At 43.0% G+C, this 121,896-nt stretch overlaps 5 protein-coding genes across 9 annotated transcripts; all 5 read right to left on the reverse strand.

Moving 5' to 3' along the window:
- Positions 1 to 9,458: 9,458 nt before the first annotated feature.
- Positions 9,459 to 14,218, reverse strand: BNIP1 (BCL2 interacting protein 1). Its single transcript, XM_080627130.1, has 6 exons — positions 14,104 to 14,218; positions 13,862 to 13,954; positions 13,566 to 13,657; positions 13,001 to 13,102; positions 12,186 to 12,304; positions 9,459 to 10,108 (listed from the first exon to the last, which is right to left on the reverse strand). Exons 1-6 carry the CDS (start codon positions 14,185 to 14,187, stop codon positions 9,912 to 9,914), a joined length of 687 nt encoding a protein of 228 aa, XP_080483256.1. The 5' UTR covers positions 14,188 to 14,218; the 3' UTR covers positions 9,459 to 9,911.
- A 780-nt stretch (positions 14,219 to 14,998) lies between these two features.
- On the reverse strand, positions 14,999 to 41,651 carry CREBRF (CREB3 regulatory factor). Of its 3 annotated transcripts, none has more exons than XM_080626882.1 (10): positions 41,545 to 41,651; positions 31,503 to 31,680; positions 30,400 to 30,525; positions 28,490 to 29,573; positions 27,867 to 27,965; positions 24,224 to 24,418; positions 22,304 to 22,493; positions 21,777 to 21,850; positions 21,246 to 21,368; positions 14,999 to 21,014 (listed from the first exon to the last, which is right to left on the reverse strand). In XM_080626882.1, the coding sequence occupies exons 2-10, from the start codon at positions 31,509 to 31,511 to the stop codon at positions 20,899 to 20,901; spliced, it is 2,016 nt and encodes a 671-aa protein (XP_080483008.1). In that variant the 5' UTR covers positions 31,512 to 31,680; positions 41,545 to 41,651; the 3' UTR covers positions 14,999 to 20,898. The 3 variants fall into 3 exon arrangements, with proteins under 3 accessions (XP_080483008.1, XP_080483007.1, XP_080483009.1); XM_080626881.1 differs by having other exon boundaries at positions 27,867 to 27,968; XM_080626883.1 differs by lacking the exon at positions 27,867 to 27,965.
- Positions 41,652 to 44,040: 2,389 nt separating this feature from the next.
- ATP6V0E1 (ATPase H+ transporting V0 subunit e1) lies at positions 44,041 to 54,737 on the reverse strand. 2 transcript variants are annotated; one of them, XM_080627004.1, is made up of 5 exons: positions 54,448 to 54,737; positions 52,261 to 52,308; positions 47,291 to 47,418; positions 45,211 to 45,313; positions 44,041 to 44,687 (listed from the first exon to the last, which is right to left on the reverse strand). In XM_080627004.1, the coding sequence occupies exons 1-3, from the start codon at positions 54,549 to 54,551 to the stop codon at positions 47,325 to 47,327; spliced, it is 246 nt and encodes an 81-aa protein (XP_080483130.1). In that variant the 5' UTR covers positions 54,552 to 54,737; the 3' UTR covers positions 44,041 to 44,687; positions 45,211 to 45,313; positions 47,291 to 47,324. The 2 variants fall into 2 exon arrangements, with proteins under 2 accessions (XP_080483130.1, XP_080483129.1); XM_080627003.1 differs by lacking the exon at positions 45,211 to 45,313 and having other exon boundaries at positions 54,448 to 54,732.
- Positions 54,738 to 56,495: 1,758 nt separating this feature from the next.
- On the reverse strand, positions 56,496 to 61,061 carry RPL26L1 (ribosomal protein L26 like 1). Of its 2 annotated transcripts, none has more exons than XM_080626853.1 (4): positions 60,972 to 61,061; positions 59,758 to 59,930; positions 59,257 to 59,397; positions 56,496 to 56,667 (listed from the first exon to the last, which is right to left on the reverse strand). In XM_080626853.1, the coding sequence occupies exons 2-4, from the start codon at positions 59,923 to 59,925 to the stop codon at positions 56,539 to 56,541; spliced, it is 438 nt and encodes a 145-aa protein (XP_080482979.1). In that variant the 5' UTR covers positions 59,926 to 59,930; positions 60,972 to 61,061; the 3' UTR covers positions 56,496 to 56,538. The 2 variants fall into 2 exon arrangements, with proteins under 2 accessions (XP_080482979.1, XP_080482980.1); XM_080626854.1 differs by lacking the exon at positions 60,972 to 61,061 and adding an exon at positions 60,712 to 60,803.
- A 4,026-nt stretch (positions 61,062 to 65,087) lies between these two features.
- ERGIC1 (endoplasmic reticulum-golgi intermediate compartment 1) lies at positions 65,088 to 121,548 on the reverse strand. Its single transcript, XM_080627095.1, has 10 exons — positions 121,462 to 121,548; positions 99,694 to 99,755; positions 92,900 to 92,972; positions 83,068 to 83,162; positions 82,300 to 82,424; positions 79,692 to 79,796; positions 75,637 to 75,697; positions 74,336 to 74,436; positions 71,512 to 71,634; positions 65,088 to 65,820 (listed from the first exon to the last, which is right to left on the reverse strand). Exons 1-10 carry the CDS (start codon positions 121,479 to 121,481, stop codon positions 65,713 to 65,715), a joined length of 873 nt encoding a protein of 290 aa, XP_080483221.1. The 5' UTR covers positions 121,482 to 121,548; the 3' UTR covers positions 65,088 to 65,712.
- Positions 121,549 to 121,896: the final 348 nt, after the last annotated feature.

A 121,896-nucleotide genomic window follows, 5' to 3' on the forward strand; every position in this document is an offset into this window, starting at 1 on the left:
GTATGAGATGCAGTCACTGGACATGATGGTTTTCCCATATTTAGAAAGGGGAGAATGGTACTTGCTTCCCTGGGCAATGCCTTATGATCACCAGATGAAAGGAGTCATGTAAGTACTAAGTAGTATTAATAGTCACAGGCACAATATATATATATGAGAATAATAGTCAAACAATACTTAACAGTTATTCCCAATAGCAACATTTGTATAATGCCATTGACACTCAACTGCTGATAAGTTGGACACACTTAAGGAATTTTAATAAGCCTTTGAAAAGCTTTAACTGATGTGAATTAAGCCTCGAGATAATGTAGCTGCAGGGCTATCATTCTCCAGTTAAAAATAATTGATCTTCGATGTAAACGTCGCTTCTTGCGCCCCAGTGTACAAAGGCAAAGAAAATGTCATTTGTCACCAGCAGCGTCTGGGGCTGATGAACACATTTCTAGAGAAGCTGTAGCACCTCCGAGCTGTGCCTGGACCCACAAGGGACCCTGTGGCTCTGCTCACCCAGGAGAGCTTTTTCTCCCACACAGGGTCACAGACAAGGTACCTCACAGGAATAAGATTCAGATATGTTAATTAACAATACATGGGTGGTTATTATTACACTGGCACTAAATCCAGTGCCTTAGGGCACTATGCACAAATACAGAAAGGATTCCTAATACCTTTTGGCTTTAATCCACAAAAATAGCTTTGCTGCCACTCCCCTCTTGCAGAGGCAGAAGCAAAGTCTTCATCTAGATTTTAGTACTGAACGTAAAAGATTTTCTTTTTGATAGGAATATTCTATATTTACTGCCTGTTGTTCCAGGCGTGAAGCCTTTCCTAACTGGCAGTTTCTCTCCCAAAGCTCACTATCTTTCCTGGAATCCCCTAACAGGCTAATGTAATGTCTTTTTGACAGGGTGATAAAGCCAGAAGCTCTTGTTGAAATCTGCAAACCTAAACATTCACCCACATCTTCATAGAAATTAATTAATTTGCAGTAAAGAGGATGTAAATTCCCACTTGCTGTCCCTCAGCATGAATATTACCCTATTGTCTACAAAGTTATTTACCATAACTGAGGAACGAAGTTTGGGTCAAAGTCTGCAGTTACCCAAAATACTGGCACAAAGACAAAGCAATTTTAAACAAATCTGAAGATAAAGAGAATTGTGGGGTTTTTCTTCCCCTCCCGCTTCTTGGCTGCTTGGTTTTGAATAAGCAGACAGATTACTGGCACAAGCGAGTCAGTGAAAGCCAGGAGTCACTGGCATTAAGCTACTTGCATTTTTGCTTCAGCTATTTTCAAATATCATCTCTGACATTTAAACAAATGGGAATAACACAATGATCCTTAGCAACATTTGCAATTTTATGTCCAAACGAAAAGCAGCAGAAGCAGCATGCTTTTAAGAACATGTCTTGGAAAGGAATTTGTCTTTGTTTAGTCCAAAATACACAGCATTGATATACAAATAATAGATCATTTTTATATATCTACACACAATATGTAACAATATACAGAACAGGGGAATGCTCGCTGCTCTTGGAAACATTAAGTATTTGCTATTATCAGACACAGGACAGGAGGCCAACTGGATCAATAGACTTAATATAGAAAAATCTTATCTTCATTTCGGACTAGCTAGCCATGATGTCAGCACCTAGATGCCACTGACAGAGTTATCTCCTATCAGCAGCAGCAATAACTGTTTGGTAGTTGGGTGACACCTATGGAAAAGCCAATAACCCAAACACAAAAATCTTGTCCTGCTGTCCATTCTGAAGATAAAGGGAACCCGATCCACCCCTCCTGGTTTTTGTGCATTTATCAGGACTAGGAAACTGCTTTGCAGCCCATGTGGGTTTCAGTTTCAAATCTCCATTCCCATTGGGATGATGCAAACTGAAGAACTTGTGGGTACAAAACCAGACCCCTGGAAGGGTCAGGTCCAAAAGCGTCCATAGATGTGATACTCAGCCATCATGCTGTTGAAAAGAAGAAAGCAAAAAGCTTTCATGTTGTTCTATATATATGTGGTTCTATCTATAGGGCCTGGTGTGCGCTGATCCCCGAGGAGACGTTCTCCCTGCCTGCCCTTTGGGCGCTTATCGCGGGACCAGAGGGACGCACGCAGCATTATCACCAGGCCAGGCTCAGAGCAGCCGAGTGGCATTTTCCTTTCATGCAGCCACCGACACCAACCGCGGGGCAAAGCGCTCGGCAGCGCTGCAGCACAGCCCATGACCCTGCCTGGCAGCCTCTAAAAGCAGGAGATAAGTGGGATACGCGAGTCAGTTCTGATGTTGCAGCAGAGACAAAGGTCAGGAGCGATAGCATCTGATCAGCCTCACATTGTGAGGTTAAAAATAAAAGGAAGCCCAAGTGGAAAGGGGAGGCTGCAGTGGTCTAAGGTATGGCAGGAGGTCACAGCACCCCAGCGAGAAAACCCTCACCAGATTTGCTTCTCAGTTCCCACCAAATTATTCCTAATGGTTTTGCTTGGCTGCAGGAGCCTCACAATTCACCCAGCATTTTGGCACCCAAGATATCAGTTTGGGGTAGACGCACAGCCATGATTACGGCAGCTTTTGCTTTACAGTAGTACCCAAGGTCCATGCTGGGACCTCAGGACCACACAAGGCCAGGAAGTCCAGGCTGGGCCCTTCCCGCTCATAGAGTAAGTGGGAACAGCCATTAGGTGAGGATGTAGCTAGGCAAAGAGAAACTGGCACTTGCAAACGCTCCAAAGTTCCAATTTAAGCACTCAACACTTACGTGATAGGCTTAAAATTGTGACATTAAAAGCAAACCCCAAACCGGAGGTAAATAAAAAGCTGACTTTTTATGACGCATTCCATAGGTTCACATTTAACCTGTTTGTTTGATACAGAGAAGACCACATATTTCCTCAAGCAGAATTTGATACTTTTCATGATCTCACGGTGCCAGGAGCTGGGAGTTTGTTCTGCAGCTGCTCACATGGGTGGACTGGCAGCCCCGGCCCACAGCACAGAGAAGGGATGTTAGCCTGGAAAAGCAGCACTGGCTTCTCTGCCCTTCACCAAGCCTATCTACGTGGAGACACACAGACACCGGGTGTCCTCTTTCAGGGACTTTGCAGAAGTGTGAATGATTACAGACGTAGAGGACTTCAGTATTAACCACACACACTGTGTATCTGCTAACTTGGAGACCTCCATGTGATCCACATGAAGGGCCAGGCCCTAAAAGCAGTTAAGTCAATAAAGATTCCCAGTTCCTTCCTCAGACTGTTGCTCTCTTTTTCTATAGAAAAGGAGAGCAACTTCAAGACACATCTACAGTGCACAGCCACATCCAGGGCATCTCTCAACACATCACCTAAACATTCACAGACTCTTCCATCACATGTTCCTGTGAGCAAACTAAAGCCTCAGCTCAGTGGGACCATCATTTGCCCTGTTGCTAGAGCAGCCCAGATCCTGTTTGTACCATTTATATCAGCAATCAGACAATGAAATTAGGTTTATCATTATTTATTATTCAGTGTAACAGCCACAGCCTGAACAAGTCCACAATCATCTGCAGGGGCAGACACCTGCACTAAGCCAGTCCCCAAACAGCTTTAGGTAGTGGCAGGATCAAGCAAGAGCCCCAGATGCATTTTATACACCTGAAAACCCAACAGTGCAATGGGACAGATGCAGAGATAGCAGATGGAATAACAACTGGTGACTCGCAATTGCAATTAGTCCACAAGTCAAAGATCCCAGCACAGCCCGCAACCAGAGCATTAGTTTTCAGGAATGGGTTATCCCTGCTTGACCAGCTGCCTGGGAAGTGTTTATTCAGCGAATATTCGTTGTGAGCACTGACACTCACAGCACACTGGGCAACCGGAAAGATAAAGATGATACTGCTCCAGGTACGCAGGAGCTAGTTGTGCAAGAAGCGTAACATGAATTTAAATGATGTGATGTGAGATTTGTTTCTAGGAAGCACTGGCATTTTAGTTATTTTCCTACCAAGCTCTGAGCAATGCAATACACAGCAGAGAAAGGCAAGAAGTCTGACTTCACCTGTGAACATTTTACATTCTATTAACCTTCTTATTCCTTTATAGACATGGCAAATCCAGCAGCCATCACATCTTAGAAAGATTACACCATCAACGGATCCCATTTTTCCCCAACAAGTGTACCTTAAGATGTACATGACTGAGAAATATTCAGTGATACCAACGGCTGCATTAGAAGAGAGAATCAAATGTTGTACTAACATTTAAAGCACAAATACAAGCTATTTCCACCTCTTTTAGGTTAAAATAATTTCTTGACTAATGTAAAAGTACAAGACCTAAAAGTACAAATAAGCCTGAGAGAGCTTAGACCTGCAGACCTCCAGAGGTTCCTGCCAGCCTCAACTGGTTTGTGACTTTGAAAAACGTGGATAACCAGGGAATCTGAACAGCAGCAGAGAAAGCTTCCAGCCCTATTGAAAGGGCTGAGTTTTGAAGCAAGGTTCCTTCTCACCAACTTCCCTTAGAGAAAGAACTGCATCAATCTTCCAGCAATTAGAGAAAATTAATTGGAGAACACTTGGCATTTATGCTGCAGAGCATCAGGACTGACCCATACTGCAGCTGCCAACCTGCTCTGGCAGCACTGAGTGTGCTTGGTTGGGGTACACAGCGCCTGCTGCCTGTTGGGAGAGCGCTTATCTCACCTTTAAGGGACAAAAACAGAGCAAGCACTCAGACACCAATTACGTGAAGGGCTTGGTGCACTTTGCAGCAATAAGCAATCACAAAGACACCACACCTTGCTAAACCACTCGCTTAAGACTTCTCTTCTGGTGGAATCACACCATTACAAACTGGGAGGTGAAGCCTCCTGATTTCTGTCCCCCCTTCCAAAGAAGAGCCCCACATATTTGCAGACAAGTATGCACATGTCCCCTGGATATTCTCAGCCCCCAAAGATTCCAGCCTGACTTGCTCTGGACCACTTGGCATGTGATAGCAGCCATGCACATTTGGCAGAGACATTTTTAGAAACGTCCAAGCTATGAATTCACCCTTCCATTTCGGTAAAGCCAGTTATGCGGAAAGCATTTCCAGAGCAGGACCTCAAATACAGACTCGACTTTCCCTCAATTCTTGGAAAGCGGAAAAAAAATTAAATATAAAAAATAAAATCAATAACATTACACTCATTTGTTTTCCCACAGTTATCCTGCAATATTCCTTATTTGCTGACACTATAATTGATAACATAATTATAAGTCAAACCACTCTTTTCAGCACAGTCACACCTTAGAACTATTTCCAGTTCTCTCCTTCAGATCCAAGTTTCACTACAAACACAAAAGGCAATTTTCCTTGAAAACATACATGATGCGTCAGAAGCGACCTTTACACTTCAGGGATGTACTGGGGAAATACCCATGACCCCAGCTATGGCAGCATGGATACCAGCAGGTGCCCGCTCCTTGGCACCATAGCCATATTGGAATGGAGACCAGGATCACTTCTGCATCCACAGCCTGCTAACCACACACTGGCAACACAGCTAAATATCCAACAATGCTGTTTGGCTCCTGACACACTGGGGTCAACTTCCCATCATCTTCCATAGGTGTTCAGAAACAGCAAACTGATCTCAGTGGTCGGACTCCACAGGCAGGACCTGACACAGACTCTCACAAACCAGCAAGCTCTAAACCTCTAAATGTGCTGAGGCATCAGAACTGCCCCATCCTCACCCCCAAATGGCTCCAGCTGCACAGCAAAACACCCATAGTCCTTTAAATGGCCTCAACCCTTTTGCTGGAGGACAATTCACCACTACCCAGCTGATGAGCAGGAGTTCATTAACCCACAGCTGCTTGATTGCTCCCAGCTGCTTGTCTCAGACCCTGAACTCCACAGCAAGATTTCAGGCCATTTTTAAACCCACAGCAGTTCCTTGCTCCTCATTTTGAAGGAGCATTACTCTTTGAAGGAAAACAATTTTCACCACAACTGCTCTGTTACAGTGAATGCCACCATCCGCTTGCAGTGACCACATCCAATACCTGTTTGCTTTTGCTTGTGCAGGAACCCTCCTGCACAGCCCTAAACACTTCTGCAGAGCTCTCTTTCTTCCTCTGAAGCTCCCCAAACACCTTCTGCAGTCGTGGAGCTCCTGTTCTCAGAAAGACTCCAACTCTTCGCCCCAAGTCATGCCTGAGCCCAAAAGTGCAGAGAGAGCAGAGGCCATCTTTTTCCCACCATCCCTGATGGGTCTAAAGCACTTGTCAGGGCAAAGCTGAAGAGTGAAACACCTAAGAAAACATTACCCCCTTCCAAATAAACAAGTGTTATGCCAGTTTTTACCCTTCACAATACAACCTCAAGCATATGGCAAAAGCAAGACCTTAAAACACACCAACCTAGGTGATTCAAACCTTATCTTCGTAATCAGAGCTGGTCACAAAGACCAGCGGGCTGCCTCAAAGGCAGACAATGTAAAGTCCCCCTGTGGACACAGAAGAACTGCACAAGCCTAACTTTTCCTGGACAAACACTGCAAATACCAGACAACAAAAACTAGACACGAGCACCTCCCCTTCCCATGGTACTGCTCCCACTCACTTATGCAAAAAATCAGATCTAGAGACCTACCTTGAAGCCAGGAATGAGGTCTGCAAGTGAGGAGCAAGCCAGACACCACACTGCAGCCTGCAGAGATGCCATGCAAGCACACCAACCCAACCACCTCCAGCTTTGAGCTATATGGGCTGATTGAGGCATCCCACTGTGCTTTGGGAGGAACCCAAGGCACCTACCATCAGCTCTGGCTCTGCTTCACCACCCAACCATCAGACCAGGGTGTCTGTTGAGATACCACTTGGGGTGCTTAGCCCCACACATCAGGGATTCACCAGATCACCCCTCCCACCCCAAAGAGGAAATAACATTTATCTTGTTGTCTCTGCTGATTATTTCTTTTCAGTTTGTGGCCCATCAGGAGCCTGGATACTTTGTGACTGCTGATGGAAGGAAATGGGTCAAGCACCAAGTGCAGCAAATCAACCCAGGGATTATTTCTACTCTTTCCCTCTCCCAGATTGTCCAGTTGTCCTTGATCTTTTTTCACTTATTTCCCCTGTCTCTAAGGACTGTAAATTGACAGTTTAGACAGAGCAGGTGTTCGCAAAGGGACTAGATTATTTGTTTAATGAAATCCAGATGCAACACAAAGCAAATGCCACAAGGAAGGTCCTCAGAAGTTATTTTTTTGCTCTCAGAGTGTTCCAGCAGGTCAAGGTCTGAAAGCTACGATTTCAGTAACAAGAGGAGAACAGAGCAAAACCCAAGACATTCAGCAACAGACCTTTAATTTTCCCACATTACAATCCCCACCCAAAAATATCATCCCTTTGAAACAAACTTTACTGGAATTCTGAGTGCTGCGAGAACGCTGCTGCTTTTTTAAGGTTGATCTGTTCTGACGGGAGCACGTTGCAGAGATAAACCCAGTGTAACTTCCTGCAGACAGTCTCGCTGCATCGCTGCTGAGCGTCCCTGTATCTCAGAGATTAGCAACAACCTATTTTTACATTGCATCCACACAAGGGAGGAAATACTGAGCCAGCCAGTGCCTGACCACCTGCAGGGACCGTGTTTCACAAAGATGAGACTGTTTTTGAGCTGGCTGAAAAAGCTAAAGCTGTGCCACTGTATCTGGCCTAGGAGCAATAAGTAGTCTTAGACTCACAGAATGGTTATGGTTGGAAAGGACCTTAAGATCATCTAGTTCCAGCCCCCTGCAATGGGGGAAAAAATCCCTGAAAAAGGAATCTTACTGATGTCTCTGGAGTTGCTTAAAACAGCACTGCACTGCTGATATTGAAAATAGGAACTGCTGCGCAGCAATTCAGTAGAAATACATTTATAATCTCAATGACCTTCACGTCTTACATATTGTGTTTAAACCATATTTTCCAAGACTGGAGGACAGGTGGGCACACTTTTCCCACCCTCTGTATGTTTGTACCCATCTGTGCAGAGGGGCACAGGGACAAGCTGGCTCCAGCAAGGGCAGGAGCCTGATGCTAATGATACGTGTGAAATGCAACCGTCCATACCACTGAGCTGAATGAAACTTGCTCCACTGTAACCCAGATTTGCAGACAACATGATGCTCTCCTTAGTTAGCAGTCTGGGTTAGCAGTCTGCTCATCGGACTTCTTCCAAAGCAAGTCTTTAACCATTATTAGAAAGCACATGTATTGACTTTGTGCGATGTTACGTTTTTTGAGCTAATTCCTCCCTTATTCAAAAGATAATGTGCACACTGTCAGTTTATTTCAATCTGTATGTAATTCTGTATCCCACGAAAGGCTGTAGGAAGGCTGCACTGAACTACGATGAATAAATGATCAGAAAAAGCCACATCCACTCTGTTTGCATATTACATGACTTCCAGGGCAAGAAAAGGCTCCTGAATCCCATGCAGTGGTGCCCTCTGTGGGATGCACCAACCCTAGTACAGAGGCCTCCAAACCCTGTGTTACTGCCCCAAGAAGAGGCTCAGGTATCAACTCTCCATGCAAAGCCTTCGATTCCAACCTCCATTACAAATTCCAGCTTCTCTTATTGATGCACGCAGCCACACAATCACCACTTCAACTGCTCCGTGCTCCTGTTTGGATTACTACAACATACCAGCACATCGGTATTTAACCAAGGTTGCAGCAGCTGCCAGCAAAAGGGTAAACCTGGTCTCAATTGTCACAAACTCCTATACCACAATTTGCTTGATGATGTATTTCTTAGGGTACCTATAGCCCTGCCTTTTAAAAAAGTTTATTTCTAACTACTAAATTCAGGCAGTATTTAAGCATTCTGTGACAATTTCCTAAACACAATGTCAACTTTACCAGTCAGCTCTGAGAAATACTGGAACAATTTCCAGAGAAGATGACAACATCAGTTTTAAGAACACTGCAGTGCAGGTTTTGGTACTTCAATGCACTACTTGTAGTATGGCAGCTTGGTATTTACGATATTAAATCAGTTGCTATTACTAAAGCATAACAGAGAGGGAAGGCAATCATTGTAGAAGATTTTACTGAGAAAAGATCAACCGTATTAGCAAGAAAAACTTTCCACTGCACAATTTGGCAGCATTTTGCAAATACAGAATATTAAGTAGAATTTTAGGAAGGAGAAAAAAGGCTTTGGATTTCAGCAGATGGGCAATGTAATTCTCAAATACATTGCATGAATTAATAGTTACACGTACAGCTTCCATTTTTGCTTTGTGCAGAGCCCTCCCAAGGCCAGACGAACAGAACCAGACTGCGTTTGCCACGCTCTCAGGAAACATAATCCATAAGCAACCATTGCTGTTAAGTATTAAGCAGAATTTTTATACTAGGAATTATTCAGGCTCTTTCAATCCATTAGACTTTGGTTTTAAAAAGAAGTCAGTTTACATGGATACAATAAATAGTTTATTAATGGAATGTATGTGAGTTTCTCTCTTCCATCCTTCCTCTTACTCTCAGCACCTTAGACACACATGTCAAAGTAGCTCTGAGTCCAAGCCAAGGACCAAAGCTAATTTCAAGGCAAAAATGAAGAGAGGCTGAAAGTTAAGACTGGCACCTTTGAGTGTCTAGTTCCTCAAGCGTTCATCTGGTTCCTCAGACTAACAGGCAAATTGGTGTTTCTTCTTTCCACACCTTGATCTACCTGCTTCTTCCTGATTCATGTTCATTTAAGCTCTTCTTAGGCAGGTTGCACGCTCCATGGGGACAGTATAAAGTCACGCCTGCTCTAACGCTCTTTCAGCTATTGCAATATCCCTTTTTGTTTTAAATTCAAAAGCCCTACTGTTATGTTATCTCTTTGTGATCTTTTGTTACAATTCAATTTACCTTTGGAATTTTACAAAAACGGGAAGAGTCTTTTTTTCAAAATATAGAGCACTGTGGCCAGGAATAAGGCGAGGGCGAGGAAGATGAGCAGCTTGTCTGTCAGCTCCCTGCGATTGTACTTGGTTATTAGCTTCCGCCCCAGCTGAATTGTCCCAGACATGGACTTAAATTCTTCATTTGCTTCCAGGATGGTTCGTGAAGAATTGGCTGAAATTGAAGAGAAAAAAGAAAGTATCAGCTGGTTGCATTTCAAAAATATCTGACAAAAGATATAAGGATGCAGTATTTGGTAATACAGATAGCGCTTGTGAGCTCCTTCTGGGTCAGACTGACTTACGGGTAAGACAAATGCAGACTCTGTTCTTACAGAAGCTTTCACACCCCAGTAGTCCTGATGTGCTACGCAAAAATGCAAAGCAAAACAAGAGTACTGAATGGCTTAAAGGCTCTATATCCTGTTCCTGAATTTTTCAAGTTTTAGCTTCCAGGATAAAATCCAGTTCGCATATTTTATGGGAAAAAGTCAGTGCTACCTGAGAGCTCACTGGAAACAAGTGAGGTAAGAATGGTGCCAGAGACACTAATTTAATAGAGAAATCACCATCACTGTCAGCATCAATTCTAGCAGCAATGGGGCAGGTCAGTATTTGAGTACAGTAATTGCATAACTGAAACTGTTGCCCCTTGCCAGAGCAGTAAATCAGTGTGATTCAGACAGGCTTGCTGACAGCAAGAAAGCAGCATCAGCAGTCAGATCCTTAATTGCTCAGCTCAATTTAAACAGGTTTTAATAATTATTTTTGATAAACTTTTTTCCTTTTCTCATAAGAAATTAACTAGAGGAAAAGTGATGAATGGTCTCAACTAAAGGCAGAATTTGAGAATATGCCAAAACAGCAAGATGGAACATTGGCCCCTTTCAACCTCTCTTTCCCTGTGAGGAAACAAACAAATACCCCAAACTCTTCAGCCTTCCTCCTTTCAAATTATTAAATGACAGCAAAAGCCCAGGAGTCCCCTTTTTCTTCAATCATGGAATGCATACCATACATTGCATACATACAGAATGCGTACAACTGTAAATGCTGGCATATCACTCTGTGCTGAACTGATTGATTAAAGTCAAACTCCAAGCATGTTGCCTGGTTCACAAAAACAAGCACAGCAGAACTACATCTGTAAGGTTCTTCAAACCATTACAACTTAAAAAAGCATTCTGATCCAAGTGGAAATAGAAAACTTGTTTCTCATCATTAATGACAAAGCAGAGCTTCCCTGCTTCACAGCCACGTGTATCCACTGTGTGCTAGGAAAGGACTGATAAGAAGAAAAGGAAAAAAATTCTAACTACTGATTCAGATTTTGCAGCTGGGTTTTGTAAATGACCTTTGGCAGTTTTTCCCTTGATGAACTCCAAGTGCTGTTCAGTCAGAAACAGGGTGAAAAAGTGACTGCCAAACTGTCTTTTTAATGGGAGAAGAAACATGCTACTTTTGCAGGAACAACTAGTGCCCAGTCGCCATCCTCAGACGGGGGCAGAAAACAAGGAGGGCGAAAGTTGTGTTATTTATCCTCATCTTTAAACTGTTCCCTCTCCTGCCCAAAAGCAGAGCCAGTAAGAGGCCCAGGCAACACAGATCCAACTTCCAAATGCTTCATGAATCACCAGTTCTGACAGGTCACTTGATTTATGGTCTTGGGAGTCTAAGCCAAAGAACTGGGTGAAATCTTGGTTTCACAGTCCCTGATGCACTGCTGACAGAGCAAGTGACCTTGGGTTCAAGTCACTTGATCTTCTCGTCTCTTAGTCATCCCAGCTGGAGACTGGGTGAAAACAGTCTTCCAGCCATACCAAGACTCCTCTGTGTATGGACTTGTACCTACGCTTTTACTTTCTCTGCTGTTACCAAATGCATGCCAGGACAGTAGCACTGAGAAACACCAAACACGCTCTTAGCACTGTGTGAGCTCACAGTGCTTTTACAATTGCTTTAATGTGAAACTGAAACAAAAGCTCCTCATTTTGCCCTCTTTTCATAGTCATGAAACAGAAATCCCAATCAGCTCCACACAATGTACACTATTATGTTGCATTTATGTCCAACTGTTAGAGGAGTTCTGCTGGATGGTTCTTTAATTATCATCTTAGTACATTCTCCTACAGCAAAGCAGGTTTCCACTATGCTCCACACCATGTCAGTTTGCCCCTACCCATCCTAACAGGACTGGTGAAAGGTGCTTCAATGATCCAAACTATACCTGAACAGCCAAATAACATCCATACCGAGGGTTTGCACAGTCTCCTCACTCTGCTGGACTTGCTGTGACATCATCCTGCTAATGCCCATCAGACTCTCTGTGATGTTACTTGCACTCTCTGCCAGACTTTCCTTTGTAGTCTTCCTGAGAAAGGGAAAAAGTAAAGCAGGAAGGGATAAAATTATGCCTCCAGGTACTGCAGGAAAAATGCTGCTAGGGCAGCTCTAGAACAGAGCTTGGCACCACACATCTCTGCCAGCGTACAAAAGACACAACTAGTTTTTACTGAGGAATTAATTCAGATTATCTTCACTAAATAATCAAAAGAAATCACAAAATATTAAGGCCACAAGCCAAAACAATGACTAGTAGCGCAGAATCTCATGGGAGCCCATATTCCACCACTTATTCATCCATGACTGTGCACCTTCATGAGCTGGTATGGAAGCACTGACACAAACTTTATTATCCTGGGTATCCCATTTGTTGCTTTCAATAGAAAAGTGATATATGATTACATCCAGTTCTGCATGTGAGAACACCTTGTATAATGATCCATTACCTGTTTATAATCCTGACTGGAATTAACATAAAAGATAGAGTAACTCTGAAGGCAAATTTATGCCCTCTTCCACTTAGGCATGACAATGCCAAGAAAACCTGAAGTTATCACAATCCTTAACAGTTTAAATCTCCACCAAAGGTAAATGTACTCATAAATAAAAGCTATGTTCCAGATACAATTAAGTAACTTAAAACTGTTACTTCGCTTCTATTTAAAACCAGTCAATATAGCACATGCTGTTTAAGCCTCAGATCGTCAGTGGGATGGTCTAATACCTTTGTCTTAAGGAGTCTCTTCCCTGCAGCAGTTGATCTTTCTCAGAGTTGTCAATGGCAATTTTGCATGCTAGATTTGCCTTTCTCCAAGCTGCCTGATTGCTGAAATCACAAGAGCACAATGTTATAACATGATGGTATCACTTTGCAAGCGAAAACAATTTTCAGAAAGCAATTACCACTGTAACTGAGCACCCAGATATGCACATGGACCTTATGTTACACCACAGAGTAACAATATCCCATCATGTCATTTCTGCTCCTAAGTGTATTGTTTATGTGCTCCTAAGTGTATTGTTTATGGAGTAAGGAAGAATACTATGCCAGCTGGCAGATGACAGATTCTCAAGCCACCGACTTACATTCTCACCTGCTCAAAGAGACAGACCACAGTTAGGGAGTCAGGACAACGGAGAGGGAAGGATTACTCTTTCCATCCCTGATCCTTTCTTGGTCTTGGGCAAAACAGCATCATGTCAGCGACTGCATTTGCAAATACGATCCGAAAGATGCTGTACAGAAGCCAGATTATCTCTGGTTTCAAGGGACCAGCTGCCCAACCCACCTGAGCATTTGTTTCTTATGATTTTCCACTTCCCGCAGCAAGGCTTGTTTCTCTGACTCTTTATCCTGCTCCTTCGCCATCTGTTCGAGTTCCTTTGGTGGAAAGTAGAAACACGAAAGCCCGATCAACAACTGCTGTCACCTGCAACCCCAACCCCGGCCAGGGAGTGAGTTAACTGCAGATCGATACAATAAACTAACACGCCGCAGCCGGGACTCCTGCTTCACATCAGCCGCTCCAGGGCAGGCCGCACGGTGCAGGCCGGTCACCTCAGCAGCCCCGGCCGGGAACCTCACCTGAATGCGGCCACGGAGGTGGCGGAACTTCTCTTTCACGGCGGCATTGAGCTCCGTGAGGGCGCTGAGCGGCCCCGGGCAGTCCCGGATGTCCTGGAAGACAACGGCCCGGTCAGCGCGGCCTTGCGGCGAGCATCACCCGGCTCGGCTCGGCCCGGCCGAGATTTCCCTCACAAGGCGGCGGCCGCCCCGCAGCCCTGGCAGCGGAGACCCGCAGCGAGGCGGTACCTGCACGGTGGTACCTGCACGGCCGCCTTGATCTCCAGGTCGAACCTGACGATCTCCTGGTGGCAGACCCGCACCGGCACGCAAGCGCCCGCCGCCATCTTGGGAACGGAGGGGGAAGCTGCAGCCCCGCCGCCCGGCCCGCGGGCGCCCCCTGCGGGCACTGCCCCTGGAATCGCGGCGGGGGCTCGGCTGAGGGACGCCGTCGAAGCAGCGGTTCCGTAGTGCTGCCGGTGGTGCCGATTTTAGTTACTGGGTAGTGAAAGGGTAAATTCAGGCGCTGTGCTGAAACCGTGGAAAGGCGACTCGTTAGCAGATGAGGGCTAAGGTGGGTCCCTTCGCCCTTATGAGCCAAAGGAAGGCCCCAAAGCAGCACTGCCCATGGCACTGGGAGAAGCAGTGGTAGCAGCGTGGCTGCACAGTTCTGCACCCAACAGACCGCCCCGGGTTTCTGGGTGGATGGGAAGGTCTCTGACCCTCAGTAGCAGGAGGTGGCCAGTGTTCATGTTGGGGGAACAACACGAGATTCCGCTTGTGTCTCGGAGAGGAGGAATGGGAAGACAACACAACGCAACAGCCCTTTTGCCTTTTCCCCATCTCCTCCCCTGGTGCTGTGCTCCCCTCCCGCTCTCAGACCCTGCTCTGTGACACACCAGACAACGCAAGCTGGTGTTGAAGATGGAGACCAACCAAAGGAACCACTAGGCTGCAGCCCGGGCTCTCCCGATGGTCCCCCCACACTGGCCCTTGAGAGGCAGCTCTTGGCAGGGGCACTGACCAGGGGGAACACATTCTTTCCTTCCCTTGCTCCGCTCCCTCCAAGGAAAGCTGACAACACCAGGAGGCCGAGGGCATTTACCCGACAGCAGCACACGCCGTCCGCTGCCACTTCCCACAGACAATGATTCCAGATGGTATTTCCTCCACAATTTTTATTTTAAATTACAAAGGATGTTGCATACATTGATGAATCTGAATAGAAGTGCTAGGGATCGGGGGTGACAGAGTAAACAAAGTCAAGAGTTTAATTGTGCCTCTTTGAAAAAAAAAATAACTGCACAACTATTAACCAACATTAAACATTGCAACTCTTTAACAGATCATGCTTTTAACAAGGTAAATTTATTTGCTAACAGAGACAAGACTTTCAGTAAGTGTTTCTGAGCTCCAGTTGGAAGTTCATTATAGAATACCAAGGACAGCATTACAATCATGACCCCAAGCATAGGCAGAATAGGATGCCATGTTTTGTTTTCAAACGCTTTTATCTTTTTACCTGTCAACCACCTACATCTGCATGTGTCATCAGCCTTAAGAGTTCACCCAACCACAAATACTGAGCAACAAATTTTACTTGGACATGATGTTCTGGAAGGATCGATGATTCCAATCAGAATGTATGAATATGCATCATTATAAGAAAGATTAGTAAAAATTAAGTGCTGCTACTAGGTTTTGCTTCTTAATCAGATTTTGATAGGGCAGAGCGTGCTTTTGCCAATAACAAATCCAATCCAGATTTCCTTACAGCAGCTAGTTAACTCACCCAAATTTGATTCACACCCAACTGCAAAATATTCTTAAGAAGAAGTCTGAACATGACTGATGTGCTCTAAAAAGCTTGGAGGTGGTTTGGTTTTCTTTTTAATGGAAAAAAAAAAAAGAAAGTGTGGCTTAAAATAGCTCTGGCTCCACTTTTAGCTCCACAGCTCATTAGAAAGACAATAAATGCATAGTCAGTATTTGCTCTTGTGGAAGTTCATGAATGTCTAAGAGGCTGAGGATTATAATTCAGTGCGCACACACACCTTCTTATCATGCTAGAAGCATTGGGGGAAAAAACATGGCATATTGTGAAACGTAAATTGTAGAAGGATAGAGATTTTTGTATGCTGCAAAGAAGATACAACCTAAAAGTGCCATCTTTCATTAATGACATTGAAGAATCCCAATTTATATTGGGAGATATTAAAGAGTGGTGTTTTCTCAAAATACTAATGCCCTTAATACAGTTACACGAAGAATCAGTCACTGAAGCAGTAACTGTTTGAAATGTACTTCACACAATCCCTGGGGTGAACAAAATAAACCTCAGCTGTGTGCAAGGCTGTGTCAATAAGCCAAGACCACATATAGCAGCACACTTAACTAGATGATTCCAACTGAAGCCTCCAACTCAAAAAGAAAAGAAAATCATGATTAGATGCATTCTTGAAATTCAGGTCTCAAGGCCAAAACCAGATCCTAACATTCATGGTACATAATTGGGTTACGCCTCAACAGAAGTTCAGGAAGACTTGCAAGCACATTTGAGGAACAGAATTGCATCTACTATTTCTGCTGAAGGCAACTTGTATACAACCCTTTGAAATTCTCCTGATAAAGTCTTTTAGAGCTTTAAAAAAATAGCTATGTTTAAATGATTTATTGAGAAGAGAAGCACATCCAGTCTATTTTGTGAATAAGCTACATGTCTTACTAATGAAGGCAAATATCAGATAAATATTGGGGGGGGGGGAACTTTCTAAAATAAAATCCAAACTGACACCACTGTATTTCAGAAGCATCTGGTTGCTTTTAGATGAGTCAAAAGACCCTTTACCCATTTTAAGTTTTTTGTTTGTTTCTTTTTAAAAACACTTTTTCCTGGCCCTTTCATTATGGAAAAACCATCTATCTATAAAGATAAGGAACTCAACACAGCGGAGCCCGACTCTCACATCAGCTTTACAGCAATGCAACTTCATCAAATCACAATGATTTCAACTGGTATGGTAAGAAAATCCAGCCCATCCACACGTAAACATAGCTTTAGTAGTAAGTCTCTCTCATCCAAAAAAAAAAGTACTCACCAGGTATCAGTATATGTGTTCAATAAACCATAAAAGGAAGCGTTAGCAAAAAGGGTTTCGGGCTAAAAAACACCCTTCACGAGCACCCCCACATTTTGCAAGGCCGTTCAAAAACTGGTCTTCCACAGAAATACAAAAGGACTACTATTGAGAGAAACTGAAATCAGATCTATCCAGACTTTCTTCAGGATGCTTTTATGAGTTCTGATTCTATTTCAGAAGGGTTAGGTTTGAGGAGTTCAGAGGGAATGAAAAACAGTTAGTTCTAGATGTACAAGTAAGGCACAATATAAAGCCACATCATCATCTGTTATGAAGGAAGTAGGAAAGGACAAGAATCATACATGGTACAGTAGAACAAGCAGTCCATCAATTCAAAGTGTGGCACCTAAGTTCAGACTGACGAGATCTCAACAAGAGCAGTTATGACAGCATGCTTTTAATATGGAAACAAATTCTAGAGAATCCAGTGTATCAGAAAAAGGAAGAGCTTTTGTTTGTATTAAATCAAAAATATATAATTGCTTTTGGATATAGGATTAAAAGTGAATACTCACAATGCCTACACTCAAAAACAAACAAAAAAATCCAGGACTTCATTAAGATCCACATACCATGTATGAACACTGAAAATCTTTAGAAAATGGTCTTCTCTAAAGATCATCCAAAAATGCATGCCACAATTGCCAAAAAACAGAACATGTACATTTGTTGGTTTTTATACCCTCATAAGATTTTTGTTTGTGATAAGTATACACTAAATGTATATATTTTAATGACACTAGAGGAAGCAGATTGTTACTGGCATTAAAGTACAACCATTTCTAGACGGTTTAAATGCCACAGAGTCCCCTGGTTAAAATGTAAAGCTGCACAGCTTGCCTATGTCACCTTTATGATAAAGTTAAACCAGCAAAAGGTCTTATCTTTACTCTACATTTTACTGCCAGGTTTTATTTATATCAAGTATCGCTGCAGCATTCTGACCAGCCCAGAGTTAGCAGCAAGTGGCAGGAATCATATAAAACGCAGTTTCTTTTTTTTTTCTTTTTTTCTCCTTTTTTTTTTGTATTTTTTTTTAAACAAAGTGCTTTTCTAAGATATACATACATATAAATAGTTACAAAATAAAGTGTCAACATTAAAAAGCTCAACTATTAAAAAGCTTTTAACTTAAAATAATACATAGAAAACACGAAATGCAAAGGTATGGAATTCACTAGAGATTCAAAGACTACTTTGAAATGCTAGACCAAAATCATATTCTGGTTTTCAGACAAAAATAAAAAGCTATAAAGTTGTATTTGCCCAGTACTTCTGAGCAGTAAAAAAGGGGCTTTTTAAATACCTTGTCAGTTTAATTTGTCACAGAAGTTTTTACCTGATTGCAAAACTGCTCTCAACGTTAAGAAACGCTGCCTTGCCTGCACAGTTTGGCTATAGTGTAAGGAGCTCTCGTATCTGAGCAGTGCGGCAACACCATTCATCAGAAAGGAACAACAGTATTCAAATCTTGGTACAGACATGGCCTTAACTTCACAAGAGACATTCTTTGTCGGGGTTTTATGGGCCGTATGTATCTCCGGAATAACTGCAACATCAGCAATAATTACAATAGGAATACATCTGACCCACTGTGTAAAGCAGCAGCCAACTCTCACCTCACCTTGACAACGACGACAACAACAACAACAACCAACAACAACAACAACAACAAAAACACCTGAAACAAAACCACCCACATTCCACTCAGATTTTGCAAGTCTTAAGTGGATTTACAAAGTTTTGCCTAAATTGCCCTGGGTATTTGTTTAGTCTCTTGTAGGAAAGACTTTCTGTACAGCTCAGTAGTGGTATTTTGGCCTCCTCCTCCCTTTTGAGTCTTCCAAAATATTTAGACACAAAGTAAGCTGTGTGCACACTCATAAGTATGTGGCAGGAGTGCCACCTTCATCGGCCACTCTTACTGCACGATTACCGATCCAGACTTTGTTTTTATAGTACAAGCTTGGATATAAAAATAATCTACTTATAAACAAAAAGGAATCACAGTACAAAACAAACTCAGACAAACTAGAAATGAAGTGGAGAAATTCCCCAAAGGGAGTGGGGAAAAAGCCTTCATGGACTTTTGCATTTTTCTTTTCAGCAGCTACATTTGAAAATATTTGGTATTTCTATTTTCAGTAAACAGTGTTTTGTCATCTTTAAATAGGGAGAGAAAGAACAGGGAGGAAAAGGAAGGGGGTCCATGAAACCAGAGAATGATCTTGCCTTGAGATAAAGGACTTTCTCATCAAAGGCTAAAGCTTTTAATCTGTACGTTAACACTGACTACAAAGCCAAGTCTTATTAGCAGAAGAGCAAATAAGAACTGTGTGTTAATATTCCTCAATCATAGAAACTACTGAATCAACAAGAATAAGTCACATGTAAGTTTGAAGAAGCTAGTTTCGAAATACCTGTACAAAAATATAAAAGTCTATAAATTTCTTTTTGTTTTTTGAAGCCTGTGTTGATCCTTGGAAACATCACATGCATAATAATACATCAACTGGAAAAGTGGCAACTAAGGAATTAGATATTTGTAGCTCTTTTTTCTCTTTACATATATACACGTTACAATAAAAATAATTTTATTTTGGTTGTTTGGTGGAAGTATACTACAACAAGCTAAATAATCTTTTTCTTTTTAAATTCTCAAAGTTGTAAACTATTTTACCAATAGCTTACTAAAATCCAAATATATTAAAATCTCCTACAGTAAGTGCAGAGAAAAAAGATTTAAAGACTCCGAGATGGCCACCAACTTATCTACCATGGAAGCGAACTACAAGAACAGCAAAATAATATCGGTATGTATGAATGCTCCTTCTGTAGATAATTGGACCCAAACAAAAAAATTCACAGTTCAGTAAGATCCCTAACCCTGACCTTTAAATTTTTTTCTTTTTTTCATGTGTTTTTACATTCAGTACAGTATCATATAAGCTGTGCAAAACTTTACTTAGACTGGCAGTTCGCCATATCAGTTGCATTTGTCTTTGGTACAAAAATAAACAATCGCATTAATGTGCAAGTATTTGTTTTCTTCCGGCCAAAGTACCGAAATTGAGTTTTCTAGAGCCATCTTTTATACAATACATAGACTCTGTGGCATATATCTACATTTTCAACATATTCCTATATACATTCAAAAAATTGTAAGAGCTGGAACAAATACATTAAAACCTATAATCTTACCATCTATACATCTTGGTTTTTCCCCTCAGGGTTTTCTTCATACAAAACTTTACCAGCTTATACTGATAGCTCTCCCCCCAAAATACAAGGCACAAAGAATATACTTTTTTTTCTCTTGCTTGCACAGACATTTAAATACTATATTAAGCTCAGAAAATTAAAGTCTTCTATGGCACACTAGCTCTACTGCCATGTGTGCTATGTACAAGTTAATGGTTGCAAAGAAAGCTTACTGGTTTGTAAGAAGAACAAATGAAAATCCAATTATTAAAAAACAAAAACCAAAAAAAGGAACGAAAAGCTCCCTAAATCAACAGCTTTACCAAAAAAACGCTTCCTCTCATTTTACTTGGAGCATAAACCTGTCACAATGTCTGGCATATGCTAACATTTTTTACTAGCAACCCCATGTTTTTGCTTCTAAATCAAAAGTGATATATTCTGGTCCTAAAGAACTTAATTTTCAAAAGAATCCTCATCTCTGTATTTAAGCTTAAAGCAGCTTTGAAACTACCTGGTTTATGGTCCAAAAATGCTATTAAGCATTTTATATCATGCTTTGATTTGGTTTACTACTTTGTTATTTAAAACCAATGGAACCTAATTGTAAGTGTGTACGTAATGTTAAACTGACATGCAGACCAGAATGCAATTTACAATGAAGTACTTGACAACACAGGTAGAATCTGACCGATGAGAACAGCTGAAGTCGTGTCTTTAAACTTTTGACATTGGTATTCGCAGCCCTACAAGGCCACCAGTGGGGTCTCCTTCTGCAGTCTTCTCTAAAACTTGATTCACAAATTCTGATGTCTGTCCAGCTACAGGTAGTCCTAAGAAAGGGTAAGAAAATGTGCTGTAAAGTTGCTACTCACCGCACGTACTCATGCATTCCTATATGTAATACAAAGCCAGTGAACGCTTTGGTTAGTAACCAACCAAAAGGCATAAATAACTGAAATCAGGAAGCTGCTTTTTCTTCTCCATTCCAGAAACTGCAATCTAAAGTATCATAGATTATATGTCTCTTCACATACATGCAAATACATAAGTTTACAGCTTACCAAGAGTGTCTTTAATAAGTATGTTCAATTTTTGTTCCATGTTGACTCCTCTATCATCTTTAGGCACCTGCACCCGATTAACTATTTCTTGTTTAATGGAGTTGATCACAAACAGTAAATTATCTGCAAGAAGAAAACCTGGATTAGATTTATAGCACATCTCTCCTGGAGCAAAAGAGATCCACAGTTGTCCACACACTGCTATCTGAAAGAGCCAAAGGTGTCACGTCACACTGTAAAACTAGGATGCAATAATTTACATCTGTAAACATATTTTCACAAAGATTTATATGATTCGATGATATTACACACATACATTTACATAATTTACATCTGTAAAGTAGCTCAACACTGCAGGTAACCCAATCTACATACACTTTATGGAGGGAGTGGTTTTGTACCAACAAAACTGTTTGGTTGTACCAACCCTGTTTTCTCTATAAACTGCCAAGTATGACTGAAGTTACATGATGGCAAAACACAGACTTGTCTGAACAAAAGAAAAATTAAGACGTGAAGAGTTGTATTTACCATATTCCGTGTTGAGACCCCAGAGTTTTACTTTATTGGCTTCATACTGGGCTTTCTTTTTTAGTCTACAAGCCCTATAGTAAGAAGAGGGGAAGAATTAGAACACTAACAAAAATTCCAGAATACTAAGAGCATCTGTTTGCCACACAAACTTATCAACCAACACTCCTAGAGCTGTGATGTACAAAATCATCTGTCTACTCACTCAACTTCACAGAAAGCACTCTGCTACTTGTATTACTTGTATTTGCTTACACTTCACGCTAGTGGATTTTATCACTGCATCAATCATTTGCCCTGCAGCTAAGCAAGCCAGCTTCCAGTGGAAACACATCATTATTTAGGAAACAGGCAAATTACATCTCCAAAGTGCCAGTCCCCCTGCTTTTTGGTAACTTGGTAATTATCCCATTGCAGGAACTGCCACGATGAAGCAGGATCTCTTGAGCCAAAAATTAGTTAGATCTTAATTGTACAGTTGCAGTAATCAAAATTTACTCATCTGTGTAGCATTATCCAATATGTACCTGGAAGCCAGCTTGTTCTTTTCTTTTCTTGACCTTGGTCTGGCAGTTAAGGGAAGTTCACTGACTGGCGTCAGGTCACTGATCACCTTATTCAGTTTTCTCAGTTCATTACCAATCTGTAGAAGCTTTCTGGGGTTGGGAGTCAGGTCTTCTACATCAGTCCTCCGTGACTTCTTTGCTGCATATTTTCCTGTTTTAAATAAGCAGGAAATTGAGTTGGGAAGTGACACAATACATATACAAACCTGTGGAAAAACATTCTTAAATATGTAGCTTTTTGGGTGCAGCTGAAGTTCCTTTGTTCATTGCAAGAGAACGGACTGGAATCATGTGATCCCTATGGCCTTTCACAATAGAAAGAACATTTCCAGACAAACTGCTTTGTACAATTCATATTGTATCCAGATCAGATAAGAGAAAATACTGCTGGCCAACCTACTGGATGTCACAGACAGTACTCACACACAACTGTGTTGAAGAACATATGTCACAAGCTCAAATGCAGTTGTTTTGCCCCAACTGTAACTTGCTAACTTATGTGTTCAGCCAATATATCCTCTTGCAGACTCAAGTTGATGAAATGCCTCAATAATCTTATTGCTAAAGTTCTGTACTAAGAATTAGTGTTGAGGTCTGGTATTGAAATGATCTTCAGTGATACTGAGCTTAAATGATCCAGACACAGGTTAGTTAACCCTTCTGTGTGTATCTGAAGCTATTTAAGGCCTGGTTTTCCTAAGGAAATACAAGTATTCAAGATCAAATCTTTATCTCCTAAGATTCTCTGCCACTCCTGTGTGCCTTTTTCGAGCGTTTGATCCTAAAAATCTCTTGCATATGCACTTGACTTAAAGGTCACTTGCTCCTCCAAGCATCTGGTGGGACTGAGTCCTCAAGGCATGTCTGGCTATTTGTTGTTTAATAACAACTATAGATATAAGCCTTCAGAAGAAGGAGTAGTAATATGACTTTAAGTACTGATATTTCACTACAAGATAAACAAGAATATAAAAACTATGGAGACTTAAAAAAAATCCCAAGTCTTATTCCCTGAATAAATCTACAAGTAACAGCAACAAAAAAATCCTTTGGTTGAACAGAAGGTAAACTGCCATGTTAAAGACAGAAATTTACAACTGTAAGGGAATGTTAACATTACAACCAGAGAAGCTGCTTTCATTTTCTCCTTCAAAGCCAAAATCAAATGGAGCAGCCAACCAAAGAGGTCCTGTGACAAAAAAGCAAACATTACTCCTAAGAGTGGTTTGTTCTGGGTGATATTAGTCATGTCTGTGGTTAGCAAATTGCTAATCAAAAGGTTACGGGAATAAACCACAGTTATTAGACCAATTGGTTCAAGTTTCTAAGGGGGTATTTTAAAGAAATAGTTAATTCACAGAAGAGTAACTGCTTCACTGTGCTGCATTCACATAGGTGGGAGAAACAAGCAGGGAGGAGCAGAAAGAGACAGTCATGCCTTATTGCTTGTCCTTTGGGTCATACTGCGGTTAACGTGAATTTTGCATTTCAGATCACTTCCAGCTTACATTTAATGCAAGCAACACTTAAACAGCTATGAGGAACAAATCCCAGTCAAGCGATCCATCCAATATGTTTACAGTATTGCACTGAGAAAATTTCCAGCTTTTGGGGTTTCCACTGAAAGCCCTTGGAAGTTACAATTTTCAATTCATTGACCTTCCTGTGAAGAAACCACACTGAAAGTTACTACTGTATGTTCACTGTGCCTTCCTTGGACACTGTGCAGAGCTCTGCTAATTGAGCAACAGACTTCCAGTGTTTTAATGATTTATTTTCATGGCCAAAATACAACTTCTTTGCAATTGCAAGTATGGGAGTTGGGCTACTGAAGGTGTCAGAACAAAAGACATTCACTTGTAACTAGGACTCTATTCTTACCATGATGGAGACCATTCTTCTGATACATGTTACTTGGTAATGTATCTCGATTCCACTCGGATGGCCTCAGCATTCTTTCTTGCTGCGATGGTGTTAGTTGCTCACTGTACTCCCAGAAGTATCTTCGCTTGCCTCTTTTCCGGGAGGATATTGCAGTCATTTCTTTTAAATCCTCCACAGAATCATTTTCATACCCTAAAAGGATGCAGTGCATTGTTTATATAAAGTTGACAAAACTGTTTCTAGCCCTTTAACTGTGGACTGAGTATTCAAGTTAAAAGCAAAACCACATACAAGGCCTGTTTCACATTATCTAATAGACTTGGTTTTCATCATCAACTACTATTGGGTATTTGCCTTAAATCCAGAGACAGACATTGAGCCAGTGATGTTGCTTCATTAGTTGAAAAGAGACATATTATTTATGCATTGAAAGCCCCTTTATGTTCTCTGACCCCCTAAGCTCTATTGCTGTTCTCCCCCACAATCCCACCACTGCAGAGTACAGACAACAGCTGTTGGAGAGTGTTCTTCCATTTCAATTAATCTCTAATCAAAAAGTATGGAAGAGAAGCAGATAATAAAGATGAATTAGCAAAAGATTAATAAAGATGAATTAGCAAAAGATTAATAAAGAAAGCAAAATTATTCAATCATAGAATATTCTGAGTTGGAAGGGACCCATTAGGCTTATCGAGTCCAACTCCTGCTCCTCCTTGAGTCTGAATACTTTTGGGAAATAAATCACCCATCTCTGTTAGACTAGAGGAAGGGGGCTGTGTTATCAGGACAATGACTTAAAGCCCTTAAGAAAGGACCATCTAAATTGAAGGTATCTGGACACAAGCTGTTCAATCTCTTCCTCACCTCCTTAAGTGGGATGAAATGATCCACATTAAAGCTACACAGAACTTTAGAGGTATATTATGACGCATGTGATATGATGTACTGGTCATGAAGCGCATGGACACTGTAATGCCACTATCCACATTCCCTAAATATTACACCATAATTATGTAAACACAAACCACAGCTTTTAAAATCCAATGTGAGTTTCAGAAAATAAAGACAATGTATATTAAGGTTAAGAAACCTCAAACCATTGCATCACCTTGTGCGCTAAAATCCTATCTAATAGTTTACATTAAAAAAACCTCACATAAAAGTGAGTGAAAAAAACTGAAGCTTCAAGAAAAGGTTAAAGAAAAGCCAACCACTGAAGGGACTGTAAGCGTACAAGCCTTGACCCCTGCCTTCGTCCTTTAACAGTAGCACAAAGAAGACTTTCTTCTTTTTAAAACAGGCCATTCAATTAGTCTGTTTGCACTTGAAAAAACAGTTGAAAGAGAAAAAACAAACTTTCTTACTTTGGTCTGACTCTCGCCTCATAACCAACGATTATGATTAAAAGTATAATTAAAAGTTAGGTGCCTAGAAGGATGAAACCAGCTCTAAAATTCTGCTTCTAATAATTTCATCAACTTCCTTATTTTGATTCTCTAGTTTAGTAAAAAGGCAGTATTTTAAAGGCAAATCAAACAATGAAACATGGTTTATGAAATATTTTTTCTTGTATAGCCAAAATGATTATGACAATTTACATACAATATAGTTTCAAATACCATAAATATTGCTACTGTATTTCCATTTTACTCAAATGCTGTTTGACATAAGTATCAAAAAACTCTTAAGCCCCCCACTTACTTTCCACTTGAAAAAACATGTCAAGCTATGTAACTCATTTATATAGACGTGTATAAATTAAGCCCATCTTCATAACACAGAATTAAACCAACCGATGAAAACAAATCTCTTGAAGAGCTGATGTGTACAAACGTACAAGGTTAAAATCAAGACTTCCTGTTTGCTTACTTAAACTATAATTAAGTTAGCAAGTTAAATTACATTGACTTAATGCGTCCTGCCTTGCAACTCTAACATTGACCTGCTATAATTTTAAAGTTACATAGAATAATCTAGTTCTTGCATGTACCTTTCAAGCCCTTCATTATTCCCTCCTAAAAGTCTGTGTTCACATCCCTTACTATGGTTTTAGGTATTAAGTAAAACAGAGAACAGGACAGACATGACTTCTGCATCTTACCACATTAAAAGCAAAAATAGCCCCACCAAAACTAAACCAGAAAAACCTTTCTCTTTAGCACTTAGTCATACTGACTTCTGTCAAACTACTTATGAGTCTTTTTCCTCCAGCTGATGGTCCAGGTGCTCAAAATAGATGCAACGCAGCTTTTTTAAACAATCTCCATGTCTCTACACACACTTTTCCCTTTTGGCTATTTCTTCTCCAGTGCTACTGAAAACTGAATCAGTTGCTGCATCTCCCATTTCTGCAATCTTTTGACTTCTTGAAGGGAGAAGCAGTCATTTGCAAATATTTCTATTAAATGAGGTAGGTAAAATATACCAGCAATGGAAAGAAAAGTTTAACTGTTAGAAAAGGCCTGGGCTGATAATTCACATAAAAAATTACCTTTGCAGGTGACCAAAATTGCTAAATTTGTATCATCATGATAATAAAAAAGTCTATTGCCCAAACTTTCCTGACAGCCAGCCATGTTGTGGCTGTTTCTCCAAGTTTCTGAAGTTCACTATCTCCTCAGACAACACTAATACTTTAAGAATGCATTTCATGGACTCCAAAAACATATTCGAAGAAGAACAAACAAAAGCCAACTGTGCATAAAATACATCAGTGAGGCAGCAGTAACTAAGAGGTTTTGTCCTTTGAGTGAATTATGTCTAAATTTATCAACTGATTTTGGTTTCAGCACTATGGAAGGTTAAATGTTCCTGTACCACGCCTATTTTTAGAAACTTTATCCACGGTGTTTACCTTTACTCTAAAGGTAAAAAACCAACACAAAGTACAAGAGTGACATAATTAAAACAGCTGAAGACATTACCTTCTAATAGAATCAAAACACACGGTGAAACTTTTAGTATCACCCTACTCTAGGTGAATAGCTTCATTTCAAGTCCTAGCAAGCTGGTATAAGCCAAGTTCCTCTGTTACTGCATGATGTAGACGTATTTAGAAAGAGAGCTTGGCAGTAAAATCTGAAGAAGTGACAAACAGTTAATGTAATTCCACCGACTGAAATGCAGCCTTTCAATAGGACATCTCTTTCTCAAGGTTACCAGGCTTCCTGTGCAACGTGCCTCCGTGGGCTGCAAAGCACTGTGCAGCACAGCAGTCATTACAGAGCTCTAATAGCTACTCAAAGCCCCAAAAAGTAGAGGGAGTTGAACTCAGAAGAAGGGAGGCAGAGGTTTTAAAATACTAATAAAAATGTGTAATGTACATGTAAAAATAACATAAAGGGTATAATGCTTAATAAGGTTAATGCCAACTCAGGAAATCTACTTAGAAAATAATTTAATCTGAGAGTTCATTATGACAAACAGTGACAAGCTTTAGGGAAGCTGCTGTTTTTAAAAAGGCAAAATTTCAGCTGCTTTCCCCCCTGAAGTTACATGTTGCCAGATGTCTGAATACCTTAATTCTTATGCTCCAAAACAAAGCATTTATAACACTTTCTACAATGAAACTAATACTTGGTTACAGTCCTGTCCCTTTCCCTTTATATTTTCTTTTCACACAACATTACCGCTTTGTTACCTTCTAGGTGAAGGTTAGTTCTTATTTCTGTTGTTAAGGCTCCATTTCTACATGCAGAAGAGAGGATTTCAGTATCCTTTGAAGACCCACTAAGTGTTACTGCTGAAAACCACCAAGAAATGGTTCAGTTAGTTTCAGTAGTAGGCATTCTTTGGATTCTGCGGAAAACTATACCTACAGTAGGACTTAAGTAATGATGAAATTATTTCACTCAGGCTATGGTTTCATACCAGCTATCAACAGGCACAAGTCTAGATAAATTCAAAGCAGCAAGCACTAGAAAGCTCTACACATCCCATCATTAAGCCACACAAAAAAAGAAGATAAAAACTGCAGGACCTGCCCTACAACCTCAGGCTACAACCCAGGTTTCCTGTATTCTCTGCTATTATTTTTGTGCATGACCACAGTTTACACAGTTTTTCTTGAAACAGGGCAACACAGAGACCTTGTCTAGTTTTTCTTAACTGTATTTTGCAAACACTTAGAAAATCTGGGATGGAAGTTCCTAATTTGAGATCAGTGTTGCTCATCTGAAGCACTAAAGCATTCAAAAGCATTCTTTCCCACTTGGCAGACAAATCCATTAACCTCTTGTTAACAAAACCTGACACTGCTGGTACCTGGTTCTGAGAAGGTATCGCTGATGTCATCATCTTTATCATCCTCATAATCTTCTTCCTCATCATCGTTTTCAGAGAGCTCGTGCTCACTGCCGAATCCTTCATCATGGTCCTCATCTTCAATATCGTCCTCATCATCCTCGTCTTCCTCAGGGTCTCCTTTGGCTGACTGTTCACCCAAACTGTCTGTTACAAAAAGAGAATAGTTGTGCTCTTCTTTCTTCTGTGAAGAATCTGATACCGATGTGCTGGCAGAAAGACTGCTCTCCCCAACAATGAGCCCTGGGGTTTCCTGGGGTGGACTGAGGAGCAGTTCTTGAGTCTCTTTAAAAGGCAAAATAGGAGTTGTACTGTGACTGTGCGGGGACTCCATTCCTTTTCTTTCTTGTCTCTTTGCTACAGCACCACAATAGCAGGTGTTTTCCTTTGCTGCATCAGTATGTGTCTGGCTCAGCACTGGTCTGCTCTGTGGTAAAGGATTGATCTTTACTTTTGCCTTTTTAACATAGTCTTTACATTCAACATGAATGTTCACCTTTTCATTATTGTACACGTTGGTCTTCACCATGATTTGTGTACTGGAAGCAGGCTGAGTTGCAGGTTTGCTTGCCTTTTGAACACAGTCCGACAAAGGTGCCTCAGCCTGAACGTTCTTGGAGGAACAGACTGGGGCTGCTGCCCTGGTTGCAATTTTTTTGCCAGGTAACAAAGGATTTAAAGGGTTTTGTTTTACACTAAAGAGCAAATCAGGGTAATAGAGTGAATCAGAAACAGGTTGGGAGTCCTCACTGTTAAGCTGAGCCAGTGTTGGTGTTTTGCTTATCACCTCTTCATCTTGGTATGGGCTTGAAAAGTCATCAAGGCCCAGGTAATCCACCTCTTTTGTTCCCCAGATGTCACAGCTGGTTAATTTAGTGTACTTTGTTAAGTCTTCACAGTAGGTGTCCCACTGCTCCCATTTTGAGGTGAGAGCAGCTTCTTTGTCCAGGATGTCTGTAAAAGACTCCAAGTTCTCAAGGTCTTTGCAGTCCTCCATTGAAAGTAAGTTGTCTCTGGAGCTTTGCTGATAGTCCATTTCTCTGTCCTGTGCATAATATGACAAGTTAAACATTATTACAGAAAAAAAGCATCAATCATCTCTGTCCTCGACTTAATTAATTCCAGTGAAGTGTAAGGCAGTGCTAACATATGAAGATCCCTCAACTTCACTTTTAAAAAGCTACTAAAAGATTCTTTTGAGGGTCAGAGTGAAGACTAGCTTCAATGCTTCAGCAGCAGATCCTTCTGAATAGATTGCTAAAGATACAAGTCAAATGCTGCTGGATTCTTTTTCTGCTATTGCAAATTCCTCTGGCCATCAGGAACTAGACTAGTACCGATATCCATGAAAGGCATCACAGGGAAGCTGTTCTAGTCTCTATTAACCTAGGTCAATCTCTGCTGTGTGCTTAACAACATATGCTGAAGTTTACCAGTCCCTGGAAAAGCTCATTCTAACATGGTCAATTAACAATGATGAGCTACTGATATAGGGAAGAAAGAAAAGGAAAAGGTTGCTAGTATAAGTATCCCATGAGTAAATTTTTATTCTCCTTCCCCTGCATTCACAGCTTGGGTGAAGTACCACGTAACTGCTCTTGCAGAAAATATTGTAAGGAAGAGTCTCAAGCACCATGACTAAGGTCAACACAGCTCTCTGTGAGACTTATCAAGCCTCTCCTGATGGCCAGCTTTAACAAGCACTTATTGAGGAACATTAGTTGGACAAACAGTTACGCTCTCCCCTCATCAGCAGCTAGCAGTAATGAATAATCTTCTAGCATTCTTGAACAAATATCCCTTTATTACTATACAAACTCAAGGTATTAATCAAGGAAAAGAAATTATAGACACACAGAGAGATGACCTACCAGTTCATACATGAAGTCTGGATCTGAACTGCTTGCCAAGAGATCTGTGCTCATCAGAGTCTGCTCTGAAAACACATGGCTCCGAAAGGCATCCCCAAAAGGAGGGTCCATTCCACTCACACTGGGCTACAACAGAATTGATACTGACGTTTGAAGCATGATATAAAAAGGCATAATATTTTCTTCAACAGAACACAGAAAGCATTGCCATTTCATCCAAAACTCTGACCTCGTGCTATACTTGCAACTGGAAGGTTTTTACCTTCCAGATTAAGCATGTCACTTCTCAGAGCGAGAGAATGCTTTAAGAGCAGGTCTTTAATCAAAGGACACATTTGTATTCATCATATAGCTGCAAGGCCATTGCTCATTCATTCTTTTTTGTGGGTTTGAAATTCTCGTGCATTTGCCAAGTTTAGGGATCTGTTAGCATTCGTAGAAGAGGAGAGTGAGTACTGACTGGCAAGATGTGTGAGTACCAACAGGTACTACATGCTTGCAGGGCCTTCACCCTAGTACAAACTATTTTGTACTAAAACAGTGTTAACTGTTGAACCATTGGAACTCATAACATTTCCACCTGAGGCTGTAAAAAAAGTAAGATTTATTTCAACTCAATCAAGAGTGTTATACCTCTTGAGAGCGAAGTAGAACTTTGCAAACAAACATTATGCAGGATGACCCGGCATGCAGGGAATGGGCAGCAAGGCTTTCTGCTACATTGAATTCCAGACCCCTTTCTCTTCTAGACACACTCGCCCTGAGGGTTGGGAAGGGAGAAACACTGTTCTGCTGAAAGTCATTCGGTGTGCTGATGTGTGAATCACTGCAGTAATAAAAGGCTGCTCTCCAGGCATCCACCCTCATCAAGGCAACAACTTTGCTCAATCTGGCTGTGTGAACAAATACAGCACCAAGAGCACAGCTTCCAAGCACAGACACTAATGAGACCCTAAAAACTATACACCATTTAAGCTCTTCTAAATTCTGCCTTCTGATGCCAGTCAAATTTGCTCTTGAACTTTCTTTCCCCCCCCTTTTTTTTCCTGTAAATAAGGAAGCAAAATTATGTCCAGAAGCAAGTAAAACCATAACTGACTTACCTGAGGCATTTCCAAGCCCAGATTCCCCAAATCCAATTCCAAACTTCTTGGTTTATTCACTTGTAGATTCCTTTCCAGCTTTACTTCAGTCTCAGTGAGTTTACACAATCCATGCAATGAAACTTTTCCTTAGGGTAACTTCAGTTCACCCTGATGGAGCTCTTTTATTTGTAGACTTCTGTGTAGAATAAACACAGCAAACCCCCAAGGAGGTAAGTAAGCCTTCACCAAAAAGGTACTGCTTAAAAAACAGCCAAAGTGAAGTAAAGACAAAAATTTCCCCTGAAAAGTGGTTATTCCTCATGCTGGAATGTGTAGCAATTTTCTTCTCTTGCCACCTTTCATCGAATGAAAAGCCACAGATGCTACAGAACAGAGCTCCTGCAAAACCCTTTTTGGCTGAGTTACATTTTGTTGCCTTTTTTCCTCCGTGCAGAGACCAGGAGCTCTATAGACACATGAAAAGAAAAGCCTGCCTAATTGGAAATAATGACTAGCACACTGCTGGGTGTTCAGGAGAGAAACAATCTTTATGACTAATAGAACAGAGCCAATAAATGCTAAAAATGTCTCAGGCAAACGTCTCACAATTTCAGAATAATTTCAGAGCAGGCACTAATACTGTTTCGGCGATATCTCCTCCTCTTCTTAAGAGATGAATCCATCCAGCATCAGATAAGATTCTATCAATCACTCACATAGCAACATCTAGTGGCGGAGGATTACAGCAAGTGTGCTCCCCGGCCAGCAGCAGAGGAAGGGGAGAGACAGACCTCCCCGACAGAACAAAGTGAAAATTGTGCCAAATTCAGAGTTGCCTAATAATGATCTATTCATAATTCTTCTCGATTGATTTCAAGTAAGGTGCATGTTGAAATTGGTCCAATTTACCTACCAGTAATTTTACCGGTTTAGTAGTTTCTACAGACCTGCTGCTACTTCAGATGAATATCTAAAGACTCTCCCAAGTTTTGTATCTTGCATTTTCAACAACGTAAGGAGAAACTGAACTGTAGAAAAGCAAGTACCTTAGCACAAACATCAGTAACTGTATCTACAATAAAGTGTAACAGAAGACTCATGAGTAACAGGAAGTAAAAAAGAACAATGTTATACCAAAAGCAGTAATAAAAAAATCATCCATGGTATCAAACCTTAGGATCTAATGTAACTACATCGTCTTCAAGGCTGCTGCTTGCTTACTCTCTTGCCTGCCTGCATGAACCCTACCCTTATATAAAGTCTCTTTAACATAAAAGCAGCATTAGAAGAGCACAATCAAACCCCTGAACCACCACACTTGCACAGTTTTTCAGCGGTATCAGTTGTGCTGGTTTTGTCTGGGGTAGAGTTAATTTTCTTCATAGTAGTTAGTAAAGGGCTATGGTTTGGATTTGTGCTGGAAACAGTGTTGATAACACAAGGATCTTCTAGTTACTGCTGAGCAGAACTTACACAGAGCCAAGGCCTTTTCTGATCCTACACCTCCAGCAAGCAGGCTGGGGGGGTGTGCAATAACTGAAGGAACCCCAGCTGATCCAATGGATATTCCATGACACATGGCATCATGCTCAACATAAAAATCTGGTGGAAGAAGAAGGAAGGGAGAATGTTGGGAGTGATGGTGTTTCTCTTTGCACATCATAATTACATGTAATGGAGCCCTGCTTTCCTTGAGGAGGCTGAACACCTGCCTTGGATAGGAAATGGTGAATGAATTCCTTGGTTTGCTTTGCTTGTGTGTGTGGCTTTTGCTTTACCTATTAAAGTGTCTTTATCTCAACCCACAAGTTTTCTGACTTTTGTCCTTCTGATGCTCTTCCCCATCCCTCTGTGGGGGAAGTGAGCAAGTGCCCGGGGTGCTGCACGGTGGCCGGTTGGGGTTAACCCGCGACATCAGTTAAAACAGATTTCCTTCTTTGAGCAGAACTCTTCACTCAGCATTGCTCCTAAGTCAGACTTCGTGCAGTCCGCTCAGGCTACTTATTCTTTTGCTTTGAAAAACAAATAGTAAAGTAAAAGTGTTCTCCTACAGCAAAGCTACGCTCAGAACCCTCCTCCCACCAGCACATGACAGCATCCCCGTGATTATTCCTACTTTCAGATAGTATCTCAGCTATTTTGTTAAATATAGGCTGAATAGCAATGCCTCAGCATATATACCATCAGACTGTGGTAAAAACAGACATTATGCAAAAAAGACTTTACTTATCAAAGCAAAATATAAAGAACCACAGTTACAAGTGCAGTTACATGCAAGTCGTCAGTAAAACCATGCTACCACTGCCAAAGCAAGCCACTCCTTGTAGGGCCCTGTGTCAAGTAAGAGCCAGTTCCTTCTGAGAACATTTTCTTTCCACTCTAAGACTTCCAGGGAGCGCCATTCACTTATCTTGAAGTGACATTTAAAGTTATGTTTCTGTCCCAGTGCAATGTGCTTCAACAATCCGCATCCCCTTTCACCCAGCAAAGGCCACAACACAGCAGAACTAGTCCTTCCTCTGAGGTTAAATGTGGCATGAATGAATTACTTTTCAACATGGCCTGATCTAGGAGAAAGGGCCTCTTCTTTGACACAAATAAATGATGTCCTCATATGCAAAGAAAGAGGCAAGAAAGAGATAATCTTTAATGCCAATCTACACCCTCGTAGTATCTTACTCTTTCCACGTACAGTGACAGAGATTGATGCCTTTTTCAACAGAATATCAGATTAATACTTTGACGTCAACACCAGAACACCATCACCACCATCTGCGACCGGAGACTGTGGAAGTTCTGCCACTGCATGATATAAAGGGGCAAGAAAGGAGATGTTTGCTTCTCCTTTACCAATTACCCTTTACTGTGTTTTTGCTAAACATGAACCTGAAGCCACTCCACTGTGTTTCATACACAACTAGGAAAGGCGTGGTGGTGAAACTTACTGTACTGACACTGATTTCACCAACAACCAACTGACACTTCCAAGTATCAGGATGAGGGAGCTTCTGGATCATTTACAAACCCTCAAAACAGGCATTAAATGTTCAAAATGCTTCTAACATCTTAAAGACTGGACTGATCTTTTAGCTATAAACTTACAGCACCATCTAAGAATGACCGTGTATTTCCTGCCAGGTCAAAACAGTGTATCAGCTAATCCAACTGTTCCCATAATTCTCATTAGATTTCATTCTTGACATTTTCTAATATTAGTATTTAAATATGTTTTGAATCCCATTAGGATCTATTCAAGTATTTTACAACATAAGATCTTTCTTGGTAGCTCTACGGACGGAGGAAACTCATCGAGTCCATAAGAAGAAAGACTCGGGAAGCTGCACAATCTAGGCATGCTTCATGCTCCCTGCAAAGCAGACCTACTTCCAACTGCTTTCTTAATTCCCCAGGATCATCAAGTTCTTCATTAAAAGCCTCCCAGTGTTCACACTTAGCTACCAGTATTTTTTCATGCAACGGTAAATAAAGATGTATGGTAGAAATCAATGACATATGGAAGCACAGATGTAAAATCTGAACTTGCTGTGAAGGAAAATAACTTTGTATACTGCAGTTCAAGTCCCATTTCTACAGAATTTATCATTATTGGCACTCTCTGCTCAAGACTGAGTTGGAATAAGTACAGTTGTTATCTATAACGAATACAGATTTGAATGAACTGAAAGATCTGTGGCAGACCTCAAAAATAGCAGAATGAGAATTACTGAAGATAAATACAGCAGAAATTTCTACTTCAGGACAATTTTCATTGATGCCTTACATCAGCCCTTCCCAAATGTAGAGACACAGAGGTGAAATCCTGTAGTTACTTCACAAGAACAGAAGGTGGAATACGCAGCCGCAGGCACTGGGCAGGGTGCCACCCGCTTTTGGCAGCAGCCTGCAGTGAAATCAGATTAAGGTGATTAAGGAGCCAGTCCCTGGGTTTGGTTCTGTGTTTGCAGATTCCTGAGTGACAGCAATGCAAAGCTGTGCTTCCAGGAGAAGGCTTGCTCCTTCACAGGGCGTGAGGAAGGCAAGACATCTCAGGAACTGCTGTGTTCATCTAACATTTAAGAATCTGGGGTACTGATGGAGGCATGCGTATACACACCGGTTAAAATCCTCATCAGTAAGTAACCAAAACCTGTCCTATAGAGTTAATAATTCATTAATCTAATGACAAATCCTAATAAAAAACCCCAACCCTCTGCATTTATATTTACTTTTTGAAAAATGCACATTTAAAACAGTTTAATAGTGCTCCCAAGACACTCAAGGAGACTGAACTTCAAACAACCTAATGGTGGGCTACTACATGGCATCACTGATGCAGCAGTACGTTTAAAGTGGAAGAGAGTAGTACCTAAACCCAAACCATGCAGCATTAGGGAGACACATGGCAGCTCCTGTGCAACCACCCCAGACCAGTAAAACCTGCTTCTGCCACAATGCATTAGAAGCCCCTATAAGAGAAAAACCAATCTTTCAGCTTGACAACCCTGAAAGTCTTCCTCAGTTACCTGCATGAATCACTTGTACTGTAGTTATAACTAAAGTTGCTATTTTGGTCTCAATTCAGATGTGCATTTTGTTCAATTTGAAAGGCACACAGAGCGTGGCTACACCGTTTTGCTGATTGTACAGTGCTTATTATCACAGCAGCTAAATGCCTGTTCTAAATACACTACATGAGCAATTACACTTTTCATGATGGTGACTGCGTTATGCAGCACAGTTTGTCCAAGTTACATTTCTGATGCAGATAAATAAGCTGCAAGTCACGAGAGCCTGTCAATGCTAAACCTACAAGCTCAGGGTAAAACATTAAATACGCCGAACTTTGAAATTCAGAACGCACTATGCCAGGTACTTTAAAAGAACCATTATGTGCTATGCAGTGTTTGCTGTATCTAGACATTTTACAAAGTACAGATGAAGATGCAAGAAGCTCTCCTACACTTCTCTTAAAACTTTTTTCCCTTCCACGGTTTGTGCCAATTTGTCTCCTATTACAGAACACAGTCTGCTCAGTGCAGTCTTCAAGCATAGAACATACTTTTCTTAGTTTGGTTTCTGAGTGCAATGGCTTTTGTTTGGTGTTGGGGTTTTTTCCTCTTCTTTTTACATGATTCTTCAATAATTAGCCAGACTTACAAAAATCGTTCACTTTTCTCCCCCACCACAATGGCACTAAGTTGGGGTTTTTTTTCATAGCAGATGAGCAAAGACACTCTTATAAAAGGTCGTCTTCTGCTTCCACCCACCACAGCCTCATTCACCTGCTCATCCAAAGCAGCCAAGTCCCTTTACTTCTCAGTGATGTATTTGTATTAAAATACCAGCATAAGCATCCAATATATGACGCCCTTTGCTTCCACTGTCCCAGAGCGCAAACAATAATCAGCTTAAGACACTCGGATCCTAAGTTTGATGGAGCATTGCCAGTTAGAAGAACTAAGGATACAAAAACTGTTTCACTTCTTCTAAGCCCTTCTAAACCCTTCAGGAGAGGGAAACTGCTACTTCACCGTCTTTGTCACTTTTCCTCCGCTGACCTTCCCTTCCTGCCCAGTATTATTTTTCTAATCCTACTTGCCCACAGCAGACAGACTTCAAGATCTTGACGTGATACCACTAAACAGAAGCTCTGGTCTCTGGTAATGGAACTGATGAATTACACCACTAGATTCTCTGTTTGAGTTAATACCCCTCCATGTCAATGCCAGCTGCTCAATTTCGGAGGGTTATTCCACTTCAACACAACTGCATAAGCAAATAGGCACGTCCCAATAACTGATCAACATGCAAGATGCTGAAGAACAAAAGTGATCCTTTTTAACCCAACAAATAACATATTGCATCTACGTGTTTTATAACAATTATGCCCAGAAATAACAATAGAACCATAGAACAGTCTGGGTTGGAAAGGACCTTAAGATCATCTAGTTCCAACCCACCTACCATGGGCAGGGACACCTCACACTAGACCATGTCACCCAAGGCTCTGTCCAGCCTGGCCTTGAACACTGCCAGGGACGGAGCATAATGTACTCCTATTAGAAGCAATAGCTTTTCTGTACATTCTGGAACAAAGACTGAGATTTTCTTAATGTTCTAGTGCCAAGAGTGGGATGTGCAGCACGTTAAAACTTGTTAGAACTATATTAACACATTTCAAATCACTTTAAAAAACTTTTTACCGCTAAAATATGAGTTGCATAAACCTTTATTAAAGTACCACTGTGAAGTTAAGAGAGTTGTTTGCACAAGAGAATTAGCCGAAAGACTAAGATTTCTTGACTAAGACTAAAATTTTCTTGAGCCAGAGATTTCCCCTGAAGCAGAATGCGGCCAAAGCAAACAGAAAACAAAAGCAAAACCAGACAGCCATGTAGCTGACAATCTCCAGCAATATTCTACATTCCCATATGAAGGTTGTTTCTGTATTTTTTCTGACAGTGCAAATTCTTTCAAGGTAAGAAATAATTCTATAGTTCGCAGGGGAAAAAGTCTCTTGCGATGAAGGGGATGGTACAATCCAGTCTACTCTTCATCCTGGGTTATCAGCACAGCATGCTTCAAAGCCAGCAACACATCAGAAGAACGCATCAGTCAAAATAGTCCAAAAAGCAAAATCAAACATTCCCCCCCCCCCAAAAAAAAAACTAAACCCCAGCAGATTTCAAAACCAGAAGGGGTTTGGGTTTTTTTAATATAATGCTGTAAACAGGGAAATGATCAGAGCGAAGTCGAAACCTTAAAATCCACAATTTTCATAAAATTTTTGGCTTGTCTTTCAAGCCAATGCTGACTTTCAAGCACTTCTTAGGCAGTGCCAAACACCTTTATCAAACTTCTATTTTAAACCACATTTTAATTAGGCTTCACAAACCACACAGCACGGACACGCAAGTCATGGAAATCTAAACCGGTTCCCTTATTTATACCATGCTATCAGTCTACGAGTCAGCCAGAAGCTTCTATTTATTCCCAATTAATTCCTGCTAATGCGGAAGGGACTTCAAACCTTTGTCCTTCAGAAAGCGCTTTGCCACTCTCATTAGTTAAAAAATAAAACCCAACATGGCAAAGATGGTCAATGGCTTGGTGCCTCTGCTGCTGGTTTCTCTTATCAGTTAATACTCCCGTCAAACACAGAGCAATTCTTCCTTTGCTCAGGTAAACTACTGGCTACAATGCACTGTATGGGGGTCCCTGAGTTATTATTCACGCCTCTAAAAAGTACTATCATTGAACACTGATATCTCTACAAAAAGCCTTGCCTGCTAAAGCAACCACCCAATATATTTGCTATAGAAAATCTGACTTCTCATTTAAGTTGCCAACAATAAAAATCAACCAAGTTTCTAAAGCAGCCATGTCTGGTCTTTATAGAATCATAGAATAGTTAGGGTTGGAAAGGACCTTGAGATCATCCAGTTCCAACCCCCTGCCATGGGCAGGGACACCTCACACTAAACCATGTCACCCAAGGCTCTGTCCAAGCTGGCCTTGAACACCGCCAGGGATGGAGCATTCACAACCTCCCTGGGCAACCCATTCCAGTGCCTCACCACCCTCACAGTAAAGAATTTCTTCCTTAGATCCAATCTAAACTTCCCCTGTTTAAGTTTTAAGCCGTTACCCCTTGTCCTGTCACTACAGTCCCTAATGAAGAGTCCCTCCCCAGCATCCTTGTAGGCCCCCTTCAGACACTGGAAGGCTGCTATGAGGTCTCCACGCAGCCTTCTCTTCTCCAGGCTGAACAGCCCCAACTTTCTCAGCCTGTCTTCATACTTTATTATCCTTACTATGAAAACATATGTGTAATAACAATAATTAACCCTCCCCACAAGTCTGCTTAAAAGCACTTGGTTAAGCGACCTTATGAAAAGAGCCTTTTTATCAATGTCTTTAAAATACTCTGAAGTGTTTGAAAGATGTCAGAATCGATGTTTTGCAGGTTACATGTCTCGTGATTTCAGCAAGCTACCCTTGAACAGCAACAACACGAAGATGACACTTACTTTAAACAAGAAGGTAACATTTCAGCTGGCATAGCTGATGATTGAAACTGTTGTGTAGAGGCTTGGAAAATGACATGTGTTTATACTGGAGCGTGACACAGTGAATTCTAGTCATTAAATTATCTTTGATATCTGATCAGTGACACCAGATGATGCCCTGAGAAGCCCACAGCGCTGGCCATGCTGCACGTTACAAGGGTGAGATCAGGGCATGCTGTCAATGCCACATGCATCATTATATGAAATAATGCCCAAGCCGTGGGCCTTCTGGATGGAGGCGAAATAAAGTTCAAGCTTAGCTCCTTGGTGACATGTGGTGCTTTGGGCTAGCCGCCCTGAGTCAAACCGCGGCTGAACTTCATCCAGACCCGGAAAGGTGTCAAAGACCAGTGTGGGGACACACCAGAGACACACCGGAGACAGCCCGAGGAAGTTACCGGTGTTTTGTAAGTAAAGTTTGTGGGAACCGGCTCACGGCAGGAACCTCCCCTCAAAGAGGGAGAATGGGACCACCAGTGCGAGGCCAGACTCGCCCCGGACCGTGCACCGGCTGCCGGCCGCTGTGCAGACCCCAGTGGCGCGACCCTCAGAAACAAGAGACCCCCTGAAGCAAAGCGCTCCGTGGGGACGGTACCGCGGGCACCTTCCTCGGCCAGCGGCGCCGCTCCGAGCCCGCCGTTCCACCGGCGGGCAGGTACCGGGGGGTCGGCCCCCGCCCCTGACCCACTAACACACCTCCCAGCCAACATGGCCGCCCCGCCAGCCACCGCGGAGCGCAGCCTAGCCCGGCCACCGCCGCCCCGCCCCGCCCTCCCCGCCCGCTCAGTGGCTCGCTCCCCAGCCACGCGCGCTCCCATTCGCCGCCGCCCCCGCCGCTCACCCGCCCAGCGGCCCTTTTAAGCTAGGGTGAGGCGACATGTAAACAAACCCCCTTCCGCCGTGCCGGACCGGACCGGCCGCGGGACCCCCTCCGCCGAGCGCCCGCCCGCCTGTGGGGCACTGAAAGCCCGTCCCGGTCTCCCCCCCCGGGTCCCCGCGCAGCGAGAAGGGAGCGGAGGGCTCCCCTGCCCCGCGGGAGGCAGCTCCCGCCCCGCTGCCCCCGCGGCCTCCCCCCGTAGCGGACCCCCCGCTGCCTGGGGAAGCCCCTTCTCAAGCGGCCGGGGCTGCCGCCCGCAGGGGAAGCTCCGCACCCCCGTCCCAGTCAGTTACATAAAAGAAGTGTCAGAGTGCGGAGAGTCCTTCCCGCCGCCCTGCCCCGCCACTCGCACCGGTCCGGGACCCCTCTCCGCCTCCTCCCTACGGACCGGGGCCGTCCCGCTAGACACCAACGCGCCTCAGGCAGGGAACCCCCCGTACCCACTGGCCACCCCCCGAGCACTCGAACAGGTCGAAAGCGGAGGAGGGGACTCCGAGCCTGAAAAGCAACAGAGCGCGGAACTGCCGAGCCCTTCTGCACCCGGCACCGTGTGCCCGGCCAGCCGAGCCGCCCCTCCGCCCTCACAGCCAGCGCGACAGGTCTCCCCAGCGCTTTCGTTTCCCTGGCGCTGGTTACGAGAGTCACTTTCCTTGCGGAGGCACGGGCCGTTCCTCACAGACGGAGGGTGGAAGGGACGCCGACAGCTCCCTGCTGAACCCGCGTCCCCCCGCAGCCCCTCACCGCGCCCTTAAGCCACATCAGTGCTGTCCCCCCGGGCGCGCCACCTCAGCTCCGTGAGCCGGACACCCCCCGCGCACCACCGCTCTCCCGCAGCACCAGCTGCCACACCCCCCAGCGCAGCCGAGCGGTGGGAACCGGGCAACATCCCCGTCGCCTGCCCCTGGGCGCCCCGCAGCCGGGCTGACACGCCCCTCCCCGCGCCCTGCAGCCCCCTGCCCGTCGCGTACACGCTAACACCGCCTCCCCCCCGCCGGGACGCCCCTCCGCCGCGTCCCCCCCCAGCGGGGCAGCGGGCCGGCAGCCGCGTCCTCGCTGCGCCCCGCAGCACCCCCCTCCCGCCAGGCCGCGGCCGCCCCCCTTGTCCCGCACTCACCGCGCGGCCGGGGCTCAGCAGGGGGCGCCGCCCCGCGCGCTCGGGCCCGGACCCTCCATGCGGCTGCGGGTTTGTTTTGTTTATGTCCCTTCCTGACGGGTTCCCGGAAATCGCGTGACTCGCCCCCCTCACGTGGGGAGGGAAGGCGGGGCGGGAGGAGGCCGACACAGCCAATCGCCGCCCGCCGCCACGCCGGGGGAGGAAAGGGGGGAGCCACCCCCTCGTCACGTGACAGCGGAGAGGCGCTCGGGCGGGGGGGGGTGTGTGTGATTTAAGGAAGAGTCCGTGCGGCGGGGGTTGTCCCCCTCGTGTGGCCGCAGGCTTGTCCTGTCCCTGCTGCCATACAGCCCTGCATCCGCACAGGGAGAGGGGCCTGGCCTCCAGCGCCCCAGCCGTGTCTGTCGTACCAGTTATAAAGAGCATTTACCTCCTGTAAGAACAAGATTTCGTTCCTCTGTCCCCAAACCCCACCATGGCCGGCAAGACAAAATAAAAACCAGCATTGGTTTTGCCCCAGAGTTGGTAATACGTGGTTCTAGAAGCAGCACCTTCCCAGCTCTGACAGCTAAAGTAAAGCCCTTGCACAAGCAAAACGCTTCCACAATCTACAGCAGACGAAACATCAAACTTCCATACACACTTCACAGCAGTATCCCATGAGGGGCACAAGTGCAGACATTTGAGTTTCCAAAACGATATTAATGTAAGGAGTCAAAAGTATTTGAAATGTCTCCAAGCTGAACACTTGCTCTACCTGCTGCCGATATTTAGGAGTTCAAGATGATGGAGTCAGTTTCTTCAGTCTTCCTTCCCCCAAAGTATCAATACACAGATGAGATCAGACTGATCAGGGCAGACCTGGCTTTTTTATCTATGTCAAGCACCAGCAAATTTCCTTCACCTGTACCTTAACACTTTGTGTTCTGTTGTTGCAGGAACAAGAGGAAACTGTTACCAGCTTGGATACCTGCAGTGTTTGTTAAACACCAGAGTGTGTCTGCTCTGATTTCCTGCAGTCGTGCAAAAAAAGAAGTTACCTGAAGCAGTGTTAATTCCTGGCAGACATGGAGCAGACCATTCTGTAATCACGATGCAGACCGTAGGTCACACAACATTCTGGACAACAAATAACACATTTTTTTCAACTTCTTAGATCATGCTACTACCTGGTATCTGCCCCAGAGAAAATATTAACCAGTTGGACAGAGGAAAGTGTCTTTAGCTGGAAAACACCTAAAGACTGAACTGCGGCTTGTTGGCTCAAGCTTTGTATAGCTCTTTACATTAAATTCACCCACAGTGACACGCACCACATCATCTCTGTTTCACTTCTGTATCTTCTACAAGTGATCCCTTAAAACCTGAAACAGAAAGGTTGTTACAAAAAGTTGTAACACCAATAGGGCTGTTTGTCACCACACAGTTTCTTTTCTGGTGTCTCACTTCAGGGTAAAAGGCAGATAAATACATTTTAAAAACTGGTACATACCCAAAATTGTCAAAAATGTCTTGAAGCACTTCTTCCTCCTCCCATGAGGCCAACATATATTATCCTCCACATACTTCAGAAACACCAACCAACCACCACCTAAGCTTTTATAAGATCTTTTGGTTTCCCACTTTCTTTGGAATTATTTGCCAGACTATAGAGCAACTTCTCACGTAAAGTACGGCTCTCAGTAGTAGGTAACTTGAGGAAAACCCCACTATTCCAGGCCCAGCAGTCGCTCTGCTGCTTTGTATCATAACGGACATGTCTGTACTTCTTCGGCAATTCATGCTGTCCGGTTTTCAACCACTGCAAGTTACAGCATTCTGTCCGGATGTTGGCATTTCCTGTACAGTAACAAGGATTATCCCACTGAACAACTCAACAGCGCTATCCAAAAGTTAAAAAAAAAAAAAAAAGAACCATTCCATTCCATCTTGTACATAAAAATAGAACATGGTAAGAAATAATTGCAGTTTATCTGGCCATGACGTAAGGAGGCAAGAAGTACACATGAAGACTCCTGTGATGCAGCAGTATTTACATACTGTGAAGTGATTCCTTAGCACACAACTTGCTAGATTCAGTCCCAGCTACACAGACTCAGCTAGCATCGAGGAGCCTCAGCAATCTTTCATCTCTGGCCTACACTGCCATGTGCTTTACCAAGCCTGCAATTTCATGTGCAAGTGTCAACCAAGTATAAAACAATTTTGTCTGCTGTTGAATTCAAATTGCTTGTTGCTGTATGTATCCTACAAAAAGGCCAGGGAGTAAATCAATCTCCTATCAAAATTACTATTCACGCTTCATCCAAACTAGTCACGTTACCTCTGCTACCGAGTCCCCCCCAGTATTGGACAATGGGAATTACATGGAGAAGAGGCTCGAGCTAAGGAAGCATTGAATTCTACCTGCAGACCTTCCAGCAAGTTTAAATTGCTGACTTAGTCCTATTTTAGAACTACCTGAGAGGTCTTGATACAGACAGCAAAAGCATCCTCATCTCATCACATGACATGAATTTATTACAGTTTATCCACATCATCTAAAGTTTCCTCAGCTCAACTTTGGATAACTATTGTCTAATTAAACCCACTAAAATGCACACCATAACAGTTAAACATGGCACAAGAACTTTTTGTATAAAGCAGAGATTAGTTTTATTTCCAGGCATGAGAAACTTAAGGCCAAATTTCCCAAGAATACAACCCATTTAAAAGGAGAAATGCCATCAACATGTGGCACCACTGTTCGTCCTCTCCTCATACAGTTTATTGCAGACATTTTAACAATTGCAATCAAGCAGAACAGGGGTGAACAGCACAGCAATACACAACCTAAGGCTTGTAACATATATACAGTCTTCCTGTAGAGTGAGAAAAATGAACAGGAAAGCTATTACCCATAAAAACTTCGGAAATTTTCATCACATGTGAAGTTAACAGACAAAAATTTACAGCACCAAAGAGGAGTATAAACTGCATTAGGCACACTGTTAAGGTATAGTAGGAAAAAATACAGGGCTTTGAACAAGCCACTTGAAGCACAATAGAAAGGTTAAGGCATTAATGAAGGCTTGGTATCCAACCGACTATGTTAAGGGCATCTTTGGGCAGTGGAGTGTTTCATCTGGAGAAAATATCTTCTTTACCTGCAAAGCAAGAGGCAACTTAAATTATTGCTTTCCATGGAGACGACCAATTGAAGACCTGGTAGGTGGCCACAACAATTTCCATTCCACAAACGCACTGAGAAATAGTGAAGAACTGTAGATAATTCACCTGTATGGACCGTCTAGAATAATATCTACTTTCTTGCTTTCTTAACAGTTTCATTTCTTAAGGTACTGCAAGTAGTTACAGTTACATTACAAGCTGCAGAACAACTATTTTCCTAGAAAGTTTTCAGTGCTGTAGCAGCATCCAATCATCTGGATCATGCTTCCTGCACTTAATAGCATGAAGAAAGTTCCTGGTCTGAGAACACAGATTAAATTGACAAATTTGCAGAGAAAAGGTGGTGTTGGGTCACACTGCTTAGAAGAGGCTACAGCCCACAGAACCACAGCTACAGAAGTCTGCATGTGCTTATGTACTGCCATTTAAGCCATTAACTTGATTATGCAGACAAGTCATCTGATACATCATCATCACTTGAATTGGAGGGATACTGACCTAAAAGAAAGGCCGATCTTCTGTAATCTGGCACAGCTCGATCAAGCCAATGTCTGTAGAAGCTCCTCACTAGAATGCTTTCTGTGTGCATTTTCAGCCAGTTCTGTTGGTCAAGTAAAATACGTGCTGGAAAAACACTTCTTAAAAGCCAAAAATAACTGACCAAACATGAAACGGTAGCTATATTTATGGGACTCCATGCAGTGTCAGATGGAGTCTAATTCACAGCTCCTGTCTAGTGAGAAACTCAACAAGAGGCTCTGAGTGCAGAGGTACACAACAGCACAAGACAGGACACTGCAACCTGATCAAGGCAGCCACCTCCTTGCTGCTCAGCGTTCTCAACACAAGAGTAATTCATACAAGATCATGGAGAATGGTATGTCCTGAAACAGCACATTTCTAGCAAGAAAACATAAAATTTAACTAGGATATTTGAAGACTATTATAGGCTTTTACTTTTTTGAATCATTCTGTTTCAAGATGACGAGAACTTTCATTTTATTCCAAAATTAAGGCAATGGTTTAACCTTTGATCTGTCTGATTTCAATCTGCCTCACAGAACACAACAGTGTGTGCTATATAGACCTCAAATTCTCTACTAAGTTAAAAAATGACAGCTCCTCACATAAACTTACTGGCCATCCCACATTAGCTCCCCCTCTTCCTCAGTATATATCTACCTTCAGCTCTCTGGAAAATTCTTCACTGAAAGGGAGAGCAAAACCCTGATTCTTTTATTAGGCAGCTGGAGTCCAAGAGTTGTATCTCATCTCCAGTTTCACCTTGCTGCTTGCAACACACAGATCACTTCAGATCCCAGGCAACTGAATTAAGCTACAGGATTCAGAGATCTGTATGTCCATTACCAGAATACACTGGTCTCTGTTTTAGCTAGCTCATTATATGTTAACACATGAGCAGTGAAAATGTACCCAGGAAATTCAGCTTGTCTGACTTGGCTAATTACAGACCTCAAAGCAGGGCTGAGTCTACCTTTAGCTTCTGCTTGCTGCTTAGAAGAGAAGATACAGACACATACACATGCCAGTCTGACAACACCACAATTCAGATGAAGCTTGCTTTGCAGCAGTGGAGCTTTGCTTCAGGGTAAATGTTCAGGATGCTTTACAGACAGCATTTAACTGAGCTGTAACATCAACTGTCATCTGTCTGTTGCTATTAGACTTCTGTAAACAGAAGTAGTAACAGCAAAGGGGTAGGCAGTTAAACCTAAAAGGACAAAAACCCCTACCCCAAACAGGTGAAAAAATTAGCACATCTAAGTTATTCAGTTACCAGCATAAGAACTAAAATCATGGGTACTTCTTTCCACAGTTATCCTTCATTTGAACCTTCAATTCCAAATGCTTCTGTTCCAAAGAAACCCAAAGTCATCATGGTACTTGTAGTACAAGACTTTGTATTTACTGCAGATCAAGTCAGAAAGCATGCCCAGGAACTGCAACAGCAGCATTCCAATAGCACTACCTAAAGAGCAACAACCAGGCTTGTCTATGATTAAAGTTACACACAGGCTATTATTAAAAAACAAACAAACAAAACCCAAAACCCAAAGCAACATTCATCTGTAAGCTATACTTTGACAGGAGAGAAGAACTACAGTTCTCACTCTGACTTCCCAGATGAATGAAGGCAACTTTACATTGCCTTGGGTATCAGGCCAGGTCTTGGTGAAATGGTCGTAAGCTTAAAGAGAGGTTTAACCATGGTTAAAGTTTAGGAAATCCACTTACGCCAGCTAGTAAAAGACACTCCAGCCTGATTTTCTTTTTATTGGTCAAGAAACATTCTGCTTTCCTTACAAACCCCTGCTTGCTGAACACAGCACCACATGACATGATAGCAGAGAAAAATAACTGGACAAGAATTCAGACCAAGCTTTTCATGGTATCCATTCAAGATTAACATCCAGAAGATGTTTTGTTGCAGCCTATATAAAGGTAGATTTCTCCTGCAAAACAGCTAGCAATTCTGAACACACTGCCTACAACTACTGCTCCATTTCTCCTGAAGCTTTAATGTACCAAAAATATTAATAAATCTGATCATACTCACCTAGTCAAAAGATTTCAGCATAGGACAGGCATCCTTAAGGCCAGTGGTATTTAAGGTACCAGATTGTTTCATTGCTTAACTGCGGCCCAAAGAGAGGGTTGAGTTGAGCCAGAATCGCAATCAGCCAACTGCAAGACACCCCCCCCACCCCAAAAGAGAGAACATCAGCCAAATCACAAAGCTTACAGTAACGGAAAAGCTTGTCAAAAGCACAAGTACTATCAGAGACAAAAAGACTATTTTCAGGAAGGTCTAGTATCAAATCAAAATTTCACCAAAGCTCAAACATAAAGGCCAGGTACCAGCAATGAAGAGCTGGTACCAAATAATTTTGCAACTGAAATGGATTCTCCTGTTCAATTTAAAACAACACAAAACCACCTGACAGCATCTCTCTCATCCTTTTTTTTTTTTTTTTTTTTGACAAGTGTTTTGAGACATCTAAAACTCAGATATCTGTGGGCTCAGAATATAGAAACATAAGAGAGACAACCCTTTTCTCAGTACCTTTGAAACATCCTTTAAACAAAACCATTTCATAAACATTCTCTCTCATTTGCTCTTATATTCACAGTGTATGACAATCTACCCTTGCAGACGTAGTATATTTTTCATCAGAGACTGAACAAATGTGAATTTAAACCTGGCACAGAGGTCAAGAAACAGAGACCCAAAGCAAAAGGGTGCAATGCTACAGGAACACACAAACAAACCCACAACAAGAAAACCAATACGACAACACTGCCAAATCATCAGCAACAGCAGCCCTGTCATCAGAGCAGTTCACAAACTAATACTGCAGAAGCATAGCCAGAACAGAGAACAAGAGGAATGTAGTCTGTGGAAAATATCCAGGAAAACTAAACAGAAATAAATATCCCACTGTTAAAATATATATTTGCTCTGTAAATATTACAGGATTTGGAAAAAGCAATGGATGCTTCCATGGATTTAAATCTATGCTAAATACTAACTATACAAACACATTTAGTGAACACACTGGCTCATCTGTCTGCTATTTCTAGAATGCTTTGTAAGGAGGAGAAAAAGCAGAGCAGCTTTGTAACGGGAGCTGCCACAAATGTATCAGAGTGCTTAGGCAGTCACGGAAAATTCCACACAAACCTTGATGCTCTGACCAGCAAATGAAGTGCAGGTCGGCTGTAAAATGCCCAGGGCAGCCAGGGGCAAAAGACTTAAAGAAAACACTTCAATCCTCTTACAATTTACAAATATTTATTTCCAATGCCGCTTTCAGTTTCACACGGAGTAGGACTTGCTACAATGATGTGCTGAGCCTGCAGCCCTCTTATCAGTCCTGCAAGCCTTGAAATACACAGCAGGCTCTACAGAGCAATTAAATCATCAGCAAGACACCACCAGGAGCAGTCAACCTAAAGGTTATTGGCATGTTTCTAGTTTGCTATCCAAAGTGATGATAACAATGTCTTTTGAAAGCACCTTAATCATGATGTTACATTTACTTAAGGGAAAAGCAAACCAGCTCTTAAAAATATCATGGCATTTATTTTGCAAGGGGGTTAATTTTCAGATACAAAAGACAGATAGAAGGGTGCCAGAGCACTGTACCATCTGCCTTTAGCATCCTGAACTAACAGAAGTGGGAGGAGGGTAGGAACACTAAAAGCCTGCTAAAGCACATTATTCTCTCACTGCACGGAAGGAAGGAACTCTATGTACAAATATCTCACCTCTCTGCTCCCTAAGTTCAGCTCCAGCATGGCTGTCAACTAAATGAGCTGGAAGCACATTGAAAACATCAATGTGTTCCAGTCGTGTAACCATGCTTTAGGCAATCACTGTGCAGTTTTTAAAAGCTGTTTTTTGGGACCATGCTGGATATCCAAGCTCCGAGCCACACTAAAATTCCAGGTCAACAGTATATTCCTTCTTCCTGCTCTGCTAGGGCCTAAAAATTCAAAACAGTAGTTATGCAGTGAACTCTACAACTGCCTTGTATTCAAGGTAAGTCATGAAAAAGCTTTTGCCTAAGTGATGCTGCATTATACAATGTTCTATCATGACAATGCAAAACAAAGCAAGCCTCTGCATCGAATGTGTAATGCTCTAGAGCTGCTAAAATCAAATACAGCATTCGAGCCACCCACAGGTCCTTAAATTCTACCAGATACCACTTACAACACTTAGTGTTAATTACCCAGCTCAGACAAGGAAATTAAAGTCCCTTATGTTCTACCAGGAAGATTGTTTAAAAGGTCTTTCTACCATAACTGCCATCTGTCTATGCTGCATATTACAAATTAAGGTCCTGCTATCTCTGTTTAAATGTCATTTTGGGCAACTGTACTTTAATCCTTTCAGAATCATCAGTAAATACCATTTTTCAAGCACCCTGTACTCTTTTAGGACATCATGGTTCTGTTTCAGGAACTGCTTTGGAAACATCAAAATAGATTTAAACTTTGACAATATCTTAAAACATGGTGTAACCTGTAATTTCCGCAGCAGTAACTCCTTATCCTTTGCCTTATACTTTATCAGGTTCCTGAGGCTCATGTATTCTTCCTCAAAAGGCTGCTGGGTACAATATCTGTACACAAACAATGCACTGACCCATGCAAATTTTTCCATAGGACAACCAAATTAACACCGTGTGATCAATATGGTTATTCAGAATGATCACTGCTAAATCTAAACACAGAAGAAAGAGCTTTAAATTGAAATGTGCTTTATTTCAAATTCAGTTAACACAAATTCAGTTTGATGCAAATCAATTTGTCAGACAAGTGGTGTTTAATGAAGACAGGAAATGCTTTTTCCTTCTTTTCAACCCTAAAGGTAACTCAGAGTACGAAAGCAGGTCTAGCAGAGTTTTGAACAATTCTACAAAAGAGGTAGATAACAGCATCAGCCACCTACTAAGGACACAAATAAAGCTGACCATATCTGGGACAACACAAGTTATTTTAACCCTAACGTATCTAACAAAGAATCCTCAGAAACCATTGTTTCAGGCTTCCCTCAAAACTAGTATGAAAAATTGATTTCTCTTTAGTCACATGAATTAAGGTCTGAAAAATTTTCAGAAAATTTCCTGAAAGAGGTAAAGAATATGGGAAGAACAAACTGACAAACACTTGAATAAACCAGAGGAAAGAAAGGTTAGACCAGATGATCTTTTGAGGTGCTTTCCAACCAGGGCTGTTCTCTGATTTTATACAGAATTCAGGGGAGGAAATAAAAACTCTGCAATGAGGCAAATTCTGTCTTGGAACATGAGAAGAAAAACCTGCTTTTTCTAGCAAACAGAGACTATATATGTAATTTATGTGGTTGGGTGTAACTACTGATGGTTTAGAACATTGTGTTGCTTCTCTTTTTCGAGACGTAACTGGCCAAAGCCAAAGGGAATACAGAAAACGAGTCAGAGCTCACAAGATTACAAAAGAAACCCCTCACTGGACATGCAAGAATGGATTATAATTCATGTCAATGACACTAGATTTACCATAGGTTTGTTTCAGTACAAAAATCATTAAACTTAAAAGTGAAACACCACTGTACATTTGAAGAGTTCACGGCATTCAGACAAGAAATTCTACAACAAATACATTTCACATCATAATCCAGATGATTCTGCAGATGCCACGTGGCCTTGACTTCAAGGAAATTATCCTTCTTCAACCAATAAGGAAAACAAACCCTGAGCTTTGAGGATTTTAGAAGAGTAGAGCATTATTTTTTTTAAAATGCAAAGTAGGGAGAACTTAAACAAAACCAAAACAAACCCCCAAAAACCAAACTTTATATGCAGTTAAGGAGGCCTTCATACCCCTGAGATTCTCAAATTCCGATCCCAAATTCAAGCTGTCGGCACAACAAATCTCTTCAAGCTTCTACATCTGTTCAATACTGCATAGATACAAAATACAGAACCAAATTTGCTATACTTCTAAATCATCCAATAAAATGATTTAAGACTTCATGTGTCATATACTCAAACAAAAACAAAATAGGCCTAAACTGCATAAAATTTGAGTATCACATTATTAATCTAAATCAAACCTGCATAAGCCTGTGGCACAAGCTAACCCAACATGGAGCCAAACAGGCCTCTCCTGGAACATACCAACACTGATAACATGGCTTTTGACTGCCAGTTCCTAAGAATGACTTTTAAGATTAGAGATGCATTTCTCTAAATATTCATGTTAAGCTCCTTAGAATAGCATAAATAACACCTAAATACTTCAGGAAAGTACAAATACCACTCAGGTTCAAAAGGAACTCTGAATAATGATTTTATTACAAGTTAATCTTAAAGATCTAACCAGACTTTTTGTTATTTTTACTAATTCTCTTACAGAAAAGCAGCAGCCTGAAAATATACCATACATTTAAACAGAAATGGTCTTAACACAGCAAAGCATACAAGTCTGTCACAAAAACTGTCATATACAAAAACCACACATCTAAGTTTTTCCACCCACTGCCCTACCAGATTTGGAGAATATATTCAACAAACTAAGTGAAGCAAAACTCATCAGTAGGTTTAAATTAATATCACCTCATAAATAAGTGTAACTTAGACAAAACAAAAAAGGCATAAAGTCATCACTGTACTGCGAATCAGAAAACTTGTGGAACTGACAAACTGCCATTACACCTGTGAGTGAACAAGCCAGTGAACCAAAAAGGAGCAACATCAGGTCAACACAGAACACAATTCAACAGTTAAATGTCAGAGGACAACAAAAGGAATTCAGGTTTGTTTTCATTCAGTGTCTTCCTTCAGGAAAATGTTTACTTCAGGATGCTGAAGGTTTTTAGAACTAAGAATTCCAAGACCTGTCAAAGAATACCATTGTGTATAAATCTGTGACACATTTGAAAAGCTGCTTCCTAATGTCTTGAGGATATAAAAAAGGAACTTTTGATTACCTCAGAACTGTGCCTTGGTTAAGAGGTAAGACATTATTTATACTTACAACAGGTAACAGCAAACAGCACATGTCACCAGCATTGTGTTGATAACACTGCAAAAAGGAAGGAGAGAAACATCTGATTAGGTGTCATGTTATGACTGACCACAAGATACACTGGAAAAAAAGCCCAGCAAACAACTTCAACTTTGATCATGTGGAAGGTGACTCAACACAAGCATTCCAGCTTCTTCCAGCTGAATAATTTGCAGAGGCACAGCTAAGGCTCTGCAGAAGAGCTGACACAGCTCTGACAAACAGAAGTATACAGCTATATTTAACAAAAATCACTCCAAAGAGGAGCAAAATCTTATACCTGCAGTGTTCTCACCCAAGTTCCTAGTCAATTCCACCAGCAAGTTAATAAACTATTGAAGCTGGATGTTGTAACACTAACAGTAAACAATAAACATGTTCTCCTTACAAAACTGCAAAATTCGCCTAACAGAAAATTTCAGTATAAAAATAAATATTTTAATTTTATATCATGAGTGGGGGGTTTGCAGGCAGAATATAAAAAACCTGAACTACAAGATTTTCCTTTCTTGCTGAAAGGAAACTGTATCAGAAACCATTATTAAGCTAAAAAGAAGCAAGAACCAAGCAGCTCTTGAAACTGAAAATGGTAAAATGACATTGTACACACATGACTTTGAAATATGAGGAAATGACATTTCCCAACAGCAAGTGATTTATGCAACTACTGGAACTTAGTAGCAAAGTAGAAGAGGTTTGCTTATTTGGGCTTTTTCTAATTATAAAAAGGGGTTTCACTCTACGTATTTCCTTCCCCAAACCAAGGTACAAAACCTCATGCCAGGTTAGCTCTTTCCAACTCTTTTGTGACATGGGTAACATTTAACATTTTTCATCTCTCAATACACACCCACCTTATCCACTTTAAAACGAACATTACAAAGCTAACATAGCCTTGGATTAAGCTCCAGGAACCCATCCTTTCCAGGGAGTCCCAAAGACACTGTTTGGGAGCCTTAACCTGCCAATGTGAATTCTTAGGTCAGCTAAAGTCTCCATTAACTTCTTTTGTTAGAAAAAGAACAACTGTATTCAGAAACAGGCTTTGTGTAAAGCGTTTTGGGGTTTTCTTTGCTGTTGTTTTGCTACATGCTATAGAATGTAGCAGTGCTCTGTATCATATTTGTTAAACCAAGCACATTTTGGCATAACTACAGAACATCTGTTGGTGACCCACGTACTTTAAGGACATGCCTGGAAGTCGTATTTCCAAGGTATTTCTGAGGACACGCAAGTTTTCAGGCACAAAACACCCTCCGGGTTTGACATGGAGGCAGCAAATACCAGAGCTGCATAGAACTTAAGGAAAATTCCTTCGAGTTTAGACAAACAACTAAGAGAAAAGACAGTTGGTACCTGTGGAGCAGAGGGGGTGTCAGAGAGAGGAAGAAAGATTAAGAAGTCATTATCTCCTAGGGAAAAGAGAAAGACAAAAACTTGTCTACTTTTTAATCTGAGCAGCTATGACCAATGCAGGAAAAACATCTGCTTAAATGCCCCCGCTTTTGTCCTCAGGCCACCAACATACATTTAAACACACAAAGGAGATCTACTACAGCAACTTTTTCACCCTTATCCAGTGCGAAACTAGATGGTGAAGTAAGTTAGAGAAGGTCAAGTAAGGAAACTAAAAGGAAGTCATTGCTCAAACACCAACTGAACATTAGACGGCCTCACCACAGGACGCCGTGTATGCGGATGTTTACAGGGCTTGAAGAGAAAACTCAACACCGTAACGGATTACTAAGGAACGGAGACACCGCTCCTGGCTCCGGCCTTCCCCGCGGGCTGGAGCCCGGCTGGCACAGGCTCCTGGGCCGGCCCGCCCGCCCGCCCTCCGCGCTGCGCCAGCGACCGGGAGCCCGCAGGAGCACTGCGGCAGGAGGCGGCGGCTCCCCGCCCGGCAGACACGGCGCTGCGGGCCTCCGCGGCGAGGGAAAGGGGAACCCAAGCGAGCCGAAGCCGCAAGGCCGCTGCTGCCCGGCAGGCCCGCAAGGGCACGGCGCGCCTCCGCCAGGCCGCCGCCTCGGGGTGCGGGCTCGCCTCCTCCCGGGGGCCTCCTCACACACTGCCCCGCTCCCCACGCCTGAGGGGAAGAGGCGGGCAGGGGATCGCTGAGCCCCTCAGTGCGACCCCGGCCTCCCCTCAGTCACTCACCCTCGGTTAGGCCCCTTGGGTATGAGCCACGGCAGGACGCCTCCGACCACTCCCCAGAAAACGCTCATGACGATGATGGGCACCGTGAGGCCACCGTACGCCATGGCCGGGCCGGCGGCGGAGGGAAGCGGCTCCGAACGACCCGGCGCGGCGCCTCCCCACCTCTTCCTCACGGCCGGCCGCAGCGCCCAGCCCCGCCGCCTGCACCAATCAGCGCCCAGTACGTCACCGGAGCCCGGCGGGCGGTGCCGCACCTGGCGGCGCGACGGCGCTGTGGGACCGGACCTCGGCGGGCGGACCAACCCGGGCCCCGCGGAGCGGAAAGGAGCTGTCCGAGCAAGGGCGGAGCTCCTCCCGGGACAAGCGCTGGCTTCGAGCTCGTTGGTGACTGGGAAGAGGGAGAAGCCTCCGGGCGGAGGGCGCGGTGCCGCGGGCAGGGCGCGGGAGGAGCAGCGGAGCCGAAGGACGCGCACAGTTCACTGGCACAAATGAAGAGAAACATCCATCAGCAGCATGCGCGCTCGCATGGGCTGCGGGGGTACTTAAAAGCTCTGAACAGGCATAAAAGTGACGCTGAAAGGCTCAAGCAGCCTTCGCGTTACTGCCTATAAATGGCTTCAGAAGTGCACGTGTGGTCCTGGGGCACAGCAAGCTCAGTGCGAGTGAACAGGGCTGCTGCGGCAAAGCAAGCCAACGTCAAGGGCATCACCAGCAGAGATAAAGATGTCATTGTCCCACTCAGTGCTGGTCAGGCCACACCTGGAATACTGTGCTCAGGTTTGGTCCCCATTATACAAAAAGCGGGCAGGCTGGAAGGGACCCAGAGAAGGGCCATAACGATGATCCAAGGACTGGGATGTGTGTGAGGAAAGCCTGAAAGCTGGGCTAGTTCAACCCTGAGAAAAGGCAGCTCAGGGGAAACCTCATCACCATGTTCCAGTATTTAAAAGGTGGCTACAAAGAAGATTGAGACTCCCTTTTTACAGATGGCCACATGGAAAAGATGAGGGCTCATGGCACAAGTTACTCCTGGGGAGATTCCGGCTGAATAGAAGAGGAAACTTTTTCATAATGAGCACAATCAGCCATTGAAATAATCTCCCCTGGGAAGTGGCAGATTCCTCACTACTGGACACTCATATGATTCAGCTGGACAGGGTGCTGGGACACCTAGTCTAGGCTTTGCGTAGGAACCACGATACTTAAGGTCTCTTCCAACCTGGAATTCTGATTTTTCTCAATCCTCAGCATCCCTGTTTTCAAAGTAGTGTGATTCAGCAGGAGCTGGCTTGCTTTCCCTCTGTACCAGCAATTAAGAGGGCTGTTCACTAAGCCAGTAAATTCACTTAACTTCAGGGCAGTTTTCAGCACACTGTAGCAGCTCTCAATTATGTGTATAAAGTACTAAACCCCCTAATTTCCTCTTACAGAAAAGTGCATCCAAAACAGTGTTAGCAGCAGCACTGAGCCCGCTTTCACTCTTACCTTTGTCAAACCAGGCAGCTCTGCTGTACAGCACTGGTGAGGTAAAGCCCTGTCCTTAAGCTCCAGCTCAATCCAAGAGCCCAAGACATCGTACAGCAAATTCAGTGTTATGTCTGGCCACAGTGTGCCTGGTGAACCTCTAAAATGTCATCTCTAACGTCAAATTCATAAAACAGTTGAAAACCCCCACATAATTTAAGAGGGTTACAGGAGATTCATGGAAAGAAATAGCTTACTTTAAATGCCTGGTAAAATATTCAATATATATGGTGCACAGAACGAACACATTCATTTAAAACCATGAACCCATCTAAGTAAGTGTTAAAGATCAGTGGAAGAGACAGAAGCACAACGGTCATTAGATGCACATTTCAGAACTCCACTACTCTAACATTGGTTGAAACATTCCTTATGGAGAAAGAGTTTTTAGTTTCTTAAAAGAAAACTTTCTTGATTTAGTGGAAGTATTTTTTATATAGCCAACATCAAAACATGAGAATGAACATTTAAACACAAACCAGACATACTATATAAAGACTTTCTGAAGAAGACACAACAATAGGTTTAAATTTTAGCAGTTCTTTAATGGTTTCAATAGGAAATAATCTATTCTTGCATCTTTTCGATTGTTTCTTCCTTGTATTTGCCCTTCTCCTTGCCAACCTGGCGGGATTTTGCTTTACGCTCCAAGATCTTTTTGCGATCTTTGTCCAGTTTTAGCCTGGTGATCACCACCTACAGAAAGGACAAATAATTTAGTGTCACTTCAGCGTTGAAGCACAGCAACCTGACAGAGCTGTGGTAACACAGCACGGTCCCAGAAAGTCAGCCCTGGCACACAAGTGCTATTTCCACAGAGCATCTCATTTGATCCAGGTAGGACTGAGGTACTGAATTGCCACCGTATGTCAGAGAATCATAGAACAGTTAGGGTTGGAAAGGACCTTAAGATCATCCAGTTCCAATGCCCCTGCCATAGACAGGGACACCTCACACTAAACCATGTCACCCAAGGCTTTGTCCAACCTGGCCTTGAACACCACCAGGGACAACTTCCCTGGGCAACCCAAGGGTGCCTCACCACCCTCTCAGTAAAGAATTTCTTCCTTATATCCAACCTAAACTTCCCCTGTTTAAGTTTTAACCCGTTACCCCTTGTCCTATCACTACAGTCCCTAATGAAGAATCCCTCCCCAGCATCCTTACAGGCCCCCTTCAGATACTGGAAGGCTGCTATGAGGTCTCCACGCAGCCTTCTCTTCTCCAGGCTGAACAGCCCCAACTTTCCCCACCTGTCTTCATATGGCAAGTGCTCCAGTCCCCTGATGATCCTCGTGGCCCTCCTCTGGACTTGTTCCAACAGTTCCATGTCCTTTTTATGTTGAGGACACCAGAACTGCACACAATACTGCAAGTGAGGTCTCACGAGAGCAGAGTAGAGGGGCAGGATCACCTCCTTCGACCTGCTGGTCACGCTCCTCTTGATACAGCCAAGGATACAGTTGGCTTTCCGGGCTGTGAGTGCACACTGAAGCCAGCTCATGTTCAGTTTCTCATCAACCAACACCCCCAAGTCCTTCTCTGCAGGGCTGCTCTGAATCTCTTCTCTGCCTAACCTGTAGCTGTGCCTGGGATTGCTCTGATCCAGGTGTAGGACTTTGCACTTGGCATGGTTAGACTTCATAAGGTTGGCATCAGCCCACCTCACAAGCGTGTATGTCACAACTGTCCCAGGTACACTCAGGGATCAGGGTCTGTGGATAGCTGCTTTTGACACACAGCCAAATGCACAAACTGAAGAGCAGCCAGATCTCCATTAACTACATAATAATTACTTTGAAGTAAATCTCATTTCCATTACGCTGCTCAAGCATCCACCTGAAAAGCAGTACAGTGAATCCCACCACCACAAAAGCAAGTAATGGACCACTATTTTAATTCCTCCATGTTTTAAATAGTATTACGTAAATTTTGGAACACTGGAAAGCCATGCTGCTGTTGCTGGCTGTTAGCATCTCACTGCCGTACTGGCTGAACAGCCAATATATCTGCGTGAACTACAGGCCACAGCAGAAGTCCATGCACCACAGTGACTCATGGAAAGACAGATATGAGGTGGCCAGGCAATTATCAAGTGCTACTAACAAGGACACATCAAAGATAAACTGCACAGACCATTTGCTACCACAGCCTCAGTGGTTTTCTAACGAAGCCTAATTTTTGGTCTTCAGTGTTTCCTGTGCCCCCTCAAATTGCCAAAGATATAAATGTGCTGATATTACTGAAAGGAGTACCTTAAAATCCAACTGACAACCAAATCCCAGATAAACCATATAAACTGCAGCAGGCCTGCACATTCCTCCTCAATTCCATTGTGCATGTAGGTATCTCATAATTGGTATGAATTCCTACCTCTTTACCTAAGAGAGGTAAAAACTGTTCATCCACCCCACTGCATTCTTCTGTTCCTTTTGCATTAATAACCAGAATCTTTAAAATCTGATTCCCAATTAGAGACAACTTCACAGAAATACAGGACCAGCACAGAAGTCCTTCACTGCTATTTACCACACAAGCAATATGCATACTGGCTTCACTGCAATGTCACCTTGTCCATCAAATGTTATTACTGCACACAAGCCATTATGTTGTTTTCGAATGAGCCTGCTCTCCCTCTGCTGAACATACCAACCATTTAGATCGGAAAACCTGTTACAACTGGATTTCTTCCACAAACACTTCAGTACATGTCCCCACAAGGCAAGGCTGAAGCAGACTGATTTCATCTGCTTCAAACCAGGTTTTGGCTAGTTGTTCTGCTTAATCTGAAATGTTTCCCTACTATGATCCAAACAGGCTTTGCCTGGTTTTAATGAACTCTAAACATGTTAAATGGCTTCAGGCTAAAACCAGATTCAGAACTTCGATCAAAATAGCACACAAGAACAAATCACGATTCTGAGCATCAATCCAAACATTTCTAACACCTCCTTAACCAGTGCAAATGCCATGTAGTAAAGATGAAGGATTGTTCTAAATGATCCATTTTGTGCTTTAAAAATACCAAGCTCTGCAAAGTATTTAGCAAGACTCTAAAGTCTGTAGTGGCATCTCCACCAAATGAGACCTAGAAACACCAAGGAGTTCTTCTTCACTTCTCTACTATCATGGCATCGTTTTCCTCGTTTATTATCCCCCACTGCTGGAGTATCTCCATCCATTACTTCACAAGCCATGACAAGGTTTGACTCCTGCCAGCAGCAGCATCTTCCTTTGCCAGCAAGGTCTCCTCATGCATTTCAGATCCCATGTCATGCACTGTACCTTGCTGGGATGGATCCCCACGTGGACAGTTGTGCCGTTCGCCTTCTCCCGCTGAACACGTTCAATGTAGATGACGTATTTCTTCCTGTACACTTGGACCACCTTGCCAATCTGCTGTCCTTTGTAGTGTCCCCGCACAACCTGAGCACAACACAGGAAGCATCCCTTACAATTACCACATCTACTTATCCCAACAAGAAACCAAAACTGCACAGGTTAAAATCCCAACTCTGCTCTTCATATACACGTGCCACAAAGACATCAATTAATGGACAATTTCAGCAATTACTAAAATGGAAAAATATAATGTGCTCCTTGTATGTTCCTTGTCACTGATGTGACCTCAACAGCCCAAGTCTATGATACAAAACTCATGGCACAGCTCCAGCATCAACGTGAATTTGCCCAGCCCTTCCCTTTCACACAGGCTATATATGAAAACTAAACCAGCCAGAAGTTCACGTGTGCTGGTATAATTCAAAAGACAGACAGTGCATGTACCTGGACTTCATCATCCTTTCGAATGGGCATAGAGCGGACGTTGTATTTCTGCCGCAGCTCCTTGGAGAGAGGGGAGGACATTATTTTTCTCCGAATGTGAGAAGGGGCATTGAAGTGACGCTTGCGGTTCTTGCTGCGGTCTGAGGTCACAAACGGATTGAACTTCATTTTGGCTGCAGAAAGAAAACCAATAGTTTGAGAACTTACAAGCACTGCTCTATTACCTACCCACACAAACTATGCTAGCACGTAAAAAAAAGCAATTTTAACTTTTTTAACTGTTTTGAATCGTACTCCCAATTAAGACACCTTACACAGCGGGATTCAAGTAAGGTTTAAACCTCTTCCTTGATAGACAATGACCCTGTGGTTGACAGATGGGCTACAGACGTGCACATCAGACCGTTCTTCCTATTTCAAAGCTCACTGTTCTCACAAATCAGGACATCTGACTGACAAGTCTTAATTGTGCACTGTAGCACAGGCCAGCTTCATTAATAGAGCAAACGTGTATTTTGGACTCTGAGTGAGAGGGAGCTCGTAGTGCTCAGGGATCTCCTATAAAAGCACACCACCAGACAAGTGCATACAACAGATCAGGAAATGCAGAACGCTTTTGGCCTTCTCCAAATCTTAACAACCGCACAGCAAGACTGTCTGTCATGGTGTAATTCATCCTGACAAAGGCATGTCCATTAAGCGACACTTCTGCTTAACTCCACCTCCTGTGCAGGCAGGTGAGGCTGTGCATCAAGCCAGGGCACGCCACAAGCTTAAGACCACACTCTGCCTGAGCTGTATTAACCAAATAACCCATTGCCAGAGAGCAGGCCAGAGCAGCGGGAGCTCTCTCCGGAGTCCGAGCCCCACGGGGCACCCCCGAAGGCAGCTCGGGGCAGGCCTGCAGCCACCCCTGCAGCCACACTCCGGGGCCGGGATCCTACACCGGCTTACCCACCGCCTCTGCCCGAGACACGCTCCCACCCTCAGGGCAGATCCGCCTCAGGGCCGGCGAGCCCGGGCCACCCCCGTTGCCCCCTCCAAGCAGCCAGCAGCGCCGAGCCGGTCCACGTCCCCCCCAAAACCCCTGGCCCGCGGCCCTTCCCGCTTCCCCCGGACAGCCCCCGCCGCGCCACGGCCAGCGGGGCACAGCGCAGGGCCGCTCCGCGCAGGATGGCAGCGGATGTGAACAGGCCGCACCGGGCCACCCTTACCCAGCTGCCGCCGCCGCCACAGTCACCCGGAAAAAGGAAGCCGGCCCGCTTCCGCCGCCACTAGCGCCCGCAGGGGTCTCGCGAGACCAGCGCGCCCAGCTGCGGCCGCCGGCTCCCCCTGGTGTCCGGAGGTCACAGCTGCTCCAGCCCTGCTCCTGCATCCTTTCTGCCACCGTGCCTGGATCGGAGCGATTCATTCCTCCCCGGCCGTGGACGATGACAGAAGCCTCCAGGCAGCTTCCTCCCGCTGCCGGCCCAGTAGATTCGGTGCTGCTAAATCCTGTCAGGACACAGATGAATTTATTCTCAAGGAAAATCATTTCTGGTGGAGGTGGTGTTGGTCGATATGAACCAAGCAGTGGGGTCAGCAGCAGTAGACACTGGGTTTTGGTTTATATGGAAGGGTTTGCATAGTGTTGAGTTGCTGCAGAGTGAGAGCTAGACAAACGCCTGTCCCAGTGTCTTGACTACAGATAGAGCCAGGAACCTTCAGCACCACCCTGGCACTGCTGGACATCCAGGTTCCAAAATGTTTTTGAGGTTCATTTGGAACAGGGTAGGATCTCTTCCTTCCCAAAGATGTTGTGTGGCAGACACTAATTTAATAAGCGATATCAGAACTCAAGAGGAATTGGTTTCTTAATATGGCACAGATACATAGTGCCCAAATTCACTGTGTTGTAACTCTTTACTGTTTAATCTTCAATAATTGCCTCAGACGTTTATTTCAACACTTGGTGAAGCAAGGCTAAAAGGAAATTAAAAGGGGGGGGTAACAAAACCCAGGTTATTTTATATACCAAGTGGCCCAGTGACTAAAGCCAAACCCACAGTCCACTCACCTCTCATCAAATAAGGGAGGTTGGGACAGTTGGTACTGTTCAAAACAGAGCACTGAATGTCCAGACATGACTCAGTGCTGATTACAAAAGAGCCTCATGTTAACTTTCTACACAGTGACCTGGCTTACAGTGATTTCATTGTGTGATAAGGCTTAGTTTGCTGAAATGATAATTAAAAACAACAAAAAAAGCCCTTTTAGATTGATTTTGCAATAATAGTGCAACAAGAAGCCCATCAAAATACGAGTTTTATTTTTAATTATAGAACTAAATAGGCTAATAATTTATTAACATAAGGTTGCAAATTAGAAGAGAAATGCCAAACCTCCTCAATAATCTCCACTCTAAAAAGGCAAAAGATTTGTGCTTTAAACATTGCCATAGCATACTACAGGGCTACGTCCTCCCTCCCCAGCCCTTCTCTTCCTTTCTTCCCAGGACTACTGAGAAACACATGATTGACATATTTCATCTGAAACGTCAGACCCCTGTTCTAAAGCAGATACTCATCACAGCCATTTTCATCCCATGTATCACACAAATAAAAAACAATTTAAATGAGAAATATACTGAAACTAACTAGAGACATTACAATCTCTGCTGCAGATTTTTACAGAGCAGTGGTTGGTAAGTATTTGATAAATCACATGAAACACAAATGTCTCCTGACTTTTTTCTTACCCCATTTCCATATTTTTTCTTCAAAAATAACCGCCAGCAGTCCACACACTGCCTAGAACACACCCAAGCACAGCTCTCCTTACAGCAAAACATTTTAACTCCACCACTACAAAGCATCCTATGCCACAGGTTCTCACCATATGATGGAGTGTGCCTTTAGAAAGAATAATTTAAACTGGAAGTTCTAAATATTTTATTTCCTACAGGGATGCCTTTCTTGGAAAACCATAAATACTTCCATCAAAATACTGACTTGGAAGAGCAAAGATAGGAATATGGATAAACACCTCCAGCCGATGGTTTTCCTTCCCCTATGGCTTGACATCATCTTTGTTTGCAATGACGTTTAAAAGCATAACTAAGTTCATTTTGTCTCTAGAAAGTGTTTGAAAATACAAGTGAAATCTACTGAGCCATGCATGCACGGGGCAGGACTGCCACAACAGTAACCACCTCGCTTTCACATTTGGAGATGAACAGCAGATTCTTCTGTAAACACATGATGTAGCATCATTGCATGACCCAAGCCAGCCACATCTGATGGATAAGCTTGCCACAACCTAGAGCAGACCCAGAAGGTAGCGTTAATTTGGCAGTACTCAAAGGCTTAGGCTTGGTTTACAAAAGAAAGGTACGGACCGTTTCTTCAGCAGGGTTTTGTCAGAACTTGAGTACAATTTTGTTTCTACATCTAGCAAAAAAAAAAAAAGTGATTTATTATGTTATTGCAGTGGACATTTTGGCAGAGGGAGCAGGCACACTGAAGTATGCATCTGTCATTTCCAAAAAAAGCCAAACAATTTCACTGGTCTGGTTTAGAGAAGTGGCTTGGACTGCACAGAAGGCAGTGTTTTAATACAGACCGAGGATGGAGAGAAGGACAGAAATAACATGCCAGGGGACACACGGGATTTGCAACAAGCTTTGCTTGTTTGTGTCAAAGACATTACACCAGGGAAGACATTTCAGAAAACTAACAGTACAATCCATTGCAATACAAAGATCTTCTCCTGCACAGCTCAGGAGAAGGATGCACTGCTAAGATACGGACAGTTACATCCTTGTAATCCACTGGGTTCACAAGCTGTGAGCAAAGACTCAACAAATTCAAGAGGAAAAACCAGGACATTTTTGCTGTGAGCTTCAGCTGGTCACAGTGGATTAGAGGAAATCCTTCAGCCAGCAAGAGAGGCAATCGCAATGGAAAACCCAGCTCCCACTGGGCAGCTGCCTCCTTCCAGTGGGTACCACTCGCAAGCACATGGACACGCACACCGAAATGAAGACAAGCATCTCATTTTCAAGTTGATTTTTGTAAATGGAAAAAAATGTATAAAATCTATCCATACATTAACAGATACAGGAAGTTACACAATCCAGTTTACACCTAAAGCAATAGCAGTCAGTCCATAATAAGAAAAGTGAAAAATTCCAATGCTGTAATTTGTCCAGAGTCACTACAGGACAGAGGACAGCAGGGGACTGTGGTTGGCTTCTTCTTTTTGGCGTGTGGATAAACTGGCTACCTTCCCTACTTCCAAAGCAAAGAGACAATTCCAACAGACACACATTAGAAATACTTTTGAAATGCATTTGACTCTATCATTAACACTGAATATTCAAAGATTCATATTATTACAGTATAATGTTTGCCCGCTTCTGCCTCCAGGAAAGGGCAGTGGGCAGTAGATACTATCCAAGAGAAATCCTGCACCCATCTTAGAATTTACAGCATTGATTGAGTAGAAGATTTTTACTTTATGTTTTTTATCTGTCCTGGAACACTTAAAATTTATGTATCCTCAGCTCAGACATTTACAAAGCATGCGGAGACTGTTACTACTCAAGGAACGTTTAGGAGGCTATGGAAAATGAGCTGGCGGGTATTGGTCTAATTTCAGTGAACTAGCGTCTACCATTACATGCAAGCCATACCTGGCAGTAGCTTTCCCTCCATTTATTGGAGGCCCCAGAAGACAAGGCTTGAATGAATGGGCATGGAAGCTCAGGTACCATTTTAAGGAATAAAACAAAACAACTACTAGCAGGGACCAGCTTGTGGGAATGCCTGCCCTGCTACTGGTGTACCTGTGCGTGAACAGTGTCAGTCTAGGGCTCAGAAAAGATGCCTGACTGGATTTTAAAGGTAGAGGGAGGCACCTTAAACCCTGAAAAGACAGACTTCTGTGTTTGACAGGTGTATTCAATATGCACACATGAAGCAAGACAGTAAGCTGTGCTTATCCACCCGGAGACTGCACCATTTTTCTGAACACAAAGAATATACAACCCTTTCCCAAAATAACAACAATAATAAAGCAGAAGTGCAGAATCCAGAGTGTTGGGTGGTCTGTGTTTAAAAAACATATGGAAGAATAAAAGCTACTGCTGTAAAGACAACTATTCCCTTTCAAAGCAAAGGCCACATAAAACTGTGTTGCTCAGTTTGGTTTTTTTACTTCATGCCACCTGTAAACACAAGACTGGATATTCAGTTTCTGGGAAGAAATGAAACCACTTTTACATTCAGAGTAAAAGAAAAGCCTTCCACTGCCTGGATCACAGATTACCCAGGAAAAGGTAGCTGGGGGAAGGCTTCCTCTTCTTGTTTGCTCATTTCATTAGAAAGGTCATATCTGAACAAAAGAGCTTTCAATAAAAGCACAAAATGTTTCTTGATGTTATTTCTGCTCTCTGTCTCTAAAGTTTGCTACAGGGACTAACATTTTCCATTCCTCACCAACAGATACATCACCACCTTTTTGGCACCACAGGTGGAATTTCTTCCTAATGTATAATTTTTGCCTTATACAAAAGTCGATTGTCTAATCATGCAAATCCCACAGAATTCCAAAAAGTGCCACAAGACAGCTCAACTCTTTTCAATCTACTACCTAGTTTGTACACTGCCATAGGAACCTCCCAGAGAACAGACTGTCATCCTTACTTAGATCTGACCGTGTATTTCGTATATGGCATTTCAACCTCTTTCTGGGGGGAGAGAATCAAAATCCATGCCCTGATTCCATTGATTTTTCACTCTCAGAGCTCTGAAATGCATGGAGATTTCTTTGATTCGTTGAAGAGGTCTTCACTGAACAGTCTGATCAGAGAAAAACTTACTGATTCAATCAAATAGAAAATAAAGACAAAAACAGGTAGTGGCAGATTTCTCAATCTTTGCTCCTATCCTTGGAGACTAGGGCAGAGTTTCACTGCTACTGCATTTTCCCCAGCTGGATCTTCTTCCAGGCCTCTGATGCTGTGAAAATGCAGGAGTCGAGGATCCCAGCTACAGTAAATGTTCCTCCAATGATGGCACATATCTGAAATGTACAGAGAGGGAACAGGTTTGTCAATGACGAGGCAAACTTTTACACAGCTTGAAACTGGGGGAAAGGATTGCCTACTGCTAGGGTATTTTCTGGACACATGGTAAGAACTGGGTAACGGTACTGGGGACATAATTACATGACAATTATTCAGAAAAACCATTCCCTACAGTGGAATAACAGTTCTAATCTGAACTCATCATAACCAGAGCCAATCATAAATCCCATCCCCTAGGAGCATACAGCATGAGAGCTGTTCCTTTCTGAGCTAAACTCCACCTAACAAAGCTTTCTAGAAGCTCTGTGTTGCTCATATCTTCCTATTACTGTTTTCTATTACAAATATCACTGCCTTATAGTCTTTCCCCTGTTTCACAAGATACAGCATTTGCAAACAGGCAAAAGATACTTAAATAGCATACGAAGGACAGTGACTAACAGAGAAACCTAGCTACCAGTGACACCTCCAGCTAAGGCTGTCTAACACTTTCCATTACAAGGGCTGCTTACAAAAGCATGGCCAACTTAACTCTTTGTGGGTTGAAGTTTTCCATGCAAGACGTGTTGGGTTGAATTATTTAAACAGCAGTAAAACATGTAATCATTTTCAAGAACAGTGTTAAGGAAAGAAATAATCTCCTGATCAGCATAACAGCCTACTTCAGGTTCTCAAGCGATAGAAAACCACAAAAGTATTTTGACATGTCAAACCAAAGTACTTTGGCTTGGAGCACCTAAACTCAGAGGCAGCGGTTATGGAACTTTGCAACACACTCCTTCGATTCCCTTATCTGTGAAATGGGGGCAATGCCAAACTTGCCTCCCAGGAAAACCGTGAAGGAGAAAACATTTAAAGGGTTCAATACCATGACAGTAGCTGTCTCAAAGTCCATTTGGAAACATGACATATAGAAACATAAGACTTATATAGAAACCACCTGCTAGTAATACGGCAGCAGTCAAAATACTGTAGGATGGGAAGAAACTTTCCTCACAGGGTGCCATCCCACCTTGTGCAGGGCACAAGGCAGGGCTCACAGGGAAAGTATGATACACACAGTGTAACTCAATAATGATTAACAGCCAAGCTATAATTAAACAGGACCTGGCATTTCCTAACTCCCACATTTTCTACTTCATAACTGTAGTGCTCTTTTAATTTGGTCTTTCACATTGTGTAGGATTAGGTGCCTCTGGAATAAGAGACATCACTAAGTGAGAAGGGGACATGATATACAGAGCTTATCTCCTGACAAGGGCCTGCCTAGGAAAACGGTGATTTTGGTGAGCTAGAAGCCAAGACAGAGAAAGGAACCCCAAATCGGTAAGCCACCATAGCAGCCTATCAGGGAAATGCAAAACAACTGACACTGAGGGCACTCGGTGCCATGCTAGACCTACCACGCCATAGCTTGTCCCACAGAGCACTACACCCCATGGTCAAAGTTACAAAACAAAGAGTAACACAGCAGCAGTGTTCAGCTCTTTCAGCTCGGAGGGACTTAGCAGTGGCAACAGAACAAACAACTAATAGTGAGCACAGGCAGCAAGAAATAAAGCACTCATTTAATGTGTATTTATAACCAGCGTATATGTGTTTAGTGAGCTCAGTGAAATGAGGAGTAGCAGCAAACATGGCTCTTGCTGGACAGTTGGCATTCCAGCAGATAAAGGCTTCAAAACCCAGAGCACCAGCTGAAGTCAGAGTCAGTACTTTTAGGGGACAAGTCCATCTCCTTCCCGCTGTGTCCCCCTCCCTGCTGCCCCTCAGAGCATGACGCAAGGTGACTTTTCTGGGAGAATGACCGCAATGGAGTTGGGTTATTTCAGTCCACAGCAGCTCAGCTGACGGGAGATGTTACACCGCAAACAACAGAAAAACCATCCAACACTAAGATTTTGCATCATATGGTAGGAAAATGTGATTTCAGTGCGGCAGGGGGGTGGAGAATAGAAAAATAACATATATTCTTCTGCACGGCTCGGTACTGCTGAGTGTTTATGAGTCACACACACCTGGCACTCGCTCGGAGCCTGCCTCCCAGCACGCACACAGCCCTCTTGTTTCGTTGAAACAGAAAATAAAGCAGCATCAGGGTTGGTCTCTAGGTCAGCACAGAAGCTGCACCACCGTGTTTCCTTATCATCACAGATCTAATACGTATGGAGCGTTGCTCTTTAAGAGCATGGAAGGAAGTTCGGCATCATGCACTGATTTATATTTAATGGAGTTTTATGCTGGGAATAATCTGTGTTTGACTTCATGAGGTTACTGTTTGACTCAGGCCCCACCATTAAAGGAGGAAGGAAAAGAACTACAGAAGTGTAATAATTACAGCAGTGAGAGGCCATGCAGTGCAGGGTACACTTGAGGGTTTTGAACAGAGTATGATTATAGGATAGTGGATGGGATGCAGCTGAAGCAAAACACGAGTGGGTATTTAGACGGCAAGGCTGCAAGCAAGACAACAGAAAGAGGAGTGTCAGATACGTGACTGTGGACCTCTGGGATGTCTTAAAATCTGAGCATTACTTTTAGGGACAGAGGGGACCAGTAGAATCCCCATGTAACTCCTAGCAAGGGAAGCTGAAGAAGCCCACCCAGAGATTTCTGGCTGACCTGCAGCTCATCTGGTAGAATAACACTGCCCTGGTTTTAAAAACCTCGCAAGACTGAGTCTATGACACCCATCAGTAACAGGTCCCAGGGCTGAAGTAACTGTCCCTGCAACCACTGGGGAATGGTTGGTGATGAGTCCTCTCATATCAGGAAAAAAATTCTCTTCTTTCCTGTGGATTTTGAATGCTTTAGCAGAACTTTGGCTTATTTGCTGCTCACCCTCCCCTCCCAGCCCTGCACTGACCTCATGATAAAACCTTCTTTCAGTTTGGCCACTTACAGAACTCATAAATTTTCAGTAGTGAAACTTTTCCCCTTGCTCCATAACCTCAACCATGAGGCCATGAATGGCTTCTCTTTCTGGGGAGATGCATCGATTTTAAGCAGCACAGTTCCACAGGCAAAAACCACTGTGTTTAACACTATGCCAAGTGCCTGTGGTTAACCCCAGGATCCATGGCAAATTCACAGCACAGTGGCAGCACTGACCACAGGCAATACAAAACCTTACTTAGTACTGATTTTTTTGAAGTGTGACATGTAAAGTATAATCTGTGCTAAACGCCTTTTGCCCTGTATGGGAAGCACCTCTCACATGGTACAGAAAACTAGGGTAAGTCTTCACAGCACAAAACCCCAAGGAGTAGGACTGAGTTCAAATGGGTCTGTTGGGAACACAGAAGGCCTGGGAACACTGCTGTGGTGCTATAATGCTGCTCTTAGTGGTGCTGAAGTTTTCTGGGGGCAAAGTTGTTACTAACAAAGACCATCAGACAACCTTCCCAGCAGCAGAATGAGACTCCTTTGGCTCTCTGCTGAACAGCCAACACCCCGCTCTCATCTGATCTCTCCACATGGGATCATCCCTTCACAGTGTACCCTTCCCTCCAACATTGACGCTATTTCCCCCTAGAAGTCTCTTTCAAACAGGATTTTGCCCTACCCCCAGGGCACATTTAAGTGTACTGAAAGCCTCACAGGTGCCTCAATGAAGACTCTGCTCACAAAAAGGAGTTGCAGGTGATGCCCCCCCACCTCAGAGCCACTCTTGTGGTTTTTAAACGAAGCAGCTGCTGCTCAAACAAAAGCTGATGCTTTCCATAGCCAGCCCCATTTGGCAACGACTCCAGATGCCCCAGCACAATCTGCCTGGACCTCAGCCCAGTACTGATCATTACTAACTGGTCTCCAGAGCAACTCTGATGCAAAAGGCCACACTGGAGATACAGGAACAGGCTAAAGCAGTGGAAAGGACAATGGAACAGATCATGTCATCAAAACAGGGCAAGGAAACCTAGGACAAAAGGTATTTTGATCCTCTGCAGCACTGCTCCCCTCCACCAGCATTTCCAATGTCACCTTAAACACTGTATAGTTTTAAAGTGTAGCACATACACAGCCAAGGCTGCCCTACTGTAAAACACCCCTAGCCTAAATGAGAGCAAGAGCATCTGCACCAGGGCCAGACAGTCCCAGGCCAACAGTCATGATGCAGCATCTGTAACAAGGATTTGCCTCTAAGTCAGCCACATCTGACAACGGTCTGGGCCACTTGTCTGATGTGCTGCGTAACAGCTACTGCAGCTATCAGTGTCATCCACGCATCTCCATTGGAAAGATGTTCCATTGGAATGTCCCCAGGTGATCTGCTGAGACTATAACTATTTAAAAGACCAAACAAAGCAGACAAAAATCAACTGTAAAACTCTTCTTAAGCCGTCTAGTACCCAGCATGTCCCTGGCTAACTTCTCAGACAGGATGTGACAAAAGTCTAGTTGGGGCCGTTTCAAATCCAAAAGGTCATGGTGGCAAGCAGTGACTCTCCTGTGGGCTCCTTACATAAACTCTGAAGCACAGTATCGAATTCAACAAAGATGCTATTTATATGCATACAATGGCTTATCAGCAGTAAATCAATGCTAGCAAGACATGACCATTAATAATAACATCTATCAATCCTTTCCAAACACTGTTTCCTGCTAAAAACACCTCCAAACCCTCACCCCCAACAAGATGCGTAAGAAGCTTATGAGAGCATACTGTTAGGGAAAGCAGTAGAAGCAGTACGAGATGCCAAGTCATAAAATGCTGATGTTTGACCTTTTTTAGGATTATGTTTTGAAACCAAACAGACGTGCTAAAAAGAGAAGGTCTTAAACCATGACATTTAGATTTGCTTCAAGTCCCTTTCCCTTGGTATTTGTGTATCCTAGAGATCACACGTGTTTCTAAAGTGAAGGGAACTTGGTGTTTATCAGAAGCTGCAAAAATCAAAATCTTTAAGTGCAACACAGCCACAACTGTTTATGTTACTTCCAATTAAAATATTCAAACAGTTTAAAAATCAAAATCTGAGGTCTTCATTCCAGCCAATTTATCACCTACTGCACATTCCAGCGCACTGGCACAGCAGGCTGCTGCTTAAATTTTAAGCCACCTCCACGAGGACACATTTTTGAAAGTTCTGGAAGAGCTTTAAATAGCTCTTTGCCTAAGTAGCAGTTTGGACAGTGCAGCTTTGTTATAGATGCTGAGATCAGTACTGCAGGATGTTAGCTGGATAGATCAAAACATAACTTGTCAGGAAAACACCTCTGGAATTCGATAATATGGCTCTTCTCCTCTTCTATCCAGGAGTAAACGCCTGGAACCAGCATACCCATATTAAGCCAAGAAGCAGCACTGATTAAAGCAACTGCTCTGCATTCTCTGCAAGTTAGAGAGACAGCTTATTGCAGGATGCTTTACTGCATACCTTATCAGCTTTGCTTCCAAGTTTCTGACATGCTGCAATGGTACCCATCCTGCCTAGACAGAGTTTGGCACTTCCGGAATAGGATAATCTTCTTTCTTCTTGTGCCTAGCTATCAAATTAAGTTGTCAGAGCACAAGACTTACCAGTTACTTCACTTACACTTCAGTACAATTGGGTGATGCACTGCTTTATTTCAATCATGTCACAATGCTCTGAAGTACAAACTCAATTCTTCTGAACAAGAAAGACTCAGAAGAGAAATGAAAGGCAGGCAGGAGACAGGAGAATTGGAGGTTTAGAGTAACTCACCGATGTGATAAACCTGTACAAAGGCTGTCGTCTCTCTGTGTACTTCACTGTGATGGGGCTCAAATCATAACGAAACCAGATAGCTGGGATAATGCGGCCAGTGTGACTGTAGGCTACGTACTCCTAGAAAAGAAAGTGGAGAGAAAATAGCAGAAAACATTAGCAATCTCATTCCACTTGGATTGTCTGCAATAAAACTGCTTCTGTGGGTCTGGCCCTTACTTCACTCTTTAGTACTTACGTTCAGACTGAAAGAAGCAAACAGTTAATTCCTATGACTGCCCCCCACCCTTGTGAAATAGGAAAATAATGTCTTTATAAGTCTGGTAATGATATAGCTGCGAACAGAGCGCGATGGTGCTTACTCACACCTTTATTCAAAGTTACAGAAGTAAACATAAAGGCTGTCATCGATTTCTCTAGCTAGATCTGTTCTATTTAAATACAAGCAGTCTCTAAGTGGTTGCAGGTGAAGTTTTATACTGCCAGTATGTAAATCTGGGATATTCATCCAAAACCAGAATTTAGTTTGCAAGAACCTGAAAATCCCTTCTTGTCCATACACAGAATAGCAAGCAGCAGCTCCTATCTGAAAGGAACCCTTTGCCTTGAGACCAACAACGTGAATGCTTCACCCACTCAGTATAAATCACATGGTGCATTGTTTAAACTGTGCTGAAAGCCAAAATGAAACTGTATACACAAAAATATTGGCCAAGGTTCAAAAAATATTCCAAGCTGGTGTGGAAGAGACATCTTCAAATTGCCAGTGATGATCTCTTTTAATCCATTTCTTTAATAACAGCAATCAATCAGACAGAGGACACCACCCCAACATGACATACTGCATACTGCCAGTGTAGAACAGATACCAACATCAACATAGCATCACAAGTCACATCTTTTCGAGCTAATATTTTGTCTGTGCTCTCAGTGGAAATAGATATCAACTTTCAAGGAACAGGACATTTATCTTGACAGACTGAAGAAAAATCAAAGCAAAGCAGGCTGCGGACTTGTCAACCAGCGAGAGCCATCAGCACTGGCATGACACACACTGCCTCTTTACCCAGCTGCTCCTCCCTTCTTTAGCCCTATGACATGCCTGCCAACTCAGATCACCTCTTCTGCTTTAATTCTCCTTCATACAGAGGCAAAGGCAACCTCAGATACTTCAGAAAGATGAAGAAAGGACAAGCAATAAGGACAAGCAAAGGACACCCATAAGCATGATAGAAAAAAGAGGATAGTTTTATGCTCTGTGAGTTCAAAGGGAGCTAGCGAAACAGCATCTCTCTCCTTCATTAATCTCATAATTCCCAATTTTCCCTCTAGTTTTTCTCAATGAATGACAAGAGAAGCAGAATGTAACTGAAGTCCCTAGTCATGATGTTTTCAGGGCTGTTACTGCAGAAGTTTTTCAGCATATCTTGGGACAGCGGCTATCAGGGGAAGTGAGGACACAAGGGTCTAGGACGGAAAAGGGGAGAGGAGACAGACAGTCCACGCTTGAGACTCTATCAATCTCTTCATACTAGTCAATCTATGCCAGACTATTCCAATAGCTTCCAATTTCTTTTTCCCACAGATCAGGGTGGGAGACAAGGGCTAAAGCACTGATAAGAGAATTCTTGTTTTTAATGAGAAGAAAATGCAGATGCAGCACTGTTTCTCTGCCCTTCAGTTCTGATAGAACTGACCTCATTTTTTCCTTTCTCTCCCCTTTTCCCCACCAGCAATCCTCCCCTAATGAGTCAGTCTTGGCCGAACGCCCCCATTTGCAACCGTGCTCATGGAAGTGTCAAAAGCTCCTGCTGTCTATTTTCCGAATTACTATCAGAACTTGCGTCGCAAGAGTCTTATCAGAACAACAGTTGTGACATTAAGCAGAACAAATACATTGCAATCTGAATACAGGGAGACATCCAAATCATTGGGACACACTGTACAAGCCCAAAAGTCACTAGACAGAAACATAAATCTAACAAATAGTTGATGAGAGTGCATGCTTGATTTTCAGTTACTGCAAACCAGCAGTAATTAGGTATTATAAACCCATTCTGGACTTTCATTTAGCACCTGACTGGCAAATAGTTTTAAATTGAAATACACTTTTTACCTTAAAAAGTAAATAGGGGCTCTTTTTAAAAGTTCAGTACATTGTATTATTAAAATATAAATATCTTCACATTTAATGTAAATTAAGAATTATAAAGTTATAAGAACTATTATAACCCACTAAAAGTGGGCACTGTGAAATAGTCAACCAGTACCTATTTGCCACTGCAGGTTCAAGGGCTTAATATCTGAAATCAACATCTATAAAAAGCTGATGACTCTGCTGACTTAGTCTGATACGTGCACCACAATTAACACTGTTTTATTAACAAAATCATTTGTAAGTGCTGCTTTGTGCTTTCAGTTCCATTGCAGTTCCCACCCAGATGAATCTTGACACAAATCACAAGAGCTCCTGCAGTACGTACAAACCTTCCACATAATTTATAGAAACATCCATCAGTTAAACTGACATATGAGAAAGTCAGGAGTAAGACTACATTTCTCTAGGATTAAAACAATACCACCACCTGCTTTGACAAGCCCTCACAATCCAACCCTGTTAAATGCCGGCACCAGGAGCAAGAGGAAGCTTGAAGAGCTTCAGTTCCTCCTTCTCCCAGCAGAGGCTACTCCTCACCTACAAACAAATGTACACGGCTGCAGAACAGAGGAGCAAGAGGGAGGAGGAATTATGACTGAAGATCCTCCATGCATCCACTGGGCTGCAATAAGGAGCGTCTCTGAGAGCTACCTGCTTCTTTACCTTATTTGCTACAGTATATTGGTAAGAGTATCGCTGCTTGCCACTCATGTCTTCGTACACCGTCGGGACTATTTTCAATATGTAATCATGAGATGCAAGAGCTGTGGTCAGGGAAGGAAAGGAGATGAAAATATACATCAGAATTCAGAGAAAGGAATCACACACAACATTTCAAAGTAAATGTGCAAACTCAACAAGGAAGCCACAGAAAAGGTATGTCCCTCCTCCTCGTCTCGGGTTCTGAGACAAAATGACAATTTCACATACTACTTTTATGTTCTTTGTACAAAACTCTGTAAGGTAGCTGGATGACACCAGAACCTGCCCATCATTCCAGGAATTCTGCAGTAGCACAACCCATGGAGATGAGTTTGGGTCACTTAAACCTTCCTAACTGCCTGGAACTACAAATGGTAAGTCTTACCAGCACCACTAAAAGCTGTCCTGGTTAAAACAAGAACCAGCTAAGGTTAGAATTGAAGCTCACTCAGCATCTTTTGACAGAAAAAGCTGAGGCATCACAACCTGTGTAGTCCCATATCTTATGTACCCATCTTTCTTTCTTCTTTTTACTACAGCTGCTTTTCCCCATGATTTAAATGGCTCGTGCTATTTTTTAACTGCTAGAACAGTTCTAAAACAGAATTCTAAATGATTTCTCAGCAGGATCCTTTAGCCAAGTGTAACACAATGACATTTGGCTCCTGGAGAAAAAAAGAAAGAAAGAAACAAAAACCAAATAAACCCAAACCACAACAGAGTTGTTTAGCTTCATGAACAGCCATACAAATTTTGTTCCAAAAAGTGGACAAGACTGATATCCTTGTGGGAGCCTGAACACTTGAAGCAATAAAACCACGCTGAATTGTAGCATGCTCTAGAAATTGCTTTTTGTGTTGCTGGTCATAAAGAAGGGCAATGGAAATGTCTAACCTTCCAGCCACAAAGTAGAACTTGAGGTAAGATCTAACTTGCAGCACAAGACCAAGGAAAAGTTATGGTGGTGGTGTCAGCAGGAAAGGGAAGCTATAGCAGCAGGATATGGGTAAAGACCTCAGCAATTCCAAGTCAGTCATAGCAGAGCTGGAGATGATGTCCAGGTTGCAGAAGGGCTGCATAGGACTTTTTGGGCTAAGCCTTCTCTATGTTACTGGAGAAAATGGAAATGACAGTCGGTAATGTCTGGATCATTTTGGTTAAAGAGGCAAATTAAAGACTTCTGGATACACCAGTGTTGCATGAATGGCCCTGTTTTCCCTCCTGCAGAGTGCCTAAGACCTGTAATCACCAAAAATACATACGATTTGAGCTGAGTTTGTCTGCTCCCTCCAAGGCATTGAATGCTCCATGAACGTTATGGACCTGGAAAGCAAAAAGGCATATCAAGAAATTATGCTCTGACTTGGTACTCTTGATCTTTGCTTCCCTATCCTATCCTGTAACAAGGAGATTAGCCTGATTCAACCTTCCCGAAAACAAAGCCTCAACCCAGTAAAAGATGACCTGAAATATCTTTCAGTGACCATCACCACAGAGGTTGGTTCCAAGTTAAAAAGTTGATTTCACAATGTCTTACAAGATCAAATTCCAAAACCACTCCAAAGCTAAAGGAATTGCAGTTGGAAGAGGCCAGTTGTGAAATTTCATAGTGAGATATTTCCCAAGAGCTTTACATTGTTAACTGTGAAATTAATTTATCAGGCTAAAAGGGAAATAAATGGGAGTCATATGAAGGTTAAAACTCAAGAGTCTCCTGTAAAGGTAGCCCATGTCAGAGCAGTTGGGCTTGTATAGCTTTAACTCATTAGCCCAGCTTTCCCCCTATACACACTATGCCCATAGAGATGGGAAGGACACATGCCAACACTGCCATCCATTCAGCTTTTCCTGCAGCTGGTCCCAGGCACGCAAGTATCTGTTTGCCCAGAATAACAGGATTTCCATCCCATGCCTTCCACACACTATGATCTGGGAGTCTGATATCCACCACCAGCATAATCAGCTTGTGAACTCTCTATAGGGAAACCCCACAGGAACAGCTGTAGATCAGAAGTTGCGTCATTCACATTATGTACAGTAAACTATACAGAAAGAACAAATAATTCCACAACCTAGAAATTCCTGATCTTAAGCCAGACAACCGGGAAGAAGTGCTTGGGAGAAGTATTTGGTCATGGGTATGACAAGGTTTCATCTCGCTAACAGGGCAATGCAATCTCCTTCTCAGACCCTCTCAACAACTGATAGTATGTGGATGTATTCATCTCACCCTAATGGCTGTTTCTCTATTCTGAATGCTACGGAGTGGATGATTTGGAGGAAGCTACAACTGAACCCGTTTCTCTCCTGAGAAAGGAAATTCTACAGGGACAAAAATCACCAGCAAGGTGCTGGTAACAAGCACAGAGCAAAAGCCGCGGCTGAACCTTCTACAGCACCTTTCAATGTGCTGGCATTTCAAATACTCTACACAAGAGTAACCATTTCCAAACTACACAAGCAGACTGTACACATTCTTTACTAATTTTAAAAGCATACAAAGAAAGAGGGGCCCCTGGACTGGGCTACAGTACTATATTCCATTCTTGATACAGCCAAGAAATAAGCCTCTTATAGCAACATCTGGACCAGAGACTTTAAGGTCCACTTCAAACACCCTAATAGTAAATATTGAGTGGATACTCAGCAACCAACTGTATCTATCCTGGGACATACCAATATATTTGGACTTTTGTTTTGTCCTTGCCTCCCCAGCATCTACACTTCTATTTATATATGTAAGTGGCTGCTCTGCTTCTCTCTACACAGGGAGTTTGCAAAGCTGCGAGTTACGGAGACAAAGCCACCAGGCATCTCCACAACTGCATGTTTCTGTAAGAGCAGGTCCTTTTGTGCCTCTGCCTCTCTTGCCTTTGCAACACGGATGGCATTTGTCATTCCCAGTCTGAGGTTTTACCATGATTTTCCTTGTGGAACATTCTGGACTCCCATTGTAATACTTGCTGTCCGTAATTAATCTCTGCTCTACAAAGTGCACAGGTGTGCTCCTTGGGGGAACATGCTTGTTTGTACCTTGTTAAGTACCTGGAGGAACTTCAATAAGGAGTAAGCTTTTGGCCATAGTAACAAAATTGCTTTGCAACAGACAACTTAAGCAAGCCTGTTTAGCCAGACATTCTCAGGACTTGGCCTGCACTAGCAGGGCCAAATCCAGTGCTTGGAGTAGTGGCACAGGAGGCCAGAGAATGCTTTAACAGTGATAGCGCTTGTATTCTTCTGCAATGTGGACCTCAAAAAGATCCTTTCTAAGGCCTTGAACACCTTAGTTTTAACCTCTACAAATGCATGTGATGACATACAACTGGATATATAACTCAGGCAGAGTCCAACAGCAGGCTAAAATAACTTCCAGCCTTGCAACTATCAAGGGAAGACAAGACCTCTCACAAGGTTAGAACTAGGATTATTCAACACCACAATAAAGCACTCAAGAGAATTCTATCATTAAAAACATATAATCTCCTACTTTCCGTATCTCTTTACTGGGTTACCTGACATGCAAGAACGTCACTGGTTTGAATTTTGGTCTCACCTACATGAGGGAAAAATGTACAGAAAGTCTGCCACTCTGTGCATGAATTAATGTTTAAAAATTGAAGCTCATTCAATGCCAGATGAGATATAAATCTCTATTTCACAGACTGGTTTTTCTAGAGAACACACTGTGTACCTTAGTGGATCATTCTGGCAGAGTTGGTAACAACCTACAAAGAATGGTAACAACCTACAAAGAAGTTAATTCCCAGCACATGACACAAGCAAATGAGAAGCTCCTCACCCTCTTTAAGAAATATGAGCATATATTACACCAAAGCAGGTAGAGACAACTCAAAATATCCAAAGGTGTATCTAGATAGATTTAAAGCTCTCTGTACTCACTGGCTTTCTGCTGAGACTTGGTAGCACCTGTTTAGTGAACATATCCTTCTTTTAATTTGTGATGCTGAACTCATGTTTGCCTACAGGATCAGCAGCACCTACATGCTCCATTCCTTGTGTATGGAGATGATGAGTAGCTATTTTGAACTTGAAAATACTAATCAAAACTTGTCCAAATCAGAAGCCAACTACATGTTTGCTAGACAGGTTTCTCACCACCTGAACTGAAGACGTTCACTCCTTTGCCCCCAACTGTCCAAGACTTCTCATCTCATTCATGCTGATTCGCACTTACTCAAAGACTCCATGATAAAACAGTGGGAATGCTACGTTACAGTGCTGATTTCCCACACAAACTGCAGAACTCCCTATTAGCACTTACCTAATATTTTTCATAATCTCAGTGTGCTTTACAGACATTAAGCCAAGCTTATTTATATGCTAATATTCCAGCGTTCCCACACAAGATATTTCCTAAAAGAAGCCGGGAGCAGAATCAGAAGACTACAAAGCAACGCTTAGACTTGTTAGCATGAAAAAGGGTTTTGGAAGTGGGTGTACAAGAAGCAGACTAATGAGACGTCTGTGCTGAGGAAAGAAGATTACAGAGAGACTATGGGTAAGCAATGTTTAGGGTGAGTCGCAAACTGGGTGTGCACATATATAACTCCCACCTATGATGCTAACTCCTTGGAAGTAGGCTAGAGAAGTGCTGTAATCTGTTCTCATTGAGAAATCAGGAATTATTACATAACTTGCAACACCTGGTGAAACTCCATCCACTGGGCAAGTGCACACATCCACCACCTTCTTCCTGGCAGGGAACTGGCAGTTCTAAGTCTAACTTGCGTTTCACAGAACCAATTTGACTAATAGGTGTCTGCTATACAAGTACAGTGAAGTGAATTAAAAGGAACTTGACTGGTGCCATGGTAAAGACAGTAGCAAGCACACATCTTCCCTTAGTACACTGACTGCTCCTCTGAAAGGCAGTCAAAATTTGATTGCTGTATTAATACTGAAAACAGTACTGCATAGCTATTTTGCAAGCTGTATTAATACTGAAAACACCACTGCGTAGCATTTTGCAAAGACATGAATCCTCATTTCTACTCCTTTCAGGAAGATTATGACACAGTTTTCCAAAAGCACTTTCAGTTTCAGATAAAACCAGCAGTTATTGTGTGACCGAACACTGCTCCCTCCTGAAGCGCTACGTAACAGTTCGCAAACTCTTCTGGATTGAGTGTATATTTTATGCATGCAAGGGATAGGCTTACTTGCCCAGGAAGTCCTATCTCATGTCTTCTCCACATTGTACATGGCCCTTCCATAAAACCAAAGTGTCTAATATTAAAGTCACTCTCATTGCATTCATTCCCCTAGAGCCAGGGAATTTTCAGGGAAGAGAACTCACCTGTAACTTGTCCCCAAATGAGAGTTTATGGATGACGTGAGTCATGTCAGGATTCTGAGGCTGCGCAGTGGCACTGTGCGTTGACACGTGAAAGTTACCAGGGACCTAAAATTAGTCAAGACAAGGAAGACAGGATTTCCCATTTTATCCCTCAAGGCATTGCTAGGCTCTGTGATATGAAGCAGAAATGCCTGGATCCATCCAGCCTGGCAGGATATATGTACTTAGCAGTGGACAGCCTCTGGCATGTCAGAGAAAGGCTCTGAATTACCTTCCTGCACTTGACCAACACAACCATACTGCACACAGAGTGGAGATCGGTTACATCCCACAGCCCGAGTCTGGCACCCTCACACTGCTGCTGACTAGGAGGTGATGAGTGGATCACTGCCAGCTTTAGGGATTCCTAACACTTAAGGCTATGTCTTTCATCCCTATTAAAATAAAATTCATGTCTCTGACAGGGAACAAACAGTTGCTTAATGTTTTACTCCCACATCTTGCTTTTGTAAATGGGCCCACTGCTGCAACACAACCCTAGCAAGCTGTGGATCTATTCGTATTGTAGAACTGGTCATGAGCAACCTCACATTTGAGAAGACTGTACATTAAGAATGAGTTTTACATAACAGAAAAAAACCCCACCAAAACCAATGGGGTTTCCCATACAAACTAAGCCAGATCTTCAGCTTCTAGCCCTGGCAATAGCCCTTCCAAGCACAGAATGTTCTGGGTTTATTTTTTTAAATGGAGGGAAACACGAAGTTTCAAAAAAATACAGATTTCACCTAAGGACTCAGTTCCAAGCCAGAAAATGAGCCCTGGTGTCATTCTGACAGGATCATTCTAGGATGCACACACTTTTCAGGTCACTAGCCTCTGTGACGTGTTTCAGCAGATTCAGCTCGGTCACTGTTACGGAAGGTGCAAGAATTTTTTCCTATCAAGAAGAGGTTGAGAAATCAAGCAACACTGAGGAGCAATTTGACATGGCATAAGACAAGAGTGGGAGGACGGTTATACAACTGGTATCCATTGTGCTCTCTGCAGGGACACCTCACCAGCAGGGACATGGGAGGCCACATGCCGGTTCCATGTGCTTTCAGGAAAGCTAATTTAAATGACTTGAGGAACATCAGTGTTCTCCTGGGAACACTTTCAGGGGTGGACACAAGCTGTGTCATACACAAGCTCGGTAAACAGGGTGGCAGACTCTGCAGTAAGTAGTACACACAATCATCACACTGTTACCGTGTTCTCCCTCTTTAGGTTTGAGAACAACACCCAAGAGCAATCCCTGGTCATGCTTCAAAGCCTGGCCACATCCCACTCCAGATACCAGCTCATACAGAAGCTTGTACAATTTCTGACAAGGACTGCAGGTCATACATGAGAGGTTCAGGCTTTCAGAGGCTGAAGTCCTGGGCCAGCTCCCCTCCGACAGCAGTCCCAGCCACTATATGAGACAACACAATTAGTGGCCTACCACAGATTAAGCAGTGAAAGGAGCTTCTCATTGCCTCATACAGCAGCCCCCTTTTGAGATGATTTGGTGAGCAGAACACACCACACCTAGCAGACAAAACCCTAAGTATTTCAGCTCTGTGTTTTGGGAATTAATAGAACAAGAACTACCTTTCAAGAAGCCCTTTCCCAGTTTCGTGGACTATCAGCTGCCAGTAATCTTGGTGGCTTAGAGGCGAGGAAAGAAATGTCCTCTTTTTAAGTCCCTAATCCTTTCCATGCCACAGAATCAGTAGGAGCTTCTGCTTGTTATTTTTAGATGCGATTTAACGTGACCCGGGAGGAAAAGAAGGAAGTAGGATTTTGTAGCCTGTGGTACATGAAGTGGCGTGAAGGGTGTGCCCTTCTTAGGACATCAGTGGGCCCCACCACTACCTCTCCCACCCCAGCTAGTCATCTCCAGCATTACATAGCAAGATTATTCAATCCTGAACACGCCCGTCCCAGAGAGGAGCCTCCTCCAGGCCTGCATTTTCATTCTTTGAGACAGAAGTGGAGCACCCCAACAAACCATGCGCAGAGGCTGCATGCACGTATTCCAAACATCTCAGCATGGAGCCGCTTCTGTTATGTTGGCACCATCGAGTAAGGAACATTCCTGTCATTCTGCGGCTCTTGGAATAAAAGAGCACGTAGATAGAGCCATTGCCAAAGACCTCTGCACAGTGAGTCAGATTTTGGAGGTGCACAAGTTGTGAGGAATAAACACAGAAGCCATTCGGCATTTGTAGGGAGTTCATATAACCCCTAAACATGAGGCTGCCACACTAAAAGAGACAACATGGGCTACAGCATAGAGCTGCTCTCTTGCGTTAAGCAATGCTATGTCAATTAACTGTTCTGGAGAACAAAGTAAAAGCCTGATCTAACACATTTCCATAGGTCAGCCTCCTTCTATATGCAGCCTCCTCTCCCCACCTTCTTCTGCAGCACTGAGAGACATAACCTTACCAGTGATTAGGGACATGAACATCAACTCCGCAGCAGAGACACTGGCACAGAGATTTTCATGAGCATTTTACAAATGGATCTTGCTAGCATTTCCCCAGCCAGCACACACTCACCTACTGTCATTCCTACTCACCTTGTTGATGCTGAAATGGCCCTCAAACCTGCAGCCATCCCCATTATTGAGAGGTATCTTCATTGAGTTGTCAATATGACCCACTTCGTGCCTTCCCATTTCATCTTGGATGTCTAGTCCAACTACTGCATGGGTGGGAAGAGACAATAAAAAAATCAAAACAAAAGAAATAACAGGAAGGGTGCACAGGAAAAGCACGCACTGCTTTTACTGGGAAAAAATCCACACAGTTTTTCCAGACATTTGACTAAACTGCACTAGTAATATCATCTGTCAAATGCTAATAATCATACCAGCTCTTCAGAAAGAGCTTTGTAACCATACTTTTCAGACTGCCTATTTGACACAAATACAGGTCCCATGTCCTGCCAGCTGACTGCAATCTCAATTACACAGATGGAAAAACTTCAGGTAGACAAGCCAGGTGATTTGTGAAAAGCCAAGCTGGAGTATTCAGAGTCACAAATGAAACCTGGGAGGTTTCTTGCTCCCAGACACCAAAAGGTCACTATGAAAAAAGGAAATGATCTTTAGAAAGAAGCCAGCAAGGGAGGTCAGCCACTAACACAGGCTGCAAAGCGAGCACAGGGTCCAAGAAAACAGGTGTCCTGGCCTGAAACAAAAAGTGATGGGATATTGGCAAAGGCTGCAGCTACTTGATCTCCATCCACCCTGTTACAGAAGAAGGGCTACTGTACCAGGTTGGGTCTGTTTCAAGTGCGGTTTAAAATACAAAGAAAAACTGGTTAAGTGAAAAGGGGTACTCACATTCACAATGCAGGTTTGGCAAACTGATGTTTAGATTCACTTCTATTTTACCTCCACTGTCTTTGTCTGGGTCATCCACATAGAGCTCATTAACTCTGGAGGACAGAAAACATGGGTGGGTTCAGGCATGGAGCTACTTATCACAGGGAAAAAAACCTCAACAACTTGCATGGGAGGGGAAAAAAAGGAGATTTGAAGAGGGGGTTTCGCTATGTGATGGCTGGAAGTCACCAGACGGACAGCAGGAAAAGCCCCCCACAACTGCATAGGGGCAACCACTGTTTAGTTTTACTACTGCATTTTGTTATTGTCACGCAGTTGACAACCAAGTGGCAAGAGAAGGCAGCATGGCATAAATCTCTCTCCTTAATATCTCATTTCAATCTATGACTGGTAACCAAAAGCAACAACTAAAACTGAAGAGGATCTGAGCCAGGAACAGATGGGAAGAAACAACCTGGACAGCAGGATCTAACACACTATTCAAGTCTCCCAAAGAGTAATGTTGTTTCATGGCACCCACAGTGCTGGCCCATTCTTCAAAGAAGACAGAATACAGATACAGAGTAAAAGGAATACAAATATTTATTGTTGGCACATTCAATCCATCTGACATGTAAAAAGTAAACAAAAAAAGCCCAACACAAGCACAGACGAATTCCTTGAACAACCCTAGAGAATCCACTGCAGGAGACTCACCGCTCTGAACCAGGAAGATGGCAGTATTACCCAGCAGCTATTTCTCCCTCAAAGCCCAACACTGTTCAGCCTCATCAAATACGAAGATTTGACAATTTTTCTTCCAGTCAGACACATTACAAAGCTATGGGAATTTATGTTCAGGCAAGCTACATGAAATAAACTATGTGTAAGTACTCCGTATTATACTTATTTAATGCTCAAAGTGCATGAAAGCCTTTGACAAGCCCTTGCCGAAGAGTCTACATGCTATTAGACAAACCAGACTAAGGGCAGATACAAGACAGATTCAAAGTGATTTTGCTCTGGTGATCCATCTCTGGACCATAATGAACTGTTTGCCCTGTGAATTGAGAAGAAACAAGCCTTCACACTGAGAAACACACAGCTGCCAATTCTTTTGGAGGTAATTACTCACAGGTCAGTAGGGTTTACAGACACTCATTTAAAACCAGCACAGCATTTGTCTTTAGCTTCACAGCCCTACCTTTCTCTGTTTTTAATTGGCTTGACAAGTTGCTTGCAATCATTACTCAACGTATTTTTCAAATGATTAATAAAAATGACACAGAGGGAGGGGAAAGATTGCTCATCAGTGACCTAGTTAGAATCTTTTTGGCTAAGCCCTCTTCTCTTGGGTGGAATGTATTAAATCTTCTACATGTTTATTACTGGCCGATTGGGTAGCAATCAGGATTAAGTCATATATCCAAATAGGGTTGTGAGGAGTAGCTCCAGCGAGGACAGGCATTAATCCCCCAAACCAAGGCACCTTCCTGTGCTCACCAAGTGTTTCCATCAAGATCTCAGCTGCCAGCCAACCTGTTTCATAACAGCACCTGGCTTCTGCCCAGCTCTCTGCTGTCTGAAATGTGGGCCATGCCCAGCCAGTGCTGAGGGCAACTCCACATTACTGCCAGAAAGGAGCATTCATGCCAGGGCTGGCACAGAAACACGTCAGGTTCAGCAGCTGAACATCCCAGCTATTTGGAGGGAAGCTCTAGGAAGGTCAATATTTGTATTTGCTCATTCCCAGTTTGGAACCTGTCAGAAAACCTGCAGTCAGGCATGGTCTGTAAGCAAAGGCACATATGCTGTGCAGTGATAAGTGAGTGAGAAGTGGTTGCTGGTAGAAGTCAAAGGATGAGTTGAGCACAGGGAGTCTATGGCAGTTCTTACATAGGAAGGCAAGTGGTGAGGTCACTCGCTTGCAGACTGGATCACTGAGGCAAAGAGAAGTAGGCCAGCCTGTCCACATCACACAGCCCATTAGTGGCAGATAAAGGAAACTGGTTTCCTGTCCTGTGCTCCAGTCACTGGACCAACGGTTCCTAACCTGTCCCTTGGGCAAGGCTCATGGGTGCTTCCTCCTCCTCCTCTTTACCTAGTAGCCCCCTGCCCTTCTCCTACTCATATTCCCAATTTCGTAACCCTATCTATCTCTCCTTGGACATCTGACAGCTCGTGACAGTCTGTCCTTCCTTCCCTTCCTTGTACCTTCAGTGCTGCCTTTCATGGAGCACCCTGCCTGCTGAACTCTGCTTCTCCCTCCCAGCTCCAGCCACTGCCTCCTCTTGGCATCACCAGCTCTTGCAGAGCGTCCAAGCTAACAAACCCAGCCATGTTTCTTATCAGGGGCTCCAAAGCGCTGACCGGCTCTGCTACTGAGGTTTTCTTTCACTATGGGGAACCAAAGGCACAACGACAACAGACCACAGACTGCACTTGCTGGGGCAAACAAACCTCAGAAGAAATGTCGTAATTTTCAACCAGCTGGAAATTGTACTCCCAAAATACATTCTGGAAACCTCATAGGTAAAGCAGATTCCCAGGGTCAAGGCTAGTCCTTCCAGGATCTCCTCCTGACCCACTGCCACCTCAGTCTGGATGGAGCTGGCAGAGAACTGGCACTCACACATCCCTTGTTACCGTCCTGCCCAGGGCCAAGAAGCCAAATTTCACACAGCCTTCCTCCTATTTATTCAGACAATCCTGGGATGTTGGGAAAAAGCACTACTTACCACCTGTATGAACTCTCCCTGAAGGGATAACATCTCCAGCAGAAGAAATGAAGTTGGCTCTAATTTATACCTGTTCCTCCTGGAACATGAAGTGTCCCAGGAGGAACAGTACTTAACAGTGAATCTGGGATGGTCACAAAGGAAATAAAACCTGAGGCAGCTGCTTCTATGGCTGTTTAAGAGAGGCAGCGTAAAGGGTTGTATTGTGAACCAAAGATGGCAGGTACCTCCTCCAAAGACCTAAGCACGTAGGAGTTGGCATTTTACTGGTTACTGTTAAGGACTATTTGAATAAAAATGGCACAATAAAGCAGGGGTGAGGTGCAGAGCTACGAAAGTACAATGAAGGTAAGAAGTGGACCTCTCTGCCTGCTGGGCCTCCCACCACTAATTCAAGAAAAGGAGTGAAGTTTCTTCACGCAGCAGGAGCTGTGATCCACAGAGAAAGAATCTGCTTCACTTCTAGAAAGAGCCACTTCGAAATACTTCACATTCCTGAGCAGTGCTGCTGGGCTTCATGGCTGCTTATCCCATTTGCTTACAAACTTGCAGCATTACACAGAAAAAGTTGGAGGGACTCTTTGGCTGAGATTGCAGATCATGCAAATGGCACGCAAGAAAGAATGAAAGGGGGAAACAGCACAAGAGGGCTCATCATTCCTGTAAGATTTTATCCAAAGAAAGTCAGACCCATTCCCCATGCTTTAGGACTCCAATTGATGACACAGCAGCTTTGTTTCCCCAGAAACAAAACTTCCCGAGTAATATTCCCACCCGGCAGCCCTGGCCCCTGACATTAGACACTTCAGCACTTCAACAGCTGAAGAGCCTGCAGCCCTCTGAATACAAGAGCAGACGCTCTGCAATGACCTTTCAGAGCTTCACACGCTGCCTGGGTGCTCTCTAAACCCATCTTCCATGTCCTCTGTCCTCCTTGTCCTATTCTCTGCTTCAAGTTTTACCCTGCTTTTTTTCTCCCTCTTTCACAGCAAAGAATCAGTCAGCCTCCTCCCCAGTCACCAGCCATACAGAAAATACAGCCACTCACTCCAGCAAGCTGCATTTCACTTTGTCCTCCAACTCCCAGGAGACACTCTCTGGTCTCCAGAATCCTAAGACTACGAGGGAAAAGAACTTTCTTCAGGGAGCCCAAAGCTTCTCAAAATACCTTCTCAGGTGAGCTGTCCCTGCTCCATTTTCCATTTCAGCTCTCATGACCCACCTTCCAGAAACACAACTATCCAAAGCTGAGATTTTAGCACTACCACCTTCTCAGTTGTGCCGGATCAGAGAAGATCCAACACATGACAAACAATCCATCTTCTTCTCAATTTGTGGGAAGAAACAACAAGCAGGTCAGCAATTCTACTCTGTAATAAATTGTGCATGTGTCTATTGCTATGCCATTTGTAATCTTCCTTCTATGCTCTGAATCTCAATCAGTTCTTCATTGAGGTCTTTGTCCCAGATTAGGTCTTGGCTCAGCTGGGAAGCACAGAAAACACACTGTCCTACAAAGGAAGGAATCACAGTTTTCCAGGAGGCAGGAAGAGAAGAAGGGTTCGAAAGACGTCAATGTAGATTTGAGTCAGAAATTGCAAATGACATCATGATGCGACCTTCCGCTTCCTGCTAACCCACACAAGTACATGAGGCCAAACGGCACAACAACACTTCACAAAAGTATATCACCGTTTATTAGGTAAGCTCCATCTCTACTACGCAAACATTAATTAAGCTTCTTAGCACCCCTGAGAGGTAGGCAGCTAAGTATTACATCCTTCTACAGAAAAGTGTTTGTCTCAAGGTCAGTCCATAGCAAGAGCAGGATTACAGCTCCCGTTCCCCTCTGACTATTAGGCTGTATTCCCTATGCTGGTCTAGTTTGCTCCAGCATTTCATCTGCCTCCACTGGATGAACCAGTGGAGTTGGAGTTGTACCTCCAGTTTGGTGTCAGAAAACATGAGTTGTAGTATTGTGTTCCCCCTTTCTGCTCCAAGGTGGTTGTTTCCAGTAGAAGGAACTCTTGTTGCACCAGGATCATACTCTGCTGCTGCTGCTCACAGCTTGATTATGCAGGTTGTTAGGAGAAATTTTCATGGGCCAACAGCCACAAAACACTTTCCATGTACCCTGGAGAGCAAAGGACCAAAAAAGCCTTTGCAGTTAGGTATGATAACAATTCTGTTTCACTGCAGGATCAGTCTGGGCCATGCAAATGAATCCAGTGTAAACAAGCAATGCTGGTCTCAGCAGCTCCTGGTGTTTTGCTTCCTCTTACATTAGGGGTACCTGGCTGCCTGCATGAACAGTCAAGTTGTGCTGCACATGATTTGGCCCCAGCACAGGAGCTGGGCTGTGTGATGCTCATACACTGACCAAGGTGTTTTTCATAAAGATGAAAGCAAGCAGGTATCCCCAGTGAGTGATCCAGTCACCTTAAATGAATGATCTGGACATTGCTCATGATTGATGCTTTTATGCAAAGGCAGTATTTTTATTACAGATACTCTGCTAAAGTAAATAACTGCCTTGCAGGGGCACAGCCTTCCAAATGGCAAACATGTCACTTCAGACTGTTCCTTGCCTGTTACTACATTAAAATAAGTAAAGAAAGAAAGAGAAAACATTGCCAGGAACAGTCTGTTGCTTTCTACAATGTGCTGTGGTAGATTAATTACTGTTGAGCAGCTACATTCATACCACAACTATCACATTTATACCGTTCTACCCCTTCCCCTGGCTGTCAATGCAAGGCAGACTAGATTAGTTAATTACATCTTTCCTCCTTAATGATGGAATACTTGGAAAACTCTTATTGATCCTACAGAACATAATTCATGACCTAATTACAGTGATAAAACGGCAAGATTATCATCTTGCCAGCTATTAACTTCTAGCACTGATCTGAGTTAATTAGAAAAAGAGATAGGCCATTTCTTCATTCTTGATTTGCAACATAACAGCACAATGAATGAGGAAGGCGGCTGAGGTATGCCCAGCAATTTCGAGTCCTCAATCTGCTCTCAACTCTAAACCTACTACCTATCCTGCCCAGGAAATACCAGACACATTTAACACTTTAGCTTAATTTCTTCAGCCACTCGAGTCATTTGCTCAGTGCAAGAGCTGTGGTTGATACTGTCAGTTTTGCAGGGGTTCAAATTTGGAGCACAGACCTCCTTTTCTTTATTTGTCTTTTACAGAATCAAGGAGGTTAATCTAGGCTCTTGTTTCAGACTAAGCCTTCACTCTCAGCCTGGACAGGGATGGGGGAAAAAATAATCAAGATCCTTTGTTTCCAGAGTTCAACTCACCATCCCCTTAACGGCAAAGAAAAGCTTCCCTCATCAGCACTTCACTTTACTGAAAAGGATGTAGCCCCACCTAAGAACCAACCTTCATGGCTGCTCAGAGAACTGCCTGTTAGGGTCATGCAATACATATATAAGATAAGAAACTGGAAGTTTTCTACCCTACTCAAGGCTCGTCTACACAGGAAGCTAGTCAGCAGCAAAATAGGATGTGCATTTACAGAGCCACATGAGCTTCCCACACGTCTGCTCTAATGCGCAGCGTCTTAGTTCGACTTCCTAACTGAAGTAAGCACCCGTGCACAGACGTAATCTTAGTGCTCATTAGAAATGCCCACACGAGTCATGACATAGCTGCTGTGATGCTCACTGTCTTCCCCACATAGGTAATCTGTTTGGGTTTAGTGTTACGACTGTTATCCTTGAGATGAGGGTGTAATTTCTTGGCTTTCTGCCACCCAGACAAGTCTTTAGCAGTTGCAACTATAAATGCTAAGACAATGGGCTGGTCAAGGAAAAACAGCTTTGAAGTTGGGCAAGAGTGACCAAACCGAGATTTCTAGTAATACCAGGAATTTAAGTTGCTACAGTCATATGAATGTAGAAGAAAGTCCAACAGTGGGTAGAAGCTAGCAAGCATTAAGGGTTAGCATGGTGTGGAGCACACTTTATTTTCTCATGTTGCAGCAAGAGTTCAAACCACCACACCAACGTCTCACTTCAGATGCAGATACCAAAGAAACCTCCCACTGGTGAGAGTTAGGCAGTTAATCCTGTGGGTACCACTGCTGTTGAGGTTGCTGCTGACTTGCCCTGAAGCAGGCTGTCGATACACACATCACGCACAATTACTCAGCATAATAGGGCTATGAGGTAAGCATGAGTCCACATCAGCAAACCTCGTACGTCTCTGATGTAAGGCACCAGGCCAACTGCTCTCAATTTCACCTTGCCATCAAAAATGTGCAGCTATTCCCACGCAATCCAGCTTTATCAAGTGCATGACTGCTTTAAGGGAAATAAGACAAAAGAGGAGAAAAAACTGCTGCAGTCTCATAGTGCAGCTGGCACTGGCAAAGCAGGAAAGCTCTCCCCTTACATGTGCACACTCAATTTAATCATTCAAATCCTAGCTGACTCCAGGAAACGTCAAGGTGGGAGAGGTATCTATTGTAGGAGACTCTTAATACAAAAGAAACTCAAAGCTTGCAATAAAAGTTCATGGGAATTGAAAAGTGTGCACATAAGGAATCTTCCATATCTTCAAAAGTATTTGATTCATGGGCTAATAAGGCTCTATCTTTGTGAGATAGTATGTCCCCTGTTATTTGCTACCACCCAGTTTAAATGGTGGCACAGAGTTCTCACACTGTTCCAGACCACATAGAGCTCCATACTTCTGCACCCTTATTCTGAACGATGAGATTATACTACCTCACAATGCACTGCCAATTATACACACTTGAAGGGGAAGCACAAGAAGTTCACAACACCTTTGAACACCTTTAAGGTACTGCACTTCCCAGAAGAGAAAGCAATGAGTAAGAAATGGAAAAAGAAAAGTTCACTTCTACTTGAGAAGTTGCTGAACTGGGAAGCATTTTCTTATGTGACTTTCTGAACTATTTCCGCTGTTACAGGGGGAGCCTCTTCACAAATTCTGTGGGTGATCTGTTCCCAGCAAGAGAGATTTTGACGACCTATAACTCATTAGAACGAGGTTTTCATATTCTGCAAGCTATTGTGTTGGATGGTCCATGACTAATCAGTTTCCTGCATTCATTTGTCTCAGTGTCTCCCATGACATCCTCTCTAAAATTTTACTGCTTTATTGCTTACAAGCCCAGTTCCTGCTGGGAAAAGCAGTTACCATCTCTCTGATGTTTTAATGAGAAACCTGTCAGCTGAGCATGCAGGAACTTATAGCACCTCTAACATCCTTGCGGAAAATGCATCATCTTGTTAAGAAAAGACCATGAAGAGGCCTCAGAGAATCATACAGTTTTGCTGTTCAAAAAGAAATCTCTAGTCAGGAAACTACCCACTACATAAAGGCATGTGCACTCAGCTAATTAGGTAAATATTACTAATTCCTCTGGTAAAGCATTAAGAAAAAAGAAAACCAGATGAGAGAATGAGATCCAAGATGAGAGCAAGAAAAAGTACTATTTTACTTGAAGCCATCTGTGTAGCTTTATGTTTTAAAACAAGACAACCAAGACAACGCAGCTCCTGAGGGAAGTGGGTTGATAAGGTGACCCTAGTATTTTACAACCAAATGCATGGAACTAAATCAAAGAAACAGTGGGAGAGTAAGAAACCTAAGATACCATCTCTGAAGTAAACGTGCAACGGCTGTAAAAATTAGCTAGAGCTGGATTACGCTACTGTCTTAAGGTTAAACATTACTCAAAGTTAAAGTGATTCTTGAAATAATATTCTTGACCCAAGTCAGAGCTGCACAAAAACAATGAAAAAGCCACCTGTGGTTATCAGAAGCCACGTAAAGCATGGTCAATCTAAATACAGCATGTGAACCCCACGTGTTTCAGAGCTTTTTGCTCAGCAGTGACATTTGTTACTATCTGGACCATCACGTAAGTCTGACAGAAGTTCCACCCTTCCCAACTATCCAGGAACTGTGCATCACAGTCTAGTGAGCTCACTGCCACATCAGCAGGATGATGGAGAATGTTTCCTAGAACTCTGGTACCTGTGGTACCAAAGGTACCTCTGTTAATAGTTACTAAGAAAAGTTTACTTCAAGGCAAAAGGAGTATGAGAACTGGAGAAAAGAAATGTGATTAATTAAAATACTTGTTCTATGAGCACTTTTTTAAAGTGGAAATTATTTCCATTTTGCTCAAAGAAAGGTCCCAAAGAGGTTGCCTGGAACAACTTGTCTTCAGGAACAAAACCTGTTAACTAGGTTTCCAGGTAAGGCTCAACAGGGAAAAGGAATAAGGTAAAATCACGTGTGAATTAAGCTATCTGCAGGTATCAGAGATTCAGCTCTGATATCAAATAAAGGTACTATCAACATTAATAATAAATCATGTTTTATACAGTTAATTTTTCCAAAAGCATCTCCAAAAATATCCAGTAAAGACTGGCAGAATGTGATGCCCACTTTATCCCCAGGGAAGTGAGGGGAAAAGAAAACATCAGAGATCCCACCATATCTGCAATGGGCCCGTATTGTCTCTGAGCCCAGATCATGTGAATTCAGCCAGTAGGCATCACACATTTAAATATATGGTAGCACCAATGAAAAACACACTAGTTTTTGAGAATCACTTTGAATCAAACAAGTACAGAGTAGAGTGCCTATTCAGGAGGAGAGAGGAAATGAATCTCAGATGAGAACAAGACATCAACAGCCTAAGGAGGAAGAGGGAAACTACAACGGAGTGGCACTGATCATCTTTAGCATTCACACTGCCTTACACCTGATCACCAGAGAACTGAAAAGGATCAGAAGTTTTTGATGTGATCTGTGGTCGCATGAAAAATATCCATTGTGCTCAACAGAGAAATCCAGCATGCAGCTGGTAAAGGATCAAGCAGTTTTCTCCATCAGAAGGATTTTAGAACCAAATTTTCCTAGCATACCTTAATAAATTAAAAACTTGAATGAATGAACGAAAATTCAGGCTTGACCAAAAGGAATCTAAATCCCATTAGATAACTAACTGACCTAGTGTAATTACAGGCATTTTTCCAAGTATCTGAGTAAAACTGTAAAGAATCATACATGCATATACATTCAAACAAAGGAAAACATGATTTTTACTTACATTTCAGTGGCTATGAATCCGGTGAGCTCAGACAGGAAGAGAAAAAGTATAAAGAGACAGCAGCAGACAGAGACTGGAAAAGAGGCAAGGCAAGGAAAAGGTTAGTCTCATATCTCTATCAAAGACAAAAACTGTTTTCACACAGGTATATTACTCCCTTTATGGATATGCCACCCCAACACTCTTGAGAGCTAAAACTCTTTATGGACAATAACCCAGATGAGGCCATCAGAGCAACAACTTCAACGGCATGCCAACACCCAACATCCTGCTGGGTACCTTAATTCTTGGGCCACCTTTTCCATCTCCACATGGTTCCTGCGTTCTCCGTCACGAGCACACAATGTTGGTCTGCCAGCATTCCCTCCTCCTTGACAAAGCTGCTTGACAGAACAACTTCTATGGAGCCCTTACTCCAAATGTAATTTTATTACTACTAAAATCTCCAAAAAGGAAAATGAATCAGCATCTCCTTCCTTCAAAAGCATACAGTGGCTTGTGAATTAAGAGATGCTGCGTTTCTCTGTCAAGTTCTAAGTCTGTGTGTAAGTCATCTCAGCCTGCAGTATCCACTAGATAGAGCTGGCACAGCAGAGACATGGTGATAATGGACTAGTCTAGCTAACGCGTGATACATTTCTCAATTTGCTGATATATTGACTCTTCAGAGAAGGAAAATTCCCAGTGAAGGAACTGCGATGTACCTGGACAACAAGTCCCATGTCTTTTCTAAGAATGCCAACCTAGAGCTAGAAACAGGGAACCGAAAGTAACTGTCATATTACTGGTTACTCTTCACCAGGAAACTATTCAGAACATTTTACAGTGACATTCACACAGCAGTGACAAGCTCACTGGCCCACTCAGAAGGGGCTGGAAGGAGGCACGGCTGTAAATCCTCTTGAGCAGGGATGACTGAAGTCATCCAGTCAGGGATGTGCCAGCTCAAGAAGACAGGCCTGCATCGTGTATCTGTTATAAATAAAATGTCCAAGTTCACCATGAATCAGTATATGAAACAGTAAACCAGGAAATGGCATGCTACGCCAGGGCTCTGACAACGAGGTACTATCTGGCTCACTCCTCAATCCCAGCAGAGTTGCAATGACCAAGCACTCTTTGGAAATGGCCACTTTACTATAGCCCCTAATTAGGATTGAGAAATACACAAGAAAAACACTGTTCCTCAACTTTATTCCACATGACCTATACAGTCTGAACATCTATTTCTTCAGGAAGCTCAAGCAACAACTGGCTGGGGAGCAATTTTATCACACAATTAACATCTGTACAAACTCCTTTGGTAGGGAATGTGAGAGGTAAGGGAAGGAAAGAGGAGGTACTTAAGGCAAATACCGAGATAGACCCTTGAGTGACCTAATGCCTTGTGCCTCATTCTTTAGATTAGTCAGTGTATAGTTTTGAGGAAAGAGAAATGCGTTGTTTCCCCTTCCTCATCACAGTAATTTCGACAGCAGATTAATTTACTGACCCTCTGAAAACTGCAAGGGACTAAAGGAGATGTCAAAAAAATCCATTAGCTAGGATGAAGAAAGAAAGAAAATGCACAAAGACCAGTAGGAAAATGGGAAGCAAGACGGGATATTCATTTCTAAAGAGAAACCTCAGATGGTTACACAAGTGGCTCCAAGTGGAAACTTCTTGGCTGTCAAGACAGAGAACAACACTGCTGTAACCCAGCTAAGCCACTGGCACAATGCACCACAGAATGGGGGAGGAGAAATGTCTTAAAGCACAGCAGCAAAGTCTTACAAGAACATCTATACCTATGTAAGAGCACAAAAAAAAGTAACCCAGGCACAAGACCAGTTTATCCAGTGTTTCTTACTGTTAATCACCCAAAAGCACAGACACAAGATCTCTGATCTTTGGCAGTGTGCAGGGGAGAGCATTTGACACAGACAACCTTTTCTTCTTTAATTGCTTCCCATATTCCTCTCTGTTTGTTATCAACCTGTAAAGGCTTTCCAACAGCATCAGCTACACCTCTCTGCTCTCCAGCACACCTATGCAAGCCTGGCACTACTAACTGTAAATTCTCTCCTACAGCTTTCTCTCTTCTGAGTTTTTAACTTTCTTCTCTGTCATTTATATCATTATCTTCTCCGTTTCCATTATACAATGTATTTGTTCCCTCAAGTTCACTTTCCAATTCAGCTCTCGCAGCGAAGGCTTGTGACAATACTTGCCAAATACAGTCCAGTAAAATTCCACTAACCTGCATCTAAAAAAATCCTGCAAGAATGCCCTGGAACGCTCAACAGGGATTGACTTTCAAAGTTCCTCAATGCTTTGCCAGTCTTCAAACTTCATAGTCAGTTTTCAGCCTTTAAAAAGAGATTACTGAGGGTGGACATGAGATAGGTATATAAAATCATGAGCAGCCCAAAGGAGATGAACGGGGAACAACCATTCACCGTCTCTTCAACTATGGGAATAAGAGGGAAGGGGAAGTTTGAAAACAAGAGGAGGTTTTTCCTTTACAAAACTCCCAACTAAATTCTGAGAGTCTGTAAGATTTCAAGCGGGAATCATATATGCCCTGAAGAATAAATCCCTTGAGGCCTACTAGACACAAAAGAACCACTTCCAGCTCGGGAAGTTCAGAACTGCCAACTGACCGAAGCCTGGTGAAGTGTTTGACCTGTCCTCATGCTCTTTCTCAGGCATCGGCTGCTGGCCACTCCTGGCAAGGGGACACTAGGCTGCACAGACATCTGCACTGACCTAGGTAGCGTGGTCACTCTTGTATTCTTGTAGACACACATTTTCAGGGCAGGGGGGTATCTCTGGTATCAGACTTACATGAAAGTCTTATGCATTAAACTGTCTCTAGAGCCAACATTTTTTCAGCTGTAGAATATGAGCATACCTCCTTAGCATGGAGCTGTAGGCATATATGATGTTCCCAACATAACAATTTATGCACGCAGTGCTTCAGCTACTTATTTCATAGTGAAGGCCTTTACTTGCTTCCATGCAAATGTGCAGCTCCTGCCACCGACATTTGACAACTGCATTATATTTGGAAAAGTAGATTAAAGGCTAGGATCAGACAGAATAAAACAATTCATGCATAAAACTTAGCTTAACTGCAAAAGCACCGGGATGTTCCCACAGAGCTCAAAGGACCATCTAAGACAGGTTTCTTAAAACTCTAATATGATAACATGATCAATATATCAAAGGTTGCTTGTATGAGACAAACTGAAACACATTGCTGTTGGCTAATCAGTAATCCCAGAAAGATGGGAAACTGCCAAGTTTTTTTTCCCTACACTAGCTTCGACAACCTAACCTTTTCATACATAACCCTTCTGATATATACCCCGTCTATGTAGTCCTGACTCTTCCTCCCCATCCCACAAAAAATGAAAGAAACGCAGTGTTCAACACATCATACAGACTGAGAATGTGAATCTATGTCTATATTAAGGCATAAAATTATTAGTATTTATTATTCAATGGAGCAAACTGCTATGAAGTGCAAGGAACGGGTCTTGTTACAGATGCCATGTGAATCATAACTTTGATATTTCCTGATGTGTATTTAAAACTCCAGCCTCTAAACAGCACAGAGTATTTCTGGATAACGTTACCATGTGTGCATACAACATGTGCATGCAAACTATGCATCCATGCTGACTGCTGAATAGCAGGATCGCTACAGCAGCTGTCCTAGTTGCAGGCCCCTCTCTCAGGAAGTTGGACTGCTCCTGTCCAGCCAGATGACAACTGTCAGCCAGCCAGGGCATGTGCTGCTGCTCTGCCTACATACCCAAACATGGCCAAGCTGTCACCACGCTGGTCAGGTCTGTTAGAATGGCCGTGTGCAGGCATCACACACACAGTACACTGCGGTGGGAAGGGCTGTAAAGACTGGCACAAGCATCTGGTGGAAGAGGGACAACAATGGCACGACTGGGCTGAATGGCACAGAGCTCACAATGCTGCCTGAAAGAAGACATTTTCATTGAGGAAAAGGAATAGCAACTTCTGCACTTCTTTCCAGAGAAGACCACAGCAGTGGATATGCTGTTCTATACAAATCTCACCCCAGTAAACTGCAGTGGTCTGTTCTTGGCTCCTTCATTCCTACAGATTTTGACCAACTGGAAGGGTTGCTACACATACCTGAAATATCTTCTATACTGCATTCACTGCAACTTCTGAAATTACAAAACCATTCATAATAGAAAGCCTCAATAACCCCTCAGCTGACTTCTGATTTGCTTGCGTTTGAGACTGCCTGCTCTACTCCACCGAAATACCCTAACACTTTATCTCCCTGAGCTGCTTCTTTCCTAGAAGAATTGGCCACTTGAGCAGAAGCAGAGCTGGTATTTTCCATCTCTTCTGTAATGTGATCTATGCCTTCTTCCCTAATAAACCTCAAAACTTTTTTTTTATTATTTACGAAAAGGCCTTTTTACAATCCAAAAGCAACTAGGAATCCTGCAGTAAATCCACTGCTATTCCAGAAAGCCTTCAGCACCAGAAGCGATACTGAAGTTTCAGCAGAAATCATGTGGGAAGAGCCTAAATTAATGTTTGGCTACTATGGGCTATTTTATATCTGCTCTGTAAAACTTGAAGGACTTGACGAAAGCCAAAATTGAGTTGCAGCTATAGTTGATTCACATATTTACTAGACTAAAAGGTTTTTGAGAGGCAGAATCTTCCCCTACCCTCAAGCCCCCAATGTTATTACAAGCTGGCTGCCCTAAAGCATTTATCACTAAATCATGTAACCTTCCCAGGCTTCAAACTGGCATGGCAATGGGCTGGTCTCATTCATAGCCTCCTACAACATGCAAGATCACTGGCTTTCAAATTACAAGTCACAGGCTTGGTCAGACAGAAAGCCTATTAGGAAAGCTGCACCCAAGATCCACACATGCAAAGCCACTACAGCTTGTGGCTGCCTGTGTGGTTCAAAAGCTTGTATCAGGCTGTCTAAAAACACTCTGACAAAAAGAAGGAGAACCAGTTAGAGAAGAAAATCAAAGCCTGAGAAGCTGCAAATAACAATAGAGAGAAATAAGTCAGCTATTAATTTTAAGTAAGAGTCACAGCCTTCAAGCCTTCCCACAACAGACTTATCAGTTGAGCTGTTTACTGCAGATCAGAAAGCCTAACACTGGATGGCCTTTGATGGTTTTTTTGTTTCTAAAACATACTCTTTTGCAGGTGATTCATAACAAGACAAATTCTCTCAGTTACAGTGTGGGAACTCCGAGTTTCCAAAACAGAAGAGAAGGCAGAATCGACAAGTTCAAAGTGTTCTTTCAAAACACGAAATCTCATACACCTCTAAATTAGCAAACAGTTTTATTCAAGCTCTTTGTTTGCAGTTTCAGCAAACCTAAAAGGGAGTCAACATCCAAGTAATTCAGCAGTCTGCAGAACAAAGAGGATAAGGACTCTCTGAAAGTAAATATTTAGAGTAATGTGCTATCTTCACAGAAGCACAGAATAGTTGAGGCTGGCAGGGACTTCTGAGATCATCCCGTCTCAAAAGCAGGGTCAGTGACACCAGGCTGCTCAGGGTCAGGTCTAGTTGTTTTTGAGTATCTTCAAGGATGGAGACTCCACACCACCCTAGCGAACCTGTTCCAGTCTCTGACCATCCTCACAGTAAGGAGTGAGATATTTCTTTAGCTCACAAAGAGCTTTCCTTTGTGTCCATTGATTCACTGATACTGAGTCAGTTCAATCTGATGCCTGCTCTCACCAAGGGATATGACATCACTCACGTCAGCAATGACATACAAAGCTACTGACCCATCTACAGGAATGGATGAATGAAGCACAGCTCCATGATCAAAGGAAGTCACTGTTCAGTGGAACAGGAAGCTGCATTAGGCATTTGATCACAGGCCTGGCAGGACCAACCTGATCAATGTTTAGCATTCTGCACAGTGCACTCACTGCATATAATTGTGTGAAATTGCATTACCCAGCCTACAGCCTCCCTCAGGAGGAGGAAGGAAGGAAAAGGGGCCCAAGGCAAGAGATTTATATCAGCCAAAGTCTATGTATTGATAACATGGGAGTGAGAGTGGACTGCTGTCGGTGGTTTTTGACCAAGCAAATTTTCTTCTTTAGAAGCATGACAAATAACAACAAAATAAGATCTCTGCTCATTAGTCCACCTACAACATCAGATGAATTTCCTGAGTACGCTGTGAGAGAAATATGTGTTTCCCAAACCATCTTCACTGCCAGCCACCGCATATTGCCACCCACCCTGCTCCTTACTTATCCGGAACCAGGATTCCTCATTTGCAGTAGTTGGGTTCCTCCAGTCTCTTCAACAAGCAAACGCTTGGGTACACTAATTGTGAATGCAACTGCTACCAGTTGTTTTCCGCACTAACTGAGGGGATGCCTATCAGGAGGGGTAAAAAAGCCCTACAGTCATCAACCTGACCAGTGTTTGGCACACTCACAGCTTCTGTTCATGGGAAGACACTAGCAAGAAGCTCTCTGCCTGCTGCAGTAGTTAGCAGAGTGGGTATTTCAGTGCTAGCTTTCAGGACCTCCTTTTCACGACAACTACTTTTTGTTGTTGAGATTCCAAATCCAGGCAAAGCACTCCAGCATTTAGTACAACCTGATAGACTGGGCAAAACAAGTTGTCTCAGCAACAAAAGATATACTTTCCTGTGTTTAATATCCCTTTAAAAAAAATCCCCCGGAGACAGAGAAGCCAAATGATCTTTAATATTAGACTGGGGTATGCAAGGACATCAAAAAGAAGTGTTACTTACTAATAGCCCCTGTGTAGGTTGGCTGTGTAAGGTCTTTTGGCACCTTCCTGTAGATGTCAAACCTGAAAGAGGAAAAGCAACAGCCATAAAACAGGTGGAACATTTCAATGCATTTCATGTCCCCACAGGGATGAATGATGCTGAACTTTTTCCATCCCGGTTTCCAACATTTTTTTTCAGTTTGCAGAAGGATATGACAAGGAAAAGCAAAACAAAACCCCTTTTTCTTTTGTACAATTATGTAACTGTGCTCCTTTCTGGCTCCAGTTTCCAAAGCACTTCTCTCCACCTCCCTCCGCTTTGCTGTCATGGATCCATGCAATCTGAACCATGAGAGGTGCCAGGGAAGAAGTCATGCTGGACAAGTTTATAGACCGCCGTAAAAGGAAAAGGATACTCTACAGACTCCTGACTGAAGAGGCCTGGCAAATAGAGAGTTAGACACAACCTGTATTGCCCCTTGTAGTTTGCATCCCACAATAGCCAAAACCTGACAATACCAAAGTCAGCAATCAGGGTGTCGAGACAGGAAACCTACCCTTGGACACCAGATACACAAGAGACATTAACCCAAGAAGTTTGCTACTCCCCCACCAAAATCCCGTTTAATATTAGACTGTTGTTTTGATTCAGTCATATCTTTTAATATCCATATGGCTCAGCTTTGCTATTTTAAACTCTCCATGGTTAAACTTTCACTGCCCTTATGTTAGCTGTATTATTTCCTACAACCTTGTGTTTGTGCGCCTCCAGCCGCAATGCAGCTCTGACATCAGTTTTTCCACCACTCAATAAAAATTAATTAATGCATTAAACACACACACACACCCCCTAAAGAAGGAAGTGATTGGTTCTCCCTCAAAATAGACTTTTTTTGGATATACCACAAGTGGGTGAGATTTGGTGCTTTTTCCAGCTCTGGAGATACATGAGAGACACCGGCTTCCAAATCTGTATTCTATACTGCAGCAAGATGAAACACCCCCATGTTTATTCAGCAGTTCCTACTACACCAAATATTACACTGAGAGTTTAAAAACTAGATCCTCTTTTCTTCACTCTTCATTTGTTGAGATCACCTGCAACTTGGAAACACTGGGGGAACAAAACAGCATTTGCCCTGCATGAGATTAGGAGGACATTGTCATTGTGATTCATTCAGGAGCTGAAGCTGGCAGAAGGAAGGATAAGAGAGGGAAGGAGAGCAGGTATAAAGATAGCTCATCTGCCCAGCTCAAGTCCTGAACAAGCTATTTAATCACTTAACCGTTCCAGCAACCCACTGCAGTACACGACAAGGCATGCTGCACAGGCTACGCATGGAGCTGTAAGTTTTTATGACTCTATTCACTGCCATCTCCTAAACAGATTAGTAATATTCCTGAACCAAACAGTCCATTTATGGTTTTCCAGCTGCCCTGAGAACATCTGGAAAGTGCTGTTTACATTCCTTCCACATACACCAAAGCAATAGCAGCAGCAGATGGTAAAGCAACCCAGAGTAGCTGCTGACATCATGGTCTCACAGGCAGAACTACCAGAAGTAGCTGATGGTTCCTGCTTTATTAAACACATTCCATTAAACACTGAAAGCTGGCGTTGTCTCGCCAAAGTCACAATAATAGATCAAGAAGGCTAAAAAAGCCAAGAGAGAAAGAAAAAGAGGGAGAGAGCATGAGCACAGGAACACACAAGGGCTGCTGAGTGTGAGGTGAACAATCAGAAATAGGAAATAGCTCTGTGCTGGATTCAGTAAAAACAGCAGCATGTGGATACTATAAAAGGAAGTTTGTTCTTACAATGAGAAATATTTACTAGTATTAAAATGATGACCCATCACAGGATTGAAAAAAAATAAAAATCAAGCTTTTTAAATAACTCAGTGGAAAGTTGATGTCATGGCAGAGTTCTCTCCTCTCAGACTGCCAGTTTAACCACGTAAGTGACACCCAAACCCACAAATTAAATTTTACATGGTATAAGCTAGGATTAGGAAAAGACACTGCAGAAAGCGACCAGTGGCTCCCAGCCACATCTGTTGCCTGGCTTTAAGTGCTTAAAAGGCAGTTTACCATCTCTGTGCTACTCTGCTTCCCATCTCTTCTACCACAACATTACATTCTCTCTCTCTTCTACTACCGTGATACACATCTAAAAAGGGCTTTAAGCAAGTCTCTGGGTTTGATTTGCCTGGAGTTCTGTGAACTCTTGGGTTTACACCTACAGGCTCAAACCTCCAAGAAAGCACAGTACAGCATAACTGAACAGCTGTCATGTGAGGTCCTTAAGAGATCTTAAGGATTACTTAATGTATAAGCACAGTGAGAGTACACAGCCTGCTAGGCAAAGAACACCAACCAGTGTTGCAGCCATAAATTTACAGTATAGAGGCACATACAACAACAGCGCAGAAGAACCCAGGAGAACTGAATAAAGCTTTAATGGCTTTGTTCTGTAGAATTAACACATTTTTAGATAAGGACAGACATTATGGAATAGCACAGAATTGAGAGTAGACAACATACACGAAAGAGGCAATGAGAGCAGACTGGATGGTAGGGAGGAAGGAGGAAAGCCCAGTTGGAATCTTATGGATGAATGCAGGGTCTTGCAGGATGACATCCAGAACCCGATTCAAGCAACAGAAGGGAAGGCAAGCAGGGGAGGTGTGTTTAAACTTGCAGAAGGATGCTGAAATGATGACAAAAATAAATGTTAACAGCAAGGGAATGGAAAAAGACAAGTTTGGAATAAGAGACAAATGCTGCTGGCTAGATTTTGCTCACTGACACGTAATACCAGTAAATCCAAGAGATCACCAGCCTAAAAGAGAAAGGACTAGCTGTATGCAAGTATCCTGGCAGAAAATTCATTTGCTTGGAAAAGACATGCTGTGGTTTAGGAAGGTTTATGCTTTGGCAAAGGAATGATACTCTTCACGGTACCAGACATCTTCCCATAAACCATATGATGCTGGCCACAGCTTGAGAAAGTACCATTTATTTAGTCTGATCCAGGGTGGTGAAAACAGAAGTTGAGTTTACACAGAGAAAGGTAAGCTGGATGCCCAAAAGGACAGCAAGACGTTGAACTTTGACAAGAATTATGGATATGCTGGCATGGCCAGGGAACAGAGCTATCTTGTTAACTCTGAATTAAACTCTGAGACAGAAGAAGATACAAAATGCATAGAATTCAAAGACAGCTTGAAAAGTATGTTTGTGAGACACCAGAGAGACAAAAATCCCAGTAAGTAGAGGATGGTACCGCAAAGAAGGCCTCATCAAACTTCTCAAACAAATCTGTGAACTTGACAAGAGTTACTGTAAAAGCAGACCATAAGCCCCAAGAAATGAGAGATTTGTGAACAGCACAGCTCCTATCAGACTTAAGGGTTAAAAATCTAACTAACTTCTAAAGCTTTACAAGACAAACCTGCCTCTTTTTGCCACTGGCTTCTTGCCTCCCCCACAGAGCTCAAAGCAATTTCAGGGGATCACTTACACTGTCCTGGGAAGAGAAAAGAATGAGGATTAAGACACCACAGATAATGTGTAATGTATGAGGGAGGAGGCCAAGGAGTTGCATGCATGGTAAAGGGGAACAGGTTTTACTTGCCCTCAGGTCAAATGTTCCTGCAAGCACCTGCAGTAAAAATTCCAATATGCCTCCAGGTTCCTGAGGCACTGGTCACTTGGAAGAGTATTTGTATCCTGGGAACAGAGAGAAACCTTGTTCTCTGTACACTGCAAAAGCTGCATTACGAATTTCTGATACTGGCACATTCAAAGCAGTGGAAGATATTACAAATGCTGGAGGAAGACTGGATGTTGAGAAAGGTTACACAAGCCAGCTCATAATGCAGTGAGACACACTATACTACGTGGTGAATATCCATTTCCATACTCTTGTACTCATAGCCTAAATGACCAGGAGAAACCAAGGTGTAGATTTACAGCATATTCATCACCTCAGAGTAACTGCTACATGAACTCTCTTAACCTGCAGCACTGCGCAGCAGTCTGCCCTGCTTTCACACAGGAATGTATTACTTTACACTTACAAAGCATGTACACGAGCAATTTCCACAGGACAGCCATCATGTTATTTATATATAGCTTTTGGCAACTTTCTTCCTTTGCTCAGAAGGACAAGACTTGTAAGGCAAAGTAATATCTTCGAGTTAATCAACTGACATAGCTGCACAGTGGAAACAAACTTTCTGCTAGGAAAGCTCTTCCTCCAGGTCATATGTATTCTCAAAGGGAAGGCTGGACCTTTCAATACCAGAATACAAGGCTTTTCAATACCAGAATAGAACTAGGCTGTCATCAGCATAACAAAGGAATTTCCTGACACACGTAGTGTATCCACTGTTTTTTCTTTCAATGGAAAGCATGGTTACAAACAAAACAAAAAAGAAAGCAGTTTGGCAATACCAGAGTTTTGCAGGAAACAACATTCATAACTAACACGAAGGAATGGTACACTACCTTCTACTCAGTCTAATGCTGAAAGGACTTAAAATGCTTTCTCACCTTCCAGACTGGAATGTCAACAAACTGGTAAAGCATTGCAAAAAAGAGCAGCACAAGGATCATTCCTAAATAGGTTCAAAACAGAGAGTTCACAAACCTTAGCATGATTAAGCCAGGTCTGAGGCAGAACTCTGTCTGTTGGACGGGTGTGCAACAGTCCCCTCAGAAACACTGAAATTACATGTCTGGTGTCATTGCAGTTGCACAAGTGGGTGGCAAGGTAAAATTGCAGATGGGTGCACCTCAATGGAGCCAAACAAAAGGATGGCAGATTAGAAGGACTTCAAAAGCTGTATTTAGACTAAAATGGGCTGTGGCTATTCAAAAGTCTTGTTCAGACAGAAGTATATGCTCTGCACAGTTCACTTTTCAGGATCGCCTAGAGCCACAGAAAGCAACAAGTGTTTAACAAGTCAGAGTTAGATGCAGTGATGCTGCTCATCTGAGTGAGACAGCCACAAATGATGATGTCCAAGGCTGGAGGGTATGCAGAAGCAATGGTAGGTCAAACCCTATAGAACGAAGCAAGTTGACATCATCAGCCCTGGGGTGATTCCTGACTTTCCTTTCAAATCTGTCGGATTGACAGTACAAGCCAGGGACAGGGAGGAAGAAGATGACTACCCAAACACTGTGTCTTTTTCTAGAGTAGAAACTTCAAATGCCTGCCCTGTGAATGGGGATGAGCTCATCCCCTCAGCAGGAGCTGATATGGGCAGGGCTAACTGCCAAGGTGCGCTTCATGTACCTGAACAGTTTCAAGTCTGGATCTGAAATATTTCAGGAAAGGAAGTAAGAAATACATTATCTCACTGAAGATTACAGCCCCTCCAAACAGAAAGATCCTCGCTGACATCTTTGGAGACTGAAAAGAGCTTCAGCAAAATACTGTAGTAATACCTCTGTAGGATGCTGTTAACTTTTTCATGAGCAAGAAGCAAAGAACTTGAGGCAATAAAAAAATATTAATGATTAGAAGTAGAACTAACCAGACATTGGTTAAATCTGAACGTCTTGTAGCAAAGGGTTACTTGCAAACCTGAAGGAGTTCACATCAGAAAAGGAAGAACACTAATTCCTCCTTCAGTTTACAGCATTTTTGCAACCCTCAAGCATGCCCACCCCTACCTGGCATAAACAGAGGAGCAATGCACTGGCCATGTCACCTAGGCAGACATTCAGAGCACAGCTTATAAACCTCCCTATACTACTGATTCACTGTGTGGATTCACTGCAAAGAGACAGCAGATGCTTTAGGTCTGTCTGTGGAGCACTGAAACACAACTCTGGAGCAAGCAGCAGTGGGATGTTTTCATGTTTACTTCTGCAAGGTCTGTTTTTACTGATTTAGCTAGGGGGCAACGGAAAGATTGTTTTGCGGCTCTTGGACTATATTTTGGATTCCAGTTAATCAAGTGGCCAAGCAAAAGTACAACACATTCACATGTGGCGCCTGGTCACAGAACAAAATTCAGGTACCATAAATCAGCAGCAAACAGATTAATTTTCATCCATTTCCACTCCTCAGATGATTCAGAAATTTAGCTTTAATACAGACAGGGGAAGAACGTTTTTGTTCTTCAGGCAGATTACATTTCTCCTCAGAACAACTGAATACTTAAACATGAGTCTTTTTGAAGCATAGTGGCTCTATTGTAGGTACTTCTGCAGCACATACTGAAAGGGGAAGGTATTTAGAGGACCCATTCATTACAAGAAACTACATTTCAGATGTCAAAGATTAAAAATAAAATAAAATAAACCCCCCAGTATCATGGCTGACATTCCACCTTTAGCAGGACAGTGGTGGCGTAAATACATCATGTCATCTTGTCTTAGCAGCAAGGGTCCATGGCTGTGATTCACACAGAAGAACGTGGGTGTTGAAACAACGCTTATTCTCCACCTCCCAGATTAACCAGCTTTTAGACGTACCCTCTATTTTTCAGCAGATACCACATTTGAAGTCGAGGTCACTAATTCCCGGTGACATTACTCACTCTCAATAACAAGTCAAGGAACAACCGCCTTAAGTTTATTACACATGAGCAGCTTTGAGATCTCTTTGTAAAAGAGCCGGCCTGGTGCTGCTGAACTGATTTGCTTCATTAACAAATAACTCTGCTTGAGGTGAATGCAAAATAGCATGTTTAACAGCAGAAACACAACTTCACTATTAAGTTAACCAAACAACTAACAATATTACAGCAGATTTGTTTAAAGTAAACAAATGGGGAATTATCAAGTACAGACACAAAAAGTTAATAATGAAAACATTATAAAGTTGGTGCCGTTACTGCAATAAGAAATGAGAACTTTGGAGTCAGTGCTTGCATTTCAACACACTGCATGTTGGAGACCTAGTACTGGACAAGCGTTCATTAATTATGAGTTGGGAGCAACAGCTCCATCATAACCTAGCAGATAGCATCATGTCTTTCAAAGAGAACAAAAAGGGTGTGGGGGAGATGTCCCCAGGGTTTCCAAGATACAGAGGAAAACTGAGATATCCAAGAAAATGCTGACTGATGGGTGAATCCTCGCAGCCTAAACAGCCTCAAAAGGCTTTCAGGGTCCACGAATACTCCATCTCTGATTACTTCTTGGTAAGAAACATGACTGCTCTGAGAAACAGAGGGGCTGCAGGTTGAGAAACAGAAAGGCAAGGCTTCTGTGTCACATACACAGAGGGACAGATTGGTTGCCAGAAGAAATGAAGAATAATACATCTACCAAAGCTGAGATGACTTCCTGGATCAACAAAAGCCCTTGGTCAAGGGCTCAAGTTTAAATCACATTACAAAGGAGCAAAGAAACAAACCCTGTATTCAGTAGCAGTTGGCACTTAAGTGGGAGGCTGTAAGCCATTGATATGGGCTGTACCACTCAGACTTCTGTTGAGATTTCCTCACACAGTATCTACGTATCTGCAGTACAGCTTAACTCACTCTCAAGACAGCTGTGTAAATCAGAAAGCAGGAGTAAGTCTGCCTTTTCAGAACCCTCTCAGAGACATGACTGTATCGCACTAAAACCACGGACCCTTTTGTAGAGCAAGAAAGCAAGCTCTCAAACCTGGCATGCTGGCTGACACTGAATTTGCAGGCCAAGCTTGCTATTCAATGAAGTGAAACAAGGTTAGGCTGGCCTTTTAAGGGCTATTTCATGAAAGAAATGTTTCCTTGCCACTGCACAGGGGAGTAACAAGCTGATTAAAGCAGGTTTCAAAATCTGTTTCCCCTTCTGCTCGTGTGCTGGCAATAAATACACTTACCCATTTTAACAGCAAGCAGCACAGCTCCTGCAAGCTGGAGATACATTCAAGTGCAATATTGCTGCTGGTTTTTCCAATGTGTCAAGTCCTTCTTGCTAACTCAAGTGAATAAGAGTATGGCTGCAGGCCTCAAATATCAAGAAACAAGCAGGCATGATGTCAGTATTTCTCCACACACACGCCGATTCCTGACTAACACGACAAAGAACTTGCCCGTTCCTTACAAAGTCCATTCATTATGTACTCACCAGTAAATGGAGTTACAAGTGAAAGAGAGAATTTCTACCGTTACACACTACACTTGCCATTTCAAGGAACATAATGACACAGAAGGAGGCAGAGCAGACACATTAAGTTTTATGAAACTTGTTCTTCAATTAAACAAAGAAAAAAGGTGCTTTTTGTGAAGAGAAGATAAAGCACTCTTAATTATACTGGGTTTCTTTTTCAGATGGATAGGAAAACTGCTACACAGTGTATTTCTAGAAACACATTTCATTCAAAACAACAATCCCAGACTGCTTTTGATGAAAACTACATGTACTGTGGAAGGTACACAAAAAGCAAGGCAGCTGCCAAACACAACTTTGGACAGTCAAGCCTGTGCCAGCAACCACTTCATCTTCAATAGAAGTCATCTTGAGGAAGCTCTGTCTGATAACAGGTTAGAAAACATCTAGTGTCTCTTCTTTGAGAGCATCTGCCATTTAGACATTCTAAATAAATTCATTTTTAGGCCACATGCCTCTGAATTACACCAGACTCTCTAATTACTTCATGCAGACATCAGAGAATCCATGCAACTAATAATGGCTATTCAGCTGCCATTGAAGAGACGAAACATCCTTAACTTTGAGAAGGATTAATTTTTCCTGGAGACAAGGGCATAGCCTTAGGATTTGTCACCCAACACACTTCTTCCTCTTGCCACTTCCTATCTGCCTCCTTGAACATTGCTATTATATTGCTATATTAAAGACAGATGGCTCAGAGACCAGAGATGGTTGGTTCAATCACCATTCTTTGGCTCTATACAAGAGCTATAGATCTGGTACAGAGACACACAACCAGCCCACAAGATTTGTATAACTGAATCTATTTCTAAGTCTGTCTTTTCAGGCCAGAAGAGGTGCATTAGAAGTTCAGGAAACCAAGGGGGCATGAAGTGGGGAGAGGAGAACGAGCAACCTCAACCCCACCTCAGGAAACATGTTTAAGTGCACACGAAATGAGCTGGAACACTGGCTCTGAAGAGTTTTCAACCAGTATGGGCTACCACACAACTTCCTTTCCTTGTATGACTGCTGCTACCACCTCTAGGAGAAGCATCCCTAGAGACAGCAGAGGAGGTTATGGACTATGACTCATTCAATACCTGCTGCTATTAAGGCTCTTAGCAGAGATACCACTTATAGTTGAGAATACAGCAACTCACTTTGCATAAAATGCTTTATCATTTACACAGAGGGCATAGGAAGCAGGAAGAAACTGTCATGATAAATGTAAATTGGATTAAGTCCATCTGACATTCAAAGGTGACTGTGCACAAATAGACTCCATATTCTCCCTCAAGCAAAACTTTAGAAGAAGCTGGTGTTACAAAGCAGAATTTAATCACCATGTCTGCCTCAGAAACTTCCTTCTACCCCCCCAAAATCAGTGTAGCTCGGAGGCAGAAGGGAGGGAAAAACAAAACAAAACACTGGACATCATAGAATGGTTTAGGTTGGAAAGGACCTTAAAGCTCACCCAGCTCCAGCCCCCTGCCACAGGCAGGGACACCTTCCACTAGAGCAGCTTGCTCCAAGCTCCGTCCAACCTGGCCTTGAACAGGGCCAGGGATGGGGCAGCCACAGCTTCTCTGGGCACCCTGTGCCAGTGCCTCAGCACCCTCACAGGGAAGAGCTTCTGCCTAAGAGCTCATCTCAGTTTCCCCTCTAGCAGGTTAAAGCCATTCCCCCTTGTCCTGTTACTACCTGCCTTTGTCAAAAGCCCCTCTCCAGCTTTCTTGTCAGCCTCTTTAGGCACTGGAAGTTGCTTTAAGTTCTCCCTGAAGCCTTCTCTTCTCCAGGCTGAACAAGTCCAACTCTCAGCCTGTTTTCATAGAAGTGCCCCACCCCTCTGGCCATTTTCATGGCCCTCCTCTGGGATTCACATATCTTCTATGAGAATTCATGGAATCAAAAGGAAGCTATGGAGAGAGTGTTGTCAGAGCAAGATCATTCAGGCTGGAGCCTGAACAGAGCAAAACAGAAACACCCATCAGTACACAGTGTTAGTTCTAGAGAAACCTTCCCGCTAAAGGCATGCTACTTTGTGTCAAGGAGCATTTTTATCTTTGTCATCTTCTGACTGCTGAAGCAGAGATGAGCATCATCTAAATGAAGCTTAAGAATCTCAAGTACAAAGTACTGTAAGAGAATGTCTGCCTCCCCAACAGCTCAAGGTACTGCAGGGTCAGTATTCACCAACATGTTTTAGAGGTTTCATGAAGCAACTCAGCAGAAGAGCAGGCTTACAGAGAGCACCCACTGAAACACGCAGTAACTGGGGAGGCACTCCCCACCTGCCTGCCCATACTCCATAAGACAAATATGAAGTGAAACACTGGAAAGAGCATTAAAATGAAATCACAAGATTTACAGAGTAGAAATTATGTCAGAATTAATTATGTTGGATTATTTTGTTTGATTTTTAATTGAGGAAACATCAAGATCAGCATGACTTTTTAAGTAAAACCTGTCTTTATTCTAAAAAAGCAGTGACTTCCAATTCCCTGTGCATTTTCAACTTCTTACGGTCCTTGCTGTACATGTGCTGGACAAGAATCCAGAATTTTCCACAGATCTATCAAAGAAACAAGAATGCCTGTACAGCAGTAATTCCATTCTAAAGCAGTCCAAAGGAAGTAGAGGTGCCTTATTCTAGTGCCTTCCTCTACACATATACAGAAAGCATTAATTCTTGTATTTTTATGAAGAAATATTAGTTCAATATTTCATTCTTAAATCCTTTCTTTAGATCATGCTGCTTTTCTTTTCGTTCAAAGGCAATGCTCCAACATCCCTGCAAGAACACTTTGCTCCTACACAATCCAGTACAGATAAAAAGTGATAACTCTTCTTCCAACACTTTGGTGAAATCTCTTACCCTGGTTTATAGAGTGGGAAAACAATGGCAGGAAGTTAGCAGCAGGGAAAGAAAATATGAACTACTGACTCCGAGTGCTTCATTTTGTGATTGTTAATTCTTTGTTTAAATGACATCTCTATGTTTCCTGTCTGCTGGCAGATAAGAACATAATGTGCAGAGAGCAGCTCGAGACAGCTTCTGGACAGCCATGCTGCGATCCTGCCGATGGGATGCAGCAGTGGGAGCCAACAGACCTGAACTGTGTTCAGTTCCTAGCACTGACTCACTGTGTAATTTCTGCTCCAATTACATCTTTCTTCTTCAGCTTCATTTTGCAGAGTGGCACCTGGAAACATGCGCCCACCTTTCAGGAGTATGTTGAAATCTACAGATGAAAAACTCTGGAAATAGATGAGGCATTACTGGTCAAAGTTCCAACTCTTTTTGAAGGTCTGTACAAGGAAAGCTGCAGGAAGATCGGCTTATGAAAACTGAATGTGCACTGTGAGAGCTAAGTCTTGGTTCAGTACCGGGGCTGTGCCTAGAGTGCATGTTTACAATCTTGATCAGGAATGGTTTTGTGAATTGGGACACAAAATTTGAAGCATGTGGAATGTAAAATAAGTGATCCTGTTAATCTCAGTTTACACAGAAAGTAGACATTGAATACACAAATACCAGACCTGGCCCTGAATGCGAGTTCAAGATGCAAATACAGATTCAAAGCAGGACTAATAAGCCGATACTTGTAAATACCAAGCAGTTATTAACACATTTTATAAGATTAACACCTGCGTAACAGCAGATAATATACAAACACTATTAAGTAATCAGCTAGTCCTCGTTTACACACAATAGGGTATTAACACACATACTGCAGAAGTTGAGCTTTCATGAACAAACCCTTAAGGCTTCAAAACTCCATGGGAAACTGTTTAATCCTGAATACTTTGAGCCAGCTCTGATATACAAGGACTGGGCAAGGAGGTGGAGGGCTAATGCAATTTTAAACTACTTTATCTGTACTGCAAGCAGGTGAAGACTGCAATTTCCATGCTCTATATGACTGACTCCTCACTCACAACATCACACCACTTTTCAAAGCATGATCCACCAAACAGTATTTTTTTGTGACCTGCTGACTCTCCACACTTGTAAGCCCAGGAATGAAATGTAGGAATAGGTTTCCTTGCCAGCCAGCTCCTCCCTCTTAATTCCAGTTCCAAGAACATAATGAAACTAACAGAGGAAGTTTCTGAAACAAGGAGGAGTACTGAGAACAAGAAAACACGGTTAGCCAGAAGGACTATCATTAATTATATAATCCAGCCTTTGGGCAACTGGACATTTAGGGAAAGCGGCTGGGAGAACGTTGGAGTCATCGGCCTCTGCAGTATTATGTCATCTCATCTGCTAGTTACAGGTACAGGATTTGTATAGGGGGGAAAAAAACCCACCCAATACACAACAAACCCTTTATTTCTAAGACTATGAATCCCCACAACCCTTGCAGAAAGAGGGCACAAAAATGAACACATTCTGCTCCCATTTAAATTGATTTCTTTCCAAGGAGCTATTTCTCCTGTTTTCTGCCTTCTGCCAGCCTCCCAGCACCACCGCGCTGTTCTGCATAACACCCTTTTGTCAACCATGTTCTAAATGTTGTGCTCTTATCCCTTCAGTGAGTAAGAAACCTTTCTCTATCACCCAGGAACACACAGCAATTGCTATTGCTGAAAATACACCAGAAATGCAAGCTATTTTAGGTGGCACTGAACGATGGAAGAGAGGAAGCGGTACATCACTGTCCTTTTCAAAACAAAATGTTAGCCTCAAACATATTTCAGAAATAATTAGGAGGAGGAGATTATTTATAATCTCAAATACTCAAAGGCAGAGTCTTGCCAGCAAGCATTTTATTTCCATTTAGGTAGTAAAGCAGGTGCCAAAATGAAGGATGGAAGAGAACTGTATTTTTAATTAAGTGAGCAAACTACACTTTGCTTCATCAAAACAGGAGAAAAGTGTCATGAAGAAAAAATGTTCAAATAGGAGGACTGGTATTTAAAGGTATCCAGCCCTCCACTGTCAGCAGGAGCGACTGTACTGCTGAGTGGCAGTACCCTATTCTGGAGATCAGAAAGAGAAGATGGAGCAAGAAAGAACGGGGAATTGGATGAAATGGCTGATCCCCCAACTAAGTAAATAGTTCAGATACTTGAAAGTCATAAGTATACTGTAATCCTTCCTGTCCTGAAGCCTTCATCCCCCCTTCTTGCTCTTGCAGCTCCCCAATGCCTTCCACCACTGCATCGCCCAGACACTTCCTCCAGCGCCATCCTTTACCCATTCCATCCTTCGTGAGCTTCCAGTCCTGAACATCTCTCTCTTTTCCAGTTCAAGACCTGACAGCTCAGGGTTTCTCTACCTCCTGCCATGGTCCTCCAGCTCCACCTCACAGTCCACAGCTGCTGTTTCCCATTACTGACAGCAGCCAGCTCCTCAGCCCTCCCCACAAAGTCCTGATCTCTAGCAGACACTGAACAAAATACAACAGTTGGTCTGTGATTTCCAAGAAATTACCTACACACAACTCTGAGCATAACCAGGACACAGCTATGGAAAGAAAGAGTTGTACCATAGTCTTTCTCATAGCTGCTATGAATCACAAAACCTTAAGACTCCGTTGCTGCCTGGTACTGCTGAACACCTTGAAACAAGATCTGGTGAGATTAGTTTAGCATCAGAACTGTGTAAGTCTCAGGGAAGCTGCTTTCTGAAAGGTTTAAGTCCTGGCTGCACTAGGACTGCACAAAAATCAGAAGTTTGTACAAAACAGCATGAACAAACCTAACATCTGGGGAAGAAAAAAGTAGGGGGTTGTGTGAAGAAAATAGCTCCATCTTCATAAGGCTTCCCTCAAAAGCACACAGGCTATCCATATCCCACTGCCTGACAGAGATTTCTCCAGATCAATAAGAGAAACTCATAGCTGCATGGAGACCTCATAGCAGCCTTCCAATATCTGAACTGGGCCTATAAGGATGCTGGGGAGGGATCCGTCATTAGGGACTGTAGCGATAGGACAAGGGGTAATGGGTTAAAACTTAAAACAGGGGAAGTTTAGATTGGATCTAAGGAAGAAATTCTTTACTGAGAGGGTGGTGAGGCACTGGAATGGGTTCCCCAGGGAAGTTGTGAATGCTCCATCCCTGGCAGTGTTCAAGGCCAAGTTGGACAGAACCCTGGGTGCCATGGTTTAGTGTGAGGTGTCCCTGCCCATGGCAGGGGGGTTGGAACTGGATGATCTTAAGGTCCTTCCCAACCCCAACTATTCTATGATTCTATGTCTGCTAGGCTCATCATCTTATGCTGGACTAGGCCAAGAAAATCCCTCCAAGGGAAAACTGTTCAGCCAGCGCTTTGAGAAGAGATTAAGCAAAGTACAGTCCCCTTGAAACAAATCAGTAACAGGCTCAGAACGGGACTGTTACTTGCCTGAAGCTGACAAGAGGTAAGACAGCAGAACCATGACTTGAGAAAGTAGACAGTGGCATTTGTGGCTGTATACACACACACCAGCAAGTCTTTCTTCTCCTCCAAAGCAATTTCTATACAACAAAAACCATTCTTAATATAAAAGACTTAGGGGCAAACCCCCATATCCTTTCCCAGAGCATTCAGCAGTATTGTACTTTTTCAGTATCTAACTTAAGAATATCAATAAACCTGTAGTGACCAGCTCAGGTTCTCGTATTTAAATTCCAGTCTAAGCAGATGAAAATTTCTGTGTGTGCTTCTACAACTCATTCCTATTTTTCAGTTGCATATAACTCTATTATTAACCTACAAGTACAACTCGTGCATCATCTGGCTTCCAAGTAAAGTTCCTGGTTTTAACTCAGTGTCCATGAAACATCCGTATTGATGTTCGCTAGAAAAATGTGACTGATACACACCCAAGATAGACCTGCAACTTGTAGCTGGGGACAGATTTACCAGCGGGTTTTAGTCCAGATATAATGTGCTATAATGAAGCAGTCAGATTCAGATTTCAGTTCAGTAGGGTTACATTTGATTTAGAGTGACGTGGAATCCAAGTAGGGCTCCAAGACTTCACTTTTATCAGAAAACACAAAAGCAAATTTACATTATTGGCTCCACTGGTATTTTACCAAGCTTTCCAACCTTGCTTTATTCACAGTACACAGTTGTCTACAGAGACGGACAGCAATTAGGAGGCCTAGTGATCTGCCTTTGGATACGACTGTTAAATAACTACTAAGCAGTCATGACTGCCTGAAATTCTGTCAGCAGCAATACATGCCTGACCATATTACCATAGCATTTTGAAGGCTCTTCTATTAAATACCACTCTTTCTGGCTTATGTGAATTAAACTAAATACATTTCATTTGGAAACATCCTTAAAAAAACAAACAGAAAGATAAACATCCAAACACACACAATTCAAACGCAGCAAATTGCACTATTCAACTGACTTGCATGTCTGCCATGATTACTACTAAAATACTCAAACATTTCACTATAAGGAAGACTTTGTAGGTTGTAGCAAGATTGTGGCTAATTTTTTGCACAAGTTTTCCATTTTGGGGACAGCTGGCTCCATACAGAAATACCTAGACAACACTTCAGGGCTTGTATTTGGACAGAAGACAAAAAAAACAGATGACTCCACTATTTTTAATTTCACTGTAAGACTGTTCTTTTCTCAACACCTCCACCATCTGAATTACACGCCTTAAAAATACGCATGCACACTTCAAAATACAAGCTCAACGTCCACAGCTTCTCAGTCCATGCTGATGGTATTGCTTCAACTCTGTTTACAGTGTGATTCAGTCATTTTCACAGCAATGAACTATGATGGCATGAAGCAAGCATCTGTGTCATCAATGAGAGAACAAAGGAGGCCAGTTAAAGTTCAGAAAAACAATACAAAACTTTCCTACAGAAACAGACCTTAATACCTCAGGACTTACTGAAGAAAACTTTCCTACTCCAATATTATCTTAAGAGAAACAACGGATTAGGGAGATTTAGGGAGAAATATTTACACACATATACGCTATGTAAAATCGCATATTTGTGGCATAAACATCAGTAGACTCTGTACAACTCTGCTTGCCCATCTGACTGCTGTGACTGCAGAATAATTTCTCAGGTGCCCTCAAAGGGCTATTGTTGAAACAAAGTTAGTCATGGTACTGCCTGGCACCAAAATCAACTTTGGTAATTACGTAAGGTGGCAGCAATACCACTTGGAAGGCTTGTTTACCAGCAACATTGCACAATGTGAAGTGGAACATGCTTGCCAGACGTGGCTACAGTTCAACATGAAAATATCCTTGCAGAGTTACCAGGCACAAGGGGTCAGCTATTGCTTCAGTAGCTACAGAAGTGCAGGTCACTACAAAGCATACAGAAGCAGCTATCTAACCAATACAGAACAGTGCTACAGCCACTAGTTATGAATGTAGACATTACTTTAGGAAGTGATGGCTTCCAGCTCAATCACATACAGAACTGATGATTTTGAACAAAATTGTTTTACAAGTGGCAACGTCTATGGCTGTGGAAGAGCGTAGAATCATGCTCAGCTTAGCACAGGGGACTCACAAACCTTTTTGATGTACCACGGCTACACACAAGCCAGTAGGCACAACTCAGCTAATCAGAAGCCATATCATCTGGCCTGAGCTGTCTATTCTTCTCTCTTGTGCTCCCCACACTGTTTCAACCAAGAACACTCCTATCTGCTGCTATCACCACCGTTTACCTTCTGTAGGAGACGTACAGCGAGCTCATTTGTTAAAGTAAGTTCAGCAAGTAATTTTGTCAAATGAACTAGTGTGTGTTAATGCAGCTACTTAATGTGCTGGGAGACAGCCTCAGGTGAATGGAGTACAGAGCATCACGATCCCATGAGAAACTCCTGAGCAAATATTACGTTTCCACTAACATTTGATATTTATTAGGCAGTGCCAAAACACCACATAGTCACCATTTCTGCTTAACAATCAGCAGATGTGCAAACACAGGCCAAACAAGTCCCTTACAAGTTTTAAGTGAGATTTCAGGAGTTACAGAAAGATTTTAAGTCACAATCCTCACAAACCTGTCAAAAGAAAAATGGTAGGATTACCAACGACAGCTTTGCTTCCTCTTAAGCCATACAACAGAATAAAGCTGTTTTCCTTAAGCTCCAAGTGAATGATAAATTGTCCAAGGGGTTGCTTAGTTTGGAAAAATTTTTCTCCTTAGTCTCCAAATCATCTACAATCTGCGGGTTTGCCCTCACTAATCTGGTCAGGAATTGAAGGCAGACAAACAGACCTCCCTGATGCTGCTGAAGCAGTCTGTATCACTGGTTTCACAACTGTGCCAGCTCAGGTGTGTTGAGCACCAGTTTGACTATTAGCTGTCACAACTCTCAGGTCTAAATTATAGCCAAACATACTACCTCTCCTAAAAGCAGTAAGGTTGGAAGCATATCAGCTTTGGTAAAGACAAAATGTGATTCAAAAAAGGCATACCAGAACTGAAGCAAAGACCTGCTTATGTCCCAAAACAACAAAAATGTTGTTTTGAATCAGAGTATCCACATTAAAGTAAGTATTTATCACAGAGGTGCCAAAGAACAGCTGACTACAAGGGCCTGTTGTATTGTGCAAATGGAATAAGCCTTTGCCACAAAGAATTTCCACTCTAAATCAGCATTTGTACCTAAATCCTGTCTAAGCCTGGCTCCTTTCCCTTTCCCATGACCTTCAAAATCCAGGTATAAGATATTGGTATTTTATTCAGGTTACCAAGCTGTGAAAAAAAAGCAACAAAAAACCAAACGCAACAAACCAAAACCCTAAGGAAAATATCACAATGATTAATTATGGGAAATAAGTTCTGAATTTCTCAGTTAAAAATAAAAATAAGGACTCACAGATATTTGCCACTCTATGCCAAAAACGTGGCCAGGGCACAATTGAGAATTGCCCACAATTAGAACAAAACTTGATTTCAGAGCGGCCTATTTTAGCTTTTCTCAGTCTAATCAGTTAAAGCTACCAAAATACTTCAGAAGTTTCAGTATCTGCTACAAACCTATCAGTAACTCTTTCATGCAAGCAGGTGGATGCCAAGAAAAGCCTAGAGATGCAAAAGAACTTGCAGCAATAATTCTCTAGACCATGTCCACATCCAGTGCATGGAACTCACTTCATTTTTACTTCTGTAATTCTCAACACCAAAACAGTTTGAAGCCCAGCACTAGCACTGGCACTTGCTGCTGAAGCTAAGCCTCCCTGCTAACTGGATCACACAACATGTGAAAAACCTTCAGGCCCACAATCACCATTCAGATGACCCAGGCTTACACCTTAATCTAATTATGATTTTAACCATCCACAGGTGCTGCAAGAATGCAGGTGATACTGGATCTTAACAGCTGAAGAGGGAAATACCCTTTCAGCTCCAGTGATATAACTTAAAACCACCTATTCAATAAACATGAAGCTGCTTTGCTGACACATATTCTAAGAAACCAGGGGGAGAGGCACCAGAGAAAAATCTGTCTCTCTCTTGCAGCCAAGTAGGCTTTTAAAAATGAGAAAGAACCAGGCCTTCCGGAAATGCAAACTGATTTAGTAGTTCTGTAGGAGGGCTGGTGCCTCGTGACATGCACTGAACAGACCTGTACTGAAGGCTCCAATCTGGAAGCTGAAAACTTGGTTCCTTACCAACATCACAGCAGGACTGAAGAGATTAGTGTGCATGAAATGCTTCAAAAAATTAAAATCATTAGGTAAGTACTAAGTCTTATTACAATCATAACAATACTTAGGACAGAATCGTTATTATTCACTTGAAATTACTGTAAAAATATTATTTATGAATTAAATGCATTTTATATTAACAAAGGGAACCACTGAAAAGCCAACAGAAGTCCTCCAGACAAAAAAAAAAAAACAAACAAGGTACAGTACAAAAAAGTGGAAGTAACAAAATGAGCTAATTCCGTGTCTGATACAAACCAGTCTGCCTCAGGCTGACCCATGGAAACAACTTCCAAGAAATATGTTCAAGCACTTTGGGTTCTTCAGTTTGGCCAAATACAAACCCTTAAGTCTAGAAGATAGGAAAGAGATTTAGTCACGTAGACGAAAATGCTTCCCTTGACTTTAAGCTGGTGAAGAATGCCAGGCTGGATGGGGCTTTAAGCAACCTGGCCTAGGGGAGGGTGTCCCTGCCCATGGCAGGCAAGTTAGAAATAGATAATCTTTAAGGTTCCTTCCAACCCAAACCATTCTGTTTCTATGAAGAATAGGGACTCTTTTGGTCATGAGCTGTTTTCATTACTTATCATTTGTGTCTTTCTTCTCCATTTGAGACTGTGGCAACCTGTTCCTCCGAGAGCTATTCTGTGTGGAAACAGAGCTCAAGTCCCAGACTTCCACCTCTTTACAACTCATGTTAGCTGTCAATGTCCTGCCACTCTAAAATACTAAAAATAAAAGCTCTAAGTGAGGGATTCAACAGGAAAAGAACTTAACTTTCCCAAATGCTCTAGCACAGCAGTTAAGGACAGTGATTTCTTCAGATGCATTAGCAACACAGCCCTGTGAAACCTGTGGCCTCCAGAAGAACACAATGCCTCTCCACTCTGAACCTCTGAATTTTGGACTCTATAAGGCATGTAGGGGCAATTTTGAAAGTTTCTTAACAATCCAGCCCTCTAATTATAGACATTAACACCCACTTTAAAGCGTGTGGTAAAGACAAGGTGCCAAAATGTACCTATCAAAGAGAACATCCAGTTGAAGTCTCTGAAAGAAAAACCTTCCATTTTACATGACGGAAAACATCACCTCTTCATTCACAAACTTACTACAGGTGGTAACCTTATTTCTCCAATAGCATTGTACTGTCCTATGGTTGTCAGGAAGTAAATGTACATTTTTCTTTTAGTGTATGCATGATACTTTACCTACAACAGTAACATTTTCCAACCTGAGGATTTTGTTCCACTGACTGCACAATGAACAAAAACCACAACAGCTAAAAGACAGCCCCTAACCTTTGCAAAAATTTTGGTCCTGAACTCTGCTCATGCTTCTAAAACAGGAAAGTGGTTTTTTGCACGTGACAATAGTTTCTCTGTATCTTTAAAGGTAAATTTATTGTTATCAAGGACAGTCTTTTCAAAATTCATCTGTAGAACAGCTGAACTTCAGGAAGCTTACATTATCTGAGGAGGTGCTTTGAAGTGTCTATTTCTAATCCTCCCATCTGAATGACAAAGAAGTTATTTGCAATTGTGAATCTTTAAAATGCAGATCTGAACTGATGCCTCTATGTTTTTGTAACTCATTAACACAATTCAACCCTTATGTCTTTGCTCCATTCCAAAGCAAAGCGCTAGTGCTGTCTCTTAAGAAGATTACTCTTGGTGAGCCAGTGTTTCCACATGTACATTCTGAGACCCAACAAAACATCACAATTTCAAAGACATCTGAGATAACATTTTCTTTATCTGCTATTACAAAGTGACAGCCACAACCCAGGATCCCTTATCCATGTATTGTACAAGCCTGAAAACAGACAGCAATGGGGTTTGCAGAATGTCTCCAAAGCTGAGAAGAAATTTTCTATCAAATTTTACACAAAAGCAGAAACGAGGCTCTGGGCCCTGGATCCCACATGATCCAGCAGATGCTGTTTCCAGCTTCAGCAAGTTTTCATTCAGAAGCAACTGCCTCCATGTTCAATAGTGCCCCATGGATCACATACAAGATCCTGTTAGCCTGTATAAATGAGAGGCCCAATTTAGAATTACAGCAAAAATACAATACACAACTTTTGACTGGGTGAGCTAAGAACCTGCATTATCACCATTTCCCCCTGTCATCTCAAAGGGGTGCAAATGTATGCTTCATGATGGTCCTGCATGAGAAGCATCAAGCAACAGTTGTATCTCCCAATTCCCAAAAACTCGTATCTTATTTATTGTAATGTTAATGCTCTAATAAAACGTACATGAGAAAACTAATCTGTGCGTCTTCCCCATGGCATCTATGAATTTGTAAAGTTAGAAGTCTTTGGTTCAGGACTGGCTTAAAAAGAAAACAAATCCACAGTTGCTACTTCACCCCCACGTGAGTCAAAGGGGTCTTTTCCACTTGTGCTTTGGTATGTGAATTTGACCACTGTGGTCCACGGGATGCAGGAGCCCTGTAGCAAGGCCAAATTCCACAGCTCACACCTACTCAAAATGCCAAAATCAAAGGCAGGGGTGACAACGTTTCCCACCATCAGAGCCGCAGTGTGTGGCTTTGCCTCACCGTATGGAGCAACCTCCTAAACCTGCTGTGGGAGCTCAGGGACCGGCGGGAGGAGAAAAGGCCCAGCGCCTTCACCCCGACACCCGTGGTCAGGGCCTGTGCAACACCCACAGTGGTCACCCCCAGGTCCCGCTGCTCCACCCGCCCTGCCCAGGGGAGCTCGAAACTCCTCACACCTCGCTTTGCACAACACCTTACAGAGCAACAGCCGCTCGCTGGGCAGAGCCTCCCAGATTCCCACGTCCCTTCCCTGCCCAGACCTACTTCTTCCATCCCTCCCTCCTCCTCTCCTCCCTCGGGTTTCACTTCGCTCGCAGCCGGTCAAGGGCCCGGCCCACCGCCGCCTGCGCTGCCTACCCCGGCCGGGGATGGCGGGGCTGGGGGAGCCGGCCCCGCCGTGGGGCGGGAGAGGCGAGGCCGGGCTGGGCCCCGCGGCGGGGGTGGGCGGTTGGCCCCGCCGCACTCACCTCCTGAAGTCAAAGGGCATGTTGGTGGCGAGCGCCGGGCAGGCTGCGGGCCCCACCGCCCCCGGCCCCGGCTCTCGCCTCGCTGCCGCCGGCTGCAGGGCCAGGAAGTGACGGACCCCGCCGCCGCGCAGCACCAGCCCATTGGGTGGCTGGAGCCGGCCGTCGCTTCCGCCGCCGGGTTACGGGCAGCGGCGGGAGCCGGAGCAGTGCGGGGTGGCAGGGCCGGGGTTTGCCGCCGGCCCCCGGGACACCCTTCCGGCCGCGCTGCCTCGTCAGCACTCCCCTTCCACTGCTTTGAAGGGCTCTTTGCATGGCTGCAATGCCTCGCAGCTCTGAGGGCCCTGCCAGCATCTCATGGTGGTCTCACACACCCCGACCCCTGCCAGCCCCCTCAGCTGACCCTCTCTGTGCCCACAGCACCCCAAAGGCCCTGCC

The sequence above is a fragment of the Psittacula echo genome (assembly GCF_963264785.1).
Source record: "Psittacula echo genome assembly, chromosome: 11".
NCBI classification, from domain to species: Eukaryota; Metazoa; Chordata; class Aves; order Psittaciformes; family Psittacidae; genus Psittacula; species Psittacula echo.

Coding starts and splice junctions, on each gene's coding strand:
- BNIP1 (XM_080627130.1), bottom strand. CDS start 14,187: ATGGCGGCGGGCGCTTGCGTGCCGGTGCGGGTCTGCCACCAGGAGATC. Junction 13,955..14,103: donor AGATCAAGGCGGCCGTGCAG/GTACCACCGTGC, acceptor GTTGTCTTCCAG/GACATCCGGGACTGCCCGGG. Junction 10,109..12,185: donor GGAGACTGTGCAAACCCTCG/GTATGGATGTTA, acceptor CTTCAATTTCAG/CCAATTCTTCACGAACCATC.
- CREBRF (XM_080626881.1), bottom strand. Junction 29,574..30,399: donor CAGACTTCATGTATGAACTG/GTAGGTCATCTC, acceptor TATTATGCACAG/GACAGAGAAATGGACTATCA. Junction 22,494..24,223: donor GAAGAATGGTCTCCATCATG/GTAAGAATAGAG, acceptor TATTTAAAACAG/GAAAATATGCAGCAAAGAAG.
- ATP6V0E1 (XM_080627004.1), bottom strand. CDS start 54,551: ATGGCGTACGGTGGCCTCACGGTGCCCATCATCGTCATGAGCGTTTTC. Junction 52,309..54,447: donor CCCAAGGGGCCTAACCGAGG/GTGAGTGACTGA, acceptor TCCTTTTTGCAG/TGTTATCAACACAATGCTGG. Junction 47,419..52,260: donor GCTGTTTGCTGTTACCTGTT/GTAAGTATAAAT, acceptor GGTGTCTTGCAG/TTGGCTGATTGCGATTCTGG.
- RPL26L1 (XM_080626853.1), bottom strand. CDS start 59,925: ATGAAGTTCAATCCGTTTGTGACCTCAGACCGCAGCAAGAACCGCAAG. Junction 59,398..59,757: donor GAAAGGATGATGAAGTCCAG/GTACATGCACTG, acceptor TGTTGTGCTCAG/GTTGTGCGGGGACACTACAA. Junction 56,668..59,256: donor TGGGGATCCATCCCAGCAAG/GTACAGTGCATG, acceptor TCCTTTCTGTAG/GTGGTGATCACCAGGCTAAA.
- ERGIC1 (XM_080627095.1), bottom strand. CDS start 121,481: ATGCCCTTTGACTTCAGGAG. Junction 92,973..99,693: donor AACCTACACAGGGGCTATTA/GTAAGTAACACT, acceptor CCTCTTTTCCAG/TCTCTGTCTGCTGCTGTCTC. Junction 71,635..74,335: donor AATATACTGTAGCAAATAAG/GTAAAGAAGCAG, acceptor TTTCTTTTCTAG/GAGTACGTAGCCTACAGTCA.